This window comes from Zosterops lateralis (assembly GCF_965231275.1).
Source record: "Zosterops lateralis genome assembly, chromosome: 2".
NCBI classification, from domain to species: Eukaryota; Metazoa; Chordata; class Aves; order Passeriformes; family Zosteropidae; genus Zosterops; species Zosterops lateralis.
In genome coordinates, this window is record NC_139763.1 from 101,478,977 (window position 1) to 101,623,155 (window position 144,179).

At 41.6% G+C, this 144,179-nt stretch overlaps 2 protein-coding genes across 5 annotated transcripts; both read right to left on the reverse strand.

Annotated features, from left to right (window-relative positions):
- Window positions 1-6,338: 6,338 nt before the first annotated feature.
- On the reverse strand, window positions 6,339-102,271 carry UVRAG (UV radiation resistance associated). Of its 4 annotated transcripts, none has more exons than XM_083855898.1 (15): window positions 102,171-102,271; window positions 87,392-87,509; window positions 85,923-85,957; window positions 84,028-84,189; window positions 83,130-83,204; window positions 78,476-78,561; window positions 59,281-59,386; window positions 57,350-57,476; window positions 56,353-56,437; window positions 55,779-55,866; window positions 55,154-55,277; window positions 52,954-53,119; window positions 37,383-37,461; window positions 19,588-19,679; window positions 6,339-9,995 (listed from the first exon to the last, which is right to left on the reverse strand). In XM_083855898.1, the coding sequence occupies exons 1-15, from the start codon at window positions 102,249-102,251 to the stop codon at window positions 9,293-9,295; spliced, it is 2,127 nt and encodes a 708-aa protein (XP_083712024.1). In that variant the 5' UTR covers window positions 102,252-102,271; the 3' UTR covers window positions 6,339-9,292. The 4 variants fall into 4 exon arrangements, with proteins under 4 accessions (XP_083712024.1, XP_083712025.1, XP_083712026.1 ...); XM_083855899.1 differs by having other exon boundaries at window positions 55,154-55,214; window positions 102,171-102,270; XM_083855900.1 differs by lacking the exon at window positions 102,171-102,271 and adding an exon at window positions 88,138-88,275.
- A 12,055-nt stretch (window positions 102,272-114,326) lies between these two features.
- On the reverse strand, window positions 114,327-138,094 carry DGAT2 (diacylglycerol O-acyltransferase 2). The gene is made up of 8 exons (XM_083855058.1): window positions 137,964-138,094; window positions 130,298-130,417; window positions 129,209-129,316; window positions 128,316-128,386; window positions 120,706-120,910; window positions 117,433-117,607; window positions 116,543-116,745; window positions 114,327-115,756 (listed from the first exon to the last, which is right to left on the reverse strand). Exons 1-8 carry the CDS (start codon window positions 138,001-138,003, stop codon window positions 115,602-115,604), a joined length of 1,077 nt encoding a protein of 358 aa, XP_083711184.1. The 5' UTR covers window positions 138,004-138,094; the 3' UTR covers window positions 114,327-115,601.
- Window positions 138,095-144,179: the final 6,085 nt, after the last annotated feature.

Here is a 144,179-nt window from a genome sequence, read left to right on the forward strand (position 1 = left end):
AAAATGATGAAAAGTTTTGGGACTCATTTGTTTTAGCAAGTAGAGAAGGATCAATGGTGTATGCTTCACTTGTTTATCTTGTGCTGAAAATCACGGCTGAGGCACAGGTTTCCAGATGCTTAGCCATGAAAAATGTTCCTCTACTCCACTGCTCCCCAGCTTGACAAACTCTGTTCAAGGCAGCAACACTTTTCATTAAGGCTGGAAGCTTTGCTGCACAGAGTGAACCCACGCACTTCAGCGCCTGATATCTGGCTAACATCAGGGAGGATTAAAGCTTCCCTCTTTGGCCCTTTAAGTTCCCAGCAAAGCCAACAGCGTCTTGGAATTCTCACCCAGGACAAATCCTACCCAAATTTAGCACACCTCCTCCATGGACAATAGGGTAGCCAATCTGCTTTTTGTTGTCACACTATGCTTTGCTGACAAAGTTATCACAATATAAACACCCAGCCAAGCCAGCCAGGGCCCTCCACTTAGTCTAGCATGAGAACATTTCCTGCTAGCTCAGGGGAAAAGATTATTAAAGGCATACTTTGAGGCAAAGGTAAAGAGTACTGCCACAGGTTGTGGACCTGCACTTGCCTTGTATCAAAGTCCAAGAAAGGTGATCTGTGAAAGGAGGAGTTCATCTGGTAGATGAGGACTGTGAAATACAAAGGTGAGATGTTAAAATGAAATCAGTTAGATAGTAAAAATGTGCAGCAGGAACATGGTTGAATGTGCTTAAACTCACCAGGGAATTAAATAAGAAGATGCTGCAGTTTCAAGAGTTTTTACCTGCCCAAGTCAACAGTCTGAACAGACATAGAATCACAGAATCATTAAGGTTGGAAAAGCTCTCCATGATCATCAAATCCAACTGTTCCCCCAGTTCTGCCAAAGCCACCACTAACCCATGTCCCCGAGTGCCACATCTATACATCTGCTAACTGCTCCAGAAATGGGGACTCCACCATGGAACTGGGCAGCCTGTGACAGGGCTGGACAACAACTTTTGGGAAAAAAGTTTCCTTGATATCCAATTTAAATCTCCTGTGGCACATCTTGAGCCTATTTTGTCTTGTCCTGTCACTTGTTCCCTGAGAGAAGAGACCAACACTCATTAACGACAAAGGGAAATGTGACAGACATCAACAGGTGGAGAAGCCATACAGAATCCATAGGGCACTTGCCTTTCAAGGCCATGTGAAAAATATGTGAAGTTATCAATCTCTTTCCAAAACACGTAATTTTTTTGTGGTTACATATGTAACAAAGAAACAGAAAATAGGGAATGATTTTAGAGACTTCCAGGTAACTTTCAGCCTGCCAAAATGGATTTAAAGGTGTTCCCAGACTGCAGAAAACCACATACAATTGCTTTTGTTCTTCTCCTGCACATAAACTGAAGGTGTCCTGCCTGAGCACACAACACAACCTGCGCTGGAGGGACAACAGTCCATCAGCAAGGGAAGAGCAGTGTTCCTGCTCTTCAACCAACTATTGTCAAGCCAGCGCAGTCCTGCTCCTGGTCACCAGGAGAAGAGCATTTGTACAGTGCTCCAACTGCCTTTACAGCCAGTGTGGCTTTACCTTTATTTGTCTCCAGAAAGGTGCTTTCTAATTCCATCACAGTGGCTGGAACATCCATCTCACACTCCTCTGACACAATGCCTATCTCATGGCAATCAAGGCCAGGTCACTAGGAGGAACTCAAAGCTCCTCTGCTAAGCTCAGTTTTAACACTCACCACTAGAACCTCATCTGCAGTGAACAGTGAAAAGAAAGAAGTCTTGTCACCAGCATTTTGGTTTTGAGGTGAAGGAACAGGAATCTGATGCTGTGCAGGTGTTGCAAGACAGTAGGGAACATCTCTGACTTCTGCCAAGGACTCAGGACTTTTACCCAGAGGTGTGGTGTGGGTGCCTCACACCTGGAAGTGTTCAAGGCCAGACTGGACAGGGCTTGAAGCAACCTGGTCTAGTGGAAGGTGTCCCTACCCATGGGAACTGGATGGTCTTTGAAGTCCCTTCCAATCTAAACCATTCAGATTCCAATGTGCTTTTGGAGCAGAGCACAACCAGCAATTCCCACGGCAGAAGCTCCGACTTATCCAGGCCCAGACATGTTTTAACACCAGGCATATTTGATTTCAGATGTCTCTGGGCCAGGTGAAAAGCTGTGGCCAGAGCAATGGCTCATGAACAGGAACCCTCAGCATCTTCCAGACGAGGCATCAAGACGCATGAGAACTTCCTACAAAGCAATTTAGACAATTGTGAACTTGGCTTATTGACACTCTTTTCAGCATTACTGTCAACACCTGTGAAAGAAAGGAGAAAGTCTTGTGAGATTACCCCAAAGCTGAGATGTTATCAAAACCTCCAGCAGATGCCACATCTCACCTAAAAGGAATTGTTTTCTCTTCCTCCCGCAAAGGGCACAACTGAACTCACAGAGGGGTCCTCTTTCTGCTGTGCACTCATTTATCCAATTAAACCATTGAGGATGTATTGGGTTGCAGTGCAATTTCACCATCATTGCAAATTTGCAGGGAGAAGATTAATAAAGGAAAATTATATCCAAACTCACAACCCATATTCTGGTCTAGCAGGTCAGATGAAACTACAGAAGACAAACTCTGTCAAGAATTTCAGACCAACAATTGAAACCAGACTCCTGAAAGAAAAAACCAGAAAAGCAAGGGCTGAAAAAAAGGACGGATTTCTGCAGCAGAGCTCCACCAAGGAAGGACAAGGATGTCTGTATATGTCCTTATTTGGAGACACCTTGTAAGGAAAAGGAGATTTTCTTCCCCCCAAAAATGCCTTTCTTGTAGCATATGCCAATCTCAAGACAAAAATTGATGCACTCAGCATCTATTAGCACTTAGCAAATTGGCAGCAATCAACTGGCCAGCTAGATAGTGCCTTCCTGAGAGGAGAAGTCCAAAGAGACTCAAAAGTAGAGCAGTCACTGTGCTGGCCTACAGCTGCCCTGTAGCCCTCACAGTTATAAATAATTCTAACTTTATAACTGAAATATGGTTGATTATATAATTACCTTGACTACCTTACTTGACCAGTAAGGCTCATTGGAGAGCCAGCTCAGGTCATAGGGGGTTCAGGCTGCTATTGGCTGGTTGGCCAGGTGGCAACTGGCTCAGCTAGTGAGGATTGACCGCATGTGCCTTCTAATCTACGTAAGGAAAAGAGGTACCAATAAAGCGGGCTTTTTATTGGGGGTTAGGTTTGCTCCTTTTTTACTTTAAAGATTTTTTTTTCCATAAGTAACTAAGGAGACTAAGTGTTGGATACTTAAAGAGTACTTGACCGAAATGAAGAGATGGCTCTCAGCTGGGGAGGTTTTTTCTTATTTTCTTATCTGTTGTAACTCCAGAAGGGAGGGGGTAACTGCCTTCCCTGATAACAAGCCAGTTGTTAAAAACCGGGTGGGGTATTATCTCTTATCTCTGCTCAGTCTTCCACTACCCCCATGGGAATATCTTCTGTTAATGCACCATCAAAGCTCACCAATGGCATGACACATTTCATCATCCTATTGTGAGATGGTCTACTAGGGAGCAGAAGCCAAACCATTTCTACCGAGATAAAAAGAAGCCACAAGTGTCATCAGGCACTCCGGTGTTCCCATGGGATTCCCAAAGGAAGACCAGACCCATCTCTGGACCCCTGGCTCCACAGGACCATCATCTTTGCTTCCAACAGGACCACATCTGCCACTCCAGGAGGGCTGACTTTGGACTGTTTCCAATGCCCTGACTAACAGGGCATCAGGTTGTATTCTGACTCTTGTCAGGGTCTTTTTTTTCTGGGATTCCTTGTTTGTTTGTTTGCTTATTCTTTTGTTCTGCAACATTTGTATTTTTTTTTTAATATCCCTAATAAAAAACTATGATATCTATTCCCAAAATCTTTGCCTAACAGCCTTTTAATTGCAAATTTATAATAATTTGAAAAGGAGGGGAGGGGGGGGCTTACATTCCAGGGGAGATTCCAATTTTCCTTGGCAGATACCTATCTATCCAAACCAAGACACTGTTGCTGTGTTATTTTCATGTGTGTTTTTGTCACTTCCCTGCCTTGGACACATCATTTTGACATGTCACCAAGACACAGTGCTGGGATTCAGATTTGGGTAGGGATAGGTCACCCAACCACCCATGGTGATGTCATCATCTTGCCACCTTCTGCATGAAGCATGAAAAGGGAAACATTTCCCCAGGAGCAGGAGTTCCTCTGCCTGCCCTGTCCACAAGGTGCAATCTCACATCCTCGTGCCTGGCAGAAGCACAATGGCTGTGCTGGCAGGTTTTCTACATGTACCAACTCTGCATGTTCAAGGTTTACAGCTTCTCATACAGCTTAAGTAACTGAACTGCCTTATTACTGTATTTTAAAAATAAACACGTTTTGCATGAAGCTTTGAGGCAGGTAGGAGTGTTCTATGTTTGTACATCTGTCTTATATAAACGTAAGTATGCTATGGCAATTCAGGAGTTGCTGATCAGTTCTCATCCATGGTTGCACTTAACACCTCAGACGAGACCATACAACCTGATTTGCAAACTCCTTTTTAACAGAGACATAAGAAATGCACCTGGGCAGATGGACTCATGGAAGTCCAGGCTCAGCTCACAGTTCAAGCACCATGACCAAAAGATGCTCTGAGAACTGGAGAAACTCTGTCATGAGAAAAAAAAAAAAAATGAAGAGATATCTTATCAGCCTGGAGAAGGCTCCAGGAAGACCTTTGAGCCCCTGCCAGTGCCTAAACAGGCTCAAAAGGGCTGGAAAGGAACTTTGAACAAGGGCCTAGAATGACAGGACCAGGGCAAATGGCTTCCCACTGTCAGAGGTTGTTAGATGGAATATTGGGAAAAAAATCCTTCCCTGTGAGGGTGGTGAGGCCCTGGCAGAGGTGGCCCAGGAAAGCTGTGGCTTCCCCATCCCTGGAAGTGTTCAAGACCAGGTTGGATGGTGCCTTGAGCAACCAGGTCTAGTGGGAGGTGTCCTGCCCATGGCAGGAGGTGGAGCTGGATGATGTTGAAGGCCCCTTCAAAGCCTATTCCATAATTCTATTAAAAGTAATCTAGTAAAGCAAGATTGAAGAGTCCCACAGATTAAATGCTGAGCCAGTCAATGCAATACATTCAAATACTAAATTGAGCAGCAGCAGAGCTGACATCTCAGTTATTTAGGGCAAAAAAGCTTTCATACTATTTAATGAAAAATTGTAAACAAATGTTGTATTTTACTGTATACAAAATAAAGTGACGTTAAAATAATGAGCAATTAAAAGGTTTGATTAGATAATGATTTTTTTTTCCCCTGGAAAATAATTTTTCACCTGGGATTAAGAACAGCTTTCCTGCAGACTGGAGGTGCTCATGGCTGCCCAGTGACACCAGCTATGCCAGATCCTTTCAGAGCAGACAGTGCACATGCAAACACTTCCACTGGAAAAAGGTAAAAATCCAGACAGCAGGGGGATATACCCTCTCTAGCCATGTGAAAGGTGATAGAATGAGGAACAGAAGAGCCCAAGGTTATCTAGATTAAGTCCGGTCTTCCAGCAGCACCTCCATCTTATTTTCTCCACTCCTTATTTTTCACTTTCATGCAACTATATTTCAGTAATGCTGTAAAATAGCTTAAAGTAAAATTTCTCTCCTGTATCTTCCCACATCAGCTCCTGGACTATACAGATGATGCCTCAGGTTTTTACTGTCTGCTAGTAGACAGACTTGGTAGAAGGAAAAAAAAAACCAACCCCAAAAACTCCTAATGATGCCTGGAGGGAGAGTCCCTGTAGCTCTTCACATTTCAGTGCTTCCCACCAGAGACTCCTGATTTGTGGACAGACTTCTGCCAAGACTTGTGCAGCAGACTCCTGTTCAAGGTGCACATTACTATTTTTGGCAGATAGATGCTGGTTATTAGCTGGGATCACAGAAGGTGCTGGACAAGTAGCAATGCTTCCCTCATGAAGGAACACAGTATTTCCACTATGCATAAATATCTACAAATCCAGCTTAATCCCAGTCCCAACAAAGGCTGGAGCTATTTTTTCTAGCCACATGCCATCTTTTGGGGAGAAGCATGAAAAAGAACTACATTATCAGTTCTTCTGAAACAGAATTTTGAGCCATCAAGGCAGTCAGTTCTTCAGGCAAATCTTCTTGACCAAACATTCACATTTGAAGCAATATTGATTTGATGAACAATAAGCCAAGGAGTTTTGGAAGTGGGAAGGCCACTGGGGTTTAAACCAGGCTCATAAAGAAAACAAACACAAAGGAGCCATTGAAGAAGACACACAAGTTGAGAGATACAAATCAGTTTTATTTTATAAAGACAGATGAGCTTTCCTGCAATTGCCAACATAGCTTTAATGTGTCATTTACTATGGGATATTCTGGTCTCGCTTATTTTAAATACGTGGTCAAGCAAGGATAAACCAATGCTGTTGTGCTTGCTATAAAAATATACTGGGATCTGATCTTCCAAAACTAATATGCTCAAAAATCTTAAGAATGTCTAATGAGGGATTACATTGAGATTGCAATGAAATGCTTTCTCCATTTGAAGACACTTGCAGACTTTTAAGTGCCATAGCTCTGCAGGAACTGAAAGGCTCTTGAAAATTGAAAGCACACTATGATCCATTATCTCATCCTCAAATTTCCTGTTTGTTTCTCTTCCACTACACTATTTCCAAAGTAATTTACAGGGGGTGAAAAAGAAAAGACACACCAAAAGGAGAAAGCTACAACACGGATGCAGTCTGTACAACTCCCTTCCACACAGTCACAAGGAGCCAGTCAATGCTTCATCAGCCCTATGATGCTGTCCCACCTCAGACCACCTGCTACATGGAAAGTGGTACAAATGGAAGAGAAACACAGGGACAATTTAAGGCTAACTAAGATACATCCATAGAAAGCCCATCTGAGCAGCTTTGTGCAACAGATGCAAAAATCAACCGTAGTGTTTGTCACATTAACAATTACAGGGGTTAAACAGGAACAGCAACACAACATTGGGAGAAGAACTAGACTTCATTTGGTTTGTGCAACCTGAGAAATAAACAACTAATGAAAAAAAAAAGTCCTACTGATGCTGTACAAACCTAATTTCACATGTTGCTCAGTTGTGCTGAGACACTCTGTGTTCACCTATGAAACACAGTGACTTCACAACTACTCTTTGGGTTGCTTCAAAAAGTCACCATCACACTCAGCTAATGCTCTTCTGTTATATAGGAACACGAGTGTGTGTACAAACAGGCCTGTGCTGCCTTGAGCATGCCAGATACCATCCCACAGGGTGCAAAACTGACCTAAAGTTACTGAATTTCACCTGAAATTATACTGGTACCAGAAGATGGTAAAGGGCCCAGAACAAAATATCTTACGCTCATCACTATAAAGTGCTGTTCTTTCAGGTTATTTATTTCTCCCTCTCTAGGCCAAAGCACAGCAAGAGCTTCCTACCTATTCCTTCCTTAAGATGATGGCAGTGCTTTGAGCTGCTGCAGCACTTCCTTTGGGTAAGTCTTCATGAAGCTGGAACAGAGGAGCTAATCTGGGGGAGGAGATACTCATAGATGTCTCCAACTTTGCACCTGAAATCATGTTCAGTGTCTGAAAATCAAGGTCTCTGAGTGCTCCCATCTAGCACATCATCCTGGGACAGACCAAAGCCAACAAACTGCTGCAGAGAGGCTCGATCCAACCACTTAACTGCAGACACAACCATTAAAAGCTAACTGAAGAAATGTGAATATAGTTTTAATACAATCATTAAGGCGTTACCTGGAAAAATGCATATTCTAGAACAGTGCTATTATGTATACCGGTTCTCACAAACACATCTTGTCTTGACAACAGAAAGCTGATATTATACATATCCATATTTTTAAAAAGTTAATTTTAACTAGCCTTATGGTGAAGTTAAGAAAAGACTAGGTTGTGGGTTCAAAAGAAAAAGTAAACCAGGGAGAGAAAAAAAAAAGCCAGGCATGATGAAGTATTTTTATTCTGCTATATACTTTTATATTTCAGAGCTCACAACTGAGCCCAGATTCTTGGGTATACAATACAGAAAGCAAGAGCAATGAAATCCAAACTGAAGCACATACCAGGAATCACAAAGCAGGCTGCAAATTGCTTTCCCATCAGTGCAGCTGAACACATGTGGCAGTGGTAACCTACCCAACAGCAAACTGCACCTCCAGCAAACCACTGAAGTTTATTCCCTCAAAGTAAAGATGTTTAAAAAAAAAAATAATTCAGATGAATAATGTTAAGTGTCTCCTTTTTACGGAGGGTGAAGCACTTCCACACATTCACCTAATTCCAAGTTGCTTCATTCCCAGTCTGGGTGTTTTGGAAGGTATCTGAAGTGTCTCAGGGTATGCTGTCCCTGCTGCACACCTTGGAGGGAGCAGCTGAACCCCACGTTGGTACTGGGTTCATTAAGTCCCTGCTAATGAGATCTGTGCCCAGCCTAAGTGGAGAATGGTCAGGCTGAGATTATCACACAGAACCTTAGAGGTGATTTACTCCTCAAGGCTTCCACTGGTAGGAGAGCAAGTATGGAGGAAAAGAGGAGTAGAAAAAACCCCAAATGTCATTTCTAATTAACCAGGTACAAGGAAACTGCAAAAATCACACAGGTGCTCATTCTTTGGCAAGTTTACACCGCCAACTAAAGACTCCTCAGTGCAAACTAGAACTTCAAATGCTACAGAGCATGGCCAAAAAAAAGTTGTCCAATTGTAACAAATTCATGGTATTTCTCTAGTACTGACTACATTGCTCAAGCAAACACAGGAGTACATGGGAGAATGTAAAGACATCTTATCATAAAAGTATTTTAAATTAAAGGATTTTTTCTTCTGAAAAGATTAAAATAAATTTAACTCTAAATAATAATTAAGAACTTAACAAACATTCATAGAAGGGGCTGATCAGCACTAGAAGTTGTTTTCAGGAAAGCCTTTATAAATGGATTTCAATGCCCAAGAAAAAAAAAAACAAAAACACAAAACCTCCAACAGATTATAAATACCAGACATAAAAGGACTTAAAGCAGAATGAAAATTTACCTGGGCTGTGAACACACTGTGATCCTGTGTTATTGTGCTCAAGTCCATTTGTCTAACACCATAGGAACAGCTTTAGCTTTTTTATTTTCATAATTAATATAAAGAGTAAGTGCAATTTTATTTCTATTCCAGATCACTGATTTCACCTCAATGTCTGCTATCAAGTCCCTGTCCGAGCTCACTTGTCCGAACTTTTACGAGGTCTGCGGAAGCTGGACATGTTCTCATTCAGTGCACAGATCCTTCGGGAGAACTCCTCAAACTCCCCCAGGACTTGTTCATCACACTCAACCGCTACAGCATGTTCCACTGGGATGGAGTTAAAGTCTTCCAGCTGATCTCCTGTGCTGAACCCTGTTGCTTCCATACCCATGATCTCCTCTGCCTGCTCCACCGTGCAGCAAAGCACAGGGTTGAGTGCAGGCTGGAACTCACAGGGCTGCTCATTGCTCGTGGTGCCAGAGCACTTACTAGGCAGAAACGCCCCATTTATTGCACTAGAACATTCTGTAAAAGATTCCTGCCCATCTTGGGGTTTGTTTAGGTTTCCATTTTCTCCATTTAAGCTACCGCACAAGTCCTGGCCTTTCTTGGTATTTCTTTTGGAGGAGTCCATAGAGGTGTCCAAGGAAGAACACATGGGTCCAGGTTTTTCACCCAGCTCTCCAACACGGGCTGTGACAGCAACAGGTTGAGTTAAAGCAGAGTTGTAACTAGGAGGAGGAGTTTTGTACTGTAGTCTCTCGTTTCCTGTGTTGGCTCGTTTTCGGGATCCTTTATCTGGAGAAGGAAGCCCACTGGAAAAGCCAATATCCAATCTGCCAAAGCTAGAGCTCTGTCTCTTTGGAACAGGAATTGCACTGGATGTATGGTGTCGATCGCTGTAAAAGAAGGGAAGAATAGATCACACTCATCAGGCAACGCTCATGAGCAATACAGATGTTTAAGCAAAGGCTGAAGCACTTGTTTTATCACAACACCAGGCACTGTCTGGCCAACAACTCGTATCCTAAAGTGTTAAAACACCAAATGCAGTTAGTGCCATATGAACCACAGAAGACATTCCAGAGGACAGCTGTACTGAAAAACAGTGAGGTCCTGGGGGAACACTTACACGGGTCTATGGTTTGGCAAGCCAGTCACCCAAGAAACCATCACATTATGCTAATTCCTACTATTAAAACCATTTTATACGACCAAGCTGCACTTCATGAAATATTACTATTAATCATATATTTATGTATTTATGGTCTGTACTGAGTCCTCATGTAAACTCTTCAAAAGTGAGTAATAATGGCTGAATCCTCTATGAGCAAAGAATCCAGCACTGGACTTCCCTGACAGCTGCACAAAGGAGAGAAACCACACCAATTTCACTATTTGCAGAGGGTTATTCTTGCCAGATCTTTTGCTTTTCTGTGCCAGTCGTCCCAAAACTTGTTGGACAAATGCCAACCTCTTTTTCTTAAGGAACACAAACCAATCTAGCCTAATTTACAAGTCTGACTTTACTGTTTAACACAGTTCCACAAGCTACTTTCACTGTCTCAAGCTCTATAAATCCACTTGGAAAATCCACTTTACATCATCTCGGGAGTGTTATGAGAATTTTCCTTCATCAGCTCAACAGTTATCCAAATATAATCACCACCCTATATGCAAATAGTATGCTGTACATTAACATAAACAACTGGTTCATTTTCCGTCCAAATTTAAAAAAAAAAAAAAAATAGTAAACACCAGCTTTTATTGATCTGCTGAATATACAACTAAGATTCAATCACTGTCAGTATGAAACTCCTTCATAAACTCCATTTGAATGAAACTCCTTCTGCTCAAGGCCTAATAATACATTTTGGGTTTTGTCTGGCACAGGAAAATATTGAAACAACAGTTACGAGTAGTCCCTAGCACAGATCCTTTTCCACATTACTTTTCTTGTTTTGTTTCCCTTTATAAATGGAATAAAGTAGATTGTAACAAGTCCCTCTGTGAAAAATAACTGTCCTCCCTCATGGGAGGGCAGTGAGTAGTACTGCTCTTGAATTTCCTCTCCCATATCACCTCCTCCCAGGCTGCCCCTAAATGCATCTGTCAGGCTTCTGTCTCTTCCACAAAATCTTCAAATCACCTTAAGGAGAAGCTGTTTTTCAGAATACACAGTTGCAGCCAGTGAAGTAAAGAGGTAAGGGCCACACATGAAGGCAGCAGCAAAAACATCAACTTTCTTCTTAGATTTCAACAGCTGCTTCAGACCTTTTGAATGCAAACTCCACAAAGTCTTTACAGCTTTGTCTTTCAACCAAATCCTACACCATCAACCACTGATTTTCAGAATGATCTAATATGACAAACGCAAGAATCTGTGGCAGGAGACTTGTGAACTGTACTCAGGCAATTTGCATTGCAGATATATTAGGGATGGTCTGTTTTGCCCTCCCTTCTCTCAGTTTAGTGCTGCCTTCATTCAGAAAAATAAATGAATACTTTGTATTACTTATTTGATGAGATTCTGTTTATCTCATAGTTAAATGACAAGTTCTAGGAATTTACCCAAATTCCAAGATGTACAAATATTCACAAAGACAGATATTCAAGACGTTTCATTGGGTCAAATGGACGCATAATCCCATTTTTACGTGACCTAAATGCCCAGGACAAGTGATACCTGAACATACAGATCACTACTCAAATTATAGGACACTTTGCAAAGGAGTAGTAGGTGGTGTTTTCAGTGCAAGAGATCTAAGGTTTTGCTACCTTTCCCATTCTAGTTACACCCATGTTGCAGAGCTGAATTCTACCTCTCTTATTTGGGTAGCATAGTGTATAACAAGGTGATTTGCTTGTGTTACCAAAGAGATGTGGCAGATGTATGTCCCACCCTGAGCCACAGAAAGGACAGGCAGTGGCTCCATGCAACAGAACCGGACTTCCTTCTCCCCTCTTCTTTACAGAACTGGGCCCAAAGCACAGGCTGGGACTACTCTTTCAGCTAAGAGCAGCTTAAGTCTGATTCAGGCCTGGAGGAGTACAAAAAGGAGCCTCCAGGCAATAGAGTTTTGAGCTTTTTGTAGCTCTAGAATGAGCTGTATATAATTTGTTTTTAAGTCTGGACCTATCTGACAAATCAGTTGCCTATGCACATTTAAAACAGTAAGTGAGTGTGCAAAAAAGACAGGATGGACACCATTCCCACAGGAGCTCTTTTCCAAACTCAAGGGCCACTTACTGTAGATGTGTGGATGTGGCACTTGGGGACATGGGTCAGTGGTGACCTGTCCCGGGGAATGGTTGGTCTTGATGACCTTAAAGGTTGTGTTCAACAATAATGATTCTATGATTGCCATGCCTTTCCAAAAGAAATGGGCCATTCCCAAAAACTATTGTTAGTGCTATACCCCCTGCAACAGTAATGATAGAAATAACTTTTCTTGGTTTTTATCAAGATGTCAGGAAATGGAAATATATTCCTGCTGAATTGGAAATGAGGGGGGCTGCAATCCAGAGAAACAATTTCCACATTTGAAATAATAATTTAAAAAAAAAAAAATTAGAAGTTGAAAAACAAAAATTAAAAAAACAAAAACAAAACAAAAAAAAACCCCAACCAAACAAACAAACAACCAAAAAAAAACAACCAAAAAAAAACCAACAAAAAAAACCCCACAAAAAACCCCAACCAAACAAAAAAACCCCCACAACTCCCCCCCCCCCCAAAAAAAAACCCAACCAACCAACCAAACAAAATAATAATAAAAAAAACCCACAATACTAAAAACCCACTTACCAAACCAAACCGAAAAAACTACAAACCAACCAAAAACCCCTCAAGACTAGGTATAATACAAGATTTACTAGAAGGATAACCTTTTTCATCACGTGCAATGGATGGCAGATGAAGAGATGTATCATGTTAGCTCTTCTGCCAACAGTTTGTGTTCAGGTTCACCAAGAGACTTCCACAGCAATAGCAGGAACAGACTCTACGACAGCTACAGAAGTTATGGTACAGGACACACCCAGCCAGAAACCATCATGACCAACTGCAGGCCCTGGGTGAGATACTCTTTTACTGCACAGATGAAACATGCAAAATATCGATCCTCTTTTGAGTGAGAGAAAAGGACAGAGTGAAGACATGTAGAGAAACAACATGAAGATGCCAAGGTCAGTAAAGTAGGAGTCAAGTCCTAGATGGGAGGAGAATGAGGAGATGCCTTAGTCTTAAGCTGAAATTCTTTTGTAACACCATGGTGATAAGACTGTGATACATTAGAATATCCCTTTAATCCATGAAAAAAGTATGGGGAGATGGAGTGTACAAATTGTAGACATAGCAACGGCGTTCGTGCTGAAGCAAGTAAATGTTGAAGTAGCTGTGATCTCATGAGAAGTTTGAACAGAGAGATGAGAGTGATGAAGACCCCTCACCCCCAGGGAAAGAAGAAAAAGACCTCTGTTCCCAGAGATGAAGATCATCTCAGAGACGGATAAAGAGAACCTTTGCTTTGAACAGTTCATCTTAAAATAGTACCCCATAAATTTGACACAGCCCATGAATGCAGCTTTGGGAAGGCTGCATGAGATGGGAGGGACTTTATGAATGCAGATTTCTGGGCAGCTGCTATTTGTGGAAATTAAAGCCACAAGAGAACTGTTTCTTGTGGAGAAGTATCCATGACACAGCAAGAGAGACTCCTTTCCCTGAGTGAACTGATCAAAGACTATGTTAGAGGAGGTAAATTGACCTAAGTCACAGGTTTTGTCTCTGTACATTGTCAGTGGGAAAGGAAAGAGGAGTTTCGGGCGAGAAGTGTTCTGAAGGTTTTATTCTGATTCTTCTTATTTTTTTCCTTTCTTTCAGTTCCGTTTAAATAAAGCAGCTGACAGAGGGTGTCTGTTGTAGACAGGTAAAAGAATTATAAAAGAAAGGCCTCATAAAATCAGGTCTGTTCTATTAAATTAATAGCTAGCCTGCCATTCCTTTTAAGTGTAGTTAAGCGATTTGCAAGTTCCATGTAAAAACAATCTTGGTATGAGAACTTGTTAGCACAACAACCTATTCTTGGGTTGAAAAACAAATGCACCTGCACTAACAAGGGATTAGTCCCATGAGAATCAGTAAAGAAAATATGTAAACAATCCAAGAATAAAGCGATTTGATGGACAAGTAGAATACCTAGAATACCTTTTACTAACCAACAGAGTATTTGGCAAGAAAGCTATTAACCAATTAAAGTTGCACACGAGGTCTGTAAAAACTGTGTAAAATGAGTTGTGTGAATAAAGAATTGGCTTTTCCCACATGAAGAAAATGGAGTCTTGGCTGACTTATTTCAACAGCTGTCTATTCCATTTGTGTTTTCCATGAGGCTGTACCGTACAAGAATTCACAGCATTCATATCAAGGTAAAGTCCAGAGAAATAATCCCAGAAGGGTCTGGGTTGAAAGCAGCTTTCAAGTCCATCTAGTTCCAATTCTCCTGCCATGGGCAGGGACACCTTCTACTAGACCAGGTTGCTCTAAGCCCCATCCAACCCAGCCTTAAACACTTCCAGGGATGGGACAGCCACTGCTTCTCTGGGCAGCCTGTGCCAGACTTCCCCACCCTCACAGGGAATAATTGTTTCCTAATTTCTAAACTAAACCCTCCCATCAGTTTAAAGATGTTCCTTGTCCTTTGAGCTTCACAGCTCATGAAATTAATAAAATAATATATAAAAGTATATAAAAAAGAAAGAAAACTATCATCCAGTTACTCAGAAACTTTGGAGACTGTCAGCTATTGTCCCCAGTGAGAAAGGTTTGGCTTGCAGGAGCACAGCCCTTCAGTGTAATGCACAGCTTTGAGATGAATTACTCAGGTTGGGCTGATTCAGCTTCCAGCAACAATCCCTTGGTTGGTCTCCTGAGACAGCAGACAGGTGTGGGCATTTGTCCAAAAAAGAATGGCCTGTGACTTGTGGAGTATAAAAACTGATTTGATTAGCTGTCATCAGGCCCTAATGACTTTTTGTCATCAAGTTGGAAGACACTAGAACTGGTTACACATACCAGAACTTACAGTTCCTGTCAGAAAGCAGGATTTCTAAATTAGAAAAAAAAAACTCAAAACAATGAGAAGCCTCAGGTCAAATACAGGTGACCTTGCCCCTCATAAGTACCAGCTGTGTTAATTATCCAATTTAGCCTCACCCCTGATGAGTCACAGCTACACCCAATAAAGACAAGTGTGATAAAAGGGAATAGGTTAGCTGGTGAGGGAAAATTGTGAAGAAGGAGGATCGTGAGGAGAGAGGATCGCTGCTGTGAGGTCAGTTAGAGCCTGAAGTCATAGTCTAGCTAAGTAAAAGCCTGCATTCAGAGTCTGCAAACTAATATATGCAGTCATAGTTTAGCAGGAAATAACCAGCAGTAAGAGGCTGCAAGGGAAACCTACAGTAGGAGCTGGCTGCAGCCAGAGTCAGTCAATAGTTGGAGTCAGGATGGCTGAGCTGTAAAAAAAGAATAAACCAGGACATTTTTCATGCTGTGATAAACAAGAAGTCAGTGTCTCAGCTCATTTTTACCCTCTAACAAGAAGGCTGCTGCAATAGTCACCAATTTCAATGTTTCAATTGCATCCAAATCTCAAAAGCCAATTCTAACAGTCTGTAAGTTCAGCTGTAAGCTTTTCTGGCAGAAAAGTGGAAAAGTAGCTATTTTCTCCCAAAATATTAATTTTTGCTTGTTAACAAATAGTCAGTTTGGCATTCTTAGCACTAAGGCAGAAGACACAGACTCCCCATTGTAAACAGGTGAGATAGTGACTGAAGACACAAATATTTCTGAAATTATTTTCTTAGTGAACACATTCTGGTTGCAGTTTTGATAAAACTTTTCTTCAGTCAGATTCACCTGTGATTATTTAATCTGTCTGCAAGTGGCTCAGAGAAACTGTAAAGCAATATGAGGGACAAAATACAATTTACAGGCTCAAATATGTATCTTTTCCTCCCCACAAAATGTTTCCTGTGAGGACTATTACTGGATCACAGCTGGACAAAATACTAAATTTTGATTGCCTGGCCAAAAGCCAAAATCCACAGCTACAGCTCTTTGCTATGAGAATGCTTTGAAAAAACCCGCAAAATCCTAAACATCATTTGATCTTTCTGTGTTGCAAACTATGAGCTCATGGCAGTAAGAATACTAAATTAAGGTGTTTTAGTTGGTTTATAGCCATCTGAAATGCCTGAAGCTCCATGAGCAGTTCAGAGCCAATACCATGTCAACTGTGCTAAAAAGCAATAATAGTTTCTCACCTTCTTAGAGATTACTGGTTAAATAATACACAATAGCAATAGGAAGGCTGCCAACACGAAGTTAAGATGAAACTGCATCTTTCAGCAGCTAAGAAATTCTGCAACACATTTTTAAAAAATGAAATTTTCATAAATCAAGCCACCAGAGTTTCCATAACTAAGAAGTTTAGGGCTTCTCTTGATTCTAGCAGTATATTAATCAAGACATAACCTCAAAACACAAATTTAAGCCTTGGCACTCAAGTATTTTTGAAGAAAGCCTTTAAATGCAGCTCAAAAGGGCATCTCCCTGCCTACAGACAAGCCATTCCAAAGGAGTATCTGGTATTTGCCAGCATTAGATAAATCTCCTACGGTCTATTCATTAAGAAAAAATCTTCTTGTTGAACTGCTCAGGTTTGCAGCATGTTCTTTACTTTCTGTTAATCACAAATAGTATCCCCCATAAGTTACACAGAAAAAGAAAGCTGAAGAATAGGAGAGAAAATGAGTCAGTCTCTTGATTTAATGCAGCCATGATCTAAAGAGCCTAAACTTGTGAAAGGTAAATCTGAACATGCAAAGAAATAAAACTATGTTAAAAATGTACAGGCTACACAAAAGTGGGGATTTGAAGGGGACTCATGAAAAACAGGGAGAGCAAGTTTTTAAAGAGGGACAGGACAAGGGGGAATGGTTTTAAACTGAAAGAGGGGAGATTTAGATTAGAGGTTAGGAAGAAATTCTTGGCTGTGAGGGTGGTGAGGCCCTTGCACAGAGAAGCTGTGACTGCCCCTTTCCTGGAAGTGTTCAAAGCCAGCTTGGAGAGGGCTTGGAGCAACCTGGTCTAGTGGAAGGAGTCCCTGCCCATGTCCAGGGAGTGGAACAACCTGACCTTTAAGGTCCCTTCTAATCCAAACCTTTCTATGATTCGATCTCAAATGCTGGAATAAACTGCCTGCTCTCAAGAAAAAGAATTTAAGACAAAATCTGCCTAGGGCCTCTTACATCCAGAAAAGCTAACCTAAAAAAATGAGCTACTTTTCTGGAAGCCAGTGAAACCCCAGGACTAAAAAACTGGAAACAGAGGGAAGTATTCCCAAAAGTAAACAAAAAAGATCTGGGGGACAAAAGTAAACACAGCAGGATATTGGTACCAGGAGAGGTATGAAGATGGAAGCAGAGCTTGTAGACATGCAAGCGTGCTGCAATAAATCACACAAATCGGGATGTGAAAACATGTATTCATCATTTCAGTGTAATGCCTGAGAAACCAAAACAACACAAATCTCACCAGGCACAGGGAACCAGCCATTAAACCTTGATGCACACACACTGGACCCTGCAGACCTTCCAAAGGGCCAAAGGCTAACCCAGAGCTCCAGGCAAACAGGGGAACTCATAGAAGACTGAAGCAGAGACTTCAGAGTCCAATTTTCTCTGATAGATGCATGAAATAGATGAGCTCCTCTACAAAAGCCACGGGTTTTTGGGATTTGTTTTTAATCTAAAATGGTATGATTATGGTGGTGACAGAACTTAAATTCAGAAAAACCCAGCTACAGTGCTTAGAAAGAAAACTGAAGACCAGCAAGAGGACCAAACAGGCAGTGCAAGTGAATATGTGAATAAGAAAACCTCCTGTCTATCTGCTCTTCTCCTGCAAACAAAGAATTGCCTGGAAAAATTTTACTGACTTCAGTCTGTGTCAGGGGATATCAGATAACTCACAGTAACCTGAAAACAAAAAAATTCTTCAAATATTTGTTTTAACAGCTAGTGGCTTTTCTGCTTGTTTCAATGTTCATCATCAGGTATTACCCACAGGACAGTGGACGTAAGTATTCTGCCCAATTATGAAAGTCTGGTCAGTTTTCCCCTCAAAATAGACTCCTTGTAAAGCCTTATTTCCATTTGGACAACGAGGGACAGCACAAGAGGGAATGGCTTCCCACTGCTAGAGGGCAGGGTTAGATGGGATACTGGGCAGAAATTCTTCCCTGTGAGGGTGGTGAGGCCCTGGCACAGGTTGCCCAGAGAAGCTGTGGCTGTCCCATCCCTGTATGTGTTCAAGGGTGGGTTGGATGGAGCTTGGAACAACCTGATCTAGTGGGAGATGTTCCTGCCAGTGAGATGGCAGCAGGTGGGAACTGGACAACTTGAAGGTCTTTCCAGCCCAAACCATTCTATGATTCCCTGTGACCTGTTACAGTAGGATTCACACAAATACTTTGTAACATCAAAATCAATTTTAAAAAGAGGAAAACGTAGGGAAAAGAAATTGCTTTGTTTGTGAGAGTTAAGAAGGCAGAAAAAGAAACTATTCTATGTTTCTATGATAAGGTGAGAATGTAGGACAAAATAATTGCTTAAAGCAAGAGACTGCATGAGTGCAAACAATTCAAAGAGCATAAATTAAAACCATGTGAATACAAACGATCTATCACCTGTTGAAATACACTGGGTAGTAAACTGTGCTTCACATTTAGTAAAGTCCACCTCTGTTTAAGGAGAACTGGTTAAGCCTCCTGCTCAAACAACTGCTGCAAGATAAACCTAAACTAACTTTAGTCTTAAAACATAAAAACTTGTCTGATTTGATTTTCTGCAGACAGTGAGTCTGAATCCTCCAGAGTGAATCAGAACAGAAGTACATGGGATTTCAGTTATTTATTAATGTAGTTTCTCATTTAGCAACAACACTGAACATGCAGCAGGTATTTTCATTAGCAGCAATTATATTACACAGAGGTTGTGTTGTTTATCATTCATATTCCTATGCAGCTCACTTGAATTACAGTCAGGGACTGCCCAGGCTATGACCAAGTCTGCTTAAGCAGTTTGATACAGAAGGTGCACCTGCTACCAAACATTAACTACAGTCTTAAGACAACAATTAATTCACCTCCTTCTACTGAAGAACATTGTTTTTTCAAACAGGATTCCCTTGCTACATCAACCTCTGAGAAGGGTTGTGGGCCCACCATATGGAGGAACTTGTAAGAGCATAAGAAAACAGTAGAATGTTGTGGACAGTTACATGGTCTGCATTTTGGGAAGGTCATAATCTCACCAAGCATGCTCAGCTTGTGAAGAGGAGCTGCTCGTTTGCGACAAATCCTTACGTTCAATTTTCTTTTGTAGCACCCACCTCTTTCTTTTAATTTACAAAATATAAATACTTACCACCTAACCATTAGCCCAAGTTCCATGAAGTTTTTCAGGTTAGGAAGAGTTTGCCTTAGATCTGGAGTACTCAGCCCATGTTGGTATCTAAGCTACAAAACAGAAAAAAAAAATCCTAAAATTAGCACAGTTTTCCAAATCCCGAAGAATATAACATCATGGTCAGTTAAGTTACAAGGTTTTTAGGAAGTTTAGGATGATTATCCAACAGTTCCAAGATATTTATTCCCCTTAAGAAAATGTCCCATTTACTACTTGTATTAGGAAACCCACCCAAGAACAGGGACAAAATAATTAGTCAACCTGACTCTTAAACCTCCTTACACTTTCTGCATTTACTATCTGCAACAGGAGAACAGGCTCACATCTTAATAAAAACATGGCCATTGTGGGAAGAGACCAAATTCCATCACAATGTTCTATATTCATGACTTCCAAATATTTATTTGTGTGTACTCGTCAGTCTGAGCGTATCAGTGTATACTGGAATCAGTAATGGAATTACTGAGTAATCAATGAGTAAAAATACATATTGTTACACAACTGATCAATATCTGTGCTCCTTACACAGTTTATATTAGCATTTAAATTCCCATTATTAGTCTCATAATTAGGTCCAGCACTCAAATCAGATGCAACTTAGCAAAGGGAAAGGCCTTAAACACTGACATACTTTCACCTGAATATTGACTCCTACAAGTTGTTCTTACATTGTCCGCATGACATGACTGTCACTGCTGAGAATTATAAACTCTGTGTTTAAGAAGTTACCAAATTAAAAATACCTCTGAAGAAAACAGCACTTGGAAGGAAAAAAGTCTGTCTTTCAAGTTTGAATCTCAAAATTTTGGGAAACTTTACAGAGAAATTTATCCCTTGTGTGGTTAAAATATGAAAAAAAAACCCAACACCTAACATTCCAGTATCTCTAGACTACTGGACTGATGCACTACCAATTTAATAAGCAGTTCTCAGCATATATTAACACGCCCTAGAAGTCTCTGCTGGACTCCAATACAGGCACACACACTAACTGCACAAATTCAGTGCTGACAGAGCTACCTGCAGAAACATGGAACGGTCCCATTCAAAGTTATGTTTCTTTTGTTTAGAATCACAAACTTGTTTCCATAATTCCTGACAGTACGATGCAAGACAGTATCTTAAGTTTCAAAAATTTCTGACTTCTCCCAAACAATCAGTTTTTCAGAGAAAAAGATTCTTGAAATTGGGAATGATTTTTATGCTGTCTTTTCAGAAAGAAAAATTATTTTGGAAGAAAATCACCCTCAGTACCACATTGTACAATAGCTGGCCATTTATTACAGTTTATTATTTCCAGATGGACAAAGCCAAATCATATGGTGGGCTTGGGTTCATATTTTCTGCTATAATGACAGAACCTGCCTTAAGACAACCATACAATATAAATTACAAAACCATCACCACATTCTCCTGATGGGATTATAGTGGATTTGGTTAACTGGAGAACTAGCCTGGAGCAAAAGAAATAAAGAAAAAACCCACCAACCTCAAAAACTTTACATTTGTTCCTCCTCCAGCAATGAAAAGTTCATGGAATACCACTTTTTATGTAAGTCATTTTTACATTTTAAGGTTTCAGAGCACAAAAATAAGATGGATGAAAGGATCTCTCCCACAGCCAAGATCAGAGGAATGCATGGGAGTCCCCAGTATCCAAACACGAACAAAACCACTGCTTCTACTAAAAGACATTTTCATATTTCCAATAATAGAGATGCATATTAAGTAAAGTTAGGATGCAAATTTCATGAAGCCTCTAGAAAAAGTTATTATTTAACTTCATAAACTTCATGCTATTTTGGCTTTGTAATAGCAAAGCAATAAAAAGCAAAGTAACACTGCCTTGTGTCTGCATCAACACAAGCTGCTACTGATGTATTTACAAACCCACAAACTGCTGAAAAACTCATCTGCCTTCTAGGGACAGAAAAAAACACACAGAAAACAGCTGATGAACTGGATTTTAGTTTGGATCCAAAATTATCGCTCCATTAATGCGGCAAAGGTCAACTCCTACTTTGGGTAATTCTGTAGTAGTCTCACATATCCTGACAAAGAAATCTCTGCTTTGCTGCATGACGCAGGCCACTACAGGTACAACACCAAGAAAACGGGAACATGGAGGTGGAGGGAGCTTAAAAACAACGTTCTTTACTTAAAAGATCAGAACTCCTCTTCCTCCTCTCCTTAACCTCTGACGATGTAAAAAAAAATAAATTAGTAAGGACTGGGATTTTTCCCCAATCCATGAGAATTAAGAGGGCAGGAAAACAAGAGCAGACAGAGGTAACCATGTGCTGTCTTGATTCTCCTAAGAAACAATTCAAATTTCAATTGTTGCTATTAAAACTCACCTATCTCCACAATAAGTTTCCAGTGCAATAATTTTCAAAAGCAGCATTTTGTTTAAGATTTTAGAGATTAGATTGTTTCTTTAGGATATTACAGACCCAGCCATCCAAAGAAAACAAGCCTGTTTTAATTGGAGTGAAGAGATGTCCAAGATTTGTGTTCACATAGAAGACCATGTATTCTCCACAGGACTTTGAGTAAATCATTAATGATGTTCCAGTGATAAAATATTAATTCTGATTGCCACAACAATATTCAGCCCCTATGCACAGCTTTGTTTTCCCAAGTGCTGCTCTTATATTAGTTACTATCAACACTTACTCCACAGAAACAAGATATAGGAGACAAGATGCATCATATTTTAAGAACAGTTCAAGGCAGAAGAACTTAAAGAATTATTTGTATGGAAAAATCCGAATAAATAGGATAACACATTTACTTTAAGGCCAACTTCTCTACAGAAGAACAGTTAATCATACCAGTGGGTATTTTCTATTATATCTATATATTCCTACATCACAGAAAACCATAAATGTTAAAATAAGCTGCATTTAAAACAGTGATTCTCAGAGAAAAAGGTAGATTTATTCTTTAAAAACTTGTATTAGCTTTCTAAGAAAGTGTTTAATGACTGAATTTCCTTTAAAGACTAACAAAGCCGCAGCATTAGCTGTAGGTGAGGCTTTCAGACAAACTGAAGTTAAATTGTAACAAAATAAGCATAATTATTTTATACTCTTTAAGATGAAAAAAAATATTCAGCTGCTCCAGTTTCTACTTGTATTTCCTTCTCTGCAATGGTCTGAACTTATACTGGAAGGTGCCTGTCCTCAGCAGTGAACCATCTCCAATCTGAGCATCTCTACTGCCAACCAAACAGCTTCCAAGGATTTATTTCATCAACTGAACTGTTAGACTTAAAAATCATGACCTAAAATCATGTTAGACAACAGAAAAGCTTATTGCCTTCCTAAAGGTAATTCCACAGCAAAATGTTCATTTATCAAATCTACCAGTAGAGATACATCATTTGTTAACTAACTACAATACAAACCTGCAAAAATTCAGTTACTTTCCTATAAAGTCCATAAGAAGTACAAGCAGTACTGAAGTTGGCTTAAAAAAAAAAACCATTTTGTTATCTTTCTATTTATGGGTAATTGCAGGTTGCACCCAAGATCAAAATTATGGAGTCTGCCACTGTGGGCCTGCTCTTAAGAATAATATTGATATCCTGCATTTATGTGCAAGGAACAACCATCCACTTCCTATCCTAATCCCTGCAGCAGTATTTAATGACTAATGGCATACAAGCATATACATTTACTTCCAGCCAGAAACCACAGAGTACCTGGATTCAAATATCTTTTTTTTGGGAGGGAGTACAGAATGACTCCAATTCTAAACTCATCTGTTCATCATTTCTCATATTGTTCCCCCAGCCATATTAATCTTTTTCTAAGCCATGTGGAAACAGTCTAACAGCCAGAATATGTTATTAAAGTTCAAAATAGCAGTGACTTTAGTGCATATTGTGCATGATATTCAAGTCTATACCAAAATCTGCTCTATTTTGGACTTCCCTTAGTCCCCACTGCAGGCAACTGGCTCTTCATGTTGTAGCAGCACTTGTACCTACACAATAGGTGGACTCAACACACTGTTACACTATGCAAAGGTCTTGCAATATTAAGGCAGTCAAAAGGAATTTTGAATTATTTTCAGCTATATGAGGAGTTCCTCTTGATAGCATCAAGAATTTCAAAAGAACATCTGCTCCACAAATGTGAAAACCTACAGAGAAAAATAGAAGCAAAAGTACTGTTTCAATCAAATTTGCAGAGCTGGTCATAAGCCAAGCATTTGCATAAGGTTTGCAGAGAATGTCAAACACTGGGACAGAAATATTAATTTTTAGAAGTTTTAATAAAATGACATAGTTAATTGTTTTACAAGATCCTGGGTGACTTTTCAGAGTATGATGGAGCACTGGCAGGGATTCAGATGAGTAACCATGCAATAATGAAAATGGGAAGTGTTGTTATAATGCCTGTTGCTATATAAACAACTGTGGGGGATCAGTGAAATAATGCTTGCTCCAATATAAACAGTTGTGCGTGTTTATACCTCTTGGGGGCAATTATAAAATTTTAGATTACTGAACCCTTAACATGTTGCTGGCCTTTGTTTTATTGAATCTGGTCTAGCTCTGGACACGTATGTGGGTTTACTGAAAAACCCTTAAGCTACAACATTAGTGAAACATATATCAATAGCTCTTTAGATAATGTACCTCCAAACTAAACATCTAAAAATAATTTTCATTTTTCATACTTAAAAAGACTATCAGTAAGCATCAACTACAGTTTGGAAGTAAACATAACAAAACCCCTTTTTTTTAAATTTTAAAAAGTTTTTTAAGATTCTTGGGGAAGTAGGAGCTAAAAAAGAAAAATAATCACTGTGATAACAACAAGTCTCAAAGTCCTCAATCATACTTTCAGAAGGAGCAAATAGAGGACTGCCACAGCAGTGACAGCCCTCATCCAAGCAAGAGGAAGTGCTCAAATACAACAGCTATTTCAAAAAGATATTATGACTTATCTTCATATGCCTGCGTCCATCTCCCAGAGTTACACCTGAAAAGCAGATGTTTACTTTGCAACTCATTCAAGAGTATTAAACAAACAAGAAAGCAAGTTACATCCACATCCCTGAAGACCCATATCCTTCATTAATCCACTGAACATATGCTTTCAAATTCCTCACACCAACCCAGCATGCCAAAGCCTCCACTAAAACCATCTTAAAAGACTCTCACCACAATTTTGACTTAGCAATAGCAAATAAGGCACACAAACAGCAATCAAAGCAGAAGAGAGAACCGCATTTTATGCTGTACCTTTGAAGGATACTTATAATCAGTTATTTTTAAAGCATGCTTAGTCTGAAGTAACCTGATTTGTCCCACATTTACAAGGGAGATACTGATATTGATAAGATAATTTCCTGTTATCACAAAATCCTAGAATGGTTTGGGTTAGAAAGGACTCTTAAACTCATCCAATTCTAGCCCCCCTGCCATGGGCCTAGGCACCTTCTGCTAGACCAAACTGCTCCAAGACCTGTTCAGCCTGGCCTTGAACACTTCCAGGGGTGGGGCAGCCCCAGCTTCCCTGGGAAATCTGTGCCAGGGCCTCACCACCTTCACAGGGAAGAATTTCTGCCCAGTATCCCATCCCATCCCATCCCTCTGGCAGTGGGAAGCCATTCTTCCTCGTCCTGTCCTTCCACTCCCTCTCCTGGTCTCTTGGAGCCCCTTCAGGCACTGGAAGGGGCTTTAAGATCCCCCTGGAGCATTCTCTTCTCCAGGCTGAACCCCCATCTCTCCTAGGCTGTCTCCAGAGCAAAGGGGCCCCAGCCATTAGAGCATCTCCATGGCCTCCACTGGACTCAAATTAACAAGTCCATGTCCTTCTGATGTTGAAGGCCCTTCACTCTCTCACTTTGACCTATAACAGTGATAACTATCATTGGAGATGCTACACAGTCCCTGGACCAAGACAGACACTAGTACAGTTCAGAAACGTTGATCTCTACAGTAGAGCAAAATGTCCTCACAGAGCTCTGGCTGATTCAGTTCTCAGAAACTGCATCAAATTGAGATGCAAACTTTTTCTCACCACTGGTTCTTCCTGCCCCAAGAACAGCCTGTCTCTTTCCTCTCCTCTCAGCCTAGAAAATTTTCATTCACTTCCATATGAAAGGTAGGGGAAATTCATGCACAAAATCTACATATAGGAAAGATTCAGAAGTGATCAGGGAAACTATATTCTCATCTGATAACAGATCTAATTCCCTTTTACTGTCTTTGATTTGTCCTAGAATTACCTACATTAAGCTGCTCCTTCCTCTTGCATTCACCAAAACACAAAGTCTGATCTTTATTCAAAGACAGAAGCAGCCTCAATTCTAAATGCACAGTAACTTGTACTATTCTGCCAAACATTTATTAAGCAGTTTTCTTTTACTTTTTAAAACTGCAGCAATATTTATTACTAGACTTTGGTTTCACAGTAATAGTCTTTATTGGAGATAGACCTCAAGAAAATAAGAAAATGGGAGTATGTGTTTGAGTACACGTAGAACACACTGTAGAACTAAGCATTCAGATGAGCCAAAAAGCTCCATTTCCTCAAGAACTCTCTCACTGATATTTATGAAACTCTTTTTGAGAGTAAACACAACACCCCTCCAGAGAGGTCTCAAACATTAGCCTTCATGGTTCCAGTCTTGTATCCCAGTGAGGGAAACCATTATCAAAGACAGGCCGGGAGAAATAGCCAGTCATGTAAGTAAAGTATTCCCGTAAAACTTAGCAGTTACTGGGCTTGTTACAAAAAACAGCATATATGGGCCCCTGTTGAGGGTTAGGTTTGTTCCTTTTTTACTCCAAAGAATTTTTTCCTCATAAGTTACCAAGGAGACTAAGTGTTGAGTATGTAAGGGTGCTTCACCAAAACAAAGAGGTGGCCAAAGCTCGGAGGGGGAGATGGGGGAGATAATGCGAGTTTTGGGGCAGGTAAAGGACAGAGCTGGAGGCAGCTCCAGCCTCTAGTTTTTCTGGCATTCGGGGAGAGAGAAAGGCGGGGCTGCTGCTTGCTGTGGGAGGAGTTCACTGTCGCAGGAAGGGTCCAGTCCTGGGAGGTCTGCCGTCATCTGCTCTCCTGTCTTGGAATTCTGAGTTTCTCCGCCTGCCCTGCTGGAGCTGGGCCAGCCCCGCCATCGGAGCTTCTTCAGCGCTGCTCTTTTTGTTACAATGTGACCCTGCACCCCCTGCCCTGCCGGGACACCCTGCCCCTGCCTGCCAGGGACATCCTGCCTTTCCAGCCACCAGCCCGGGACTTTCCACTGTTCCAGCCTGGTGCTCTGAGGGTCCTGCAGGGGCACCGAGACCAAACTGCCCCGGGTTTGGTGAAGCAAAGCCCTCAAGGTTCTTGGTACTGTTTTGTTATTAATGCTGTATTTGTTTTTATTAATTATTACATTATTATATTAATTATATATATATAATATATTACATTATTATATTATATTATATTATATTATAATAACGTTATTAATGTTGTTTTTGTTTGCTTTGTTATACATACTAGTTAAGAATTGCTATCCCTATCCCCAAATCTTTGCCTAAAAGCCTCTAACTGTGAATTTATAATTGGAAAAAAGGGGTGGGTGGGGGGATTTACATCTTCCATTCCAAGGGAAACTCCAGCTTTCCCTGGCAGATACCTGTCTTCCCAAACCAAGACAGCCCTCATGCCCATAAAGGTCCACCTCATATGCCACAACTGTTTCATCAAAGAACATTTAAAAAGGCAATTTAGAAGATAAGAGTGGTTACTAGCCTCCAAAAAGCTTCCCCCACTCCCCATGAAGCACTCAAATGACTAAACCCGTGTTTACTGCAGTCTTGGTGAATTTATAGCTTGATAAGATGAAACTATAGAGCACCTAACCTTTACTGGTTCAGGTCAAAGCTTCTTAAAAGCGTTCAGTATTGCTAATTGATGTTTACTGAATTATAGGAAATGGGCACACTTATTCCCTATGACTTCATTAATCCTGAGCTTTTGTATCAAAAATCATTACATCAGGCACAGAACAAGAGGTCAGATGTGCAAAAGTCAAAAGGAGAAAGATAAGCAACATTCTGTGCCTCCATCTTAAATGTGGTATTTTCTCTGTGGTAACTCCCCAAATGTAATTCTGCATACCTGAAGTTTGCTTTTTACCTATATATCAACCTATGAATACCAGAAGGGCAATATTCTCAAGGGAATACACAGGTACGTACAGAGAACTCTCCCAGCTTGTCCTTGATGGAAATCAGAGAAAATATATGGTTAGGGTTATAGTGCTACATAGTCCTCCTCCACTTATCTGTTACTTTCACATTTTAATAAAGCCACACCAAAACCAGACAATTTTCCCATATCAGTCCAGCTCTACCCTGTACCTTAAGATGTTGCAGGAAAGGAACCTGCAGAATTATTTCAGTGGACAAACAATGAGCTCCATTAGATGTTGTAAACACAAAATCTTTCAGCAATTTGCTCTTTCATGTTGTGTCAGGAAAGCCCTTGTTTTAAAATGGGTGAAACTGAGCTTCTGGCTGTTCATTCAACCAGGTTTGTGAGCCCTGCTCTTCTAGATGAAAAGGCTTTTGCTTCAGGAAACCTTTACTCAAAGAGCAAGTGATCCAGTCCATGACACTGAGCTTAAATGGAACAAGAATTTGGGGATTCTCAGCACCCAGCCACATCTTGCACTTCAGCTGAATTGCTTTCCAGGTATCTATTAGGTTACTGTCAGTGAACAAAGGAGACTGAGTTGTAAAAAAAGATTAGATTGTGAATCAAATGGGAAGCCCTCTCACTTGAGGAGTACAGAATAAACAGTTTAACTGTGAAAGACCTGCTTCTTATCAGGGTAACGCCAGCATTCAGTGAACTCCACTAGGCACTAAGACACATCAACATGGGAAATGATTTCCCATATGATGGATGATATTTTCAAACTTTAAAACTGAGGTCAGAGAGCATTAAACCACGGACAGTTCAGTCCTGGTCATCCTGAAAACATCAACTTGTACATGCCAAATTGAAGCAGAGCTTCTCTTTTTTCATAATTATAGAATATTAACTTCACAAATATTCACATGAATTACACACAAGGCCAGCAAAGAGAGATGCAATAACCCCTTTAGTATTTCCAGTCTCTTGAAAAACAAAATACTATAAAACTCTGTTTCCAAACATCCTGGACTGACCAAAACGTGAATGAATCCATACATTATCAGACACTTTTATTCCATTTTTTTTGAGAACAAATGGAATAAAACCCTAAACTTCAATCACAGTACATAAAAAACCTGAAAGGTATTTATGGATGATAAAGTAGCTGACATACCAAAAGCTTTCAAAACAGGTTTTGTGCCCTGATGTGCCAAATCTTTCACACAGAAGTATGACACAAATCCTGACCCGAGGAGTACAAAACACACATATTAAACTATACAACAGAAGAATGTGGAGGCGAAAGTGAAAGGTAATGGAAGCTCAGGAAAAAAAAAAAATTCTAAACCCCACAAGTCACAAGTCAAACTTATCGCTTGCAAATAAAAGATAACAAGAATTTCTATGCATTAAAGCAAGCGAAATTTCAAGAAATTAGATGCATTTTACCATAATTTTTTTTTACCCATTAGGAAATGGGCCACATGGCAGAAAGACAGAAGGCTCCAAAGGAAGAAACAAGCTTACAAAGCAGGACTTGGAATTCCATAGATGTGCACACTTTATATTTGAATGTCCAGCTTTGCCTCCAGTGTACACACCCTATTTGTTAAGAAAAACTATACACTGCAGCTTTTTCCTACACTGATACATTGTGCCAGGGCTTGGTAATAGACTTCCTATCTCTTTCAATTTTATAACATAGAACTTATATACACTACAAAGCAGCTGAAGCTGGCAGACAACATGTATTTATGTCAGATTAACTATATCAGGAATCCATTTGCCTTTTGATTAGTCAATTTTGGTTCTATTTTAAAAACATACTCATTTTTCTAGGAAACTTTGCAGTCTGAAGAGCTAATGCACAGAGATGATGACAGCTACACAGTACAAATCATCCAGTTCTAACCCCCCTGCCATGGGCCTAGATACCTTCCACTAGACCAAACTGCTCCAAGACCTGTTCAGCCTGGCCTTGAACACTGCCAGGGATGGGGCAGCTCCAGCTTCCCTGGGAAACCTGTGCCAGGGCCTCACCACCCTCACAGGGAAGAATTTCTGCCCAGTATCCCATCTAACCCTGCCCTCCAGCAGTGGGAAGCAGTCTCCCTTGTCCTGTCACTCCAGGCTCTTATCCAAAGTCCTTCTTCAGCTGTCGTGGAGCCCCTTCAGGCACTGGAAGAGGCTCTGAGGTCTTCTTAAGCTGTCTCTTCTCCAGGCTGAAAAACCCAGCTCTCCCAGCCTGTCCATACATGAGAAGTGCTTCATGCCTCCAGTCACCCAACTACAGGACTGCCTGGGCTTAGGCTGCAGGTGCCAGGACCTGTATGGGTTGAACAGCAAAGATCTGCTCCTTCACAGAGCAAGTTAATATTGGCCTTTGCCTACAAAAAAGGATAAGCATGCTTTCTTTCAGCTGAACGAAAGCTGGGACTTCAGTTACAGCTACTCCAGTCTCATTTCAACCTATTTTGTCTTGGCATGGGCGATAGGAAAGGAAAAAAAGAAAGTATTTTCAAAAAGTTTGCAAAAAATGTATATAAATTCCTCAATTCTAAATGACCTGGCTAAGCATCATCTCACTGTTACCCTAGGAAAGTTTCAGAAATGAAACATCTCCTAAGACCTTTTAGGTCTACACAGCTGGAGAAGGAAGGTGCTTTGTGGTTTTTCAGGTGCAGTCCCTTCCTTTTAACATTAAAATAAAAGCTTGGCACTTCACAAGACTAGGACTAGACTCTGGCTTCAACCTGTGCTCTTTCAAGAACACTTTTCCGTATGTAGCTGAATTGGCCTTGGATTCAGACAGTGCATTCTTTCTGAACTGTATGTTTTATGATCTTAGTTTAGAGGCCTCATAAAAGATGTAGTGTGTAAGTCACAGTATCCTACACTCAAAGGGCCATAACCACTGCATATACACCACTACCCACAGAACTCTTAAAGATATTTCTGCTCCTTAGTGTTTATTGCCAAAGCAAATTTCTAGGTCTTACATTTCTGCTGTTCAACTTCCCATGGAAAAGTTTATTAGTTTCTATTATAGAGCTGATTTTCTCTCATGTTTGATAGTCTGACAGAGCCAGAAACTGAACCTCTTGCCTCATTTCATGTTCAACAGCTGAGTTTAAGTTCAGTCTCTTACGTATGGCACCAGTACATAAGCATTCAACTTTAATTCCACATGGGTATTAGGAAGATAGCACTTTAACTACACCTACAATATAATAAGTATTTTGCTTTTCTTCTATGGTTATGTGAATGCTACTTACTTAATTTGGGCATTAGACAAGCAACTCACCCACAGAACAGCATTTCCAGGAAAGCAGCACTGGCTGCTCAGCTTCTCAAGCAGATTACACAAAATATTTATGGTATACATAAATACCACCTGCCACCATGTGGCCGTGGACACACAAGAGGAGGGCTAAACATCAGTTACTTCCTTGGATCTGTACTCTATTGATGAGAAAAAGAACCTTGGGGGAGCTGACAAGAGTGATTTATGTTTTTTTCATATCAAATAGCAAAGTTCATGTGTTGCTAATGACTGTCAGACTAAAGCAGAACTATTCTTTGGCCAGGGCTGAGCAAGTCATGCCAATACAAATAGGAATATCAGTCTAACACAACTCAATAGCAGTCTGACAAAACAAATGAGGATAAGAAAAGAAGCGTTCCCTGTGAAATGATCCTGAGCACGGCATTCAGACTGAATAGAACAAAAAATAACTTTAGCTCATACAGTGTAACAAATGTCACAGGTTTCATTATCCCTGTAAGTGATGTCCGGAAGGTGATGCTCTGTATGACACCACATGCAGAGACCCACTAACAAAAACCAGTGATGAACTTTTTACACAGACAGACAGGGATAGGAAAAGGGGAAGAGATTTAAACTAAAAGAGGGCAGATTTAGATTAGATACTAGAAAGATATTCTTTACGCAGAAGGTGGTGAAGCCCTGGCACAGGTTGCCCAGAGAAGCTGGGGGTGTCCTATCCCTGGAAGTATGCAAGGCCAGTTTGGAAAGGGCTTGGAACAACCAGGTCTAGGGCTGGTGTAGGAAAGCTGTTGGTCTACGGAACAAGATAGTCTTCAAGTTACCTTCCAACCCAAACTGTTGTATGATTCTATGAACTGAGGGAAGACTAGACACATTCACTCCTTGGATTGGCTGTAGGAAAATAAGGAGTTGTAAAATGGTCCAAATTATTTGACACCTGGTTTTGCAAGTCTACTTTTCAAGAGCCAGTAATTTAGACAAGGACAGAACACCACCGTTCCTGAGGCCATGTCCAATAAAGCCAGATGGAGATAGTGACCAAGGTCACAGCAGAAGAATGAAAGGAGTCTCACAACAGTCATACAGCTGCCCTCTGGTTCTGTGGTAAAGCTGAGATAGGACTTAAAACAAGAAATACAGAAGATCAAGAGGCAAATTAATTTGATTTCCTTCAGTGGCTGACTGAAATAGCAAATCATGTGACACTTAAGAGTGTAAATAACTTGACTGCCCCATGCAAGAAAATAGCTGCAGTAAATTCCCCTCTTACTGGTACCTAAAGAAACCAGCTTTACAGCTCTATTGAAATTATGTCCTCTACAAGCAATCGTGGAACTGGTCAAGGAATAATGCCTGTCAAGCATCATGCAAGAGACAACCTCTTAAACACTTGAAGAGATTGGAAAGTCGATGATGAACAAGATGAACATGCTCAATGGCTACACATCATAAATGCATTAGACGTAATGACCAATTTAGGAGAGAAATCATTTAATATAGAATCACAGAATTGTTGGGGTTGGAAAGGACCTTCAAGCCCATTTCATTCCAACACCCTGCCATGGGCAAGGACACCTTCCACTCGACCAGCCTGCTCCAAGCCCCACCCAACCTGGATGGGGTTGGATGGGGATACCTCCAGGGATGGGGCAGCCACACCTTCTCTGGGCAACCTGTGCCAGTGCCTCACCACCCTCATCTTTCTGGGTATACAATTTTGGGTGAGTTGTTCTCCCACAGCAACACTGTGTGTGCTCACTAGGGACTCACTCACCTCAAGGAGGATGGTTACTCAATTAAGTTCAACTCATCATATGTAATGAAGAACTTATACTGAAGTCAGGCCAAAGCAATTAAGGCTCTGGGAACGAAGGAAAGAGACAGCAAAACAGGCAGTAAAGCAGCAATAAAGATGCTTTCTTTCTACAGGCCTGAGACTCAAAACTCAAAGCCACTGCACTCTCAATAACCCCTACTTCAAAGTTAAAAAAAATATTAATTAAATAACTGAGATAAAAAAACGTAGAGCAGCAAGACCACTGCTCAAGCACTTGTGAGAGCTCAGTTCCACAAGGTCCATTGTCTGTGGTGCAGCAGAACTGCGTGCCACCCACAGTGTATGTTCAGAACAAAGAGAACTCTGAGAGATACCCTTTTGACCCTGTTCTGTGTTCACTTATCACCAACAAAAAAAAAATCTCACCATGCTTCAGGGATTTCCTAATATTCATCCACCATAACAAGAGGTTTTCATGGTGTAGTCTCAATTACTCCGCTGTGAATACCAGGATGAGAGTTCCCTTCTTTCTCTCACTAAAGCCTCAGCTTACTCAGATACTCCATGCACATCCCTAACTTAGGAGCTACAGAGTTTATGGGGCTAATACTTACTGAATGCTCTCTCACTGTCAAATGCTTTGGAAAGCTGAGCAATTCACTCCCATTTTTAGCAACTCTATTATACTTCACCTTTGACAATGATAGTCAATTTTTTTGGTAGGTATTATTAGACGTAAGTGACTAATTTCTCTTTGAAAAAACCCCACATTTCTATGCTAGTGAGAGTCAAACAGCTGAAATCTTAACTGGTAATTTACGGCCTTAGATAATGTTATCCAACTCAAAAAGCTCCTCTGTGAACTTTGAGAGCGATTCAACTTTACAAGCAGAAAATATGGGTATTGAAACAATTTGTATTCACGTACAGATGGAAGTTATTATGAACTCTCAGAATTAACACACATTGTTTCAACTTTGGAATGTAACAGCAAAGCAAGTTTCTCCAAATAATACTTTACCAAGCCAGCACTAAGCTGCTTCTAATTCCAGCTGAATTCTCCTGAGTGTGAGATGTGGTTTCCAGTGTTATTATCCTGCTGTTTTACAAAACAGTACCACTTTATCTCTAGAAGAGTTTTTATGTCAGTAATTTTATTTAATATCAACCCCATCTCACTTCTTCCACACTCACGTTTCTCATTGCTGCCAGAATTCCAAGTAATTGTAAAAAGGAAATATATATATAAATCTGTGAAACCAGGGAAGCTTATACAAATAATTTCAAAATGTTTCTTTAAGTTGATAAGAGTTTTTTCGGGTTCTTTGTCACAGTGTTCAAAACTGGAATGAATGACTGAAGTGAGGTGACAGAGACACAGGCTCTTGTTTTCATGCTCCAGTGAAGTCACTGCTATTCTTCCCAGGCCTTCTCACAGCACACAGAGGGAATTAAGCAACTGATTTACATTTATTCTTGACGAAGAGGACTGGTTCTCTGAATTAAGGCAAGCACCTTTGTGTAATGGTCTGGAGATAAGAGAGAGGCAGCTGCTCATTCTCTGTCCAAACCTAATTTTTCACACATTCACAAGAACCAAGCATATCTGGATACTTCTCTGAAAGCAGCCATAAGGTCTGCTAAAAGCTACGTAAATACAACACTTTCAGCATCCCAAGGAACACACAAAGGATTCAGACAACCCTGGGTTTTTAGGTCAAGTCAGCTCCAGAGCACAGAGGTTTTGTGATGCATGTGTGCACATTATCTACCTGCTCGGCTTTCACAATGGAATTTCCCCTTGGCAGAACTACAAAAAGCAGAAATATTTGACCAAGAACATCAAAACAAAGGTGACTACAACAGTTTATGTGGACATCAGTAACACTTTCATGATTAAATAAGTAGTAGAAGCACTCCTAAAAATTCTGATTTACTTTTACTATGATTTTATGTCCAACAACATAAAATCTCAAGCATTAACATGTGAACCACTAGTGTTATACTAACCACTTTGAAGCTTGGCCATTGACCAGCTTGCACCAGCACCAATGACCCCAAGTAGAGCTGGAAACTTCTTTTATACCAATGAATACTTAAAGCCTTCATTTACTTTTGTAAGTTTAAACACATGCCACTGATTTTGGAAATCAACTGCAAGGAATTTGAAGGCAACATAGGTGAGTGATCTTGTGTTCAACCACCCAGAGTCCTTCAGAAACAGGACAAGAAAATCAGAATGACAGGTTTCAGTAGGTCCAAGAGTGGTAGCAACTCAGAGGTGACAAGTCAAAGAGATAAACAGGAAAACAAGTGAAGTGGTGACAGTTCCTGCAAAAAATACTACAAGGCACAAATGTCAAGTAACCCAAACTACATTAACAGGAAAGACAAGTACGCTGAGATCAATAAAGAATTCAGCATTTTGATGGAAAAAACGACAGAGCTCCTTGCTTGCATCACATAACTGAATGGGAAACTCCAGAATAAGGCAAAAACTAGGAAGGGCTGAAAGGCAAAGCAAGCAGCATCACAACTCACAAGCTACAGAATGAACTAGTGTAAGTAGAATGAATTAGGAAGCACAGATTAAGGAAAGCATTGATTTGATAGCAATGAAGAGAGAGATCTATCAAAGCATTTGAGGGAAAGACTAATCCCTTTTTCTCACTAATCTTCCCTCTGGAGGTCAAGTGTGAACAGCTGGCTGCCATTACTAAATACCACCAACAAGGAGGTACAGTCTAAGATACATTAACAGCCTGGCTAAGCGAATTTCCAAGATTAGTAGGACTTGATTAACTTTGTCTTAAGATATTTTAGCCTTTAAGCAATGTCAGAGGTTATTGTCCAAAATAGACTAAGTATGGGCAAATCTGAAAAACAGTAAATGCAATCCAAGCTTAAAAAACAAAAACACAGAAAGACTCAGAAGCTTTACTTCAGTTTGGGGTAAGGAATGGCAAAAAAAGTGATGGAAAAGAAAACTGGAAAAACAAACAAGACTAGTAGAAACTAAGCATAAGAAGGTCAGATTTTCAAGAATAAAACTGTAAGACTAATGTAATTTCAAACAGGTTAGAAACAGAAATGTCATATTTCTGTTGGAATTTAAATCTCTTGGCATTTTCTGGTATAATATGCTCACAAGCATGCTGGGGAAATGGGATATTGATGCAGTATGAGTGAATACAGAGAAAGTACTCTTTGGGTGAAGAATGGTTTATGGCTACAACTGAAGTGCTGGCAAAGTGGGATTCCACCTGGAATAACAGAACCCCAGTTTTATCCAGGATTTTTATTAGGTAATCTGGATAGGGCATAGGCTCAGATGTAGCCAGCATAAAGCTGAGACTAAGTTCTCAACCTCTGGTGTTACACTACCAAAGCAGAAATATGATAAGGAACAACAAAGTTCATCTTTAAGAATACATCAAGGTACAGCACGTAAAACGTGAATTAAACAAGTCACCTGCACAAATTCAGAATAGACTGTTTCATTGCTGTGCAGAAGATAACTGGGGCTGTTGGTTGCAGAGAATCATAAGATTTACTCTGCTAAGCTTTTAAGAGTACGAACTTGTTAGAACCCAATTAACTAGAAATAAATGACAAGATTCGGAAGCATTTCTCCCATCCTACTCAATGTTTTGAAAGCAACGGTAGCTCACTGTATCCAGCTCTGAGCATTGCATTTCAAGAAAAATGGATTCAGATGGAGAATTTGAGGCAAGAGAAGTGTTGGCAAGTGGTTTTTCAATGCATAGAAGTTTGCAAAGAGGAAGAGACTTAAATGGATCAGATTATTATAATATATAAACAGAAGCAAGACAGGTTTGGACTCAATGTCAGAAATTAGATGTTTTTAGTGGCCAAGACAGTCAAGTATTGGAACTAAGCAGTACTTGTATCAAATGCTTTTCTTCACAAAACATCACCAGGGACAGCATAAGAGCAGCTGATCCTGCCCTAGGACCACATACCAGTTGAAATAGCCAGGCTTCTTTCAGACGAGCTTTCTGAACATTCTCTGAATTCCTCACCAAATGTGTTAGCTGCAGGTATTACTGCCGTCTCAAATACAAGTTTGCAAAGTCTCTTGTATTTTTCAGAGTAAAGAATTTTTTAAAAAAATACATTAAAAACAAAGGTGTAAGATCAATTAGAGGATTTTTTAAATAAAAGTCACACATTTGCAATACTTCCTATTTTCTACGTATTGTATTTTCTTACAAGTTTTCAAAACAGTGTGAAGTCTATAGACCCACAGAATGTACACAGAATAATTTGAAAAGCAGAAGATTCATTATTATCTGGCAAGTCCTTCTCCAAGCACCACAGAAGAAAATCTCAAGCACAAAGCTGTAAGGTAAGTGAAAATTACGTTTTCAAGGACATTTTTACTAGTTCACAGGTTTTCACCACAGAGAGCAGTATCACAGGATAGCACACGCACACTTACATCATATTGACACTAAGCAGAGAATAGATATAAATAATAATAATAATTATAAATAATCTCAAGTGTACCAACCTGTGCTATATTTTTGTTGAGAAGATAAACTCCATATTCAAACTGAAGCTTCTCCCCTCCTTTTGCATATAAAGGAAATCTGATGGGAAAAAAAAAGGGGAGGGGGGGAGTGGAAAGTATTTAAGGTGAAATTATTCAAATGTTTATGTAAACTTCAAAAAGCCCCAGATTCCTTTTCCGAGAAGGTAACGATTTAAAAGCTTCCCTTGCTAACTTTTCCCAGGACCCCCTCCCATAGGATGTATTTATGAACCCTCTGCAAATACAGTCAATCAGCATTTAAAAACTGATGTCAAAACTCAGCTATGGAATTCCATTTTTAAAGTATCTCAGATTTTTAAAAGACACTTTATGATTCTCCCAAAGCTGCAACATCTCTCTCACCAATCAAAGTGTAATTTCAGAAGCACACAGCATAATTCCAGATCCCATGTTATCCCTCTGCAGTCAGCCAATCACGCTTGGTTAGCTCATTCCCAAAAAGAAATAATCTTTAAAAAAACGTGTTTTCTTCTGATCATTATCCTGTGATTGACAGAGTACAAACCCCTTTACACAGAGAAGAAATCTGCAGCTCACTTACCAGAACAACATTCAGAATAGAAGTGATTCCTTTCAACAAACTTCACACATGTACCAAAGGCTTGAGTCACAGCATCATAGGTCACTATGTCCCTTGCAAACATTTTATTACTGAACTTTATTTTTACTACATAATAAATATCGCTCACCATTTTAAATACTCAGATGTGGCAAATAGCTTATAAGAACATAGCATGGCACTGCTGCATGAGACAAGATAACTAAAATAATAGTCCCTTAAATATTGAAAGTCTTTGACAGTTTCTGCATTAAAGAATATAATTTCATACGTCTACTTAAAGAGTATCTGCTTAAGTGAAGCAGTTCTCAAACAGTTTTAACAGCTGTTTTGTACACTGTACTTCTAAGGATTGTCTTTTGACTCCTCCTCAGCACCAGAGGTTATGGGGTCATCATGGTCAATTCAGCAATCTTAGTACAAACTAAAACTTATTTTTATGGCAACTATGGCATGAATCAAACTTTTGCCTTTTCACAAACCACGTCCTGCAGCTCCTAATCAAGATGCTGAATGAATTATCTACATAAGCCCCACACTACAGTAAAAACCAGTCTCTCTCAAATATAAGATAACAAATACAGGAGATCAATATCTACTAGAAACAACACACATCCTGGAGAGGTGATTAGGCAAAGTCAATTTTATCATCCATCAAGGATGATAGAGTACATTTGTAATTTCAAGAATTATATAGTGCCATTAAAGCTATATATTAACAGGTCATGATCACAGCAGATCAAATATCGAGATGTCAGCTTCAGGTTTTATGCTACTTTCAAACTTGCTAGGTCTCTTAAAGTCAAGGAACATAAAAATCTCTGTGAATAGTATATATCTAGTTCACCTTGCTTAATAGATCTATAAGTCAAACTAGTTCTCCATGCAAGAAAACGAAACTTTTCCAAATGAACATACGCTACAAAAATTCTGCAACACATTATTCTAAGTGTAAAATACAAAGCAAGAGGAATTCATTTCAATATCTCCAATTACACTACCCAAACAGAGCAAAGGTTAGATTTAAAGGATAAATTTACAATTAACAGTCTAAAACTAACCCATTTTTTTTACAATAAAAGCACCATTAGGAACACCAACAATGTTTCCCTAGAAGGTAGCATTTCATGAAGTCACTGGTAATGGGAACCATGTATTCTATTATTAGACACAGAGCTCTTTGATCTATGCAGTACAGAAAGGGGGTAAAAACTGGCTTAGGGTGCTCGCTGACATCTCCCACACACAGATTCTTTTAAAAGGGAAAATTAGGCTTTTCTGCTTATCACGTTGATCCTGCTTCTTTGCCAATATCCACATTTCTATCCTGTAACTTCCACTAATTGATCTTGAAAGGCTTTAAACCACGTACATCCTCAGGTCAGCTTTCACAACATAATCACTTAAACGAGTGTCTTGAAAACTGTCTGTGGATGTCTCTGCATATACACATTTATGACTCAAGAGAAAAATATTACTAAGTTTTATGTCTCTCTGTATTTTATCTTGCTTGCCCATTAAGCCTGGTCACAAGCAATAAACTCAAGGGAGAGGAACCCCAACATTTTATATAGTGCTTCAGTGAGTACAATTGAACCCAACTTGAACTGCTGCCTCCCTGTGTGAAATTCTTCTTGCCTGCTCCACAGAAAAGCATTGTAAGCTTAATCTCTCCCTTTGGCATGCTGCAAAAAGCTGAGTCTGCTGTGTAAGGATTTAATTACACTAAATACTTTTGAAAAACATGATTTTAGTGTTTTTATAATCACAAAACACATAATAAAATTCAAAATGGCATCCGCCTACCTATTCTACTCCAAAGTGCACCTTTCTTCTTTCCATTCTTGCTGTTATATATGGGGAAAAATCACTAAGCTCCTTTAAAGCAGAACACAGATACTTATTCTGAGATTAAAAAAAAAATGAAGGAGTGTGGTATGTTTAGTAGAAAGAATCAAAAAGCACAGGCTACAGGTACCTTTTCTATAATCAACAATATTATTTCTATAATCAACAATATTATCTGAGAGAAGTTATCAGATGTTGGAAATTTGTTCTCAGTTCAGAATAGAGCTCAAAAGTTGAGCTCTGGTCCTCCTTAGAGTAGTACTTACCCACTAGGAAGCCATGCATCTGCCACGTGAACAGTCAGGAATTATGAACAAAACAGCTTCTGCCCAGTGAGAGCCAACATGTGCCTTGGTAAAAATATGTTGTCGTTTGCATACAGCTACAGAATATGACATTTCAATAGCATGTAGACTTCTTAAAATGCAGTGCTAACACACCCTGAATTTACAGTAGATGATCTATTTCTGTATATAAAGAGACAAGCAATACAGCAATAGTAGTTTTAATAGTGACTTGTAAAGAAGATTCTGCTTTAGAGAACGTTAACCTGATGCAAGAAAAAACCCACCATGTTTAGTAACTTGTAACAGGTTTACCCCATTTGGAGCTGTTTCTGTACCTGGTGCTTCCATTGCTTTCAAGACATATCAGCAATGGTAAGAGTAAGAGCCTGTACTGGGGAAAAGCACAAGAACTAGAAGTGATATGGGGAATAATCAGCCAGCAGGCATGCATAAAGGTGGCTTTAGGATCTGTGAGAATTGTGCCAAAGATGCTGAAATTAAACAAGCCCCACTCTGAATTCAGAAGGTGGAGAACTCTGGATAAGAGTGATCCAAACTGCACACCAGACTGATATGAACCAGATGGTCAATATGTGCTTTGAAGGGCTAAGATAACTTCAAAAAGATTCTTGATCTTAAAAGCTTACATTTGTTTTGTGAGTCTCATGTTTTGCTTATTTAATCCTATAGGACTGTGACAAACTTTAAGTTTTACTAATTTTTTTTTGAGTCATGTTCTGTTTCATAGGGCTCACTGGGATACCAGTGTTACCCAGCTGCATCATAATGCATATCTATAATAAACCAAAAAACACATGCGGGACATTTTTAGGCACACAGCTCATATCCCTTTCCATGGCATGTCACTTTGGACAAAACTTGTGTTTTTCTATCGAGATGCCACAATGACTGAACAGTTTCTCCCCTAGTGAACCAACACTATTATGTTCAAGACCTAAGCATTCCCAGCCCCACAAGAAGACATTTTGATTGTCATTTCTCACAAATGACATGACAACAACAACAAAAAAATAAAATAAAATAAACCCCAAAACAAAAGAAGCAGACAAAAGACACTTTTAATCATCTCTGAATAACTTCATTTAGCAGAGCTTAGAATAGAGATGACAATTCATTTGCCCTAACCTCTCATCCTCATGGACTTGACCTCTCTCTCCCATCTCTCCTGCTTGGAGGGTTCCCAAGAATAAGCCCCTCCTCCCTACCTGCAATCTTAATTTCAGCAAGTCATTATCCACCAGTTTATTTCAATCCATTCCTTATTACTTCCTGCCACACTTCCTAAGCAGACATCAGCTACTGGATATAGAACTCTTCAGCTTAAAATTTGCTTTTCTATCAAAGGCACCTAATATTCAAATATTTAAACCTATGGAGGATCTGCTGATATACAATGAGTAAGGAAACAAGTGTGAGCAGGTCGAGGCTTAACAGAGCTGTGAAAAAGAAAAAGCGAGGCAGAGGTTACATGTTGGGTTCAAAGTTACCCTGATGGGGAAAAGTAACATCAAGTCAGTATTCTAAAAAACAGCTGAAAGTCTACCTGTAATCCACGCTGAAACTACAAAACCAGCACATGACCATCAACAATGGAATTAAGTTTTGAGTTCAAGGACCTCACAACACTTCACAAATGCTAAGTTTTTAAATAGTTAGTTTGAATATTTGTATAAAAAAATGTAATTCTGGTAGGTATCAAGTTTAAAGGTACCCAACTACACCATCAACAGGACTCTCAGGGAGCAGTTACTTTGTTTAGCCTAATTAGATTTCATTCTAACATGGTATTTAATCAAGTAGAACACTCTGTAGACATAAGAAACACAGGTAACTCTAAGAAACTTAAAAGCAAAGTATAATCTCATTAGAGTAAATCCCATCAAGGTTACAAAGACTAGACAGGATACTAAATCATCCACTCTGGTTTAAAAGTCTTTCTACTAAAAAAGAGAAACCCAATATATGTATTTCCAGTCAATATGAAAAACCAACAGCGGCTGGTTATCAGCATTTCTACTCCACTTGATTCATGCAGATGTAAACAGCTGAACAGAAATCTCATTGTCAAACCAAGGCAAATTCCAATTTTCAGTTCAAGAAGGATTCCTGAATATGTATAAACATATTTGTGGTCTGGTGGCAGTACAGGAGTAGCAGACAGGATTTCATATGAACATTTTTGCTAGTTGTGCTTGTTTAAGAGCCTGAAGGCAATTCTGCTAGAAGTCAGCTCTGTAATTTTATGGGATCCCTGCAGGAATCTGATCCATGAGACCACAAGCCACTGCTTCATGTTGCCATTCATCCAGATACGAGGAGATAATCTTGTAATCATAAAGCTACAGCCACAAGGAAGTCCAATATATCACCTCTAAGGCAAGTTCATACTGCCCTATAGGCACTCAGCTATCGTAACATTTTCCTCTAAATAAACTTCATCCTTCCTAGCGGTAGGAAGGTTAAGTCACCTCCCATTGTTAATTTAGGTCTTTTCCATGATTCAAGATGTAACGAAGAAGTCTGTGCTCATGTGCTACTGAAAGTAAAACCAAGAAATTTCAGGGGCAGATGGAGAAAAAGCCTCTTGCAAGTATTTTTCATTTTCATATTTACAGTCTGAGGTGTGATGCCTGCAGTTCATATCCATAATCTATTCTGGTAGGGTTTTTTCCTTATCAGGAGTATTATTGACTTCTCAACAAAAATAAAAGGGTTGCAAACACATCTTTTACTGACTTTTAAAATCCCTGGCTTTGGTAAGAGCACAGGCAACAATTTGCTAATATAGTGTCTTCCAAAACTCCTCACTAATACTGATGTATTTAAAAATCAGAAAACTGACTACAGAAAAAGAGATCTTTTCAAGCTGCCCACAAATACTGATTCTGGAAAACCACAGGCCTGTTTCAAAGCTAAAAATATTATTACACTACTTGTGGCATTTTAAGCATTAAACAATTCTTACAACTCAAATAAATTGTGCTAAGTATTCTACTCTAACCACTAAAAACTCTTCACTGTCCTACTTTTTCCAGTTGACCTTCAATAAGCACTTGTCAGCCATCAGGATTTCATTTAATTTCGTATCTTCAGCTCATGTTTTTCTGTTTTACATAGTCACTTTGGTGCTTGATGAACACTCAAGTAAATCACTACAGGATTCCTGGCTCAGGCAGATAGTAAAAGTTGAACGAATCCTTATTCCACACATTTATTTCCGACCTCAAGTATCTCTTACAAATTCAAGTCCAAACACATTTACTGTTGTGTTCCGTGATTTATGAACTCTGCATCCAGAAATATCACACATGTACCAATATACTGATGATCCACTTTTATTGTCTATAACCACCTGCCTTTAACACAAACTATTTTTAAAGCTTATGAAATTGCTTCATTTTTAACTGCTTTCACCTGCTTCTACTTTGGTAATACACCATATGTTTTAGATCTTTTATTCTCTCTTCTGTTCAAACTTCTGGCATATCCCAAATTATATTAAAGTCTCAAAGTTCAATCTGTACTTCAGAAAGCTCTTAAGGGAAGAAGTCAGTAAAATAATGGTTTTTACACATCACATCCAACTGTATTGCACAGGCTGAAGTGTGGCACAATTTAAATATCATATTACGTCTCATTTGGCAAATCTAAGTAAAATTCCAAATCTAGTTTGGAGTCATGTTACATACCCTTAACTTTCCAAGTGATTCAGAACTTTAAGGACCAGTAATATTTGCAGCTTTATAAGCTAAATTAGGACACTTAGGCTTTAAGAACATTAAATTATCACAAAATGATTTGTCTTGGAAAGGACCTTAAAACCCATCTTGTTCCAACCTCCTACCACGGGCACGGACACCTCCCACTAGACCAGGTTGCTCCAAGCCCTGTCCTACCTGTCCCTGCACATTTCCAGGGATGAGGCAGCCACTGTTTCTCTGGCAACCTCTGCCAAGGCCTCTCCACCCTGACAGAGAAGAATTTCTTCCCAATATTCCATCTAACTCTGCCATTTGGCAGTGGGAAGACATCCTGCCTTCAAACTCCAGGCTCTTGCCTAAAATCCCTCTGTAGCTCTCTTGGAGCCCCTTTGTGCACTGGAAAGAGCTCTAAGGTCTCCTTGGAGCCTTCTGGTCCTGAGGCTGCCTCCAGAGCAGAGAGGCTCCAGCTCTTGGAACACCTCTGTGGCCTCCTCTGGATTCACTCCAGCAGCTCCACATCCTTCTGATGTTAGACTCCAGAGCTGGAGGCAACTCTGCAGCTGAGGTCTCGTCAGAGCAAGACAGAGAAGCAGAATTCTCCCCTCTACTGCTGCCCATGCTGTAGAATCAGCCCAGTATACAGGGGCTTTTGGGTTCCAGCACACATGGCCAGGGTGCGTCCAGCTTCTCATCCAGCCATTTTCCCAAGCTGTCCTTCTCCTCAGGGCTGCTCTCAATCCACTCTCTACCCAGCCTGAACTTATGTTTGGGATTGCTGTGATCCTAGTGCAGCACCTCGCACTTGGCCTGGTTGAACTTCACGAGGCTGGCACAGGGCCACCTCTTCAGCCTGTCCAGGTCCCTCTGCATGCCATCCCTTCCCTCTAGCACCACATAGCTTGGTGTCACTGGCAAACTCCATCTCACTGTCCACATCATTGACTTAAAAGTTAAACAGTGCTGGTCACAATTCCAAATCATGAGAACACCAACCATCACTGCTGTCCATTTGGACATCAAAACACTACCCAGTAGTTAAGTGCAGATTGGAATCCTAGTCCAAAGACTAAATGAAGCTGACACCACTGCACTTTCACATCACCATATTTACATTATCTTTGATACTTCCTGCCCAACCGGGTCAAGTTTGTCAGAGAACAAACTCAGCTTGGCTTTTTCTTTCAGTTCTCATTTTCAAGGACAGTAAGCAAAATGACTGCAGGGAGGTGGCTGCAGAGCAGACTTGGCAGAATGCAGCTAAAACCCAGTTATTCACTATCATACTGATAAAGAACTGATGTAATTTCTGTGACTGTAAGTCACTCATGTCATAGCAGAGTCATCTATCAGATCTGGGGGAAAAACTGTGTCTCACACAACACTACTAAAAATGGGTCAGTTACAAAAAAAATGAGTTTCAAGCTTTAGACCATGGATAGGACACTCAATACAAGGATAGGACTAAATAGCACAATCCAGATAAGATAATGGCCTGAAAAAGTCACAAGTTCTTGTTTGATATGTCTGAAGTATGAGGAGCGTACAAGAAAAGGTTTAAATATTTACTGAAGTTTGAGTTATTTCAGCCTCACCTCCTTTTGGGGTCTGCAAGGGGGGTTGGAAAGAACTAGTGTTTTCCCTCCAACCTAACCACATCCTGTTTGCTCACCGTAATGGAATGTTGTATCCAGAGGAGGAAGCTTGTGTTATTTAAAAGTCCTGGGACTTCTCTGAACCAGAAGAAATTAAACTCTGAAAGTTTAAGTGAGAAGGACCACCGCTGTCCAGACAGCTCACTTGAAATCACAATTTCCCAGGATACTTCAAATTAAATACTAGGACAAATAAGCTGCTCAAGAGCCACAAGCACCAAAATATCCAGCATTCCTAACATCTTAGCACTCCACCTGAAGATCAAGGTGCAAGAAGTTTTGGCTGCACAGCTTTAAAACCTGCTTCATTCTCAGATAAGCTGCACCAGAGTTCTATCAGTTTCAGAGCAGAGACTGCAAAATATTCTGCGGAAGACCCAAAATTAAATGAAGAGACAGAAAAAAGGATTACAAGCATGCATTTTGCTTGTAATTACAGATTATGAGTTACAAATCACAAGCAAATTGAGACTGGATTACTATATGGTTTTGAGTTCCTACTTAACAGAAAAAGCTACACTTGTAAAACAAATTTGATGACAAAAACACAGACTGCCATGAGGAAAATGTATACCCCATTCAAGCTTTATACAATACAAAAGTAATTAGTTTACTGGGAAAAGAAAGCATTAGTTTAACTTTATGGAATGTATTTTCAAAATGCTTTTTCTGAACAGTTCAGATGATGATAATCAAAAGCAGAAGGATCTTTCTGTGATAAGTGTAACTGCTGTGACCTTGCTTTTGGAGAATACACAATAGCTTCAGTATGTACAGACCACGAAGAGAAAATAAAAGCAAAGATCGAGATTATGAAAGTCAGGCAGTTCCTGACAAGACAGTCACCACGTTGTACAAGAGGGTATCATTCTATGGCTTCAGCAAATAATTTCAAACACCTCAAAATCACAGCAAAGAATCCACAGAGCCAGTGACACTGACGGCGTTTTGTAAATTGGGCATTTCTGTGACATATTTCAGCTTGGATTCAAGGTTTGCACCATATAAGCCATGATGGATGTCACAACACATGGACTACCTGTAAGGACAGAGCAGACAACCTAGCTATCAGAACTTTAAATCTCACTGCCACTGAAGGATCTTTTTTAACTAGAAGACACTTGATATAGATAAGTGTCTGCTTATTTGAGAAAATGAAGTAACGTTTTTGAAAAACAAACAAACAAACAAAAAAACCTCAATAGGAGTACAGTGTTCCAATGTGCCTTGTGGGGCACAGCAGCGGAAGAAAGTCAGCTCCTGGCTGGATTATAGCAGTGGTAGCAAAATTTCTTTCCCCAAATAGCAGCTTGACCATCCTCCTCCAAAAGCCGAGAGTGAGTGAGAACATCCAACTGCCTCAGCTCCCTCAGCATTACCTGCCTCTCTTCTCTTTCTGAAAGAAACTCCCAAAAACCAGGAGTGCCACCAGACACCCTTTATCTCTGAGGCCTGGCCATCCTCCCCCTTCCTCAAAGCACCCAGCCATCTGTGCGTCTTAGCAACCCAATGGGAAAAAAATTTCACAAGTAAAAATGAAAGAAAAATGAAAAAAAAAAAGGGCAGAAAACCTAACCCCCCAACACAATGGGAGTAAATTAAGACTAGTATGTCTTCACAGAAACATTCCTCAGCTGGTCTCAAATGTCTGGGGTCAGTGGTCTCATCTACTGCAGCATACAACATCTGCTTTCTCAGACTGGCCAGGAGCATGTAAAAACTTCTAGTTCCCAGAAATAGGATTAACAGTATCTAAATTCATTAAACAACACCTGATCTAATTCTTTATCTGGATACAGCAATGTCTGCTGACTCAGTGAAGGCAAAAGCATGGTTTTGCTGATCAAGAATCAAATAAGCCAGGATTGTAGCTAAATATCCTCAAGAATTGTAGAATGTAAAATACAGTTCAAGATAAGTTTATAGCAAAAAGCATTCTCTGAGCAATACAGCTGAACCCTTAACACACACTCAACCTATCCCAAAGAATCAACTTTCTTTGATATTCAATTTCTCAAGCAATCATCTCCCTCCATCAGAGTTTGCCAAGATTTCTTCCCAAAGCTGCCATTTCATTACCTCACTGAAGTACCAAATATGATTAACGACTTCTCAATTGTTTTGGAAAATCTTAACATTAGTGAAAAGTTATTCTTCACGTGCTTGTGTTCTGATTTTTCAGACTGCTTTGTCTGCAAGTGACTTATTTGTTACCAGGCACAGAGCAATAACAACTTAAGTGGTGTTGTACTAAGTCTACTGCAGCTGAAATCCTGATTTTCCCATTCTTCCAGACTGGAGTAGGGACACAATAAGGAGGATCACTTACAGATTATGCTCATTCAACAAGGGGATCACAAATGCCCCAAAATTATCCATAGGCCAGTTCAGCAACACTTATCTCCACTTATTTGCAAATCCAGCTTGCCACATTTAAAAGAAATTAAAGATCATACATCAAGAAACATCATTTGGAAGCATTTTTGGACCAGAACTGGCAAGGAATCCCATATGTTTGCTTTATTCAGAGGCCTGAAAAGAAATTTTTTATATCAGAACTTCCACTGTCAGTAACTCACTTTTCATGATTCAACACTGTGTGAACCACACACAACACACCAGTTTTCCTGAGCAATGCAAATGAGTAGGTCTAAAATACAACTCCAATGTACTAAAATAATTGCTTTAGTATGTGCGGATTCAAAATATGTCCTGCCTGATCTACTTAATCTTCTCCACTTCTCTGAAATTTGGTCCCCCCTAAACTAATGAAAAGCGCCCCACACTGGAGTAATCCAGTCTGCTGGGGTTTGAGTTCAAGATTCAGTCAAACTGTGGAGATACATCGACATTCCCCACAGGCAAAGGTGCTGCAGACCTTGCACATCAACTTTAGTTGTATTAAGATAAACTTACTCAATGATTTGCATCCTTAAGGAATACAGAACCACACTGCAGACTCAAGAAGGGCACCTGTGGTTCATGCTTGATACATTCTTCAGTTGCAACAAGTCTGCACCATCCTGGTGGAGGGCGACCTGTTGTTTTTTTTAGTTATGCATTTGCCCTTCCCACAAAGGCTACAGCAATTAAATCAAACTGGCCTTCAAAGTAACAGCACCTAGAAAAATCAAACATCAAGACAAACACTGACTAATCACTGCAATCTTCTGGCATGCTTGAGGTTCTCAATAATGATCAAGCTGAGCCACAGAAAAAGACAAATTTGAGGTGTAACTCCACATCAGAAAAAATAGTTTCCAGGAAATTACTTCAGGAACAAACCTATCCCATTTAGCTATATTATTATTTAGCTGTATTTTGATCCTATTTTCTATGAGAACCCAGTATTACAATTGACAGATGTTTCCTATTTTAATGTCAACAAAAGATATTTAGAAGGACAAGTAACCCATGGTAGGTAGCATCCTTAATTTCACTCCCCCTCTACACCATTTCATACCACTTTTGGTTCCTGAGGTGCATCAGTCATAAAAAGCCTGCAAAGATGTCAGATGCCTCAATGTACATGCCCAAGACTTGCATGGGAGCTTTTTGAATCCTTTGGCCTTTGCTATCTGTGATTGTCAGGCAGACTGAAAGAAAAAAAAAAGTCTTTCTATAAATTAAAAAATGCCAAGGAAACCTTTACAGTTGTTTACTGTTAGCTCGACTAATGCCAAGTACTCCTGCAAAGAAATGCACCAGACTAGATCAGGTTCCTTCCATTACTGTCTGGGTTCCTGTTTGTTTATCTTTAAATGTTTTATATATTTTTGGCCTTTATAACACCGAGTACCAACAAATTCAATATTTAAACATATGGTAAAAAAAAAAAAAAAAAAAAAAAGAGAAAAAAAAAACCCAAAACAAACAAAAAAAGCCTTTCCTGGAGATCAGATAACTCTGCAATGCAATAAAACATTTCATTTCTTGAAATGTTTTCCAGTTCCAAGTTACCTAGCAGGGACGTAAGAGTTCTTGAAAATCTTTAAGAGACATAGTAAGAGTGATAGTGCAAAAATATAAATACAAATAATTTGTTTGAATGTGCACTTCACTTGTCCAGATACACAAAGCATACCGGAAAGGTGATTAAACTTAAAACCCCCTATTTCTCTTCTTAGAGGAATATATATATATTTCCAAGCTGTTTATGCTCAAAAATACTATGACATGAGCAGCAACACCAGCACAAGGAATGTCACAATTTATGTCTCACTCCAGCCAAAATAATCCTTATTTTGCCCTACGCTGGCAGTCATTCTTGATTAAAAATGTAGGAGCAGACTAACAGAAGCATTAAATACAGGGCTTGAGAGAGACAGTATCAGAATACATCAGAAATAGTTTCTTCTCAGAATTCTCACTCTGTTGTTGAGCATGTGATGAAGTGTTAGGTTTCAGTTCCACCAGAACACTGCCAAAGAATTTAGGTGATTTATTCTGCAAGCAAGCTTCATTACTGGAGAGAAGAACATATTGCTATGTAATATGTAAAGCTAAGTAGCTTTAATTTGGGAATTATATATCCATAGACTCACAGAATCATTAAGGTTCTTAGATCTTTAAGAACATCCCAAACCCAACCACTCACCCAGCACTGCCAAGGCCACCACTAACCCACGTTTCAAGTGCCTCATCCACAAAGTTTTTAAATCCCTCCAGGGATGCTGACTCCACCACTGGACCAGGGCTGGACAACATTTTCAGGGAAGAAATGTTTCCTAATATTCAATCTAAAACTTCCCTAGCACAATTTGAGTGCACCCAGTGTGGTGAAACAAGCATAACAAAAACTCCAGTGACAGGAGCCGTGGGGGTTGGGCACCACTTGTGGAGTTGAAATGCAGTGAAAAAGCCCAAAGCACAGGTGGAAAACAACAGGGCAGGGCAGTGGCACCCAGGCTTTCAGAAGCAGCTGAGAGACACTCCCTCAGGAGAGGGGTCAGGGTCCTCTTCCCAGTGAGGTTAGATGTTGAAAAGGTCCCAGTTCAACAGCTGCTCTTGCGAGCAGAGGCTCACCCACAGAAAGGAGAAGCAGTGAAGGACAAAAAAATTCCACAGCAGCAGTGAATCCCCTGGGCAGCAGCAGTCCAGCCCAAAACCTCAACTGTCTCCACTCTGATCTTGAGAGAGTGAGAGAGCTGAGCCCAGCCCCTGATCCCCAGCCAATTCTTGCAGTATCTCTGCATTTCCCAAGAGAAAATCTCCCAGCTAAAAGACAAGCAAACTGCACTCCTTCCCCCTTCCTGGCCACATCTTTTGTCTCTCAAGTATCTGTCGTTCCCATCTCTTAGACAGCAAATGAGAGAAAAATTTCCTGAAAAAGAAAAAAAAAACAGGAAAAAAAAAAAAAATCCTAACCTCCGACACCCTGCAATGAAAAAAAACCAAAAGCCAAGTATGTAGGTATAAGCCAGTCAATAATAAAAATGCTATGTGTTATAGTGAAGATCAACTACAGGGATTACATCACTGCAATTACTCAACAATTTATGCTGGAATTTGAAAAGCTGCTAAAGGACAGGTAACTGAAATAAAGAGGTTTAATAATGCATGTTAACTGCTGTGCTCAACACAATTAGGAGCAAGGAAGAAACATGATCTGTTAGTTTAGAAAGAAAATTGCAATTTTAAACATTTGACATAAGACCTTGGAATTGGTAGGATTGTTTCTCCAATAGCTGGGAAGAGAAGCTCTCCAGCAGGAGCTAACTCTGAAAAAATCTTGCACAACACAGATAAATAGCCCAACAGGGATTCATTTACTTAGCTAAACACTCTACTTTTCAGAAATCTGTTGTAAAATCAAGTGTTATTAAGCCACAAGAGTTTGGAAGGCTGTGTAGGACTAAACCTTCCAATCTGTATGAGAGAGCAGGAAATTCAATTAATCTTTACACACTCACACACAGGGAGTTCTACTACTCAGAAATTTGTTTTCAAGATACAAATGTTCTAGTTTGCAACCCTTTTCAAAGTGATGTACAGGAACAAGTATGATCATCTGCTTCAAGAACTACACTGAAGCAAAACAGGTCAATGTTCTATTAAGGTACCCAGGAAGTGTGTTCAGACAAGTTATTAAAATGGTTATTAAAATTACTTTGCAGGACATAATTATATAGTTGTGTTTTATGGTGTCAAAACAGGAAGACCTCACAGCAAGTTTAAATCTTAAATTACCTTGCCTGACCTGCCACAAGTCACTAACCTTCAAAGAGAAATCAAACACCTTCAAGCACCCCAATCCTGTCAACTAGGCACAATAAAACCCTTCCATCTTTATTTGGATTATGAGGAATTAGTGTTAAAATGTTGTAATACTTTGCGTATTTCCAAAAAGAAGAATTTGGCTTTTCACAGCTTCCTGACAACAGAGTCAGCTACTTTCCACAAGTTCATTTCCCCCCAGGCATTTCCTTTGCTCCTTTTTCAAACTTTTGTAGAAAAATGAAGTTATTGATGCTGCAAGTCTGACTGCAGCCATCCATACACACACATAGGGTCACAGAATTCCTGAGTTGTAAGGGACTTCAAAAGCTCATCTCATTCCAACCCCCTGCCAGGGTGGGGACACCTTCAGCTAGACCAGGTTGCTCCAAGCCCCATCCAACCTGGCCTTGAACACTTCCAGGATGGGTACTCCATAAACTCTCTGGGCAAACTTTGCCAGTGCCCAGAATCTGAATGGAGCATGAACCAATGGTCAGTGCTGCATTCCTGGCAGTTCAGTGGCTTCAGGCTACAAAGGGAACCTTAACCAGTAGTTGCCACTAATTTTGTGTTAGAGCACACAGGTGCAAAGACAGTGGGAAAATAAGTAAAGTTCCAAAACACAGGAGAAGACATTCAGAGAGTGAATTTTAAGATGGTTTCCTAGAAGGAAAACAATAAGAGTGTAGCTACATTTTCAAAGACAATCATCACAGAACAAATTAAAAGCTCTACATTGAATATTCAGTTGATTTACAGTAAGTGGCAGGTTACTGTGCTTTTTCAATTGATTAGAAAACTGTTAAAAGGAAGCTATTTGTTTTCTCCCATTTATCAACCACTATTCTGGCAGCATGTGGCAGCAGCTCCCCAGTGAAACTAATTTGCTACTGGCTATGGGAATAAACTACAGATAGCAAAACATAAAAGGCAAGTTTTCCAAACAGAAACCAAAACTCATGAAACACTAAGAAACACTACCTAAGTTTTTCTAGCATTCAGGATGCCAAATCAAAGCCATATACATGCCAACAGACCCAGAATAACAAAGCTGAGTTACTCTATTGCATCCCAAAATTCCAACAAGAAACTCACCAACTATTCCATGGCTACTGAAAGCAGTAGTAAGTAACTTCAAATTCCATATCAACTCAGACTACCCAAAGCTGTTTAAGAAGGGTTTTTTTAGTGTTGATTTGTTGTTTTGCATAAAGTAGATGAGCGTATTTACAATATACTCACTCTCGCTCTTTCTCTGTCAGCTTGTCGTTTATATTGTCTTTGATTGTAGACCGGGAGCCCTTGTGAATTATGGGATACCTGAGTGGCACTTGTAAGAAGAAGGATATCATGGAAACTAGGTGAGCGGTGTAGCCCAGGGCAACAGCGATGCTTCCATCATCTTTTGCTGTCAATGACAAAAATATTCTACTGTTAAATTGTATCCACTGAATCCTAGTATCCATCTTTATTGCTCAGAGAACAACAATTAATGTAGCTCTTAGAACTAAGGACAGGAGGAGGCCTGGAGTCATTCTGCTCCATGCTTTACAAGGGTTTGCACTTCAGTGTTGTGTTTGCCTCTTGTGATGAGGCACACAAAACTGGTGGTGGCTTGTTCTCCTGCAAATTTTACTTTCAAAGCTACACTGCCAGGATGGGGGAGGGTAAAGAAGAGATGGGAAAAATGAAACAAAATTCCCAAGACAAAACTCAAGTATTAAGCTTTCTGCATTTCTCTAGATGGAGCTGACACGTGTGAGAGGGATCAGGGGAAAGCTGCATTCCCCCTCAGCTTTATTCAGGAGTGAGATCAGTTGGAGAGTCACTGACCCAAAGCTATGAACTCTGTTCTCTGCCAATAGCTGGAAAAACTTAGATTAACCCGTTGTTTTAAAGTATCATTTTCAATTTGACATTTAAGGTTTCAACCTTAAAGCTTCACCTGCCAGGAATACACATAGATCTTGCAATTGAAACTACATCTTTTAGCCATATAAAGGCTTTTCCTTTCTCTTTTCTCTATTTTTAATTCTTTTTAAGGGATACAGACAGCACAACATTCATCCTTTCTGATGCATCGATGAAACCATAAACAGAGGACCTTTAAGAAAGCTTATGATATTCAGCAACCATACTAAGCTCTATCAGAGCCTGTCATAATATATGTATTTAAGTTACACTCCTGTCAAAATGGATTTTGTAAAAAAGGTTCAAAATTTGCAGCAAAACTGGCTTTTTTAGGGATTTTTTTTTGACCCTTCAGACACCTAATCTTTTAAGAGATAGTATATACTGAGTCTGAGATAATATCCATGCCAGACAGCTGGGTTTCAAATTTAACTGCCTGTTTTCACTAAATTGAATGCTTAGTACTTCTTCCTCACAATACAATACTTCTAGAGACTTGGATAAAGAATTAGTAATTCTTTTGCAAAGAATTAATGCCAGGAAACTAAGAACAGGCCAGAAGATGGCACACTACTGATTCCTCAAGAGTTAGCAAACTGAGTTCATTACTGCATTTAGTGCAATCAGGGAAACAAAGCAACAGACTGATTTTTGTCCTACTGACAAATTAATTTGTTTTAAAGGTTATTCCTCCAATATTCTAGCATCCAATATATATATTATTAGTACAAGTTAATTACTATGAGGTGGCTTTAAAAAGTTAGACATTTGATGGAGGTTTTTGCTTAAGAAACTAGAATGAACAAGAACTGGGAGCAAAAAAATTTTAAGGGGATTTTAATGAATTTCCAGTTCACATCAAACATTTGTAGATGAATGCATGCAGTTACCTGTACAACTGTTATACAGGCAGGCATATGATCTATTTGTTTCTGCAACAGGATGAGGGTTGACAGTTAAAGTAGAAGGTCACTTGTAAAGTATTCTATACTGTCAGAGAGGTCAAAGTCTTTTTTTTTTTTTTGCGAGGTATTTATGTGGCAAGTTCACTGGCAACTACAGCAAACCAAATGGGGATTTATGCCTGTTGCCCCACCAAGATTTATAGACTAAAAGTAGCCCCAGTGGAATTTTAGGTCAGGCACAAGTATTTTCAAGAATCACTGAGTTTGGAAGACACCTCTGGGAATGGCACAGTCCTCATCCCCAGCTCAGAGCAGGTTGTCCCCAGGACTGTGTTCCAGCTGGGTTCTGAGCATCCCCAAGGATGGAGACTTGGCTGCCTCTCTAGGCAACCTGCTCCAGCGTTTCAATATGCAGTCTTAGAACACAGAGGTGTTTTACTAAGAGTCAAAATAAACCTCCTTTGCTTTAGCTAGGAAGTACTAACAAATAATTTGCAAGTTTTCTTCTAGTCTAAATCTTTCTGGTAAAAAATTTGGACCTCAAGCTATTACTACTCATTTTCTTAATTTTACGAAGTTTAGAAGCAGTGTTAACTGTAACAACTACTTTGGGAATATGCAGCTACCTTGAAAGTCTTCAGAATTAGGAAGCTTGACTCCACAAACAAAGTAATCCTTTTGGTTATTCTGTAAATTTAAAATCAACAGTGGAAAGTGAGCATGGAACAACAACATCCAGAACACCAAAACCTGCAAGAACGTGATGACAAAGCTAACAAACAATAAATTAAAATAAAACAAAATAACCTAAATATTTAACTAAATTTAGAGTGATTGACACGGTATTTTAATATACATCTCCCATAGTTCAGAAAATAAATGCAACTTTTTTAAAGAGTAAAGAAGTTTATATTAATTCATTACATAAAAGATTCTGAAGCTCAACATTTTAACACATGTTTCTGTGCTCTCAGCTGGCCTACTGTCAGGGTTGTTTTATGTAATTGTACACAGAATGGAAAACAGCCATTAAATTACAGCTATTCTATTTTCATAGAGGACACTGTGTAAGAGGTGCTGGCATAAGCTCCCTCCTGGTAAAGTCTGTAATCTAAAAGCCGAATATAAGAAAAATCAACAGAATGAGCAAAGAGTAGATATGTCACAAATAAGGCAGAATATTTATTTGCAATGTAATACATAGGAAATCCATTTCACATTGTGCAGATTGTCAGGATGTTGAAAACATACCAAATCAATAGGGTAGATGTAGGATAGCTCCGACAGCAACTGCTTGCATCGAATAGTCTGCTGGGCATTTGTCTTCAAAAACTGTTCTCTTTGGGAAAAGAGATACCAAAATTATTATTTTCTTCAAAAGCTCCAAATAAAGGTATCGAGCTGTCATATCCCTTCTGCAGCTTTCCAATTATCACCTCCTATCCTCAAAAAAGTTAGGTAAATCCACCCCCAAAAAACATAGCACACAAAGCTAATTTTTGTTTTCAGCCATGAAAACATGTTTTCATACCATACATTATAGACATATTTTGACTGCAAGAATCTGGTGTTACAAAGCTGTGGAACAACACAAACACACCTAAAAGTCCTATCAGAGTCTACATGTACAACCAACCATCTATTCTCTTCTAGACTTGCCACTGGTAATTATCACTTTAGATATCTACAAACTGTAGCAAGGATGCTTTAACAGAAGTTTTAGGGCAACACGAGGAAGATTTTGGTACCATAAGTCCCATTTTCAATGGCCTGCTCTCAAGCTTATATTTTTTTCCAGTTACAGAACAAACACAGGTCCTTTTACCTCTTAGCAGTGCATTCCTTTCTTAATTCATACAGAGATTCATTATGCTCTTCAAGTTTCTGGTATTCAGTCCCAAATGCATTTTCTAAGCAACAGAGGAATCAGGAAAAAAAATAGTATAAAGTATATTCTTAGTTATCCAAAGTTTTAAAAGTAGATACTGACAAAATGTTGGCAATAATCCTCCACTTATTCTTATCCTCCCATTTTCCATATTATGCTCCCAAAATAGAGAATGTCAGCACAGGAGGATGTCAGTACCTGTCTTCATGCACTATACATCATTCCCCAGCCAAATACAACCCATCAGATTTCATCCTCCATTAATACCTATTCCTCTCACAACCACACAGTACAGTAGTCCAGTTATGGGGTCTCACTACTTGCATAGCCAGAATAAAGTACATGGTAAAAACCATCCTTTTTGTAGTGACTAATTACTTTAGACTCAACTAAGTATTAAAAATAAAAAATTCTGCAACAAGATCAAACATGTAGCTTGGTCTTGGTGAGCTTCAAAGAGGCAGTGATACAGCATTTCACTACAGGAGACATGCCCAGTAAAGATGATGCCAAGATGACTGAGCATTTCATCTGTCACTTACATATCAAAATATTAAGAAGGATTTTTGTCTTCTAATGCTTAAAACTGAATCCAAATCACAGGTACAGCAACATCCCTCATGGCATTATGAAGTCCCTTTATCACAGCAATGTTTACTGTACTATACTGTAGTTCTTCTGATGTTCTCATAAAATGTCAACTAAACACAGATTTAAGATTACTTTGGAGAGGTGTCATAGTAAGAAGTTATTTAGAGACAAGATACCAGAAACTGCTGTCTAAAACTCAGTATAACACAGAGAGTGAAAAAATTACACCTGGCTGCAAATTTCAGATAAAGAAAAAACACAAGCACATTACAGCCAATGAAAATAGAAAAGAAACCAGCATTTTCATTCTGGTCATAAACTACACTAAGATTTCTACACTTACCTCTGTCAAGTAAATTACTTTTTTGCTTATGCAACAAGGCTACTTCTTGACCAAGGGCCTTCTTCTGTCGCTCCAGCTCATTACGTAGCACCAGGATCTTCAACTGTAAACACTCACTCTCCTTTTTCTATGGGAAGAAATACAGCTTTTAAAAAAAAAATTTCTCTGCACAGAAGCAATTTCATGAAAAGGTGATAGGAGGGAAGGAAAAAACAGTACATCTTAGATTAGCACCCACCTAAGAACTGAGTTCATAGATTACCACACGAAAGTTCTCCAAAAACTCTAATAATTTTGCTGCTTCAGAAGGAAAGCAACGCAGCTGTGTGCCACAGTGCTTGCACCTCCTGTGGGATGCATCTCCTCTCTTGAACCCAGACCAAAAACTAAGAACAGTGCTTCACCAGGACATAAAAACTGACAGCACAGCACTAGCAGCAGGATGAGCATTCATTTCCTGGCAAAGGGCTCACCAGCAAGAAGGAAAGTGAGGAGAAAGAAGTCTATACAAAGTGGAGGCAGGAGCTGGAAAAAGGCTGGAGATGTTCAAGCTGCACTATTAGATTCAATTCCCAGCTTCAGGACCATGAGAATAAGAGGATACAAAGAAAAAACTGAGAGTGTTCAGCCTGGAGAACAGAAGAAGCTCCAGGGAGACCTTAGAACCAGGTGGTCCAAGAGAGCCAGAGAAGGAGTATGGACAAGGGCCTGAAATGGCAGGACAAGGGGGAATGGCTTCCCACTGCCAGAAAGCAGGGTTAGTTGAGATATTGGTAACGAAATTCTTGGCTCTGAGGGTGAGAAGGTCCTGGCACAGGTTCCCCACAGAAACAGTGGCTGCCCCATGCCTGGAAGTGTGTTCAAGGCCAGGCTGGACAGGGCTTGGAGCAGCCTAGTCTAATGGAAGGTATGCCTGCCTATGGCAAGGTGTTGGAAATGGATGAGCTAACATCCCTTCCAACCAAAAACATACTAGGATCATATGATATAGTTTTGCTCTCCGATATTTAAAAATTAAATTCTTTGCAAGCAGGGACTGAAAACGTTATGAATAAACAGTCAAGATACCAAAAGAAGGCAAAAAAACTCTGGGCTGGAATGACTCTCAAGAGATTTTATACTGCCCCTTATGGAAGGTGACTTCTTCACCTCTTCATCTACAATGTAACCCCTGTAATCACAGCAGGTAATCAAGCTCCCATTTTTCCCATTTTGTCAAATCCTGGAACCGGGTCTGACACTTTTGGAATTTAGCTGAGTACTCTCAATTCAGAATCTGCTTTACAGCAGTAAATTAACTTCACACTGCAAATGTGCCCTTTACAAGGCACCAGACACACACCAGTGAGTACCAACATAATGAAGTTGCCACAAACCACTCCTTGGTTCAATTCATCTTTGAACCAACATCAGCTTTCCTGGGCAGAAAGCAGAAATTAATGTCAGCAGACTTCTCTGGGGAGGGGAGGAGAGCAGACAAAACCAATTGTCAAAAGCCGTAAGAACTGGTACAATTTTTGTTTAAAATGAATATGTCACTTGAGTGACAGCATTTGCATGAATTCTGTTCATCCAAAGGGAGTCAGGGTACAAGAAGATAACCTCAGTCCTGTCAAGTTTCTTATAAATCATTAGAAGTTTGTTTTTCCTGAAAGACCTCTTTCGTGTACTGTGCAATGGTTATGCTTCAATAGCATAATTGTACAAAATAAAAGTAAAAACAGGATAAGCAATTTATCAATCCATTTAAGTAACTCACACAACTCAAACTAATACTACACAGCTCTCAGATGAGCTCCCATTTAAAAGGACAGGTGTAAAGAAAAATTTCAAGATCAAGTGTTAACAAAAAAACCACAAGCTTACAGTCAAGACATCAGTCAGATGCTTCAGCAAGCCCATAAAATAAGGTTTTAATAAATCAAACATACCAGTTCATTCCTTGTAGATGTACATCTCAGCTTTTCTTCAATCTCCCTTCCTATTTTCTGAACAGTTACCTGAGTCTGTTTAATTGCACACTGAGCTCTGTGAAGCCTGCAAGGAGAAAGTTATAGCTGTGATAAAGGTTCCCCACATGTGCAAACACCAGCAGCAGGAATGCAAACTCAGACTGTCAGCTTCCATCCCAAAATACCAAATGAGGAAGCATAAGAAAGGCAGGGTCAGATGGGATATTGGGAAGAAATTCTTGTCTGTGAGAGTGGTGAGGCCCTGGCACAGGTTGCTAAGAGAAGCTGTGACTGCCCCATCCCTGGAAGTCTTCAAGGCCAGGTTGGATGAGGGTTGGAGCAAGTTGGTCTAGTGCAAGGTGCTCCTGCCCATGGCAGGGGGCTGGAACTGGATGAGCTTTAAAGTCCCACAACCACAAACCATTCTGTAATAACTTGCAGAGTTTATGAAGAAAACCACCAAGTCTTTAAATTCAAACAAGTATAAAATCTACTCTTCAGTTTTTCAGTTCAACACATGCTGACCAGGCTGCAGGTGAGAGAGCAGGTAATTTAAGTTAAATCACTATTAACATGAAGATAGATACCCACAAGCATTGTTACCACAGGCCAACTTTAGAAAAATTGCAAGTATCCTTTGGCTAACACACAGCTACCCAGCCAGGAACATGAAATATCCTTCAGTATCTGCCTCTATGCTATAGGCCCTTCTGTAGCAAAACCAGAGGTTACTTAATTGAATCACGTTTGAAAATTTTATAAATTATTTTGATGATGCATTACTGATTGTTAGCCCTGACTTCAGATTTAAGAGAGAAAATCAATTATTTGCCAAATTTATTAGAAAATAATCAGGTAGAGGAAAAAGATAGCAAAAATAGGCCTAAGAGAAACATTAACATCTTCCTTAAAATTAATACCGAGTAGAAATTATTGTATTTATTAGAAAAAGAGAGTAGTTGTAAGTGGAAACAAACTGTGCTACTAATATTAATAAACAAGGTTGTGTGATTGAGGACTTTTACTGTGACAGCTACAGCTGGTCTGTAAGCTGCACAGATAAAGAGGCCATGACACCAACTCGATCAGCCAACGAACCAGCCAGGCTCGTTATAGAATAGGAGTAAACAAGTCCCCAGGTACATTAACAATGGGTCAGATTCAAACTCAAACAGGAGATCCCAGCCAATCCCACTGAACCATGAATGCACCCATGTCATTGCCAGTGAGCTGGGCAGTGCCAAGACCCTTCACCAATCACGTTTGTAAGAGGGGGAAGTTTGAAGCCCCTACAAAAGGGGATTCCAACAATAAACTTCAGCTGCTGCTGCATAAACTCAGTGTGTTCTGATCACATTCCTGTCTCCAGCATCAACAACTGGCGATGCCAGCATGATAGAACAAGCTGTCGTGGGTAGAGCAGGGAGACAGAGGGGCAGCAGGAAACAGCTGCCTGCAGTGTGGAGAGCTGTGAAGACAAGTGGGAAGAGCACAGAATCCTGGCGGGGCAGCGTGGAGAGCCGTGAGCAGTCTGGAGAGCTGCAAAGAGCGGCGTGGAGAGCTACATGGGTCTGGACCCCTTTAAGACACCACCAGGAAAATGGGAGTGTGGGCTATGGGACTGGAAAACCCTACCCTCCAGGTATGGACTTTTGTTTTAAGGAACAGAGGAATCAAGTATGATAAACAGGCTTTACTTGATAAAGGGGTGTGAGAGGCACAGACTGGATGTGTCCAAAGGGCCGCCCTGGACGTAAAAATGTGGGAATGGGCTGGCAGATACATACTTGAAGCAGCCACTATTGCCAGTGAGACAGTCATCAACGTTATCAAGCCCTGGAGGCTCATCCTGGACTTGCTAAGACAGCTGGGGAATGAGCAGGACACAAGGACAGTGGAGGGAACGCTGCAGGCACCACCTGTGAAGGCATGTGGTGAGAACAGGGCACTGGGTGAGACGGTGGGAAACGTGGGTGCTGCGCCAGGGGTGTGTGGGAGGAGGGTGGGTGGATCAGCCACATCACACCACAAAGGCACACGGAGCCATGAAGCTTCCTAGGATGGGATGACCTGCCCTCAGAACGTCCTGTGGCTGCCCAGCACTGTGCCGCTGCCACAGGCAGAGACAACATGCCAGAATGTCCTGCTGCTGCAGTCGAACCAAGCTGCTGTGGTGCTGTCCCAAGCAGCAGAGACACTCAGCTCCCCTGTGCCCTGCCGCACTGGCCGAGACCCCTGAAGCCACGACTGCCTGTTCTGCTGCTCTGTGCCCTGCCCTGAGCTGCTATGAAGCAGAGCCTTTCACTAGCTGTGGAGCAGTGTCTGCCACTGAGCCACACACACTATGTGACAGCACCAGACTACACTGGCTTTGCCACCACTCTGCAGGGGCACACAGCTCCCACAGAGACAGAGCACTGTGCAGCTGTCCCAGCTGTGCCTGCGTGACCATTTCACCTGCACGCTCTGGAGACACACACACTCCCTGCCATCACAGACACACTTAGACCACGTCCTCCCGGAGCTGACTGACCCAGCTTCGAGACCACACCTTTGAACCAGCCTCCATGGGCTGTGCCCAGTCATTGCTCTTACTCGTGGGCTGGCCTGGGAAACGCATCATCAAGGGTACCAGGGTACCAACTACATGCAATACCCAGAAGCAGCAGTGGATTGGGAGATTCTAAAATCACTGCTGCCGCCATGAGTTCACTGCTGCTGCTGCTGGAGCTACACCTGGACTGGTAGTTCTGGTGTTCTAGACTCAGATTTTACTGGGTAAATACATACAGTAGTGTCAACCCCTACTCCACCTGTGACTGAAAAAACCCAAATAGCTCAACTCATCCCAGTTAAGTCTTCTGTCCCAAAACCAGATCCCAAGGTATGGGAAATCAAGGCTTCAGGTTGACAGAAGAACCTCAGGTATTTTGGACAAAGGTCACGTGGTGTGTATTATCACGATGCCTCAGGAAAGACGCTCACAAATAAAGATCAGTAGCATGACTGACACAGGGGCAAATGTCATCATCAACCAACATTTGGCCTTCCTCATGGCCCAGCACGCCTGTGGGATCTGATGTTGCTGGCCTTGGAGGCACCACCACAGCTGTTTGAGTAATAGATCTGTGTTGGTCAAAAATCCTGAGGGTCAAAGAGCTACAATTTGATCTTACATCACTGCAGCACCTCTTAACCTGTGGGGAAGAGATGTTGTATCTGCATGGGGAGTCCAGGTGGGGATGGATTTTTAACAGGGACCACTGCTCTAAAGCATAAAGTATCCTACACTAGCCCTAAAATGGCTTACAACTCAACCTGTGCAGGTACCACAGGTGGCCCCTAGAGAAAGAGAAGCTACACACCCTCATATCTTTAGTATAGGAACAACTGGCTCAAGGGTACATACAACCATCCACAAGCCCTTGGAACATGCCAGTCTTTGTTATAAAAAATAAGTCCAAGAAATGGAGACTGCTCCATGACTTGAGAAAAATCAATTCAGTCATGGAGAGCATGGGCACTGTACAACTGGGCACGCCAGCCATCTCCTACAGTGATTCCTGCTACCTGGGATATCCTAATTGTGGAGCTAAAATATTGTTTCTTTACTATTTCTTTACATCCAAATGATACCCCAAAGTTTGCTTTCATGGTGCCTTCTATTAAAAACGCTGCACCAGTGGAGAATTACCAATGGAAAGTTTTGCCACAAGGTATAAAAAACAGCCCCACAATTTGTCCGTAGCATGTTGCTCAGGCATTATCATCAGTCAGAGAACAATTTCCGGGGGCGTACTGTTATCACTATATGGACGATATCTTAAGAGCAATACCAACTAAAAAAGACCTTTCACAGCTTTCGCCAAGCCTGATGCAAGCACTAAAAACATCTGGGCTGCAAGTAGCACCAGAAAAGGTATAGGAGCAACCACCCTGGAAATACCTTGGACTCAAGATTATGGATCAGACTACACAGCCCCAGACAATTCAATTCTCAACAAAAGTTCAAAATTTAAAGGATGCACAAGAACTTTTCGGTATCATAAACTGGCTCAGACCCTATCTAAGGTTGACCATCCCACAATTAGCATCCTTATTTCACGTCCTTAAGGGTGACTCTGATCTAAATTCTCCCAGGAAATTAATACCAGAGGCAAAAGCCACTCTTGAAATAGTAGAGCAGGCTATCACAAGCAGATAAATTCACTGGATATGCCCAGAAGCGTGTACTAGTGTGTTTATTTTCAGTGTTGATTTTCATTCTACTGCTATTATTGGACAATGCGGTCTGACCCTTTGCATGTTTTGGAGTGGATGTTCTTATCCCACCAACCTAAAAAGACAGCACCTACCATTTCTGAGTTAATTGCCCAGTTAATCATCAAATGCCATCAAAGAAGTTTACAATTGAGTGCAAAAGATCCTTCCAAAATTATTATACCTGTGACACAAGAACAATCTGAATGGTGCTATGCCAACAGCACAGCTTTACGAAGAGCCTTGCAAAATTTCTCAGGGGAAATTGGTTACCATATACTAAGTCATACATTATTTCAAGTGACTAAAATCACTGCACTATCGCTAAAACCTCTCAATAGTCATACACCCTTAAAAGGCATTACTGTGTTTACCAATGACTCTGGGAAAACAGGAAAAACCATTGTGACATGGAAAGGAAAAGGTGAATGGTAAACATTGGAAGGTTATGAGAGCGGATCACCTCAACTGGTGGAGCTACGTGCTGTAGCTATGGCTTTTCAGCGTTTTCCCAAATTTCCTTTAAATATTGTCACTGACTCTGACTACGGTGCAGACATCACACAAAGATTAGATCGAGCCCTGTTAAAAGAAATTGACAATGCACAATTATTTGGCCTACTAAAAACTTTGTGGCATACCACCCAGGCCAGAACTTGCCCTTACTACATCCTGCACATTAGAAGTCATACAAATCTCCCAGGCTTCACTGCAGAGGGCAAGGCACAAGCAGATCACCAAGCTGGCCCTGCCTGGACAGCACCACAGCCAGAAATGCTTGCACAAGCAAAAGCATCACACGCCTTCTTCCATCGAGGTATTCAAGCCTTATAGAGGTAATTGCTGCTGTCAACCACAAAGGCTCGTAATACAGTCAATACCTGTGCTGACTGCCAAGGCCATACTGCATCACTGCAGATGGGAGTTAATCCCCGTAGCTTAAAAGCAACTCTAGCAAATACATGTCAAACATATTGCCAAATTCTGGTGTGTCAATTGATACTTTTTCCTCAGCTATATCAGCATCAGTTCATACAGGAGAAAAAGGTCGGGATGCCATCACACATTGGCCATTAGCCTTTGCTGGTTTGGGTATCTCCATAACATCAAAACAGACAGTGGCCCTGCATATACATCACAAAAAACAAGACAACTCCTACAGCTCTGGGGTGTGCCACAGCACACTGTATTCCTCACTTAGCAATAGGACAGGCCATAGTAGAACGTGCACATGGCACCTTAAAAAGCATCCCAGATAAACAGAAAGGGGGAATGTGTGGTGAAAATCCACAGAAGAGAGTGGAAAAAGCTGCTTATACCTTTAATCACGCAACAGTACCAGAACAATCCCAGAATACAATAATTTTAAATCACCTTTTATCTCTGCAGTTATCTAGTGATGTCCAATTGCCTAAACCTAAAGTAATGGTAAAAGATATTATCACTAGTAAGTGGGAAGATGCATGGAATGTATTATGTGGGGACATGGTACACTTGTATTTCCATGGACACCAGAACATGATGCCCTATGTTCTGCTCAGACCAGAGACAACACCTTTGTCATGATGCTCCAGCAGACATTGTGGAGCAGTGATTTAAACAACTTGTGCAACTGCTACATGGAGGTCTGGCACTTTTTAAGGTGACAAGTTTATTTAAGGACTTTATCTTTATGAGGACATGAAGATTTTATATATTTAAAATATGAGGACTTGAGAATTTTATCTATTTAAGGATATGAATCACAAACCCAAACTATGACAGATTGTTTTCCCTGTTGGTTGGTTTTCCCATGGATCCAAAGTTGAAATTATTTCTGTTCATAGAGTTAAGTTGTAAGTTTGTAACTCCCAAGTAATAAGCCTGCTGCATGCCAATTTGAAAACTTGTATTGCTGGTAATCCTGTTTGACGGCTCCTGGGTATGAATGTTACATCTTCAATGCAATGGGATACATCACTGCCTGGGAGAGGCTAGGCTTGTGGAATTAGGAAGAATCATCTGTGTCATCATGCTGTCTTGTCATGCTGTCTACAAAGGACCATTGCAGAGGGATGACAGAGAGCACTTCGCATTCTTTTAAAACAGAAAGGGGGAACTGTGACAGCTAGTCTGTAAGCTGCACAGATAAACTGGCCATGACACCAACTCTACCAGCCTAGCTCATTAGAGAATACAAGTGAACAAGTCCCCAAGTACATCAATGATGGGTCAGATTCAAACTCAAACAGGCCCAGACAATCCCTCTGAACCAGGAATGCACCCATGTCATTGGCCAGTGAGCTGGGCAGGGTTAAGACCCTTCACCAATCACGTTTGTAAGTGCAGGAAATTTGAAGCCCCTACAAAAGGAGACTCCCAACAATAAACTCCTGCTGTTGCTGCATGAACTCAGTGTGTTCTTGTTGCATTCCTGTCTCCAGCATCAGCAGCATTTTCCATGTTACACTTCTAAATGAATGCACTTAAGTCACCAGATGCCTTTAGTTCCTTCACACTGCTGCTTCTCCTAAACACCAGTAATAGCATAATTTAAACCAAAAATCTAAGTAACTTCTTTGGTTTCTCTTGAATTTTTCAATCTGCTCATAGCACCAGCAGCCACAGAGCTTGTGAGGGGCAGCTGTACCCCATCCTGTATAAAGACACACTGCTGTGCTGGCTGCTGAGGGGTGGGAGGGGGCTAAGATTGCTGACCCAAGGGCTTGGGCTAACACACCTAATGAAGAACCTGGAAAGACCTCCTGGAAACCTTGATCCTACTGGGAACTACTACTTACACCTCCCACCTTCATGAATGCATCCTGAGGCTGTTGGCTACGGAACATGTGGTTACACAGGTCAAAGCCAAGGTTTGCTGACCATCCTGAACATTACTCTGCTGTCATCCAGCAGCATCTAAGTTTTCCAGTTCCACACTTTCCAACTTGTGTCTTTCCAAAAATCTGGAATGTTTTCCTTCTACATATAAGAAAGCCTAACCCAAGATACGACTTTTAGGTAAAGAGTAATAACTGAGTGACATTTTCCCTTCCTCTTTATGTAGTTTAACACAGGAGGAACACTCTCGATTTAGTCCATTAGGTGATCATGAGACAGACTTACAAGTTTTCACAACACTCCATTTAGGCAGCAAAACCTCCTGCAAAGTGTTCTACTCATCGAAAGAGTATTTACATAATGGAGAAATTGTTAGGTCATCTGCCATGATGTGATTTGATCACAGTGATTTGATCAACACTCATTAACAACCTACAAATTTTATAGTAACTGAGTTCTCCTATTCATGCCTAAAGAATAAGCAATAAACACCTATAGAGACTGACTTCTCAAAATAATACATATAGTGGAATACTTGTTCAACTAGGGGAATCAGTATCTAAATATATATTTCTGACATATAAAAACTGCTATACAAAATAATTCAGCAATAAAATCTGGTTTTAATAAGAAATTGATTTCTTTTTAAACCAAGCATAATCCACTCATTCTTTGCACAGTCAAACTTTGCTGCCTTGTTGCCAAATAGAGCCATTTACACTGCAAGACAGGAAAATTACTGATAGTTGTTGACTCAATCCAAGTACATGCACTGTTGTTCTAAGAACTTTAAAATGGTAACATGACTACATCCAAAGTTAAATCTTCCAAGATTACAATTTTAGAGACTTCATTTCACAAAAGCAGCAACTATCAGCATTATTTTTTTCTCCCCCCCAAGAAAGTCTCCATGTGGAAACGTTTGGTCATCCAACAAAGGGAATACAAATTAAGCTGTAAGAAGGTCAGCACGGAAATTTTGTCTATCGCATTTGCACAAGAAGACTTTGGTGGAAGCAATTATGATTGCACCAGTGGAGATCAGCACACGGAGGCCATAAATCTGGATTAAAACGTATACAGAATAAACAGAGAGAAACTTCAGCCTTAACTGACCACATCTTGTTTCCATTTCTAGGCTAAATGCAAGTCCAATGCTACAGCTTAGTCAGCACAAGCTGTGCTTTGAGCACAATCCTGCTTGGTTTAATAACTGTCAACAATAAGCCAACTCCTGACATCACCTACATGCCATCAACCAATGTGGGATTCTTCCTACATTGCCCAAGACTTCATTTTTTAAATGCATTCTATTAAAATTAGCACTTCCATAGCACTTTAAAAGCTAATTGAGGGCTTGAAGAGGCCACTGGCCTGCTACCAAATTTCCTCCAGCAACTGGGAAAGCAGAGCCAGTTACAGCAGAAACTCCAGCCTATTTAAAGGGCTACTTTAGCCAACAGTGTTGTCATCCAGTGTCTGCAGCAGCTCAGAGCCATAGTCAGCCAGAAGCAGAGCAACTGGAAAGTGAAGTGTGACAGATTTACTGCTGTTGCTTGGGGCCCTGAGAGCTGCTGTGCAAGTGTCCAACATCAGGCCAGTTCCATGCTGCTGCCTGGGAAAAAAACAGAAAGCAAAGCAGACATTAAAATTCCTGAGCATCCTGACTGATTGGAGGTGGAGATGCACAAGGCTGCTGTTCTACTTCTGTTTCAATAGCACCTGCTTCTGAGATGGGAAAGATTAAGAAGACACAAAGCACTCTCCTTTCCTTTGACAGTTTGGAAAACAGTTGGATACATTAAAAGTACAATCCATGTTTCAATGTCTCTCTCTTACACTTTCTAGATCATAAGTTCCTGAAATACAGGCTATTTGGGTTATTTCCTCAAAGCTTTTCAAGTCTTAGATCAAATTGCTTTCCTCAACCACCGCCCCTTCTCTCCCCCCCAAAAAGCCCACAACCCACTTTCTACCTTGGCTGTAAAATGTGAAACCATTCTAGCATACAGTATTCCACCAATCAACCCAATTTGAGTACCAGCTTGGATGGGGACAAGGGGAAATATGGTTACCAAGTTCTTCCTCATTACAGGATTTCTTTGACATAATGTCCTTGTCTTGTTTGCAAGATCAATCAGTTTTCCTGCTTCCCAGGACTAAACAGTGCAGTGCTCTAAAATACAACTTTACAACTTCGGAATGTGCTGTAACAACACATTCACTCTCTTTAAGCTTACAGTAAGTATGAAGGTTCAGCTGGAGCACTTTCCATTACCACACGCTGCAGTATCCTAGTCTCTTTTGGTCATGCATTAGTCTAGTGATTTACTACTTTGTATAGCAAGTTTATTTCTGGTTGCAATCTCTAAAAAACTGAAAGCTGGGGTGTAGTGAGAGTTGTGCCTATTAAGTGTCTTGTTTTGAAAGACAGGGATTTATCAAGGAAGTTGGGACTTCCCTTGGAATGGAAAAAATGCCTCCTTCCCTCCAAATTATTACAAGCTGGAAATGAAGGGGCCTTCAAGCAAAGGTATGGGAAAAGGAATAACAGTTCTTTGCTAGTACGTATATGTACAGCAAGGCAAACAAACAACAACAACGGCAGCAATGACAAACAAAACCATAAACCCAGTAAAAGCAGGTGTCTGTCTCTCGGGTGCCAGGCGCTTTCCCTTTTGTTGCAGTTCCAGCCAGGGCCGGCAGGGGCGCTGGTGGCTCCCACCGGCGGGGCAGGTGCGGTGAGGCAATGGCAGAAAGAAGGGGGGCCTGGCTGCAGCCAGGGAGACAAACCCTCCAGGAATGGGAAAGGGGGTCAGGCTCCCAGGTTTTCCCCTGAGGCATCCAAATAGATGGTGAGGGTCCTTTCCAGTCAGACTGGGTGTTAATAAGGTCCCAGTTCAACAGCTGCTCTAACAAGCAAAGGCTCACCCATGGTAAAAGACAGAGTAGGAGGACAAAAGCTCCATAGTGGCAGCAAATCCTCCGGGCTATCCCTCCTCCGATCCCTCCCCAGCCAAAATCTGGCAATATCTCTGCCCTTCCCAAGAAAATGTCCCTAAGCTCTGATAGTGCAGCCAGCTGCACTCCTCCCCCTCGGCTACATCTTTTGTCTCTTTAAGTACTGGTCATTATTGTCTCTTAGCAACCGATGGGACAAAATACCATGAGAGAAAGAAACAAAAGGAAAAATCCTAACGTCTAACATTAAAATAACATATGCATGTATTTACATTAATGAAAAGGTCTCAGCTTTATCAGACGGTTGATAGATGATTTTACAGTTCTATCATCCACTCCCAATATCTATTTTCTATCAGACAGATCTGGATTTTTCATGTACAGAACTTTCAGCCATAAATATATCAATTAATTATAGCAGTCGCATACTACTACAGGCTCCTTCTCACAAGAGAAATAAATTACTCTGGTCATATTTGCCAGAACAACCTTCAGTTACAGCAAGACTAAATTTAAACTGAGAATTACTATATGGGATTGAGAAAACAGAATGGAACACTTCTGGCAATAAGTGACATGTAGGGTCCTGGAAGTAAAGTATCCAAAATTAGCATAAAAAAAAAATATTATTTTTCTATTAAATTCAGAAACTAGAAGGCACACTACTTTCTATCAGTCCACAAATTTAGATTCTGGAGAGTGGCAGCCAGCGTGTAACGTGGGCTTATATTTGTTAAAGTAGTTAAGACTGAGGCACACCATAAGGCGCTGTGGGGAAGGCACAGCTGGCAGGCTGCAGGGCTCGAAGTCGGCTGTGAGTGAGGAGAGTCAACTGAGTGACAGCTGGAGTGAGACTGTGACTGGCTGGAGGAACACATGGACAGCATATGAATGGGAAGCTGACTGTGTGACAGGATGGGTGAAGAGCACCACGGCTGAGCCAGCCGATGGGTGCCCTTCTTTGTTAAATTCTGTTAGGCCTCGGTTTGGTTTCCCTTATGTCCGATGGAGATTAAAGGTATGACAAAGGGAAACTTCTGCAATAAAGTCATCTTCTTTGGATGCATAACGGGTCTGTGTTGCTTTGCTCCCCATTGCTACAAACTTGCTATAAGATTTTTTTCATAATCCCTTAAACTATAATTTGCTACATCTGCTTTCCCACAAGAAAAAAAAAATCCTAATTTATAATCATATACTCCCTTTCCAATTTCTTCAGAAACCTATACCTACAATTTGTCAAAAGCAGATGTAGAGCAAGAAAAGACAGTAGGGAGTAAGAAAAGAATAAAATGCAAGTCTGACTTAGTAATTTGTGACATTAAACCTCTCCAAGAGCCAGTGCTGTAAGAAACTCACATAAGACAGTGCTGTTACCAGCACAGATAACTTTCCATCATTCTTTCAAACAGTTCTGAGTCCTACACATGTAAATTACTTATATGTAAGCCTTATGCTTATATTGGAAAGTCTACATTTAAGTCTTCCACATTTAAGACTCAAATTAAGCTTTAAAATAATCAAGTCCATGCGGATTTGTGGACTGCAACAAAGTGAATGCTTTGAGCTATTTGGAAACAGAGAGGAAAAGGAAAAAACACGTCTATTGAATGGGCAGCAGGGCGGGTTCCAGCCTCCAGTCTGAGGAATATTTAAGGGAGCTAGCTGGGATATAGATCACCTTCAATACTCATAGGGTATGAATGGAAGAGGAGAGCCTTAATGTGAAACTCAATTTTTTTGAGAAATGAAGCAAAAAAAAAAAAAAAAAAAAAAAAAAAAAAAAAAAAAAAAAAAAAGGTGAGATGTCTCTAGTTCTCTTATTCCAATCCAAAGATTTAAATCCAGTTAAATGGGATTTATTGGTTGATTTTTTTTAATTCAAAAAACAAATGTGGCAAATTACAAAGGAGGCTTCTTTTTGTTCTTTCTCAGTTTGTGATTACAGAAACCTTGCTGCCAGGGCACACAGAATCATATTCAAGACACTGTATTTAGTAAAAAAGGTAAATTAGATGCAAATCAACTTTCTGAAGTGCATAAACATGTCAAGATGACTCTTGCCAGGTGGACAGTAACACCAGTAGAATTCAACAGCCTTTTCCTAAAAAACTTCACAGAAGTTTCAATTCTCACTCTGAGACAGTGAGCAAGCCCAAAACTGGGATTCACTGAACAACTGAAAAGGAAGATGCACAAATTCAGACTGAATGTGTTCCAGGCTCCACCCAAAAAGAGACCAGTCGCTCTCCACTTGATTGTGTTCTTCCACTCAAGGCTACACAACTGATAAAGTGCTTGTGACAGCAGAGCACAAGCTTATGCAATGGAGGAAGGAGGTGGAACACTAGCCAGCCAATATTCAAAGCAACTCACGTTTCAAAGTTGCATACTGCTGCACTTTCCTCCTGGAAGCCATCCCCAAATTCAAATCTCAGCTTTCTTCCAAGAGAAGCAGAATTCTGCAGCTACAGCAGTACAAACTCCCACCTAACAGGGATGGTCGTTCTCAGGAGTGTTCAGCAGCTTCTTGAACATCCATGCCTTCCCTATCCTGCCCTGCTTTAATGAGCAAATTTATTAGAGTATTCTCCCCACAACAAGATCTTTAATCTATTTTAATTGTTTGCAATCAAAATTCTGCCTTGACTTTCCCTGGTGTAGTTGGATAGTTCTGAGGATTTTACACACATGACTGCATTCACCAAAATCTTTGCTGGGGCTGATAAAGAAAGCAACTCAGCACCATTCTCATGGCAATATCCAGGACAAAGCTGTAACAAAAATAAACAGTCCTAATGTTCACAAAATCCTCCTTCTTAAAAACTTTCAGGTATCTGTCAGTAAATTACTAATATTCTTATTTGGTGACACTTGGCTATTTAGATTAAAGATAAGGAAAACATTTTCTACAATGAGAATGGTGAAACACTGGCACAGGTTGTTCAAGGTGATAGTAGGTGCCCCATCCCTGGAAGAGTTCATGGCCAGGCTGGATGGGGCTTGGAGCAACCTGGTCTGCCATGGCAGGCGGGTGGAACTTGATGATCTTTAAAGGTCCCTCTGAACCCAGACTAATCTATGACTCTATAACACGCTGGTTTTCATCCATTTCATAGACGCAGAAAAAGGAGCAAGACTGGGGTTCTGACTTCTCAGTATTGCTTCATTGATACCATCTCTTACACACTGTCTCAAATAAAGAGGCAGAATAAAGCTACTTTTTAAGCCCTGCACAACTTTGTGTAATTCCTCTCAAAAGTGCTTTGAAACCAAATTTGACCAAGAGCTAACAGTATACCTATGCTAAAAACGTGCCACTGCAGGGGCAGCTTACTGCATATGGCATATTAGGAAAACTGAAGATCACAGCAGCAGCAGACTGCTAAGCCAGCAGTTAACAAACATTTACAAATGTACTGCTCTTATGCTTCATGGACTGTTTCCACTTGCTATGACCCATGGCACTCTCTTTTACAGATTTTGGCACAAGGCAGGCTTGTAAGTTTAGTGTTCTAATGATTGAATAGCCTCAGTTCCCATACAGCTCAATCCCATAGAGGTAAAATGCCTGGGAAGAGATATTTCCAGAAGTCTGATGCCACCAATAAAAATCCCTAAGGAACCTTTCAAACAGAAAAATAAATCAGATCCCAGTTTTCATCTCCATTGCTACTTCTCAGGAAGCCACCACAGGATAATTCAAACCCACAAAGTTTTCAGGCCAAGAAGGACAACACTTGTTCATCCATTTCAGAAGTGCTTAATTAAGCATACAAAGGCACTCTAGAGATCTGATTCCAGCTCCTATTTATTCATCCTGGCCTTAGGCTGCCTGGATTCGACTGTCCAAAGCCAAAGGGAAATGCCTGCCTGGTCTTGGCTGCCTATTGGGTACAGAGTGCCAAGTCTTCTAAGTGCAAATCTTTTCTGTTTAGAAATATCAAACCTGGCCATCACACTCTGCCCACTCCACCCCCCAAAGCAAAGGGATGTTTTAGCAGAACTTTGTGATTTAAGAGGAGGTAAGAGGAATCCTATAACCTGTTTCACACTTAAAATGGGGTATTTCCACATCTACTGGGAGAGGATGATGGCAGCAGCAGTAGCAACACTGAAGTCTGAACAATGCGATTGCCAAGATACTCTCAGATAAGCTACAGCAAGGCACTGCAAGAGTATCAGGTTATTTATTAGTGATCATCTTTCCTAACCCATTCACACTCAACATAAAGACAGTGACTGCTCCACCACATGAATATCCATAACTGCAATGTTTAGAGATGTTTTGGTCACAACAGAAGAGCTGGGACCCTTCTCTGAGTAAAGGACAGCAGAGGGAAAAGCTAGAAACAGGAGACTTAATTGTCAGTGCACATTTTAAAATTTAACTGGATCTTTTCTGCCTGTCCTTACCTCTATGCAGCTACCAGCATGCCACAAGGAATAGGGTAGCAAAAAAGCAACTGTTTCCATGCAGTCCCATCTACTGCCCAGCTCCACTGGGTTCACGTCTTTCATGGAGATGAAGACGGAAATAAAAAAAAGTCAGGGAAGTTCAAAAAGCCAGCTTTGCATGGCTCTCATCTGGATTTATCAGATGCTGTGCAACTCTCTGAAGTCAGACAGCCAGTGATGACAGCATGTCTTCTTCCTGCTTTCCCTCCTTTTCACCCCACTAAACAACAGGAAGCCTAAAGTTTGGAAGTGCTACTTCAATCAACTATACAACAGCAAAGTCTGGCTGAGCTCCTGTCAGACAGGACACTGACATTGCTCAAGATGGACCAGTTTACAGAAGACAAGTCAATGTACCTGAGATACACCTTAGCACTGAGCAGCTTAAGCCCACCAGCCCTTGTGCTGCTCTACTATTCCCTACTGAGAGCTTATGAAAAACAGCTTCACTTTCAGCATTATTTCCATGTGTTAAAAATAGCTGCATAAAGGCAGTTAGTTCATTTGGCATATGCAATCCCAGTGACTCTGGAGTCTCAGAGAAACTACACTGAGGAGCAACTAGTAAGTTTTTCTGCTCCACAGCAGCCTATTCTGTCTTCATTTCTAGTTTCAAAGTTCAAGTTCTGTTTGTTCAACAAAACTGTTAATAAAGATGGAGGATTTTTTTAAAAAGCCAAATAACTATTTAAAAACATCTTTCCTAAAATAAGCAGAGCTAAACAAAAGCTGATTTTATATCATGTCAACATGTTTTAGCCTTGGTCACTAGAAGGTGATTTTATGAATATCTCATTTTCAGATCACAGACAAACACTACCAGCATTTGTAGTCTTAAGTAATATCTCTACAGTGATGAGATATGCACTCCTCTTTAAATGAACAGTTGTATTACAGATGGCAAACCCTGAAACAAAGCCTGTCACTTGAACCATACCCTGGCCCCATGAGAGAATAATACTCAGAAGTATTCTTCAAACAAAATTCTGCCAGATTAGACATTAATAATATTAAGCAGCTTCCTGGAGCTAGACTTTTTACTCATCTCAGCACTCAAATTATGCCAATGTCAGATTCTGTTGTTGGTTTTGGTTTTGTTGTAAAAGAAGACTATTTTTACAAGTGTTACACTCATAACACTTTGTTTACAAAAACACAAGCAAAATGTTTTCAATCTGCACTAACTGGCTGGCTAAATATCAGAAATACACCATTCCATCTGCTGAAGGAACATAAGCCATAGAGACAGCAGTTTTGAATGAATAATAAAAACTACAGGAAGCAAAACTTCAAAGGGGCAGATTTTCACCAGTTCTTAGAGCACTTTTTGTGTCCAGGCAGAATACAGAAGGATTTCAGGCATTCACATACTTAGAGGCACAAGCCAATTGCTCTGTAAGTGTCACAACAACACAAAAAGCTGTTGCTGAATACACTGTGATAATTTTTGTATTTAGAAATTGAAGTAAAATTTTATTACATAGCATTTTAAGTCCTTTCTTTAGTGATCTCATCTTCCCAATATCACTTAATATTAAATGTCTATTTTTTAAAGCTTTAAGAAAAGAAAGGCTAGAGAACCAAGAGAATACTAAATATAAACTTATTCCCATTAGTGCTGCAAATGTGCTCAGAACTTCATTAATTGAGTAATGTCCAGAACATGACCTCAGATGAATTTGGCCCATCTCAAATGCTGTGTGAAAGGTATTACTCTATAACCGATTACTAACAGCAACATAATGTTTAGGAAGTCTTTAAATTATCTCTTTTCAGGAAATAAAATAAGGGACAAAATCCTCAAATTTTAAGCTTTCCAGCTGATGTGGTGAATTTTTGCTAGTTAGCCCCTTTTAAAGCAAATGGCTGGAAGAATATTTGTCACTTCCATATGGCACAAACAACTTACAAGCAGCACTGTGTCTACCTGAGGATCTTATTCCTGTCCCAGAAAAAGGGTTATGAGCTGCAGAGGTGCTGAAACATTCTTTGTGTAAAGAAGAGTTGCCTGAACATTTAACTTTTTCCTCCAGCCTAATTAACTTGTAAACCCACGTAATTCAGCATCTGAACACAAGCATTATTTTAATCCAATGCACAAAAAAATAATTTATTGTTCACACACTCTGTCACTCCCAATTAATTTTATTAATCAACATAATTTAAGCCAAGCATATACTTTTCATTAAGGTCTATTCATAAGCTTCATAAATTTTAGCTATTCACTTCTGAGGAAAAAAACTGCATCACTTCTTCCCTCAAAAGCAGTTTTGAAAAACAGATCAACCAGAGAAGTTCTCACTGTGCAGTCAAGATGTAGAGGATGAGCTAGAACCAGTTGTCTCCCTTTTGGCTATCACTGGCTCTGCCACATCTGGCAGCACAGTACAACCACAACAACTGAGACTCACATCGCACTGTCACCAGGATTTGCCTCCTTTTGTAAAAGTTTAAATAAAGCAAGTACAAGCTGTTCTTCATATTCACGTTCATCGTGAAAACACCATTAGGATACTACATGTGCAGCTTGTGAATTTTTACTACAGACAATTATCTTTATCATGAGAAACTCTTCAAAACATGGGATTTATGTGACCAGATGCAAATCTTTATGGTATGGACACCTCAGTATTCTCTTTACAGCTAATGGACAGAAGAAGGAAGACAGCAATTAATTTCCTCCCAAAATACATCCCATCTAATGAATCATAACTCAAATTATGCCCATCTCTTTCTTCTGTTCAAAGAGGAACACACTAATATGAACTACCTTTGGGAAGAGTTCATGGGCTGGTTATTCAAGCATGGACTCCTGGAGGAAGTGGCAAACCAAACTGCTTGGTAGGAGAAAAAGGACACCTGACAAAAAGTGACTAGAGATTATTTTAAAACAAACACCATCTCCAGGCTTTTCAGCTTGGTATCAAAGGTGAGCAACAGTATAGAAAATGCACCTATAAAAAAGCAGAGTTAATGTGAGAAGGAATAGAAAGGATTCTAAACTACACAGAGGACCCTGCCTTAGCTCCTGACAAACTTTCCTAACTACAATGAAATCAGACAAAAATGACACCTAGGTCACAAATTACAGCTTCTAATTTATGCTGGAGCTAAACAACACAATGTAAACCCCTTGATATGGTATGCAGAATCCACTAAAATACAATCAGCAGCAGGCCTGGCTCTGAGGTCTGAAAAACACTGTTCTTTTGGAGACAAAATAAAAAAGGAGGATGTCTCAGCTCAGAGACAGAGCTTAAAAGAAACTAAACCCAACAGCATGCCTAGGCACTATGAGAGACTGAGCCCGGACCCTCACATCCCCAAAACAGAAAGAAGCTCCAGTAGTCAGGGTTCAAAACAGCACTGGTCAGCATTCAACAAGGTGAACTTTATCACAGCTGACATCTTAATTCCTTGTCAGCTGAAGGAAAAACAGTCAGGCATGTTCAGAAGAAGGATTACAGATCCATTACACAGGGGTCCAGCTAGTCAGGTTCATAATCATAGCGAGTCTTTTTACTGGAACGTGCCTCATACTACATAGATGTGCACACAAAATGTGAAAAACCCTCATGAATGGAGTAATCAGGGTACACTGCACATGTTTCCCTTTTTCTGTTAAACAAAGACTTAATGTTAGATAGTACAAGTTCTCTTCTAAAGGACTGTGCCAGAATGTAAATCAGAACCTCCTAACACTCCCCCTGGTTGTTTCCTACTAAAAGCACAGAAAACAAACACTTAGACAGCAGCCTTCAGTTTAAATATGATTTACAGAATCAAGAAACAGAACGTTCAAATTTTAAGAGAGCTTAAATAAGGACATCTGAATAGGCAACCTAAGCTGACTTTTTCTCTCTCTTCAGACAGGCAACACTGACACCTACTGTCAACACTGTCAAATGGATTTAACTTGTACAACTGATTTAAAAAGTCAAATGTATTTCTACATAGACTTTTAAAAACATATTAAACATTTCCTATTCAAAGGTTTTCCTTCATAGCACATCTACTACTGCCTTTACTGCAGAACTGAAGTTATTAACCTGTCTTGTAAAATGCCATTTAAATAGAGATTCCTCAAAACCAACTTACTGACAGTGGTGTACCACAATTATACCTTTTCATAACTAATATTTTTGAACTATTATAATTAAAGCAAATCTTAAAAAGGACATCTTGTTTAACTTAATACTAGCACTTCATTTTTTTATTGCCACAGACATTTAAGTAGCCACTCAAAAGCAAAAACCACTGTACCTTTCTTAGAGCACATCTGTGTTGGAGTAACTGGGTCCTGACTGTGTTCTCGTGTTTTTAAAAACATTTATTGCTGTTGAGAATAGAGTAAAGGCTTTCCACAGAAACTTTTCAACAAAGAAACTCCACGATTTTGACATTCACAAGGCATGTCCATGGGCCTGCTCCACAGTCAGTCCTAGTTCAGAGCACTCAAGCATCCACATGTCAGAAGCCCAGCAACCACCACTGACCACACACACATCACAGCCCAGCTCCCCAACATATCAGTACACTGGCACAACTTGGATACCTCCTTTGCACATTCCACACCAGAATGCTGGGTGTTTTTTTAATATTTGGAAAGATTCCTCCCACACATAGACACTACAGAAGTTACAACAGCTACACAAAGTATTATCAAAAAGCTCACCTAAGCAAAGAGAAGACGTCATAAGAGTTACGGACACAGTTCTGATCCACCTGGAGAACACTGTTCTTCAGGGTACCTGAGTGATCCTTGAGGAAAAAGAAGGAATATTACTTAAAATAAAAATCTATCTTAACTAAAAGCATGCACTTTTAGTAGAATAAATGATCTTGTATTTAATGTTTTTAAATCTGTCTTTACACATGTTTTATCTATGATAGGTAGAAACAATTTATGGTGGCGATAGCACCACTTATCCTATAAAAGTATAAAAGATCTATCAGTTTATCTGTGTTCTAGACACATAGTGTGTTTTCTTGAACTTTATAATCTATAACTGTCTGATTTTTATGCACAGAAACACTGAAAAGTGCAACTGACAGCACTGCCATTCTTCAGCTTCAGACCTGAGAGCCCACTCAGTCACGTACCAGAGGATTACATGAACATGAGATAAAGCTCTATCCTTTATCCATGCTGTAACACATTAAAAGATCAAAGTAATCTTAGTTTTGAGTGATGTGAACAAGTTTCTGGAAGTTACAAAGTAAGAATGACGTAAGGTTGTTCTTTTAAGAGACCAAAGTATCCATTCTGCACAAAAGGTATCAAAACAGCAACAGACAAACAGCAATTCCTCATGCTGCAAATGTCAGATATTGAGCTTTTCCATATCAGGCACAGTCACACAAACTCCTAGAAAAGTTGCAAACTCTTTTGCGAAGTGTTGCTTTACATGATAAAGTAAATGTTACGCAGGTCAAGCCACCTGGCAGCACTGTCAGAAAGATTATGGATGTCAGGAAAAAAAGCACTTTAGTGTATAAAGCAGCCCCATCTGGTACCTGTGATCAGCCAGCTTTCCAACAGATAGAGATGGATTCTGAGTACTACAATCCCGGCCTAAAGACCCTTTCCTGCCTCAACAGGAGACTGTCTCCCTACAGAAGATGTTGAAATTCAAGAGTTAAATGTCAACATCTCCTGACACAAGCCATCTCCTAACCACAGGCCATACAGCAGACATTCTTTTCCACCAAAAATATGGTTCCACCTAAATAAACCTGAGATATACACACTAGGTAGCACATCACACTGCTACAGAGGCATCATCTCAGCAGCTCTCTAAGCTCCTCATTTCCGTACCCAAGACAGTGGATGCTAAATGCTGAAATCCAGACATTTCTCCATTAAAAAACACCACAATAAAAACATCTTAATGTCTGAAAGAACTAGGATGGTGGAAAACTGAAAATACACAAGGTACCAGCATCATCATGCCCTGTCTCTGGAAATGTTCAAGGCCATGGAAATGTTCAAGGCCATGTTGAATGAGGCTTGGAGCAACCTGGTCTAGTGGAAGGTGTCCCTGCCCATGGCAGGGGGGTAGAAGTGGATAAGCTTTAAAGTTCATTCCAACCCAAACCATTCCAGGATTTTACAGCATCAAGTTGATGGCATTTCAACAAACACTGCCTTCAGAAAGCAAAGTGCAACATTTCTCAGAGAACAAGAGGACTGACCTAGAATAACTGGTTTCAGGAGTGAAAGAATTTGCAGCAGCAACCTATTTCAGCCTTTTCTTTTTCCCCGTACTACAGTGTTGAAAAGAATTTTCCAAACAATCAGGCACCAAGTGGTGTATGCAAGCTGTTCTACCCTGAGGAAATTTGCAGAACATGTAAGGGTTTCAGACTTAGCTATTAGGAAGTTTACCCTCTGAAAGAGGAGTGTGTCTTTTTCTCTGCCATATTTACTAGATATAGCCATATGTACTTGTAAACACACAAAAAGGCTTTGCTTATGCAAAGTGGCAGGATCTAGCCACTAAAAATACTTAAAGAATATGCATATGTGGGGAAGACTGACTACATTGATGGAGATCACAGACTGAAAAAAGAGAGAGATGCACCTTTCCAAAGATGAGGGTCTTTCCTTCTTGATGGTTGAAAATGAAGCAACAATTCAGCATCCCTGAAAAATATAACTTATGTTTCTCTTCCCCATGCCTCTGCAACCTCCAAGCTACAGAGAGTTGTATTGACTAGTTCTGCTTTTACTTCAAGGAGAAATTAGAAAGCTGGTCATTAACTAGAAGCTACACTTGCTTCCCTCAATGCACTTTCTGAAAAGGTATCTCTTTAGAGTAGATCTCTTTAGGCAGAACAAGGGTGAGTTCTACCAGTTGGAAGCAGCAAGCATAAAACAGTTGAAAGGCAATCTGTAAGTCAGGAAGGCATTGAGGAAACCAGAGGATGAGAAGCCTGGCTTTAGGAAAGCTAGTATAGCATCCAGAATTGATTATGTTGAACCTGAGTAAATACTGGTTTTACACACACACATGAAGCCTCAGACAAAACCAAACAGATTCAAAAAGCTGCTCAAGGATCAAGAATACTTTAAATCCAGGTTAACAGCTTCAAAATAAAACCCTGAAGCACAAATCTACCTTATCTAAACATTGATCCAGTTCAAGCAACTCCAAATAAAAGTTCAGTATGTGATTAGTAGAGAGGATGAAACAAAGAGGAGCAAGTGTTTCAGTGGTCCAGTGCCAGAGCAGAAACAGGAAAATACACTGGACGTGCTTCTAATCAAAGTAGCAGAATCCTGCTGAAATCTTCCAGCAAAATAATAATAAACTTGTTCAAGTTCAGAAGTTGGAGATACAATTATGTGCAAGTCAAATGTGATCAAGAACAAAGCAGCTATATTGGCAGCACACTTTTTATATCTACACTGAGAAGAAAAGCTGTAAACACTAGAAGAGTTACAGTCATACATCTATACTAAAGAAAGAGCACCTTTCTGTGTCCAGAAGGCATCCACAAAGGTTTTTGAAACCTTTGAAACCCAACCTTTTTCCTTGCCATAAGCTAAGTATCCATAGCAGTAAAAAACCTGCAACTTGACTAAGAACATGACTCAAAGAAAACTTTTTTGAGCATCTTGGCAACAACCAAGTTGCTGCTGGACAGAAGAGGTGGAAGAAAGTAAAGCTCCTAATACCTATATATTGTCAAAGATACAGAATTTTAAAGTTTTATGGCATCTCTAGAAAAAAAAAAGTGAAGAAACAGTGACAGTAACAATAAAGAGGCTCTAGCTATGGTTCTTTTTATTCAAGTAAGACAATTTCTATACTACAACTGTCTGGGATACTTAGAATTTCTCCATCAGTAATGCTACAAGAGTTTCCTACTTTGCTCCTCTACACCACAGGCTGCAACTGTATTTGCAACCAAGATATAGAATGAGGAACCTGCAGGGTGAGAGACCCCACCTGCAGCTGCCTCCAGCTCTGCAATCTCCAACATCAGAAGGACGTGGAGCATCCAGAGGAGGCCACAAATGGCTCTGAGGGCTGGAGCCCCTCTACTCTGGAGACAGGCTGGGAGAGCTGGGGGTGCTCAGCCTGGAGAAGAGAAGGCTCCAGGGAGACCTCAGACCCCCTGCCAGTACCTAAAGGAGCTGCAAGAGCTGGAAATGGGCTTTGGACATGGGCCTGGAATGACAGAATGATCCTAGTGGATCCTTTCCAACTCAGAATATTCTGTGACTCTGTGACAAGGGGGAATGACTTCACACTGACAGAGGGCAGGGTTAGATCAGATATTTCAAAGAAATTCCTCCCTGTGAGGGTGCTGAGGCCCTGGCACAGGTTTCCCATAGAAGCATGGCTGCCCCATCCCTGGAAGTGTTCTAGTCTGGGTTGGATGGGGCTTGGAGCAACGAGGTCTGGTGGAAAGTGTCCCTGCCCATGGCAGGGGGCTGGAACAAGATGGTCCTGAAGACCCCTTGCAACCCGAACAATTTTATTATAAGATTCTATAACCAAAACCAAGAAGTACCTTTAAACATTAAGATCTAGGGAACAAGTCCTGACAAAAATCAGAAAAATATAATGTTCCCATCCTCTAATTCAGGCCCAGGCTGTCAGTACTGAAATCCTGAAAATCTACAATTGCATCCTGCTTCAGGAAAACTGAATGCAGAAACTGAAGCTGTGTGTCAAGGAGTCAGTTCCTCTTCAAACAGGGACTCCTTAACACAACCTATCTGTACCACACTACTGCCACCAACAATTTGAGATGAAAAAACCCTGCCTGATGCACTATTTACAACAGGTAAGTTTAAACCTTTTCATCACAGTGAGGTAATAATTAGAGACAAAACTGGCTGAACAGGCACAAATACTACAGTGTATCTTTGAGGAAAATCCCATGGGGTAAAACAGGTGCAGCATGACCAAATAAATAGCTTTCCATTAAAGACCTACAAACTTTAGATTGATAATCAAAACTTTGTGGCTTTATATTTGCCTTGAAAATTACTCTTAACAACCACATTATTTTCAGTATGTCCTATGTTTGAATGAAATGCCTGCCTCAAAGAATACAGTCAGAGCTTAGTTTCAGTAACCAGAGGGGTTTTGGACCCCTAAATGCTACACTTTAAGTTATTTCAAAACATCACATATATCTGCACAACCAAGGCAAGATATTAGTTCATATCTGTCATGTCAAAAAACTATTCCTTCTCAAAACAAAGCATTTTAATGTTCTGAGCATCCAAATGTGAAAAATCAACCTCACAGGTTGAATTTCAGTTTGTCACCAGTACCAACAAGCCAGAACAAATACAAGACACCCTTTACCTTCTGTTCAAATGGAGCTCCATAATAACCATCATTGAGACCAAAAATAATCTCATTTGGGTTTCTTGCATGAATCTGTAGGGAATGAAGAAAACAAATCAGTTTACAGCCAGCTTACTACAAATTTTCACATCAAATGAGCACAAATTGCTCCAAGAGTCTAAAGCAGCTTTTCATCACCTATAATTCTAGAAGTACATAAAACCTCATTGAAAACTGAATTTAACCATGGAAAACCTGTTTGCTTCACAGCTTTAGCAATAGTCACTACATTCAGCTATTCTACTTTGAAATCAGACACACCAGACAGAGCATCTTTCCTATTACTGCATTTCCAGGTGACAAAAATAAATAAGATAACTGGAAACTAAACAGAGGTAAGACTCAAGAGCTTGGTCTGGAGAACAGAAGGCTCCAGGGAGACCTTATAGCCCCTGCCAGTGGCCCCAGGAGCCCCAAAAGAGCTGGAGAGGGACTTTGGACAAGGGGGAATAACTTCTCATTGCCAGGGGGCAGGGTTAGATGGGATATTAGGAAGAAATTCTTGGCTGTGAGGGTGGTGAGGCCCTGGCACAGGCTGCCCACAAAAGCTGTGACTGTCCCATGCCTGGAATTGGGCCATGATTGGCAGGGCTTGGAGCAGCCTGGTCCAGTGGAAGGTGTCCCCACCCATGGAAGGGGGATGGAACTGGATGATATTTAAGGTCTCTTCCAACCCCAACCCACTATAGGATTTTATGATTTAAAGCTCTGACGTAAATTAACAAATATCTGTAATCAAACTTTAAAATACAATCTTCAAACACACTCATTTCCTTTCTCAGCATTCTATATATGAATTCATCCAGATGTTTTGTTTCCTGAAGAAAAAAATTGAGAAAAAATGTTTTCATATTACCTGCTGGCCCACGTACTTTAACCCATCTAGATTGACCTTCCATTCAATCAAAAGCTGAAAGTGCTCCTTCTTGCCACCCCAGATCCTCACAACAAAACAAGAGACAGAGGTATCAAGATGATCAGGCATTATTCCAAAGTCAAGACTCCTCCATGTTGGATTCTAAGTATGCAAAGAAGGAAAAATACAGTTTAAACAAGCTGAAATTAGTCCATAAATTGACGATTCAAAAAGTAGCAAAGCCACCTCAAAGATTTTTAAAAATCTTAAGAATGAGGAACAGCCGCCATTTCAAGCTCTGCTGCTTCCTTCCTGTTTGCTTGAGAGAATTCCTCAGTTAAAAGGTACATGCTTGTAAAGTACTTCAGAAACTGTGAATGGGTTTTGCTTCTTTCCATTACAGGACATTAAAGAATTTACTTCAGAAATTACTAATTCAGTTTACCAAATCAGGAACTTTCAAAATGGAAGTAACATTTCTTTCACAGTTATAATTCAGTTTCTGAAAACCAGAGTATAGCTTGTATTCCCACAGTTAAATGGTGATATATTCCCCAATAACTAAATTTGCAGAACTTGCTGACATGTTTGTTCACATTCTTCTCCTCCTTGACTGATGCTCAATCCTCAAATGCTGTCACTAAAAGCTCATCTTTACTCCACATGATCAGAGTTACACCTGGAGCCTTTCAGAAGCAGCACACATTAAGGTAAATGGCAAATTCCACCATTCAGATTTGCAAAGATGATGATGTGTTCCGAGAATTTCCCTTCACCTCTAACAACATCCAAAGAACTGACCCAAGCTCTAACAAAACCAAGTCAATCCAACATTACTAGTGCCAAGAGACAACAGCGTGCTCAAAAGCAGAAATGGGAAATATTTATTTATATTTATTTCTCTCCCTCTTCTGAACACAGAAAGAGTAGCTCCTCCAAAACAAAAGACAGGAACTCAGCATCCCATGAAAGAACTCTCCTTCCCTTCTAGTGCTCAAGCAGCCTGGAAAAGGCCTAGCATCCCTTAATTGGGATGAGTCAATTTGAAATAGGATGCCTCTGAAAATAAGGGAGAAGCAAAGTTACCCACTAAGTATTACAGAAGAAATGCATTAATCAAGTCCCCCTAACAAGAAGGGAAATTTCATAGCTTTTCAGGCACAAGAATATCAGGTCATTAAAATTCCCATAGGTTATACACAGGATGTCCTCAAGAGATCTTTTATTCAGATTTTTGTCATTTCTTCTCTTATATCCTGTGGTCAGTTTCCCTTTTCATTTTTCCTTTTCCTGATTTAGAATAGACAGAACTAAAAATCCTAACAACTTAAGAGAGAAACTGGAGAAGTTAGCAGCCTCGAGTACAAGACAGCTTTTCCTTCATTCAGGAAAGTTTCAAAGCATTTTCCCAGGATGCTATAAATGGAGCAATTCTACCTTGTTAATGCAGGCATTAAAAAGTCTTCAGGAGGTTTTCAAACTCCTTTAGCCATTTGCAACTATTACCCTTCCTCATTTGCAATAAACTGTTCAGTTCTGGCCCCTTTATTCACCAAAACTGAAGAATTTAGAAAATCTATCACGATTTCAAACTTCGGTTTCTAACAGCTATTAGCTCAAAGAATGTACCTATATATCTGGCAGGCACACATCCCTTGCTGTTTTCCTACACAACATGAGGACGTTAATAGAAATCAGCATTCCTGCTACTCAGTAGCTCCCTATTCTAACCCTCATGAAAGTAATCTGAAAAGGAGAAGAACACAATGCTCCTATAACAGAACTGAACAGTGGAAAGACACATTAAACAGTTATGGTATTCAGCAGAGAAATCAATATACTGCATTAAATACACAATTTTGAAAACAAAGTTTTTCCACATTAAAGGAACTTACCAGAGAATTCTTGATCACCTCACTCTTATAAAATTCTAAAGAAAAATAAGCAAAAAAAGCACCTTTAGATTAGCTCAAACACTGATACAAATCTTAATATTTGAAACAGAAAAAACTAAAATAAGTAACAATCAAGAAAGACAAATGTTAGTGGATCCAGTTTATTAGTAACCCATTCATGAGATAGACTTTGAAACGCAGTCATGCTTTTGACTAAAATTACTCCTTCACACTTACTTATTACAAGTAATTATTTAAATTTAGTATTTCATCTTTATACCCATGATAATCCTCAAGGTTTACAAGGCTTCAATTTCTGAGGAGAGAACATGGCACGATACTTAACAGTATTTGGATGACATTTGCAAAAATGACTGGGTTTTCCACACACAACATCTTCCTGGAACACAGCAGCTTGGATAAATTAATTACAGCACTTTCCTGAGGAGCAATGGTGACCCTGTTTCCAGGTGCTCAGAGAGGGAACAGCCAAGTTACCTGACAGAGGTGCCAACAACCCTGTATTTAAATGAGAATAAGCAACTGCTGGGCACATGAACCTTGTCTTTCCCAGTCAAAGCAAGAGCTTAAGAGACTTTAGACAGACAGCCCTAGAGGCAGGGATACAGATTTTGTACATTATCCCAGCCCACTGGAGACCAAGGAAAAAGCTTTGATGAAGTGCAAAACAGTCCCTAACACCAAACCCTGCAGAAACAGTCATTAGTGACAGGTTTCATCAACTGCCACAACAAAGTCCAGGCAGCAAGCTCAAGTTTTGTATTCTTATCCTTCTAAAACATCAACCCGGGTAAAAAAAGCAAGACGAGATCTGTCACTGTGCCAGATGAAAATAAAATGTAAGAGAAAATCAAAATTCATCTCCAATCACACAAAAAGGAACATGAAAACATATTTTTAACAACATCTTTCCATAATGAAAAACAGTATATCATAGTGGGAAAGAAAAGCAAGACAGAGGAAACCAAATGCTCAAACACAAAGTTATCTACACCAGAAGAGATGCCTGGAGGCCTCACATCATTGGCTGACAATTCTATTTTTTGAAAATCTTGATAACAATATGTGCTAATGTATGCTCTGTAAAACAACTGGTATGCACAGAGTGGGACACTCTTCCCCACAAAAGACAACTAAAGCTCCAAAAGCTTTAACTTATATTTGCCCTTGAAAGTTCCCAATTTCTTACACCATTGCTCAGGGAAGAGCAGTGACAAAATAGGCTGATTTAAGAGACTACAAAACCAGTCATCTGTTTTGCCTCCTTGGCTGTTAACACTGAAAGCTTTCATGAAATTGAGGTAACTAAAGAGCCCTTTTCCCGTGTTAGCAAAGGTGATGTAACTAATGGCAGCAAGTTGTTAAGACAAAAAAAAAAGAAGAAAGAATTCATATCATAAGAATTCAAAGATTAGCTAGCAAAAAGGTTGAAAGAAAGCCTGGTTTACCTTTGTAGATCTTGGTGTTATCACACAAGTGAAGAGTGAAGTAGGTATCCAAGAGGCGATAACCATTCTTGTTAATGATGTTACGTGCAGCAATGTTCCGAAGATGACGAAGTCGGCGCTAAAAAAAAGGAAAAAAAATTTCGAAGAACTTTCTTAGATCGAAAATAAATTTTTCAAAGCCTTTTAATGATTCTCAATGTAAATTGATCAATGTGATCAATGTGATGTACAAAAAAAAATCCCACCAAACACTCAGTTTTCTGTCACAATGAAAGCATTAACAGCCAGGATTCAGCAAAGCCACAGAACAAACAACGAACACCTACAAGCTTGGATTAAGCAACACTGATATTCAAGAGAAGCTATTCTCACTCATGTCCTGTACATAATTTTTATCTCACATGACTAAATCACCCCAACTCTTCAAGCACTTTCAAGCAACTCTATGACACTACCAGCTTCAAACACAGCAGCAGCATCACCCAGATGTTTTGCACCATCACACTGGAAACACTTCCCAGCCAAAGCTATTTGCAACAAGCATTAATGGACAAAGAGCTCAAACAAACCACCACCTAACCCAGAGCCATAAGGAACTGGCTGAACAAAGCTTCCTGATTTCACAATAATCCTGGAAACTGCTCCAACAACCTTAAATAAAAGTAATATAATCAAAAGTAATAAAACCAAGATTTTCAGGGAAAATTTAGAGCACAGGGAAATTTGAGATTTTCACTGTCAGATACCATCTGCTGTGATGAGAGAATCCTTTTCCCTTGGAATGAATACAGTAGGATATGTCACTAAAATATTTAGTTTAAGTAATTTCGTTGAACTCCAACATTATCTTGATTTACTACAATACTACACCTTGAATTGAAATCATCAGATCAAATCAATCTCTCTCTCTCATCTGTACCCAACAGCTTTAATACCTGTGGCTAAGGTCTTAGCTTCAAGGCACACCACACCCATAATCTTTGCCAAATATTTTACATTATTAACTTCTTACAAAATTTAACTAGTTAACAAAGCAATTTTGCAGGATGGTCACACTTAAATCATTGCTTAGCTGTTGTTTCTATTTTAACTTCAAACAGGGATGTTGACAAATGGCTCCACATACTTTGTGGATCACCACAATCCACCAGCAAGCCTCAAACAACCGGTTTAGCACATACTTTTACCTCAGAGTTCATCTTACACCATTTTTTCCCAAAAGTGTCTTGATTTGTACGGCTGATTTGCATGGCACTTTAAAAGCTGATTGACCAACAGCACATCTTAAAAGCTTTTGAAACAAAAAGACAATTTTCCTGTTTGTAGCTTGCCTTGAAAGGTTTTTAACAAGAGTTGAAAGGCCATCATCTGTTTTAGAATCATAGTATGACACTATATCACTTACCACTCCAGTGATATATTAGTTTTCCTTCATGGAAAGGTATGAGGAATATTAAATTTCTGTTCATGTGACAGCCTAAAAATCACCAATGGATTAATTCCATTCAAAGACTATTTATGACTTAGACTGAAAACAGAGCCTGAGATAGGATGCCCAGGTACCTCTAGTATATACATGAACGACAAAATTAAAACCAAAAGATCCCAACCAACAAAAAAACATTCCGTGAGACTACATGGTCTTATTCTCTTAGAAACTGGTATCAAAAATGTCACCAGAAATATTAAGTCTCACTTAAAAGAAGCCACATGGACCTTTAACATTTTTTCACATCTAACCTCAAAGCTGAGGAGCTTTGCTGGCCGTTTTTATGTGCAACTGAAACAGCCCTTAAGAAACGGCTTTGAACATGCACTTTGCTATCTATAAAAATGATTCAAGAATTTTATGTGCCATCTCTCTTTTAATTAACATTATTAGCACAGAAATAAATCAGCTACCATGCTCGTTCCCTTAATATTTTGTATCTTTTTCTTTCCTTTCATCCTGTACAAAGAACAGCCCACACTGTACCCTAACAAAGAGGGCAACTTTCTCCAAGTCTCCTCAGGATTGCAAACTAATTTGTGCGCCTGCTTTAAGTAGCATGTTTCATTGATTAGCTCTCAAGCAAAGCCAAACAAGTTTCTTACCATTCACAGCACACAATGAGGTCAACAAAGCTCGAGGAAAAAAAAAAAAGCTGTCCATTGTCCTAACCTACACCTCCACCTCTGAAGAAGATGTAAGTCCTTATCTCCATGGTTTGTGACTTCCTTGCACCCTTCAGGGTCGGGGGGTTAAAGTCTCACTCCTCCTAAATCAGTTGGAAGAGGATCATTAAATTTGGGGCTATGAGACCACAACACAGTTCAGAACTCAATGTGCAACAGGTAATGAATGTCTATTTGAATCTCCAGCTTAGCCAGCACTCTCCTCCTATACATTTAGCCTGGCTGACAGGAACAAATTTCCAAATACACAGACAATTTATCATTCACATTCTTTAGTGTGAGGTCACAATGACAGAGACTTGAATCCTGATAATCAATCTTCCCATCTGCCCACAATGTTTGCTGATATTATACTGAATTATTCAAATTTCCTCAGAACTCTACAGAGGCAACATTCAGAGTTAATTAACCTCTCCTGATCAACGATAATTAGCTTCAACAACCTACAAAGACATACCCAAAGACAGCTGAAACAGGCTCTAGAATCCCTCAAGTGCTCTATTTTGTGACAAAGTAAATATTATTTTGAGGGAAGTTTTAAATCTCTAGTGTTACCCCCTGTGTGTGGACCCGACGTTTTCTGAGCCTGAGAATTTCTAGCTCTTCCCAAGGGAAAATTTTCAGCAGTTTTCTTTTCCCCAAAACAACCTTGTGTAAACAATGTTCCTTTCCCATAACAGCAGGTGTTGTTTGCTATTTCTGTTACTCAGCCAATGGGAGAGGTGTCAGCCCTATGGACCAATAATGTGCCTTCTTAGCACAGTGTGTTATAAAAGGGCTGAATAAATTGTAAATAACCTTCTGATTTCTACTGCCTTCTGACTGGAGTCAAGCATCTTTATTTCGTGTCCTATTGCGAAACCTATGCATTTCATATAATTTTGTGCTGGAGACATGGGAATACACAAAACAAAAACCCCACTGTGCTGCAGCTCAGCCAGCACTGGCATCAGCCAAACACTGCCAGCCCCCAGCACTGCATCACTCTTTCTTATTCTTTCCACCACAACTAAGCACATGTGCAGCTGCTCACAGAATCCTATCTGGCAACCAACCTGGATGGAAACTAAACACCTCTCCCTTTTCCTGGGGTAGTTTCACCAGCTCAGTTCCTCAATATGGTTCACCACGTGGCCGGACAAGCAGCTGGGCAGACCAAGGAGGCTGAAGGCAGAGAACTGCTGGAATGAAACCACCAGCCAGAAGTGCACATGGAGCAACAGAGCCTGGCACTGCCACGGGGAGCCAAGGGGAAAGCACTTTGCAATGAGGTACCACAGCATTTCAAACTGCAAAAGCGACTCTTTTTAGAGAATAAATCAGTACACTCTATGTTGAATACAGTAGCTGCAAATAATACACAATTCTTTCATTTCCTCTTCCTTTCAGGTGAAATGCTAAAAAGGGTCCCTTTTCTTTAGTGACAAGTTTCAGCTATTTTGCTCTTTCTATGAAAGTGTCAAGAAATCTTCATCATGAGGGTGGATTCCCCCAGGATAAGATGTGCTGCAGCCAGAACAGTCATTCCAATAAGCCCCTAAAAATCAAAATACAAGGGCTAAAAAACAATGCAAGTGCCTTGGCAGCCTCTTGAGTCACTTAACTTCAAAAAGGCCAGTGTGAGTGCAAGATAGCAGAGGACCTGCTATCTTAAAAAAAAAAAAAAAAAAAAAAAAAAAAAAAAAAAAAAGAAAGGCAAAATACAGAATGAGTATAGCTAATTTTCACCACTATCTCCTCCAAGAGTTTACAGTTTACCAGCAACACAGGACTGAAGACCTCAGACATCTACAGCAAGTATCTTAATGAGATATCCTACAATAAAAAAGTCATTTTTGTAGAACTAATACAATGGAAAAGGTTATTTACCTTTCCAAGGGCTCTCAATTCAGTACACGCAGCCTTAACAGTGGCATATCCAGATCAGTGCTTAGCATGGTAGTACAGCAGGTCTAACAGCTCATTCTAGGGGGTTTGTGACACAAGTAATTTTGGTTACAATTGTCCCAGACCTTGGCAATTCCCAAGGAAGCCAATGGAGCAGTAAAATCACACTGCAGGCCTGGTTATCTTTTGCTTTAATTGCCATTCAAAGTTGCATTTGATTGAAAGCAACTGCTATATAGCAGCTACATGTTGACTCACATGAAAGAAATCAGTGCTTGCTTCTGTGTTGACGATGATAAATGACTGCAAACCAGGATAAGAGATCTACTAATTATCCATTAGGAGAAATTCTGAGTAGCTTGTATTTTAAAAACATTGCTGCATGTAAAGACAGCACAAGTTATAAGCAGACAGCTACCTCAAAGATACACAAAAAGTCTGATCAAGAAAGCTGTAGGAGAAATCAGATGAGCAGCAAAACCACCCCTGCTCGGCAATTACCAGCTTCACCCAAAACTCAGAGAAAGTGAGGCACTCCATTTTCATCATTCTGAGGAACTATTTGCAGTTGTGTAATATATCTGGTGTTCCCATTCAGTGACTTTCTGGAAAACCCCTCAAGATTTGCCACAGGCCATAAACAACTCACACTGCTCCAGAATCAAGTATTTTCATAATCAACCTTATTAAGGGGGCTCTTTCATCAGATGATTCCAGACAATCTTCCAAGTCTTTTGAGGTCTAAAGGACTGAAACTGTCTGGTCCCTTCATGCTTAGTTCCCTCAACACTAAGATACCATAATCTTTCACTATCTCTCCCTAGAATGCCACCTTCAGTATCCTGATGGACGTTCCCATCCTGCACAATGTGCTTTATGCAGTCTTATGGTGAGGGTCAGAAAATTGAACCAAGGTAAAGCTGCCAAAACCACAAGTTACTAAGGGTAACTAACTGGGTAAGTAAGGGTAACATCTGGCTAAGTTCCTCCAATTCAGCTCCCTACAGCTACACAGATGTGCCCATCACAAAAGAGGACAGAGCAGGCAGACTTCAACATTTAAGTCTCTTTACAGCTTAAGCTGATCCAGACACCACTCTGCTTTCCTCCAAGCCTGAGAAACAGAAGTGATAAAGCTATTCACTGTTTTCTGTCTAATAATCTGGTATAATTAATAAAAATCACTGCAGAGATGATGCAGCAGGGAGGTAAGAAAAGGGAGTAAGTCAAATGAGAGAGAAGTGCACTGTTGTTAACACAAGGTCTGGATTGTTCACGGCAGAAGAACAGGACCATCTACAACAGCCTCAAGTATTCACAGAATTCATCATTATTTGTTCAAGGTCATACAACGGGTAGCTAAAGCAAGCATGGAGAGTTCTGACTCCTCTTCCATCTTAACACTTCATTATTCCCTTACAAGAATCTGATGACCCCGGGAAAAAAAAAAATAATGTCAGTACATCCAAGCTGGATGAGAACACAGCCAAACTCCATTTTCTATTTCTGGTACTCAGCCATCACACTGACTCTCTGGCTCTGGCTCCACACATCAGTTGGGAAGCTCAGGCCACTAACATGGGCAACAGCAAAGCCTTCTAATCACAGGAGGCTATCGGGGTATTGGCAGCTGAGATGATCTAATGGCTCACAGCTGGGAACAGGGGGAGCTCTGTCCCACATCTGCCTTCCCCCAGTAGCTTGATCTTCCCTCTTTAGCACTGGCTCTTTTAGCAAAGCTGTTCATGAAATCTACTCTCAGCAGGCCCTTTGACACGTTAAATAAATTTGCAAAGCTGTCAAGGGAGTATCTGAACTTAAGAAAGGCAGGCAGCTTGGTTTCTTCCAACAAGAACCATCCAAGATGCCATCAAACAGCCCCTCTGAATGGAGGGTTTGGCTGAAAACCTCCAGGTGTTACTGACCGACAGTGGGCCCACTGTACCTACGGCCACAAGCAAGTTTCAGAAATTCTATCAGGTAGATTTAAGAATTTTATAAATAGGAACACATTTTCCAGAATGAAGCTTAAATCCAATTGCCCAGAAAGAAAGTTTTATACATCTGTGACTGAATTTGAAAAAGGCTGCCCCATGCACCCATTCCTGATGACTTTCCATACAACCAATGCAATCAGAAACTTACTTTTGCCTGAAATGTAAATGCAATGGTAAAACCAGCATTAAGAAAGTTGGGAAGTCATCTTGTACAAGCAAAGTAGAAGTTTACATAAATTACTTAGTCCAAATTCACCAAAATTATATCACTGCTTAGGGTTCTCTCAGAGGCCCGATGAGCTGAAAAGCAATTATGTAGTCCCAGAACAAAGAACTTTCAACACTGGCTAAAATTTCAGCACCAGATCTCCTTCCTTAGCCTTTAATGGAGTACCCTCCTTATCAAACAGTTTTTAATCAAGACACACACCAAGACAATCTTCATCTCTGGGCACCATTTCTATTTTCCAACTGGTGCCCTCTTCACAATTCTGTCAAGTAAATTCCCTAAATTCTTTTCAGACAAGGATCAGCTCTGATCTCTGTCTAAGATGGTACAAACTCTGTTTTTGCCTGGCTTTCACATGAATTCCATAGCTTGGTTCCTTGTTTTATGACCAACAGAAGCTCTGGAAGAATTTAAGCAAAATCCTTCCAACTATTTTAGCGTTAAGGCAGGAGGCAAAGATTAGTTAGGAACACAAATGTTACTACAGCAAATCTAATTTTTTGAACAGACCTGAGCTTACAATGTCAGCTATTTAGACGCCTGGATATTAGTCAGAATTAAGTCATATTAAAACAGAGGGCTCTGTGTGTTTTGTAGCTCATAGCAGACAGGTTGAGGTGGGTATTTTTCTTAAAAAGCATAAAACCTCCAGCCTTGAAACAAAAAACCCCCACCAAAATATGATCTACATTTAGCCAACATGAGTAATATTTATCACCACAGCACTGCTCTACACCTCCACATTAACACCTTCCAACTTCCTCAGATTTTCACTATTTGCTTTCACATCTCTGTGCCAGTTTGAATATTATAAAGCAATCACACGATCCAATCTCTTGGAAGTCAAATGGTAGACAAGAATTCATACCCAATATCATGTAAGTTTTCAAGCTGCCTCCTTTTTCAATTTAGTATCTTTTTTTTTTTTTTTTTTTTTTTAAGTGGAGCATATTTCACAGAAGGTTTGGGTCAACTCTGCTGCAAAAACATAAAGCTTTTAATATCCAAAAAATGTACATGGGAAGTTTAGGCACTACTCAGATGTATGTTTACTTAAAACCACTGGAAGGGCAAGAAAATGCTTGTACTCCAATTTGCACATTTGCTAGGAAGATTTATGAGGTTCACAATTTAACAGTTTTCCACAGTTCAGAGTCAAGAGAATCAAATGGACTTTCAGATCTACTTCTGATGCAAAGCAGAAGCATTTGATGTGCAATTTTGTGGGATACACCATGAGGACATTTTTATGAATTCTATTTTAATGTCTTCTAGCACACACTTGAAGACAGCAAGGCCCTCAAAGCTACATAGTCATAATTAGTTCATATACAGCCATAATTAGTTCAATGAATGACTTGTGGTTGTCCTTATAACTCTGCCTCCTTCATATCTCCATTTCCTCATGTCAAGTGATCAACAGCCATGCAGAAATTCCTGTCCCTTTTTAAGGTTTAGCTACTTTCTTGCAAGTGCCTTTACAGAACTATTTCTACTAGGAATCAGAACTGAGGACAACACTACCTCAAAAATGCTCTGCAGGAACACAACTGCACAGTTTTTTCCTTTGAAGGTGCAACATGCTCACAATACATCACATACCTCACATTCTCAAAGATCTTATGCAAGGAACCAGTCACTTGAACCTGTGCAGAGTGATTTACCCAGACTAAATAACCACAGAAAAGTCAAAGCCTAAATAGCCACAAGAAAAATCAAAGCTATTTCATCAGTATAGGCTCCAAGTTTTCCGAGATGCACATTGGTGAATTTTCGTTTACAGTTCCTTAAATCAAAGTAACTCCTTTCCTTTAGGCTTCTGGGCAGCTGAAAGGCTTTTGAAAGTTTCCCTTAAGAAGGAAAAGAGTTATGAAACTTTTCCATGAATACATCAAGGGTCAATTCAAATTTCTAATCATCCTTATCCCACACCATGGCTACTCCTACTTCTGTGTTATGCTGAGAGCTTCACCAGGGACAGTCAGGAAATGGAAGATGGAAGACATCAAGTCTGCCCTAATTCACACAAGAAAAAAGTGAAAACAGGAAGAAATGGAAACAGGAAGAACAAGGAATATCTCAATACTTGACATGGCCCGTGCAGAACTATAATTATTTTCCAGCTATCTGAATGCAAAACAGCCCTTTGGAAGATCAGTATGGAGTTAAAGAATGCAACATCTGAAGCCAATGTCTGATCTAACAAAGTATGTTAATTTATGGCATGATCTGCTTCTTTAATACTAATTAAAGAAACAGTAGCATCAGAAAATAATGAAAACAGATTACTATACTGTAACTGAAAAAAGCTTAAGACTATGTATTACTTTTGAAAGACAGCTGTGTTCTCTGGTCTGTCCTCCCCTGTACCCCTCCTACGAGTTAACCCTCTAAACTTCTTCCTCACCAAGTAACTGCATTTACACTGAAGGCCAACTCAGAACTCAACTTCTACACCCATGAAATTATGTAAACAGCTGGTAATTGTTCAGCTGCCACAAGAAATCTTCGCTTTGTACCACATAATCACATGCAGAAAATCAACACTACTTACTTTAGAGTCCAAAAGGAATGAAAGAACTAAGACTAAAACTGATGTAAGCTCATGATATTCACATGACTCTCTAATGTTCTGCACCTTTATCCTTTTTCCTACATCCAGAATTTGTGCTAATGTTTGCAGAAGATTATAAAAGCCCGTTATTTAAAACATATTGTAGGGGCAGGTACAGAAGACATTCAGTCTTGGGACACAAACAGGATAGCTGGTTAGGCGTGGCAAAACAAGACTCAATACACAGAATTAACTTAGACATAATGTTAGCAGGAAGGCTTCAAAAGCCAAATCACGAGCCTATGCAGGGTCTTGGGCAAATGAAGTTCTCTCTGTGTATTGTTTCAACAGCTGTGTTTGGTTATGGTCACTGTAACATCAAGAGTGACAGATCCAGCAAGCTGGCAAACACCACAGATCCAAAGAGTAAGTAAGAACTGTCAGTAAACCCTAAAAAATTTTTACTCTAAACTATGGTTAAGAAAATTTTACAAATATTGCCAACTGGCCAAAGCTCTTCTTGCTAGGTGTTTACATGAGATGCAAATAATAGGAAACTAGAAAACTAGACAGTCTTTCGATCTTTAACTAAAACCTTTCAGAAGAGCTAGCTAGAAGTAATACTCTTCCTTATTGATGTTTTTCTCTGAGTTTGTCTAAGTATTTAGTCTCAAGATGAAAGACAGAAACTGTAGCTGCTTCTTTGACACAGCATAGGAGCTAACCCACCAGACAGAAAAGAGAATATCAGGGGGCAAGCCCCACCTCACTAATAACACACTGCAGCAGTTGAGAGAAGTCCCTTAAGCCTCTTAACACGACCTTGGGGAAGGGAGCATTAGTCCACATCAACTGTGGGAATAACCTGGGAATATGAAGATGATACTCAGAAGGAAGGAAGCAACCAAAAAGGAAACAGGGCCTTACAGAACCAAGGGTACCAACAAAATCAAAGCAATGGCAATTCTGACCTTTAAGAAGCACTTAAGGATGCTGTAGGTTGCACAAGCAAATACCATATGATGATGAATAACCTGAGGCATATTAATGCTTATCTTGCTGCTGGATGATAAATCAAGAGCAAATAAGTCAGTTTACCTTCATAAATGAGACTTTGGTCTTTAGCTAGCAAGTTGCTCGATTAAGAGCATTCCATAAGCCACCACAAACATCCCAAATAAAGCAGGAAAACCAATCTAGTACAATTTCTGGACATAACAGTCCACAACAGATCATATGGTCTGCAAAACATACCTGCAATCCCTTATGGAATACAGGTAGGACACCACAGACAGCAAAACTCCAGCCCCAGGTTAACAGCCAGCCTTTGGGGCTAAAATAACAATTTTCCAGTAACTTCACAACTCCTCCTCCTAATTTGTCTCTAATAAACACTACACATTGATACAGCTGGGTATGGATACAACTGAATAAGACCAGCGGGTCACAGCTCACACTGTGGTGTTTCACTGGAGCAGCAGTTCCCTCCCACTCAGCATTTAAAGACAGTGTGTGTCAAAGAGAAGTGAAAGCAATATTCCAATACAACACTTTCCATTCACTATCTTGATTCCCCCCCTTTCCTCATATTTTGTAGGAAAGGAGAAGTAAAATATTTAAGAGTTAGACTTTTTTTTCCATATAACTCAAGAGAATATGCAACAAAAGTAATATAAAACTATTGTTTAAAAAGATACTATTTTCTCATTGTTTAAAGTCTTATTCATGTGCACCCCTTGGCCCATACAGTAACTTTTTTCACTTCTACACAAGACCCCTCAAACACTTTTGCCAGCACACTTTGAATCATCCCCTTCTGCCACGTTGCCCAAAATGCTGTGTATGAGTGATACACACCTTTAAAGAGATAAACTAAGTTGAATCTGGCAGGGAACACAAAAGAAGGGCTTCTCCACGTATGTTACCCAGAAAAAGAAAGTCAAAGAAGGTGTTACCCCCTGATAAATAATCCTGGAAAACTGGTAACAACTGATGAGAAGGCTGAGGTACTCAACAAGTGTTTTGCTTCAGCCTTCAATGACAACCTCTCTTCCTGCACCTCTTGAATGCAGGGGCAGTAGGATGGGGACTGGGGGAACAAAGCCCCTCACACTGTAAGATCAGGTTCATGACCACCTGAGGAACCTGAATGTGCACAAGTCTATGGGACCTGATGAGATACATCACAGAGTCTTGAGGGAACTGTCTGATTTAGTTGCCAAGTCACTCTCCATGATATTGGAAAAATCGTGTCTGTCAGATGAAGTCCCAGGTGATTGGAAAAGGGGCAGCATAGTACTCATCCTTTAAAAGGCCAGAAAGGAGGACCCTGGGAGCCACCACCCTGTCAGCCTCACCTCTGTGCCTGGGGAGATCACAGAATAGATCCTCTGAGAGGCTGTGCTAAGGCACACGGAATTCAGGGAGGTGACCTGAAAGCCGTCACAGTTTCACCAGAGCAAAGTCCTGCCTGACCAACCCAAGGGCCTTCTATGATGGGGTGACCACACCAGTGGACATGGGAAGAGTTACAGATGTCATTTCTCTGGACTTCTGTAAAGCCTTTGACATGGTCCACCACAATATCCTTCTGTCCAAACCAGAGTGATGGATTTGATGAGTGGACTGTTAGATGGATAAGGAATCGGTTGCACGATCAAATCCTGAGGGTAGAGCTGCTCCCAGAGTTAAGCTAGTATGGAAGCCACAGGAGCCATGTATGCTGAGCACTGCTCCTGGACTCTCTAAAAGTGCATAGAACTCCAACTGGACCTTTAGGAATCCCAGCCTTAATGTTAATGGAGGCTACAGAGTGTCCTTGAGAAGTTTCACTAACGGGTTGCTTTGCTTTGCTTTGCTCTACCCTAAACATCCACTCCTGACACCTGCAGCTGAGCCCTCATTGCTGCTCCTCTCCACAGAAACTTTCACTGTCTGTCAAGAGATGTCTGTGAACTGAAAGACACAGAAAATACTGGGTCACTTGGTCTGACACCATGCATGGCTGTGCACAGGGGCACAATTTACCCCTTCCCTCTTTACCACCACACCCACACTCAGCAGATACATCTCCCTCCCTCACACACACCCTCCCCAGGCACTGGTTCTGGAGTCCATGACTGTGTGCTTTCCTGTCACTGGACAGCCACACGTGAAATCTGTCTGGCCAGCAACCAGCACAGTAGCATTCAACAGATCATTTGACTGTGGCATGACTCCTCTCTACATCCAGGCTGCATTTTTCTGTCCAATCCTTTCCACTGAGGATATATAAGAATCTGAAAGGTTTGGATCATCCAACCCCTCCATTGCTTTGAACTGCTTATAATGATAGGATTGAACAGTTTGTTTTGAGCATTCAGAAATCCTTAAGTTATTGTGGCACTCCCAGTTTTCTTGCGTCAAGCAACTGGGAAGAGAGATTACACTAAAGAATCTCTGCTCCTGGAGTGTGATTATTTCACATTTTAAGTTCTGTTGTGCTCACTCTCACAGCAAAGGGAACAATATCCTAACACAATTACTAAAAGATTCAAAGGGGAAATTTATGTTTAATCACATGCATTTCTTTACAGCCATATCCTCTATTTCTCTTTCTTAAAACACAGACCACCAACAGCAAAAGGCATTCTCTGCCCCAGTCATCCCACCAGGCAAAAAAAGTTAAAGAGGTCAGACAGTTTTGACATAAGAGTGATCACAGTAGAAAAATGTTTTGGACTTAATATTTCACTCCTGCAGAAGTGTCAGAAGAAGGAATGTTGTTTTCTAATCAATGTGAATGTTACTGGAACAATTAAAGCCAGACTAAACCCAAAATTACACTGTCAGTACTTCTGCCCCTAAAAAGTCACTTCAGTCATTAAAAGCCCTCATCTTGAACTCACAGTTGAGAAATTGTCTTCAGAGAGATTTATAGCCATAACTCAGACCATCCTGCTCTCCATCCTTATAATCAAAAAAAATGTAGCACTGGGTGTTCTAGAGAAAGCTGCCTACTGAAACAAATCACCAAGTTGATTTCTGTGCTGGCACACAGCAAATAATCCCCTTGCCTTACACAGCACCACACAGCCTGGATCAGCCAGACTGTGGCATTACAGAGGTGGCACAACAGGAATGACTTTTCTTTTTCATAATTCTGCAGTAAAATAGCTCCAAGTATGCTGAGCCACTTCAAGGTATCTTGCAGTTCAGCAACAGACTTTTGAGCTGAGATAATACAGAGAAAGAGGGTGATTTGCTATCAGTGTGTTCAGCTGAGCTTCTCAATTTGATTCCAAGTACAGACACAGTACACAGACCCCTCAGCACATGGTCCCTGTGTTGGCAGAGCACACAGCACAACAATACCTCAGTCTCTGTCACAGCCTTACACTTGCTACAATTAACATACAAGCACCCTCCATAAATATTTACTCAACTGGAACAGGCCATAATTGATGAGTCAATTTCTGTTCCTAGGAACTCCTATAAAAGTTTCTGCTCCTAGGAGAAAAAGCCTGTGTTTTGGTCTCACTTTCACAAACCAAGTCCAATGACTAATATCTCAGGCTTCTCCCTGCAGCATTCATTTGGTCCTTGCACAAGCCTGAGAAAGAATAAAACCAAAAATTCAGCAAGGAGAAGGCCATGCTTGATCTCATGGACAATGCACTGTTTCCTGTTCATAGAGAGTAGCATTCATGTTTATGTCTATTAACACAGAGCACACCCACATTTCAGAACAAGCACTTGCTCACAAATTAGGGTCGGGTGGCCAACAGTCACCTCCATTCCCTCCCTTTGCCCCTCAGTGGATGTCTCCTAGAACAGGTTTAACAAAAGAGCAGTTATTGATCCACTTCAAGTTAACATCTACTGATTTTTTCTCTAGGTACTGTTTATATTCCCACCTGGTAACATGTAGCTCAAGTAACACAGACTGTTTATCTACCTCGTAATAACATAAACTGCACTGAGTCAATGAGCCAAAGCAAAAAAACTTGTATCTTACAGAATTTCTAAAGAAAAGCAAAATTTTGCTTATTACTCCCACCCTCACCACTACTGCTCCAGCTCCTGTATAATCAAAGTCATCAGTTGCAGGAGGAAAAAGGGGCACAGAGTTGGTTTGATAGAGATTGCTAAATACTTAGGCAGAACCTAGTGTTCCTTGCTTGAAATTCATGCTCTCCAAAATTAAAACGTGTGTCAAATGCCCAGTAAACCAAAAGTCAATTATCAGCAAAACAGGAAAAAGTGAGTTAGCTGAAAGAAGGGTGCAATGGGGAAGAGAATATTTCACCACTTTTCAGAATACACCTCACGTTATATCCACATTCGCTCCCCACCTCGCCAAGAGGAGGAGGAGAGGGACACCCCAGCTGCCTCACGAGGTGCCCAAGTTTAACACCGACTTCCAGGGTGTTATTCCTGCTGTAACTCCCACCTTTAGCCTGCTCCAGATCCTCTGCAGGCACAGAAGTAGTTCCTGGGAGAGGAAACACCATCTGACTCCCCCGGCAGAGAGGCACCGACCCCTGGCCCCATGTTTCCTCTTGCCTTCCTACCAACCTAAGAGAAAGGCGCTCAAACTCCCCCTTGCCTCAGGGACAGCCCTTCCACCAGCTTGGGGACTCTACCTCAGCTCCCTCAGAGCATGGAGCACCTGTGCACCACCTCACCTCAGGGCACCCCCACCTCAGGGAGCACCCCCAGTCACGGGAGGGAGCAACACCTGCACCCCCCAGCTCAGGAAACATCCCCCTTCACCCCAGAACACCCCACACCTCATCAAGCACGCCCCTGTGCACACCTCAGGGCATCCCACGCCTCAAAGAGCACATCCCCTCCATCTCAGAGCACCCTACACTTCGGGGGACGCCCCCGATTCACCCCAAGCCACCCTCCTCCGCCTCAGCCCCCTCCGAGACCCGCCCCGAGGCCGCGCCGTACCTGCTGCGAAGGCAGCTCCACATGCAGGGCGCGGGCGGCGGAGCCAGGCGGTAAGGCGGCGGGGCCGGCAGCCGAGGTCATCCTCACGCAGGGTCCCCGCTCCGCTCCCCGGAGGCCGCCGGGCGCGCAGGGGTTAATGGCGGCAGCAGCGCCTAGCCGGCCGCCCGCTACGGAGCCATATTACCGCAGTGCCGGGGGGCGGGAGAAGCACCGCCTCCCGCACGCCCATTGGTCCCCGCGCGGCGGGGGCGGGAGCCCGCCCGCCTTCTCGAATTACGACTGGGCTGATCTGACGCCAATCAACGCCCCTCTCCGCCGGCCCTGTCAAACCGCTGGAACGCGCGCCGGCGCCGATTAGAGGGCCCGCTTCCGGAAGGCGGGACGGCGCCCGATCGCGAGCGGTGATTGGAGGAGATCGAGTTTGATTGGCAGCAGGCCCTCCGTCACGTGTGCGGGAGCTGTTGTCATCACGTGGGGGGACGGAAAATAGTTCAACAGAGGAGACGGGGGGGGAGGGGGGGGGCGGTCGCCATGGCAGCCCCAGGGGCGGCGGGGCCGGGCCCAGCCTGTGCCTCAGCCCTGCCGTCATCCTCACCGCCCCTCTACATCACTCCGACACACCCCACACCACACCACATCCACCTGCCCCGTGTGATACCTGCCCCGCAACAGGGCGGCCTGTCCCGTGGCACATCCATCTGTGTCATGTCAGTATAAAAAAAGACCTTAAGCTGTTTTAGAAAGTCTAAAGGAGGGCTGTGAGAACGCCAAAAGGTCTGGAGAGGCTTATAAGGAGCAACTGAGGTCTCTCCTTTTGTTCAGCTTGGAGAAGAGACTTGAACAATGAGAGTAGACATCACTGAATTCATCAGTATCCTCAGGAGGAGCTGCAGAGGGACATGTACAAATCCCTTAACTCTCGTGACCAGTGACAGGACCTGCAGGAATGGCCTCAAGCTGAGTTTGGGAAGGTTTCAGTTGGATATTAGAAAAAGGTTCTTCATCCAGAGGGTGTCTGAGCACTAGAACAGGCTCCCCAGGAAAATGGTCACAGCACCAAGTATGACAAGGCTCAAGAAGCATTTGGACAATGCTCTCAGGCACATGGTGGAATTGCTGTGGTGTCCTGCACATGGCCAGGAATTGGACTTGATGATCCCGATGAGTCTCTTCCAACTCAGTTTATCCCATGATTCTATGAACCTTCCCCCATCACATCCACTTGCCTCCCATCACACCAACCTTCTCCACAGCACATCCACCTGCCCCATGTCACCCCAACTGCCTCATGTCACCCCAACCTGCACAAGGACAGACCAACCTGCCCCACATTGTGCCAACCAACCCCATATCAGACAAACCCATTCCACATCACATGAACACATCCCATTCCATGCCAGGTCATCCCACATTAGGCCAACCCACCTCACACCATCCCAACCGTGATGCCAACATACACCAAAGCCCAGTGCAACCATCCCCTCAGCACCCATCTCCATCCCATCCCACCCAGGCAATATCCATCCTGTGCAGAGGGGGGACCATGCCCACCTGGAGCAGCACCATCCCCATGTACCGTGCAGCTCTTGGAGCACCAGTCCTGTCCCTGTGCCCCCCACCAGGGCCATCCGTCTCAGCAGCACCTGCCTGGAGTGGGTGGTTGTGCTCAAGTCACTCATCCCCATGGCACTGCCAGGGACCATCAGGGACTGAGCCAAAACTCCTGCCCCACTCTGCTGGGAACATCAGTCCCTGCAGCAGCACTGGGAATGCTTGTCCTTAGTGCATGCCACAGCACTGGGAATATCTGCATCCACTGGGCCAGGCAGCTCTGAAAAGGTTTGAGTGTGCTGTGTAGTGCTGGAAAACCCCATCCTCTGCTTCCTCCTCTCCTCCAGTCCTCCTGTCCTCAGCACCATACATCTCCCACACCACAGAGACCATCCTGCTGGAAGCCCAGGAAGCCTGCATTCACCTGCAGTATTCCTGGGTTTGTAATATCCATGCTGTGGTGTTGTAACAGCAGTGTCTTCAGCACTTATTTTGGTCTGGGGTATTCAAAAGTGAACTTGTTAAAAAGAGGAAGTAAAATGAAAATTGGAATGGAAAGTCACGTTTTCTGGGGTTTGATGGCCATCCTTGTGGCATGAAGTCACCCTCTCCCATCCTGCTCCTTCCTTTGCAGCTGCTTACCATGGTCTGCTTTTCTCCAAAATGCCTCCTAGCATGATGCTAAATGAAGATGCTAAACTTTTCTCCTGGGTGATTCCCTGGTTTATCTCATAGTAACACATCTATATGGACTTTTTTTCCCAAATTGTTTGATTCTACATGCAGGCATCAAATAAATTCAATACCTCAAGCTTAAGTTTTGGACATCGTTGAGCCTGGCATTGCGTGTGAGTTCTGGATGTTGCTGTCTCTGATCAGGAAGATTAATTAAATACAGTGGCCTTTTTTGGAAGGTTTTTCTGGAACAAGTGGATCTCCATTTTTTCCTTCTGATGAAAAAAAAACCCCTTCTATTTCAGTATTTTCTATAGCCAGTGTTCTATTTTCAAGCACCCAGACTCTTTAGATCAGGAAGTTCAAACATAGTAATTTTGGACCTGTTGTATCAGTTTGATTCACCTCCTGGTTTGTGGTTCATTACAAGACACACTCTCCTTCCTTTTGAGCATTCCATCTTCACCTTGGACGATTGAAACTTGATTTTTAGGATGAAATCTGGGGGGTCTCTTTGCTCAAGGTGTGGAAAATGCATTCAGAATGATAGAATTAAAAAGAAATTTTGAGAATGCTTTCTGCCTATGAGACTCTTGATATGTTTCCTCCAGAAAGCAAACTAATTCTAACTTAGATAGAAAATCAGAGAAGATCACAGCTGTAAGAATAGGTTTTCCAGATATAAATAATTAAAAACAATTAATTTATGGAAGCAGTGTGAAGATGCCATTGCTTGTTTGCCAAAAATACAGAAAACCCCCCCAAAACATCCTTTAAAAACAACTAAGCCCACCCTCCAATGAAACATGATGTTTCTGTGACTGATTTTCCCCCACTTCTTCACCTTCTCCTTCTATAAAAAGTATGTTACCAACATTATTCTAATCCTAAATCCAAAACAGAACCACATACCAGCTACTAAGGAGAAAATTAACTCTATCCCATAGAACACCAGGACACTAATTTACATAGATTTTATTAATTTAAAGTCTGTATGTCATTACCATAGCAGGATTTTTCTACTTTTCTTCACTTCCACAGGAACAGACTGCGATGATAAAATAGTTACATTTAGAAAAGTCAAATGATTTACTTACCATAGCAGTTCACTTGCCATGTACATGGAGATTGCATTTGCTGCTTGATGTAGACTGAGAGCTCTAACCCACAATTCAAGAACTAAAAATCAAAATATCACCCAGAGAAAAATTCAAACATGACCCCAAAACCCATGTGGATTTATTGCTGATTTTGTAGCAGTAGAACTCACACAGCTGCAAAGAAGTCCTGGCAGATTTCCAGCTCACACTAACTCAAGATTTGGCCTAGTTCTAAATTTCAGATTTATTGTTGGGTTTTGTTATGTCAGCATGAAAAAAATCATTTCCAAGGGCATTATAAAATGAGTATTTTGTAGGGATAAGGTTTCAGATTTACTTCTGATTTTCATGAGTTTTGAGAGATTTAGTACCTGCCTTATATAGTTCACCACAATGACCATTCAACATGATGACAGCCATTTAATAACCCAGATTGTTCCTGAATTGTAGGGTTTACAATAATTAGTTCCTTAATTAGGATTGTAGGATTATTTTAGGCAGAGTATTTGCAAGCTTCAGCTGTAGAGTGGCTTCTTTTCTCCCTAATTATGAAGTTACTGGAGGCAGTAATGCTGGAGCTATACTGCCCAACTCACCCATATATATGACATTACATAGGACCCTGAGTAATTTACTGATGCTCTAGGAAACTGTCATATGAACTTTTTAACCAAATCAAAAGGGTGTCATTATCTGTATCATTTTGAAGATCACAGTATGACCTTTATTATGTCCCCATGGATGCTCCTACAGTGTGTTATCATAAAATATGAAGTTCCTGTGGCTGCTGCAGGTACAGAAGATACTACGTGTGTCCCACATCCATAACCTCCCCATCTACCCAACCTGAGTGGTGTGTCTACTGTGTAGAGGGAAAGGGATGGCATCAAGAGAGATCTGGACAGGCTGGAGAAGTCAGTCTGTTCAAACACAGTAATTCTGGACCTTGTGAAGTTTGACCAGACCAAGTCCAAGGTCCTGCACACAAGTCAGGGCAATTGCAAGCACAAACAAGCTGGGCAAAGAATGAACAGGGAGCAGCCCTGGGGAGAAGAGAGTGTTGAGGGCTCAACAGGATTTGCAATGTGCACTGAGAGCCCAGAAGCCCCCATAAGCTGGGCTGATCCCACAGCAAGGGCAGTAGGGGAGGGAAGATTCTGCCCCTCTGTCCTGCTTAGGTGAGACCCCACCTGGAGTGTTGCCTCCAGCTCTGGGGTCCAACATCAGAAGGACATGGATCTCCTGGAGTGAGTTCAGAGGAGGCCATGGAGATGCTCTAAGGGCTGGAGCCCCTCTGCTCTGGAAGAGCTCTGGATGTTCAGCCTGGAGAAGAGAAGGCTGCAGGGAGACCTCACACCCAGTGCCTAAAGGAGCTGCAAGAGAGCTGAAGAGGGACATTGGACAAGAGCCTGGAATGACAGAATGATCCTATGGGGTCCTTTCCAACTCAGAATATTCTGTGATTCTGTGAGTCTGTGACAAGGGGGAATGACCTCACACTGACAGAAAGCAGGATTAAATTAGATATTTCAAATAATTTTTCCCTGTGAGAGTGGTGAGGCCCTGGCACAGTTCCACATGACTGAGAGATGGGACTTCAAAGGAGGGGTGCAAAAAGTAGTCCAAGCAAGAAGCCCAAGCAAAAAGAAGTCGGAGTTGAAGTCATTGAAGTCCAAGCAAAAAAGGGGTTGAAGTAGTTTATTTTCCTCTCAATTCAGTCTTATAAACTGTTGCAGCTCTAAGCAGTCACATCCTTAAGCAAGAATTTCCTACTAGTTACAGAATCAGCCTGTTCTTTGTGTTACTTGGCAGCCATACAAAACTACATAGTTTCAAAAACCTTGATATCTGCCTATGCTGTACTTTCCCAGTTCTTTTCATATCTGTGGTCACTTATCCCACAGCCTGTATCCCACCAAGGCCAGGATATCATTAAGCTCCATTGTGCTCTGTTTTGTCCCCCATTTGTTTTCCCACAGCACAGGTTGCCCAGAGAAGTTGTAGCTGTCCCATCCCCAGAAGTGTTCAAGGCCAGGTTTGATGGGGCTTAGAGCAATCTGGTGTAGTATAAAGTGTCTTTGCACATGGCAGGGGGCTGAAACAAGATGAGCTTTAAGGTCCTTTTCAATCTAAGCCAGTCTGTAATTCTGTGATCTTCAGTTTTCTTCAGGTGAATTCAACAGTCAAAGACATCATCAGATTACTGACTCAGTCTTGAGTTTATGTGTTGTCTAAACTCACACTGGTAGCTCCTCACTTTGACATTATGGAATACCAGAAGTCATTTCTTCTGGACATTTTTTTTTTTTTTTTGGAAAGCAAAGCCAGAAGATAATTAAAATTACTACCAACAGAATTCCAAAAAGCAATTTTAACAAAATCTGGTAAAGACTTTTGCAGAATTAAGTGTATTTTTGAAAAGCCTCTGGAGAAAGCTGGATGAAATGCCAGTGAGGAATTGTCAGAAATTACATCTGAATATTTAATTGCCATTTCTGGAAGCACTACTTTATCAGTGGTCTTTTTGCACTGAAGTTGAGACACGTGGACTCATGTCCTTCCAAATGACATGTGGTGGAGAGATACCACCTGCAAGTTACTACAGATATTACTTAATAGGCTTTATCATAAATTTTGGCATGGTAGAACCTTTAGGAAGAGAAGAAATGACCTTGTGGCTAACAATAATTCCTACTTCTGCCACAGATCAGGTCAAATATCCTTCTTATTGGGGTATGAGATCCTTGCAAAATCATTCCAATGAGACAACATACTTCACTGATGGGTAGGATTCTAAATGCAGAGCAAAATACTTGAAGTTTGTGAGCTGTTTAAAGAGAAAAAAAGAACAAATTCTGCACAGAATGCATATTAAATAATGTAATTTACAGCCACAGAGCTGGGGTTAAATGCATTTGTTTAGCTTTGCTCTGGGAGGGATCAATCTCAAGCAACAGTGACTAAAGCAAGAGACTGGTTTTGTAGGCATTGAAATTTGCACCTGTTTGTGTCCAAGGTATTTCTTAGGGTCTGTGTTTCTAGTTGCAGCTAAATATGTTTGCTCTCTTAACAAAGGTTATTTTGAACTGCTGTGAGACACTTGCAGATACCTAAGGTGTTTTGGTCATCCCTAGGCAATGCATCAGAAGCTCACAGTGAAAAGCACAGATCTCCACATCAGATCTTTTCAATGTGGAGGCCCTAGGTTTTAAATCAATAGTAATATAAGTCTTTAATGCAATAAACTCCAAGGGGGGCTGTATTAATTTGCAACTGGCCATTGTTTGCACTTCACCATCACCATCAGCTGCATAAATATGGGGGTATTAAAACTGACTTTATTAATCCATCATAAGTTTCCTGAGTGTCCCATTATAGATAAACCCCACCTCAGACAGAGACACTTCATGTTTTTGACACACCATCAAGCTGCTTAAGTCACATTATGTGCACAGAGGAGATCCACTTTCAATGGTCTCAAAGGCTTTAAAACATAAATGATTCTGTAACTCTAGGAAACTAAATATATTTTAAATGAGAAGGCAATTAAATGAAGGAGAATAGCACATGGGGTCCATCACACCCATCCACCTCAAAGTGGTTGCTATCACTGGCGACTACATTAAAAGCCCATGTAAATCAGCCAGAAGATACTTTCTGATTTCAGTGGGTAGATTAAGGCCAAAGGCTAGTGGTTCACAACTGAATAAGCACTGGGACTGCAGGCTGCTGCAGGGACTGTCTTCTAAAGCAAAACTCCTAAGCTCCCATGTAAGTACGGTCATGAAATATCCCCTGGTACATTACCAAAAGTCTCCAAAGGAAACTTATTTCTGAATTCTGCTTGAAATAAAGTCCCTCCCATTACTGCACCTGCATTTTCATCTTGCAGAGGTGGTAATGTGATTTTATCACTTAATCTGATGTGTCGTACGTATGCTTTCCACTCTGGAAGTGGTTGCCTTTCATGTATGGGAAAAAGAAATCCTTCTTTGGAATATTTATAGAGACCTTTAAGGCCCTTTGAATGAAAATTTTCTGCAGGATGATCCACTGGTGAAAGCTAAATATACATAAGAAGACAAAAAAATCAGTGTACCCATTGAATTGGAGCCTACTGGCTGTTGAGCCTCCCCAGGACAGCATTTGCACCAAAACTTTGTACTTTGTACTTTCATTGGCTATAAGCATCTCCCAGACAATATAATGTCATCATACCAAAACATCAAGACTTTCTTCATCTTTGATACTTACAAGGTATCATCTGTAGGTAATAGTATTCTGACTAACTCTTCACTGATGAAACCTTTACATCCATTTAAAAAGAATTTGGGATATCCAAACCTTCTGATGTGACAAGGAAGAAGAATGGATTGGTACTATGGTTGCTGATGCTACACAGCCTATTTGCATAAAGAATCACAGAATCATTTAGGTTGGAAAAGACATCTCAGATCATCAAGCTCAACCGCTCCCAAGATTTCATGCAATGGCAGTATGAGATTTTTGCAGAGAGGCTAATACTGGCTCAGTGAAACATTTCACATTTGAAAGGAAAGCCAAAAACTATTGGGGGAAAAACTCTCAGTGCATGATTAGCTAGAAGTGTGGATCAGGCCTAAGATGAATCAGGGAATCAGTAAATATTCAGACCATGGATGGAGTTCCAATTCCCATCAAGCTTACATTATGGCCTTTTACAGCCAGTTAAAACATCTTCAGTCCCCAAAAACCTCATCTGAGAGAAAAAAAGATAGCCACAAGGCAAAATAGATATATTCCTACATTAGCATTTTTTCTTGCCCTTTCAGGTGCCTAACATGGTCCCTTGAATCCCTGTCAGAAGCAGGCAAGAAAATGCCTATTTTTGTGACAGTATGGATTTTTCCTTAACTGAAAAAACTTCGTTTATCTAAGCTGTTGCCAAACAGAACCATTTTCAAGGGGATCATTTTACAGCATGAAGCTTTGAGAATGTGCACTGTAGAAAAACTATTTTGTTATTACTTGTGGTACTGCTGCTTGGGGCTAAAATGACAAAAAAAACTATTCAGAGGGTGATGCACCCATTTCTGGTCTCTGCCTTCTCCTCAAAGAAAGCCGTTCCAATCTGGGTAAGTGATTTCTTGGCATTGCTATTTGGCGTTTCCCCAAAATGCTTGGGAGCTGTTACATTATCATGGAGTTACTGACAGGCACCTAATGGGGGCAGCACGTCCTCTCTGGTTTGTTTTTTTTTTTATTTTTTTAAATTTTTTTTTAAATCTCCGTCATTAGACCCAGCTCTGCTTCCACATTGAATCAAAAAAAAAAAAAAAAAAAAAAAAAAAAAAAAAAAAAAAAAAAAGCTGTGTACACACTACAAACAGCATTATTCTTCTTCTGCTATGTTAATTAACGAGGAGCTCAAAGCAAGTTGGTGACATCCCACGTTTATAGCTGGTGCTGTGGGAAGTAATGCTGCCCTCCTTCACACAGAGGGAAAAAACAGCTGAGCAAACCCCCAGAATCATGAAGGTTGGAAAAGCCCCCTAAGACCATTGAGTCCAACCATTCCATATCAAGCCCACTACTAACCTATGTCCCCGAGTGCCACATCCACACATCTGTTAAATCCCTCCAGGGATGGATACTCTGCCACTGTCCCGGGCAGCCTGTTCCAATGCCCGACTGCCCTTTCAGTAAAGAAATTTTCCCTAATATGCTATGTAAACTTTTCCTGGTGCAACTTAAGGACATTTCCTCTTGTCATGTCCCCTGTCTCCTGGGAGCAGAGCCCAACCCTCATCTGACTTTACTGTCCTGTCAGAGAGTTGTAGAGAGTGAAAAAGTCCCCCCCAGGCTTCCTTTTCTCCACACTGAGCCCCACTCAGCTCCCTCAGCCACTTCTAGCACTCCAGCCATTCCCCAGCTCCATTCCCTTCTGTGGATATACTCCTGCCCCTCAATGTCCTTCCTGTCGTGAAGGGCTCAAAACTGAACCCAGGATTCATGTGACATGCTCAGGATGCCCTATGGTTGGCAGTCAAGGAAGGGATAAATCACTGCAAGTGGCCTGCATCCAACTGCCATGTCTTTTCCATAAACTGAGTCATGTACCCTTTTGTTCTGTTTACCAGAGGGAGAGCTCTTTGAGGCAAAGAGGACAAAATAAAGCAGTAACTATGTATAAACACATGAGGAAAAAGTGGTGAAAGTGGAAAGTCCCCTCTTCCAGCCTGTAACGAGGGACAGACTTATCAGGATTTTTGCATGTATAATGAAGAATGTTAAGAGGACAGAGAGATCTTAAAGAATCAGAGGAGTGCAAATGCACTTCATACATCAAGCTAAACAAAAGCAGAAGAAGGGAAAGTTGCTGAGCTAAAGGGAAGACAGGCCCACAGGAAAGCAAAGATGCCCATTTCTTGATTGTAAGAGATTGTAAGAACAGCTTTATTAGGGCTGGTTGATTGTAGACAGGAGTCTATCTCAGCCAAGGGCAGTGACCTAGATAAGGCAGCCAGAGCACAGCAATTCCATCCTGACACTGTCCCCACAACACACAGCACAGTCACAGAACCAAAGAAACACAGAACTGTCATGGTTGAAAAAGTCCTCTCTAAGATCAAGTCCAAACATTAACCTGCCACTGCCAAGGCCACTCCTAACCCCTTGTCCACAAGTGTCACATCCACAAACTTTTAGAACTTCTAGGGGTCATGATTCTACCACTTCCCTGGGCAGACTGTTCTAATGCTTACCACCACAAAGTCAGAGGTGATAGATAATTTTAACTGCTATTAGTGCTTAAGTTCATAGAATCACAGAATGGTTTGAATTGGAAGTGACCTTGAAGATCATCCAGTTCCACTCCCCTGCCATGGGAAGAGACACTTTCCACTAGACAAGAGTGCTTGAAGACCCATCCGACCTGGCCTTGTTCACTTCCAGGCACAGGGCAGCCACAGCTTCACAGGGAAGAATTTCTTCCTAATAACCCTTCTAACCCAGCCCTTCTATCACTGTGAAGCTATTGCCCCTTGTCCTATCCCTCCATGCCTTTGTCCAAAGTCCTTCTACAGCTCTCTGGGAGCCCCTTTATGCACTGGCAGGGGCTCTCAGGTCTCCCTGAAGCCTTCTCTTTTGCAGGAAGAACATCCTCACCTTTCCCAGTCCGTCTGCAGAGAGGGCCTCCAGCCCTAGAGCCTCTATGTGGCCTCCTCTGGACTTGCCAGGTCTATGTCTTTGTGGAGACTCCAGAACTGAAGGCAGCAGTGTAGGTGGGCCCTCACAAGCAAAGGGGCCAGATCACTTTCCTTGAGCTGCTGCCACACTGTAGGATCAGCCCAGGATGCATTTGACCTTCTGCACAGAATTGTATGACACAACCTGGGCTAGTACCTTGGGCAGGAGCTGAGATTAGATAAAAATTCCCCTTTCACAGACTGGTGTTCTTCACAAAAGAACAATGTTCAGTGTCAATCTCCTGTTAGACTTTAATAGTGCTTCCAGCATAGCCAGTAATTTGGCAGAGCTGGTCCAACATTGCAGTATGCAAAAACTGACCTCCTCCTGTTCATGGAATCCTCAAAGGTGGATTGTCACAAGTAGTTATAAGTGGTTTGGGCAGAGCTTTTCTTGCTATGCATGTCCAGTGAAGTCACTGGAAACACAACCTCAATGTCAGCTAGCAGAAAACAGAGATGCACGTCAATCCTACTAGGGGTGAGGAAAAGTGGAAGCAAGAAACACATCACATTTATCTTCCTGAGCAGGAGACTTTCAAATTCCATTGGCCAAGCCTGAAAAAGGCAAAGAGTAAGTTTGGCTTTCACCTTGGAGAACAGCATTGTCAGGCTGTGAAAGTCAGCCAGCACTGACTGATTACTTCCATGGTTCACAGGCCTGATCCAGCCCACGAACAACAGGTTAAACCCTCCCTTGTTACTAGAAGAGCCCACATGAACTTTTCAGCACTGTGAGCTATTTCTGGAGCACTTTGCACCTCTAGCAGTAGAAGTCTGGGGGCTCTGACAAGAATAATCACAAAGTGGCTTGAGTTGGAAGTGGCCTTAAAGCTCATCTCACTCCTCTGCAATGGGGCAGGGCCACCTTCCACTAAACCAGGTTGTTGGCCTGGAACACTTTCAAGGATGAGGCAGCAAGAGCTTTTTGGGAAGCCTGTACGAAGGCCTTGCCACCCTCACAAGGAATAATTTCTTCCCAATATCCAATCTAAAACTCTCTTCTAGTAGGTTTATTGCCTATTTATAGAAGTTATTATTTGGCCCTTGTCCTATCACTAAGCACTCTGTACAGAAAGTCACTCTTTTTTATGAAGCTCCCTTTTAAAGTACTGAAAGGGGCTGGAAGGATTTCTTCACCTGCGTATCAGGGATGCAATCCAACATCTTCTGTTCTCAGCAGCAACAAAATCCAAAGTAACCTGCTGTAAGGAGTAATAGGGCATACACTTTCTGTGTCTGCTGTGAAGGAAGTCCACAGATGGAGGCTGCCTCAGCTCCTTGTCCACTCCCAAGCAAAACCCCAACCTTAAACCACAAAGATTTCCTTAAACTATCCTGGCTGCCCATGCAGGGAGAATGCAGATGGTAGAACAGAATCATTAAGGTTGGAAAAGACTTTTGAGGGTCCAAACCTTAACCTAACTCTTCCAGGTCTACCACTACACACTTCCAGAGACAGTGATTTTGGTGTGAGTCTGCTTTTGTAGAGACAAACCATTTTTTTCCCCCCATAGGAAAAAAGGCACAACTGCAATCATACAAACTACTGCTGTAATACCAGCCACAAACCCTGCAACACTGAAGGGACCAAAGCAGCCCACTATTTTTGCCCAAGTTTATTTCTAGAAATTTGTACAAAAATTGATACTCTGTAACACAATAATCTATCAAATATGACAGATGAACATTTCTCTTTAGAGGCAAGATTCCAGGAATGTGAAGTACCATTGTCTTGCACAGAAGAAAGGCACATTTTAGAGCTCAAGATATACTCAACTGAATGGTTGAAAAGGCAGGTCAGACATGCAAGTAGTGCAGTGTTTCACGTTCACATATAAACAAATTGTACTCTCAAGAAATCTCACTACAAGCAGTGTTGACATCCACGTAAACATTTTATAATTACTTTTAAAAGTAGAATACTTTAGATCCTATGTGTGCAAAGGCTACTCTTTTACATTCACTGGATGGAGTCATTAGGAGCTATCTTCAGGCCAGAAGTTACATGTAGATTTCCCCAAACACTTCTGGAATCCACAGCACTTGCATCAATAGTCCCACTGCATTTTCCCCCTATGGGCAACACTAGGGCTACATGACTGCACCATCCCACTGCTCCTAGAGCTTATTCTTGGAGTTTTGTGGCTATGAAAAAGTCCCATATTTGCAGCTACAAGTCTCTGTGCAAGCAGCACCTTGGACATACCTGCTTCTAAACTGACATTTTCAATACAGTGGTAAATTTACAGCCACAAAATCATCCACTACACGATGGATGAAGGTTCACCTGACTCTTCCTACTTGGTTTCATGCACCATCCACCAGAAATGCCACATCAGGGGGGCTGGCAGCCCAACTGTACTTCCAGAAATGCTTTTTCCAAAGCAGAAAGACCCTTGTGCTACAGAAGCATGTCTCAACAGGGCTCTTGTGCAACACACTTGTAAAATTGCCATGCTGCTCAAATCAACCTTCTGCTTCTTAGGTTGAAAACCAGATGGATCCTACTCTCCCAAAACTGCTTGTGCTAGTGGGTACAGTAGCTGTAAGAATTTTTCTAATCCATTGCTGGTGACCCAACAGCATTATATAGCAGATTACAAAGGCAATCATTTAACCCATCCAAATCCTCACAGCAATGGGGAATTGTGTTGTTTTTTGGGTTTGTTTTTTTTGTATAAAAAGATGTTTGTAATGGGATTTCTCTAAAGCAAAGCCTTTCTTTATTATTTTTTAAAGTGGTCTAGCAATACTTTAAACACTTGCTTTGCAGGATACATACACCCACACATGCTTTCAAGTACACAATGACATCTTGGACTCCTGGAAAAGATGTGTTGGTTCTGAGAGACGGAGGTGCTGCTGAGCCAGGATCTTCAGTTGACTTCCAAAACCTCAGTCTCCGGCAGGCCAAATCTGGTCTTGTATTTGTCAAAGAGTTTAATCAGGGAGTCCACATACATGCTATGGTAGAAGTCCACATCCTTCTGGGAGGGATTATCAATTTTGGGGATGGTGATGGGCTCTCCAACTGATAAAAAAAGGGACAAATCCACATTAGCTTGAATGCTCCTACAACCTGGATATTTGTCCTCTATGGACACAGCTATGGTAATTCAGCACATCATTCTGGCACAGCACTGTTGGCCATTATAGCAGAGGTTTGCCTCATTCCTTCCAGTTTTACCAGGCTCTGAAGCACAACTGTCCCACAACAAGCACACACATCACATCTGCAGCAATAACAGATTTGCTTTAGCTAAACAAATGCCTCTACTGTTCAAGGTGGCTAGGAAGTCCCCTTTATTTACAGCAGAATTATAAATCCCCCCTCAATTAACAGGAACTGAGAGTCAGTTCTTATGTATTCCCCTATACATGCCACAAAAGCAAAGCTGACCTTTTCTCCCCCTCCCTCAAAGCCTCCTGCTTTGTGTTACAAGACTCAAATACAAGTTTTAGGGTTGGCTTTAATATTCAGCATTCAAACATGCATACCACTGCAGCATGGGGGGCCAGGTTGCTTCTGACTTTAGCTATCCAAGGCCAAAGAAAGCAGAGCTACAGCCTTTCCCTCCCCCACCCCGCCCCAAAAGAGCTCTCTTTCAAAATTGCCTGGAAGCAGAACATTGATTGAAGGCTGATAACCTCTGGAAACTCTTCTAGCTCATTCTCAGTTTTGCTGGAAGGTTTAATATAGAAGGGAAAGCCACTTTATAGTCAAGACTCCAAGACCAAACTACAGCAGGGGTACAGCAAAGACTCAAGTATTCTGCTACCTATAGAGACACACAGCATGTTTATACCAAAACCTTACCAACAGTAGTGATGGGCTTGGAGTAAGGTAACAACCCCCAGGTGTTGGAGGAGAAGAGGCCACGGCCATGAAATATGCATGGAGCAAAGCCAATGTGCTTCTGGAACTTCTTCTGAACCCATCTTCCCCAGGAACCCTCTTCAAAGATCACTTGCTTGTACACTTCATTCTCCCCAAAGGAGTAGACAGGAACCAAGTCCGCTCTAGAAAGACAGAAAAATTCAGACCCCACCCCCTGGACTGCAGTTCACATGACAGCCCCACACTTGCTGCTCTGTGTTCTGCCAGGCTGCACAGTTGCTGGTACTGTTGCCCAGAGCTTTTTTTGCAGCACAGGGTACTGACATAAGCCAGCCAGACTTGGCATGACATAACAGATATACTTTGAAGACATACAAGAGAAGTGTACTGACAATGGGCCTGTGGAACATTGTGCAGTCAGGCATTGGACACGCCTCCATATACACTCAACTCCTATTTTTGATGGCCATCTCCTTTCAGACACACGATCGGGGGACTGCACAGGCCATCACCCCATAGTGACATTCCTCTCCTTGCCCTGGAAGCCTCCTGCTGTCCCAGGGATCCCCCCTACTCCTGTACCTTGCTCAGGGGCAGAAGCCAAAGGACACTCATGTCTGATGCTCTGGGCAAACATCCACACAACACAGCAAAACTCCAAAAGGGAGAATCCCTCCAAGGTATCAGCTGCTTCAGGGAACAGAATCACAGAACGGTTTGGCCTGGAGGGGACCTTAAAAGGCCATCTAGTCCTATCTCCTTGCATTGAGCAAGGACATCTTCACCTAGACCAAGTTGTTCAAATAAAAGCACCTTCCATTGTGTTTCCATGGGAGCAGTACTGCTCCAGCACTGAGGTTGCCCCTTACCCATGACGTAGAGCCAATTTCACAAATCCTTTCCGGTTCTTCAGTGTCACAGAGTTCTTCCCTGGGGTGCAGTTCAGGGACTCTGCTGCCCCTCCCACCACGATGACGATGGCATTGCCACTGCCATTCTTGGACAAGATGTAGTCTATGCTGTCACGGTTCACAGGACATATTCCTGGATTAAGGAGACAGACACAAGGGTCATGCTATGAGATTGACTGGTGACTTCAGGATCTTCTACTTACAGCACAAAGTTTATGCCTCAGTTGCAGGTTGAGTTGTCCAATTTCCCTGTGGTCAGAGAGGGAGGTATTAGCAGGCAACCTATTTTTCAATTAAACAAGCAGTTCATAGACCTGGCAGCACGAGACTTGGTCATAAATTCCACAAACATCAGCTCTCAAAAATTCTCCTTAATCAAAAGACTTCAGCAAGGATTTTCTATGCCTAGTGATATCAAAGACATTAATGTCAGACATCCTCCCTCCATGTGAACTTTACCTTTAGTGAGGAAGAAAGCAGTTGTGTTATTTTGATGGATGACAGTCTGATTTTGACCAATTCCTCAGCAAAATTAGGTAGTGGAATAGATGTGGGAGAATACTTTCGTGATATAAAAAAGAATAAATGGACAAACCTTTAAGACAGATCTGAAAGAATACGAAACTCTTGCAATTTACAGGACAGTGTTTATGTAAGTCCATACCCTGAGGAAAGTGTCTGTGAAGGTCTTTCCCTCTATTCCACACTGGAAAGAGCAGGACCTCTCATCACCTTTAATAAGCAATCTCTGCCCTAAAGCACCTGTCCCCACTCCAGGGAAATGAAAACCCAAAGACAACACCTGTAATTTCCTCTGTATTGCTTTAAAAATGTGAAAAAATCTGATTATCAGTCTGCTCTTAAACTCTTGCTTTTATCCTACAATTGGTGTTAAAGCTTGCTCCTGCTGCCTCACTTTTTTGGCCAGACTTAGCCAAGGAGAAGTGGGATGCCATCACTTACATTCCCATCACACAACACATCTGATCTGAGTACTTTAGGTCATTGCCCTATTACTCTCATGGTATTAATTGCTTCAGCCAAGAACTAAATGATGAACAGGGCCTGGGGACTTCAACAGGATGAGTCCACCAGCCATGATGTCTATCTGGGCATCAGGGTCAGAACCTATCCCAGCTTCAGGTAAGAGCAGAGCAGACCACACTTGAGACAGATCAGCTGGAATTGTAGATGAAGATTTAGTTTCCTTCAGTACAGCTGTATCTCTCTGACTGCTTTTCCTCTGAAAGGCTCAGGCTATACTCACTGCTCCAAATTTCAACTTGGTCCCATTGTCCACACCCAAGGCTCATGCTGGCTGCACAGGCCTGGCAACAGGTTTATGTTCAGCTCTTTCACACTGAGCAGGAGGACACTGCTGCTGCTCACAGCACCAAATAGTTCCTTCAGAAATTGCAATGAGATATGGAGTCAAATGGCAATAAATTCTGCTTTTTAGCACATCCACACAGTATATAGGGTTTTCTGGTCGTCCCCTCATGCCTTATAGGATCCCTGTTGTACTTAGCCTCTAGTAGGCTGGAAAATTAAGAATTTGTACTAGCTGTAAACCAACTATATGTATTGGTACAGTGTTAGGATTTGTTATAATTCCACCTGGAAGTGTCTCGTCCACAGAAAAAAAGAGATTGAGGGAATTATCAGCACTTTTCAAGTGATGTTAAAGTGTTTGTATCAGCACCCTTTAGTTTTAGTATAGGAATGTGAAGACAAATTATGGCTTTCAGAAGGTTAACTTCATCATACCTGTAGTCTTGCTTAGATCCTAGGAACAGAGGAAGCATAATTTTCCTCTGATTTAAGTACAATGTTCAGGGACAGCCAAGCCAGCAATGATGTTGCTAAAGCCTACTTCCATATTCCTTCCAAAAAGGAGAAAGCAGCTCTGGCTGGCTGAAAGACTTGTCTGCCAGTCATACTGAACAGATTGAAGATGGTTTTTTAAAATAAGAAGGTTGCATGGAAACTTAAGCAACACAACTAAATTTATAGATGTGACAGACTGGAAAGCAGATCCCAGCTTCTCATGTACTGCAGTCCTGTGAATTCCCAAATTATGGGCTTTACACAGCAACTAAGATCAGTAAAAAAACCAGCTTGTGATACTTCTCTTTCTAGACAGGAACAAACACCTTTCCTGGACCAGATCATTAGTTTTTCTCTCCCTCAATTAAGACAGTAATCTCAAACAGTCAATTCTAACAAGTCAGAGTCAGGTATAACTACTCTTAACTTCCCAGCCATTGTACTCATTAAGGTATCTGTTTTAAAGTCATTTATTGATTAATCAGTTCCAGAAACAGCAAACGGATTGTTTGTTACTGGATTGTTCAATTCACAGTCTTTAGGTGTTACTCCCTCACTTCTATCTAATTGACAGGTGTCCTCACTCCAAAAGGAAGCTTAGGCCATACACAAACACTTTATTGACATTTTAAACACTGCTTCCTCTGCCCAGTCATAACTTACAAGCCCTGCAGCATTAAAATCCTGGACTCCATTAAAACAGACCTATTAATGTAATTCAGCACACTTACATCACTGCACAGTCTGTGTGATGCATCTACAGGAATACATTCAGGGAAGGGGCTCTCTGAACAGCTGGTATCATGCAATACTTCAGACTCTTTACCCACAGCAGGCACCCAGCAGTGGGTTTGGGTGGAGGCAGCATCTACCACCACCACAAAACACAGATGTGTGACAAGTCATGCGGTAGTGAGCCCAGGAGCTGAGCTGGCCTCCGTTACTCAGTATTTTCAGTCAGTGCAACTTCTTCCTGTACCTTCCTTGCAATAACTAGGACAACCTGGTTCCATGTCTCCACCTTCCACAACTACAGTTGTCAGATACCTTTACTATGCTTTTGGACAAGAGTAGCCTGGAGTTCAGGATGAACACAGAGGAGCAGCAGTCCTGCAGCCCAAACTAGTCACATTCACAGAATCACAGAACAGTTTGGGCTGGAAGGGACTTTTAAGATCATCCAGTTTCAACCCTCTGCCAGGGACAGGGACACCTTCCACTAGACAGGATTTCTCACATTTATTCACAGCTTCCTCTTGACAACTATATGAAAGTGACATTTGGCTGATGCTACCAGCAGGAAGTGGTTACGCGAGCTTCCAACACAGCTTGTCACTTGAAAGGGGTAGAGACAGCTCAGAGTCAAGAACGTGAGCAGAAATGGCACAGGATGACTGCACTTACCACCAGACATTAAGTAGTCCCTCAATATGGGCATCCTGAAGTTCCCAGCCAGGGTAGCAAGGTACGGTCGGATCCCAGGGAATTTCTGGCCGACACCCGTGGCCTCTGTGCTGAAGTTGCAAAAGGCACCCAAGCCCATGATGCCATGTGGATGGTACCCAAAAATGTAATTCCTGGTGGTCAGCAGATTGTGGGTTTTAACCAGCTAGGAAAGAAAAAAAGAGCTCAGTTGAAGATGGATATTTTCACGTAGTAAATAAAAATGGGAGAAGCAAAAAAAAGTCACATCCCCCAGGTTTTGTCTCTCTTCCCAGCACAGAGAACAGCCTAAGAGCTCATGTATGGGCTCTCCTCGATTTCAGAGGCTCTGGTAGGAATAGCCATTTAGACTTCAGTTTCCAGAGCAGAGGGAGCAGAATAAACAGACTGATCTCAGACACAAGAAGCCTGTAAGCCAAGTGGGAATAGGGCATGGCTTGCTGCAGCCTGGGCCTTTTGCTTCTCTGTTCCTTCCAAAGGAATTCTTACACACCCCTTGCCCAAACCAACCAATTTCTTCAGTCCTGTAGCCACAGCTACACCTCCTTCAGGCCCTCTCTCAGCACATTAGTGGCTCACATCCCAGTATGAGAGGGAAAGAACATAAATGTCACTGTCTCAGAGCAGAAGCAAGTTCATTTAATGCCTTAAAAAAAAGAGCCAACCAGTTAATGGGCCAGTTGGCCACCTTCCAAGTGGGAAAATGTGCAGAAGAGTGGTGACCACTGGAAACTAACTCTCCTTTTAAGAGGTTCTGCCCAGGCCTGCACACCAGAGGGACAATAAGACACCTCAAGCCATCTCTGATTCTTGCTGGGCATGCTCTAGGAGTTGTGATCATATTGTTCTCAGGCTGTGCAATATTCCTAACCATTTGCTCCTCTGTTTGCACAGCATGGACTTTCCACAGCTGTCTTAGCTAGCACAGAACAACCCATTCCCTGGTACCACTACTGCCAGAGGGGGATTTTTTGATGCTATAGGTAGCAGCACCATCCCACGTGTCAGAGCATCTTCCTCAGGCAGCACATATGCAGCCTGAAGAAGTACACAGCACAAAACACAGCAGGGCTCCTGCATCATCCTAGAAAAATAGAGACAAAATTTAATTTTTTTCCAGATGTCAGAATAGCTGGTGTTGGAAGAGACCTTAACAATCTTCTAGTTCCAAACCTCTGCTGTGGGCAGAGACACCTTCCTCTAGACCAGGCTGCTCCAAGCCCTGTTCAACCCAACCGTGAACACTTCCAGGGATAGGGCAGTCACAGCTTCTGTGGGCAACCTGTGCCAGGAGCTCACTACCCTAAGAGTCAATAATCTCTTCCCTAATATCTAAGCTAAACATCTCTTTTCAGACTGTAAACAGCGCCACTTTTTGCCAACTGCAACACCCCAGCAGCTCTCAGAGCTACGAACTAAAGCTTTGGCACCTCATCCCTCAAACTGTATATGCAAAGGCCACTCTGCATGAGTTTCCATAGGAAAAAAACCCCACAGATTTCCAAGGTGTCACACCAGCATTACCCACCCCACTGCCTTGGACAAGACGTGTTCTGGCACTACACAAGTTGATTCTGTCCGATCACGCCACAGGGAGCTGAAGTTCCATTGCGACACACGCTAAAGCAGCGTGCTTAGAAACTTGATTCCCTCCACCCTGTTCTCAGCCTTGCCCCCAGATGAAGCTACAGCTCCTGTGCTATTTAAAACAGCAGCTGTGATATAGGCATGATGCAGCAGCAGCTTCCACAGGTTGACTGGCCCTCTTTCACAATTTCCTCTGGCTTTGACATCATGTAGAGCTCCAGGAAGAGGGCACAGACACTTGTGGTCACAACAGCTCTGCAGAGCCCCATTGCCTATATCACACCCAGTCATCTTTTCATTCTCTTTCCCTTCTTTCCCAATTAGTAGATGACTTTGCTTTCACTTCCCAGTGTAGAAGGGCTGTCCCCTTGATCAGTTATAAGAAACAGGTATCACAGACTAAAGACCAAAAACCAGTGTCAAGGAAAAAAGTAGTGATATGGTAAGCAATCCCTCCATCTATGTTCTTGCTCAGATGTAGAGAGACTTCTGCAACAGGCTATCCAGGGCAGTGGTGGACTCCCCATCCCTGGAGGGAGCTAAAATCTTTGTGGATTTGGTACCTGGGCACATGGGTTAGTGATGGTTTTGGCACTCCTGGCAGAATGGTTGGACTTGATGATCTTAGGGGACTTTTCCAACCTAGACAATATTCTGACTTTTTGACCAGAGTCCTGGTAGATACAGACGTGCGGTTTGGCTGGATAAGCAGCAGACACTCCTTTCTTAAAGCTCCTATAAGAGCAAGGTGATGATTTCCAATCCTCGTCCCTCACCTGCGCCAAGCACAGCTCTTTTTATAGGAAAGACAGCTGACAGAGGGTTTGTCCTTGTCATTCTGGAGCACGAGGCACCTGCATGTTGAGCTTGGCAGAGCCACACATATGGAAGAGACGCTGTTCTCCTGCTTCAGCCTCTCTACCACATGCAAGGACATCCAGATCCCAGTGGAGCCCATTGCTTGGATACCTCATAGGAGCCCCAGCCAAGCTGCAGCCTTATCGCTGTGGCTGTTTTCCAAGAGCTCTTGTTATGGAGCCACAGGATTGGCAATACCCATGACAATCAAATCACCCACACCACTGCAGGAGCTGGGCAAGAGGTATGCAGGGATCCAACTAACCAATGACAGCAAGGGAAAAGAGCAGAGATTTAGCCTAGTATTCACACATATATGCTTTTCCCATTTGTCCCATGCAGGCTGCCACTGCCCTCTACACCTGTCCCACAAGACAGGGGCTCACAGAAGGTAAACATGGAGGGTGCAGGTGAGGGTCAGTCTGTTTGCCCAGGTAAGAAGTGACAGAACAAGAGGACACAGCCTCAGGTAGTTGTGTCAACTACACGAGGTTTAGATTAGGTATTAGGGAAAAATTACCCAAAAGGCACTGGAATAGTACAACTCAATCTTCAAGGTCTTTTCCAACCTTAGTGATTCTATGTGTTCTTCCACCCAAGTCAAGCCAGGGAACCTAAGACCAACAGACATCAGACAGGGTTGGGGACTTCTCTGCAAGTGGAGGTCTTGAATCTGCTAATCCACAAGCTCAGCCCAGGAAGGGTCTGACCTGCCAATACTTTTATCTCTCCCTAAATTTAATCTAGAAGCAGGAATTTTTGAAGTAGTGTAAATCACGTATTTCTAGACTCAAGCACGAGTGCAGACAATTAAGCGCACAAGACAGGGCTTTGGAACTAGATGCACTTAAAGGTCTCTTTCAGCCCAAACCATTCCATGATTCCAGGCTTCTCTTCAGAAGGCTGATCACTCACTGCTGGTTCTTTGAATCCCTCCCCTTGAGAAGCAGTGTTATCAGGCTGCCCCAAGGAATTGCTGTACCTGTCACTGAACAACACCATTGCAACTCTGTTCTGAACCTCCAACTAGTTTGCCTTCAAGGTCTTCTCCAGTCCCACACAGCTCTTTGGATGAGGCAGAGTCAGCACCTCCCTGCTGCATCTCAGCCAATCAGTACTGGGAGTGAAGCTGAACCTTCACCCCCTTGCACTAACACACCTGTCCCCAGCTGCTGTTAGAGACCAAACCTGTTTCTCTGGGAGCAAAGTCCATGCACCTGTCTAATAAAAACAGATTTCTTTACACAGAACTAAGCCAGCCTATAGAAGCAGTAGGCCAGTGCAATAGTGCACAGAAAATGAGTGTTAATATTTGAGTGCCAGATACAGCTAAAGAACTATTGCCAATTTTATTTTTAGGAACAGTGACACATTCAGTAGTGGAGAAAGGGGACTGCAGAATCACTGCTGCTCAGCACAAGGTGCCAAAGAGCAGGAAAAAAATAAATCAATTGTTTGGGTGGGAGCTGAGCAGCACTGACTGTGGAAGCATGCAGAGTGCAGAAAACCAGAGCTCATCCTGCAGGATCCAAGCAGCAGGTCTCATGAGCATGTAAGCTTGCAAAACAACTCAAGAACTGCACTTAGTCACAACACACGCAACAACGTATGGAAGAAATTATCTCACTTTCCCAGCAGTGCAAGCCAGAACCTGAAGACCCCCTGCCAGGCTCCCAGTGTTATATATGGCACAAATTCACAGAATGGCTTGGGTTGGAAGGGACATTTAAGCTCAGCTTGTTCTAACCCCCTGTCCTGGACTGGAATGCTTTCCACTACACTAGGTTAGGACACAACAACTAAACCCTTCTATTTCCATTCTGTAACTCAAGTACAACAATTAAGGAGGAGCTTTGCCAGAAAGCTACCCAAGACACAGAATACCAGACATACTGAAGAGAAAAGAAAGAAAGACTTTCGGCAGCAATTCCTGCTCTGGCCAGATGCCCACTCTCCCACTGCAGTGAGCAGGTCTCTCTGCACATACCTGAAGTGCTCACAGCATGACAAAGGTGAGCCAAAGGTCTGAAGCCCTGGCTACCTGGAGTCCTATTGCACATGTGAACATGCTCAGGTAACAGCTTCTTTGCCTACACAAAACCTTTAGATCATGCTGACACTCCCAGCATGACATCCTCAGATCAGCAGTATGTGCTTAGGAGGCTGCTGGGATCAACAGCAGGAGACAGAGATGGTGTTTGCAGATGATCTGCTCCAGTCCAGCCCCATGCATACACCTGCAAGGGCTTGGGCTTCACCTGTCACTTCAAGTTCAGGACTCAGTTCACTGGAACATTCCTCAGCCACTTCATGCACTGCTTAGCTTAAAACACTATTTACAAGGCCAGACATTAAACAGCAGACAAACTTAAGTTTCTGGTGTCATAAAATAGTTTATTACTATCAGAAGTCCCAGAGAATGTGGCCAACCACTGCTCATGCTGAGTAACTGAGCCAGATTCAGGCTGCTTTCCAAATCCACCTGGTATTACAAAACATGACCTCATATCTCCAGGTAAGGGTACAATAGTCCTGGTGTTTCAGGCTGGGAGGCAGTGCTGACTCCAGTGAGATCAGCCTAATCAGCACAAACACCAGAGCAGAGCTTGATTCTCATGCAGCTGCTCTAATATAGCAAACCAAAAAGGGAGAAATTCTTTTGAGGGTGGTGAGGCCCTGGAACAGGTTGCCCAAAGAAGCTGTAGCTGCCCCACCCCTGGAAGTGTTCAAGGCCAGGCTATACAGGGCTTGAAGCAACCTGGTCTAACGGCTGCCAGACCATGGCAGAGGGGTGGAATGAAATGAACTTTAAGACCCCCTCTAACTGTCCTGTGATTCGATGAATTAAATCTGAGCTGATAGCCCAACACACCTTGTACCTGTGCAGGTATGGATGCAGCTACCACAGCTCTATATGCAGACTTGGCTGGAGACAACTTCAGCATTACAAGTGCCACTAGTGTGACTGTCACAGGTGATCTGTCCCTGCAGTGCCCAGCAGACCCATGGCACAGGATGAGATGCAGCAGAGGACTGTCCTGACAAACCATAAGCCTGGGACACAAACCAAGCCCTACTGAGCCATTACACAGATCAGGATCTAGTAAAAGGGATTTTTGCAGAGAGAACATTTAAACAAGTGATCGTCTGTAGACCTGTTTCCCTCTTGGCTAAGAACAGGTAACTAGTTTAACCCAGGAGTTCCCATGCTCTTAGCAAGCCCAAGGCATTGTGGTTCTTGGCAGCATTCCAAATATCCAGAGATATTATTCAAGCCAATGCATTGTCCATGCATCAGTCCCAGAACTGCAGAAAACCACCTCTAGCACCTCTCTATCCCTGTAGCAGCTTTTACCAACCCTGCAGCCAGCTGGCTGTTCCCCCAAAACATGCAGGAGTCATCTCCCAGCTGTCAGCCCTCCTGTTCTGCCCTTTGCATGTGAATTACCAGTGGACTCTATAAACCTTGCACAACTCCTCCCCTCTTAGTGGCAAAGGAATTACACCCATAAGGAGTTCTCACAAATGGGGTACGTGAACTAGCAAGTATTTATTTAAAAACTGCTGCAAAGTTTAGTTTATCTACCCCATCTCATCTCTAAACCTACTTAAACAACCTAACTCTTTGACAAACTTTTAATATCCACAGTGAATGTGACCCATAGGGCTTCTGCAGAGCATATTTCCATGAAGACAAGGATAAATGTACCATCAAAGGAACAACAGAACAGCAGAACCAGCACTACAGGAGACCCTTTGGAATCAAGTCCTCAGCATAACAATCAAGTCCTCACCATTTCAGCAATATCCAAGGCAACAGTGTTAAGTGCAGCACTGAGGACTTGGTACTAGAATACAACACATCTGAGACCCATCTTCTACAGTAGAGCCTGCTCAGTTCTCTGTCAGCCATGAGATCCAGGCTGACTTCCAGCCTGTGCAGGCGTAGTGAATTTTTCCATGTCCACTTAGACTTGCCAAGAATTACCTGTTAACAACAGCAAGTCTCATGGTGAACTTGGCAGTGCTCAGCTAATGGTCAGACTTGCTCTTAAAGGTCTTTTCCAACCTAAATGGTTCTATGTTTCTAAGAGTACAACAAAAAGTTTGTTCACCAGCAGCTTGTTCTCAGGCACCCTGAGAGTTCAAGTGACTTTGCAAAGGAAGAATCCAGTCTAAGCTGCTTTGGCATCCTGCTGGAATTGGATTCCTTGTTCGCTTCTGAGGCTGGACTATCTTGGGGATAGGTAGCTCAAAAGCCGTATCAAGGTCCCTCCCTCATATTCAAGTGGAATAAAACTTGCCAACAACCTTACATAACAGTCCTTTCAGCTGTGTGCCCTTCCAAAGAGGATCGAGTTCCCTCCTAACCGAATTTGACCCCTGCTCCCTTTCCAAGTCATCCAGCTAATTCTGCGGTCCCAGAGCAGTCTGGCAGCCCCGTCTCTTTCTGCAACATGCCTGAACCAGCAGGAAAAATACAAGTATATGGTGAGCAAGTCACAAGCTGGAGAACTGAACCTATTCGACTTCTGGTGCACAGAGGTCCCAGATATTCTGGTCCAATACATCCCAGAGCACAAGGGTTACTGGAAAACCAGCAAAAACTGAGCTAGATTTTATTATTTATGAGAGGGGAACAGTGTTAGGTTCAGGTATGACTCAGGACTGCTGCAGCACAGAAGAGAATGACAGAGTGATCTGCATTGGAAGGAACTTTAAAGATCATCCAGTTCCAATTCTCTCCCATGGGCAGGGACACTTTCCACTAGACCAGGCTGCTCCAAGCCCTATCTAGCCTGGCTTTGAACACTTTGAGGGATGAGGCAGCCACCACTTGTTGGGACAACCTGTGCCAGTGTCTCCAGAAGCTGGAGAGATGAAAAAGGATTGCAGATTGCCTCCAGGAATCCAGTAAGATCACTAGAAACAGCAACTTCTGACAATCACATTGCCACCATTAGTGAGACATTTCAGGTTTTCTAACCACAGCTGCCACAAGCAGTAGCATGGCAGTGGTGACTGAGCCATGTCCTGCTTACAGTCCAGTGTCACACATAGACCAGTGCCAGTACAAGACACTAAAGCAGCTAAACCCCAGGGTATAAACTTAAACTTTTACTTACTCTTATTGGAAAATAATCCCTGAAGTACCTCCATATAGCCCAGTTTCTCACCCACTGGGATCTTCTTCCCCCTGTTGAGAAAAATTAATCATGTTTTTAAAGCTCTTTCCACATAGCTGTCCATCAAAAAGCCTAAAGGACTCCAGCGTTTGCTGTCTCACTAGAGGAAGCAAAACTTTTGTTCCTCCAAGTGGGACACCTGCATCATTCACTGAAATCAGTACACACTCTGGAATACAAGGTACTTCAAGCAAATTAAGGCCTGACTGCAAATTCACAGTAGACAACTCTACAATTCAAGCTACAAACACTCAGATTCAACATCTGAGAAAGGCCAAAAGCATGGATGATTTCAGTTATCTTGAAGCAATAGAGATCTGTGCTCATCTGTCTGGCTATAAAAGTAGTTGCCAAAACCTGTTACCACTGCTGGTTCCCAGAACTAGCTTCTACAGGTTTCTGTTTGGTTTTTTCTGAAATAAAGTCCTCTGCTTAATTTGAAGTAACATTGATGCCATATAGGACCCACATCTTAATAATCACATCACAGTTCAAACCTCACAAGAGCTGGAGAGGACAGAAAAGTCTTGAATCTTTAGATCTTTCTGAACTACAGAAAGAACCTCTGCGTTATAAATATGTTAGTAAAAGTCAGCAATAGCATAATAGTAGTGAATATTAATTCTGTATTGCCCTCAGCATCAATGAAACCTGCAGTCACTGCTCATGTTGAGGGCTGATACTAAAAAGCTTCACTGAATAATGCTTTTGGTTAGTGTTTCAAGCCAAGTCCCACATAAGAAGGGAAGTCATCCATTACAAGGAAGTGCTTCTTTGTCCAAATATGGAGACAGGGACACTTGAACAACAAGGATCTGTTCTGCAATATTTACCTTTCTTTGGTGTATTCCAGTCAAATACCAGCCAGGCTAAATATAGAGCAGCAATCGCCCAGCAATCTGTGCACAGTATGTACATGAGGATTAAAGTGCAAGCAATACCTGGAGAGGTGCAAGACAGAAGAAAACAAGGTTGCATCAGGTTTTGGTCTCCCTTTACACCCCTTGCCTTTTGACTCTTCTATGCTGAAATCAGTCTCAGTCTGATGTCATTAATCCTCAATCAAATTTGATTTGGCTAAAAACCCCTTATGTAGGGCTGATGCAGCTTCCTCTAGAGCTCTGGAAAACCTCAGCCTCTCCTTAATGGTGCCTCCAGGCATCTCTTATCTCCAGGTAGGGCAGCTGCTTTACCATACTTGATGATGACCAAGATTTCTTTGTTGCCTACACAAAGGGTTTTTTTTCCCCCCACAGCTACAACATCTTCCACAGGTTACACCAGCTCTACATCAGCCATCCCACCAGGGTGCCAAGGATCCCACACACAAATGACCTTGTCATTTTAGCACAAAGTGAATTGGGAAGGTAGAGTGAGACAGATGCTGAGAGCAGTCATTCCTCAGTTTAATTATTAACAATCCAATGGAGCAGAGCAGCCTGAGGTTTCACATAATCCAAGTACCCAGGGATAAACAGGCTTTACTCTTACTGGTCTAACACAAACACTTCTTGCCCACCTCTGGTACCTCCTGGAAGAAGACCAAGCCAAGAGGAAGGCATTCCTGTTGCAATCACTTGCATCAGTTACCAGCTGCTTCTAAGAAATCTCTGTGGATATTCCCATGAGGGAACCAAGTATGACATTTCCAATTGTGTCAGCCTCATTTGCATGAAAGACACAGACACAGAGCTAAACATCAGTCAGTCTTTCCATAGCTCATATGATTTTTCTAGAGCCAGAGAGTCATTAATAATTGAAAATATCAGTGCAACTGGTTTACAATATCCATGCATTCCAGGAACTACACTGCTGCAGAACACATCTAGTAATTAACGCTTACATAAAAATTAACATTTTTGCATTAAAATTCTTCCAGAATTACAGTCAAAACCCCTTTGCTCTAGGCCAAAAGGCATTACCCATGACAAGGAAAGTGAGAACCCATTGCAGCACAGAGATGATTTGGAGTTGTTTCTCTACTTTGGATTTCAATAGCCAGAACAAATCCTGCAGAGCAGAAAGAACATTCGATCCCGTGCCTAAAGAAAGAAAAATAAAAGAAATAAAGTTACATTTGCACACTGAGCAAAGGGAACAATATTTTTCCTTTGAAATAGAATCACAGAAGGAAGGGTCATCAAATCCAACTTATTTAGTAAGAGGTTTCAGATAAATGTGCAGTTTGCTTTTAGAGCAAGGCTTGCTAAAAGCTAATATTTTCCATGGAGTTTGGGCATCCTGGAAGAGGAAGGATTGCTATCTGCCAACATCCAGCTTTCCCCAATACCCACCTAAGCAAGCCTCTGTTCACTTGACCATAAAAATGCAGAGGATGTTAACATATGTTCCTAACACATACCCTCACCTCAAACTGCCAGTTCCCTGAAGTGGCATTTGGTAAGAGGGAACTCCATGAGCTCACAGTAAGATAAAGATCAGCTGCCTCAAACCACAGGCAAGCAGACACCAGGCTGTGGTCTGAGCTATTCTCATCCAGCCTTCCCAAGGCCTGTTGCACAATTCCCAGTGCTGTTCAAGGAAAGCTCTGTGCTCCAGCCCTCAGCACAGCCCAAGGGGCTGGTTGAGCAACACCTTGGCACACAACCCTGAGGATCCACAGCTCTAAGTACTCTTAAGAGTAAGGAAAACTATCAGCATTCCTAAAGCAGTAAATAAGGAAAGAGCTGAAAGCCACTCTTGTAGAAGATTAAGATATTCAAGCAGAAAAAAAACCAAAAGTGGGTAAAACACTTGCTTTCTATAAGAACCACCCACTGCAGCTTTCAGCAATACACTCAACCTCCAGAAAGAAGCACTTGGAAGTGGGTTTTCCTTCACTTTTCTTCATTACTTTATTTATAAGCACCATAATAACTGGCCAAAACACAAATCAATCATGCGTATTTACATATTTCCTTTTGTATTTAAGGATCAACCTGTAATTAGGACTATGAAAGAAGCTATTATATTGAATAGGTTCAGTGTTTGCTGACAAGATATGATCCTGTTAGTGGTAATAGAATAGCAAGTGTTCGCACTCAGTCAAATGAAAGTGATTGAAAATAGCTTCTCTAGGTATAAGCAGGCACTAGGATTTCTGGTAGTTTCTACAAAAATACTCTCACTGGCACATCCTTTAAATATGTAAAGCAACTGTTTCATAGCAATGAAGGTCAATTTAGATTAGATAAAGAAGCAGTTTTTTATTATGAGGGTGGTGAAACAGTGGAACAGGTTACCAGGAGATGCCTCATCCCTGGCAACATTCAGGGGGAAGCCACACCAAATGCAGTCTAAATTCAGAGCTAGACCACCCAGTTCAGACCCTTGGTTCTGCTTAGTCCATGTTACATGGACAATCCCAGCAGTGGGTTGGGCATTAATTACTCTAAGCAGACCAAGTTATAGGCTGGGATAGATCATACCACTATGATCTATCCAGTAAACTGAAACCTACAGCATTAATCCAGGTTGAAGCAGCAGCTAGAGCTGGAGGCAGTTCTTTATAAGACAATATACTGTGGTATTAAGGATGAATCCAGCAAGTAGTTCTCCTGTTTCTGAGGCAAGACAGGAGAATATATGTCATTGTGCATTGATTTGCCACACTAGAGTATCTAAGCAGTGAGATTCAGAAATCCTATGCTGTAAACTCTAGCAGCAAATCCCCAAATTTGGAGTGAGGGATAAACTTCACCCCATTTTTTAAAAAGCCAGTTGCCTGTTCAAGGCTAAAATAATTCTTTGGGTTTGGAATGGTTTGTATTCAAAGACATCTTTATAGCTCATCTCAATCCAATGCCCTGCCATGGGCAGGGATACATTCCACTAGACCAGGTCACTCAACTCTTGCCAAGGGTCCACAGCTCCAGGAACTTGCTATCCCAAAAATCTTATAAAATTGCATGTGGACAGACTTGATGTAGACTGAGGATTACCAGATACAAGTTTAAAGAAAGCATTTAGCAATAGTGGTGTCACTGGACATATATCTGTCTTCAAAAGAAGCTACAAGTCTCACAGATTATTTGTGACTCATAATAAAAGCCCAAGCCTCATGTTATTTTTTTCTTCCAGCATCTGCATTTACACTACCAAACCTCTTTGGCTTCATAAATCCAACACTCCAGCCTTGGACCAGCTAAATGCCTATCCTCTTCCCAAAGAGAACAACTGCTTATTCCTCTAGATGAGAATTTGTACCTTAACATCTTCTAGATGTTTGAACAAGTTACAGGCATTGCCAGCCCTGTAAATAGACCAGTACTGGGTAGCACAAGTCAACCTGTCAGCTTGTTTTTTGAACCACATAAATCTCACATTCAACTCCTGCAGACAGAGGGAAAGCAGTGGTTTGGCAGACAGCTCTAACCACCTGCCCTTGTACAAGTGTCCTGGGTTATTTAATTGCTGAAAGCAAATATATCCTTCCAAGAGAACAAGATTCTCCACATCAGAAAAGTCAGTAGTTACTATGGTCTGAATATTAACACTTAATTCCCAGTTAAGAAGTGAAAGATGCCCAGTAGCAATGGTGGGAATGGTCTGTCAACCTGGCAAGTTCACCAGGTCTACCTTTGCACCAAACCTGCAGACTCCAGATTAACCCATCTCATCAACCAGGCATTTATAGATTTTTAGTGCCAAGACAATCCTTTCCAGACAGTCCTGAGGTTCCTGTTTATCATGTCAGATCTGACACTGTGTATTCAACCCCCCATGCAAGCCTTGCCTCCTTTCAGCTTCAGCAGCCAGGAGGCATTTTTGGAAAGACTCTCCATGCTCTGGAGAACCCAGCCAGTTACTAGTGGCACAGAGCAGAAGAGCTTTGACAAATCAACAGAAATGGGGGTGAAGGGAGAGTTGGCACTCAGCCACAGAAGAATAACCCAACACTGACACTTGAGTTCAGTCCATTAGAGAAAATACTTCATCTTAAGGACTCACCTGTGGGCCCACACCAAGTACCCTCCACATATTAAAAACCCAAAACATTTTTTCTAACTTTCAGAAAACAGATTATCCTAATAACCTAGTTTAAAAGGGCTCGGTAGACATAACTGTAATTTGTATTCATTCCCATCAATCTTTTCCCAAGGAAGTATTCTGGATCCTGAAAAAACCCAAACCTCCATATTCTACTGAAGACAGTAGCTTGTCCTGTGCTGGCCACACAGCACAGCCCCTGGAGCATTTTCCAGGGTACCTGTCCCAGAACTGGAAAGCTTGCCTGGAGAGCCTTAACTAGATGACACTAAGATCCTTTCTAACTCAAGCCATTCCATGACAGTTGGGGTCAGCCTTGGCAAACCATATCTACACAAGACATACTTTACCAACAGCTTTCCTGGTCTCAGACAGATCCCGAGCACCTCAGCTCACACTGCAGCCCATTCCCTGGAGGACTGATGGCATACCCCCTGCACTGAGCCATTCATGGCTCTCAAGGATGTTCCTTGTCACAATGGACAGAGTAGTAACTTCTCCAGGAGACCACCCTGCTGCTCAGAGATGGCCATCATCTGCAGCCTTCCAAGGAAGCTCAGGGACATTAGCCAGCTATCCTGCAACTGGTGATGGGCTCACCACACTTTCATCATTTAATTCCATTTAACATCAAATGCAGGAGTTGCTACCAAGGAAATCCTGGAGTCAGTAAATGGTCTGACCAAGCATTTGAATCCTACAATGCGGACTCAGCATCTGGTGCTCTTCTAGCACAGTTTGCTTCAGATAAATTACACAAACAACATTTGTCTAGGCAGGGAAGTAGAATCAAAGAATGCCAAGAGCAGAAGTAAACAGGACTTCACACCTGGGCAACCAGAAAAACCCAACTGAAGGACCTAATTAAAAGTCAGACAAAGAAATTAATGGAGAAGTACAAGTATTACATATAGTTAAAAATGCACTGAAACTTTGTTAAAGGCAAGCTTCATCTGCTACCTTTTCCAGACAATTATCATGTTAACTCTTGGCCACAAACTAAACTGCTTCTCACAGCTTACTTAGAAAGTGTGTTACTTAGAGGAAAACCATATTAGACACATCAAAGCATAAGCTGCAAATGAACATTTTGAGCTACATATTTGGCAGAGAAGGTGAAATTGAAAGCATAGCAAAGATCGGTAAGATAAACAGACCGGTACTAGAATATTCAGGAGGACTCAGTCTCCCATGCAAGAGCAGGAGCCCACACAGCATGCTGGTGCACCTGTAAAACCCCTTGAGCAACACAAGCTCTTCTGTGTCTTGGGTTTTCTTGGGTGCCCCAAGCACAAGCATATTCACTCTAGAGTAAACAATTAATTAAGGAAATAATGAGTAGCCACCACAGAGTATAGTCATCCTGTCCCATATAGAGCTTTAGAACAGTCTGCTCCTGTCCCAGGAAGCTACTCAATCCCATATTATCTGCAGTACTGTGTGTCTACAACTGGAGATCAACAGTATCGTTAACAGGGACAAGCAAATAAAAATTTGTATCAGTTTTTTTTAGAAAGGAGCTGGGATTCTCCAGACCCAGTAAACAAATCTGTCATGACATTTCTCATGTTTGTTCTGCCTTTACTCACAGCACTAAACTCAGCCCTCAGTCTCCACACTCACAGCTGTATGTAGGTTAAAGTGATGTAACCCACAAGACCCCACTGTCCCAGATCAGCCAACAAGCTTAGATTTAAGTTAGCAAGACTCAACAGGTCTGGACAACAGATAATGACCCATCTTACTACAGCTCATCAGCGTGTCCAGAGCACATGAGAGCTCTGAAAGAAGTTTCAAGCAAGCCTAGACCTCCACCTCCCAAGCAACTCTGTCAAGAGAAAACATCTCATTGCAGCCAGCCATGATCCTGCTCTACCAAAACAGAAGCTCCCAGGCTGTCCACTCCAGAGCAGAACTGAGGTCTGGTAAACTTCAAATGCAGTGTAAGACTAACTCCAAGGTAAAGCTAAGCAAAACCATCTTCCTCATCCCAAACTTCTGACTGATGAAGCAACATTAGAAAAGAACTTCAGTACATGGCCACCTTTCAATGTTCCAGCCACAGCGGCGTCTTCCCTCAGAAGAGGGGGATGAGGCAGACTTCCTTGCTGCTCTGCCAAACATAAGGAGACCTTGTGGGCATCCTACAGCCAAAGGGGGGCAGGTCAAGATGAGGAGACCACAATCCCTCCTACCCAACCAGGTGTCTCAGAGCATCATCCTACCCAAGGCATTGGTCCAAGATCTGCTCTGGTTTTTGCAATACTGGGTTGATATCCAAGGACATTCCTCTGCATATACACAGGGAGGGATACAGAGGCAAATGACTGCACCTTTTTTTTTTTTTTTTTTTTTTTGCTTGTTTTCAAATAGGGTAAGACTTAATTCAGCCAAATTTACAAGCACCAGGACAAAATCAGGTGCCAGGAAAACAGTAAGACTAAAGGACAGTATGAGCCATTCAGATGCTCACCCCAAAGTCAGCTCTTTGCACAAGCATGATACTCGGAAAAAAATATTCAGGGAGGTAGGAAAAAAAAAAAGAAATCAAGTGGGTTTGTTCTACACATCCTCTGTAGTGGAAGAAGCTGTTCAACATGATGAAGCAGTACATAAGGTCTCATGAATGAGCCTCTACACCACACGACCTCTGCCAGTTCTCATCTGCAGGGTCCCACATCACTATCCCCAAAACCCAGCCAAAGTCAGAGCTCCTCTGGGAGGTATCTGGACTTGGCTTTGAAGCCAGTCCTGTGCTCTCCTGCCAGGAAGGGTACAGCACTGGCAAGGGGTTGGTGGATATTGCAGTCATCAAGGCAACATCCCCTGTCTACTCTGGCAGAAATATTTTAAGTTAAAAAGCACAAATATCACTGCAGGATCCCCACGAGGTGCCTCAGAGGAAAACTGACCTGAGGAGAGTTAAGACAGCTTTCCATCCCTAATCAGGATTATCTAGAGATGAGGCCAATCACTGTCCCTAAACCACACTCCATTTTGAATTATGCATGTGTCCTAGATCCATCATTAACATGCCAGTGCCAACAAGGTGGCTGCTGAGGTCTCAGGTCAACTCTACGTATTTTATAGGTTTCTTGAATTATTTATTCTCAGCACTTAGTTTGCAGTTAACTCTCAATTTAACAGTTCAGATGCTGCTAATTAAAATGACCTCCCTCAACTGAAAATATAACTTGTCCTCTGTTATGTCATGCAAGCAACCAGAGTTATTTTAGGAAACAGATCTGAATACAGGAAACACATGCAGGTCTTCTCTCCAGTCGGTTCACAACTGATCCTCCAGATCAATCTCTAATATCCTTCTGGCTGAGGACCAGCAGCTCTACACCCAGGACTGGGCAGGACAGTGCAAAAGCAAGACCTCGGGGATTAATTCACCAGGTTCATGTCCTTTCAGCTCTGCTAACGATTTGTTTAATCAATAAGCCATTTCACAGGTCTCTTCAGCCCAGGAGGTATTAGCAGTTTGCTTTTTGCCTTTCACAACACAGAACAGTCACTCAAGGACCCTCCACAAATCACAGGATAAATCGTCCAATTGCATTTTCATGCAAAGCCCTCACTGTTTGCAAATCCTGAGTTTTCTCTAGATGAGCACCCTTGCAGAAGGGATACAAAATATGTAGACTTGCTGAATTTATTCCCGCAAGATCCTCTGAGATGCCTTTACACGCAGACAAGGTAGCTTGTGGTTTGGATTTATTGTACTGTCTCTCCAAAGCCTTTAACCAACATGTTCCAGCGTGCAGGGAAGTGTTGGGTGTCTGCAGCAGCTCAGCCCACCATGGGTGTCAGCCACTGACACCCATTCCACTTCTCTCAACAAGTCACTTACCACCAAGGAAAGGCTGCTAAAGCAAACTTGGCAGAACAGGTTACCACGAAACTGCTGCTGAGCTCTCAATCTTCAGCTCCTCATTATAAAACAGCCACAAATAGCAACATGTTGCCATTTTTTGCCCTCTCCCCTTGATGTAGGTGTGGGGAACACAGAATTATGAAACCGTAGGACTTGCTAAAAAGGCATTTTCTACGCTAAATGGCTGTATAAAAATAAAACTGAGACTGATCGTTATCAGCCATGCAGAGCCGATAAAAGTACTTTTCCTCCTACCATGACAAAAAGGGGGGGAGGCGGAAGACTCCTTCCTACACAGGTCCCCCACGCCCACACTTTGCCAAGGTGCAGACTCGCTGTAGTTTCCAACTTGGGAAAACGTGCAAGACCATCCAGAGCCGACCCCACCAGCCCCAGGAGCGCACCCCGAGCCTCCAAAACACAAAACCTGCGCGGAGACCTGTAATCCTCAAACCCAAGAAAAGCCTCCTCCCCGCCATTGCACACCGCTCTTCCCCTTCCTTATTCCCCTTGAACAACGTCCCTGCGGCCCCAAAAAAAAAAAAAAAAAAAAAAAAAAAAAAAAAAAAAAAAGGGAATGCCCTAAAGCCGAGCGTTTCGGTGCTGCTCCCACCGCAGCCCTGGGAAGACGGGAATGCTGCTCCGCACCGCAGCATCCATCTCCGGGCACCAGGAGCCATCGCCACCCCTCCCCACCACCCACCCCCCGGCCCCGGTACCTCGGAGCACCCCGGAGTAGGCAGCGATGATGGTCTTCATGGTGCAGGACGCGGTCAGGGCTGGGGCAGGGCCATGGGATGGAGAAGGACACCGCGCCCCCGCCCCGGCGCAGGCGGCGAATAGAGAAACTCCGGCGGCGTATCCATATATAGCCCGGGGAGGAGGAGGAGACCGAGGGACGGGGAGGGGCGGGCCCGGCGGGGGTGGGGGGAAAGCTCTTGACCCCGGCGGTGCCGCTGTCTGCATAGGATAGGGATTTGGGAGCGGGGAGGCGAGGCAAGGCAGAGACCACCCCCCGCCCCCCATAAAGACTGTTTCCTGCCCTGCTTTATAGAATCACAGAACGGCTTGGATTGGCACAAACCTTCAGACTCATCCATTTCCAACGCCCTGCCCTGGGCAGGGTCACCTCCCACTAGACCACCACCTTCAACCTGCTCTTAAACACTTCCAGGGATGAGACAGTCACAGCTTCTCTGGGCAACCTGTGCCAGGGCCTCGCCACCCTCACAGCCAAGAATTTCTGCCCAATATCCCATCTAACCCTGCCTTCTGACAGGGGAAAGCCATTCCCCTTTGTCCTGTCCCTCCAGACCCCTGTCCAAAGCCACTCTCCAGCTCTGAGTCCCTTTAGGCACTCAGAGCCTCTCTGAGCTCTCCCCAGAGCCTTCTTTTCTCCAGGCTGAACATCCCCAGCTCTCCCAGCCTGTCTCCAGAGCAGAGAGAGCCTATCTCCAGCCCTCAGAGCATCTCCATGGCCTCCTCTGGATGCACTCCAGGAGCTCCATGTTGCTCTGATGTTTGACACCAGGGCTGGAGGCAGCTCTTGCAGGTGGGGTCTCACCTGAGTGGGACAGAGGGGCAGAATCCTGCCATTCCTGCTGCCCACACTGTGGGATCAGCCCAGCACACAGGGGCTTCTGGACTGGCAAGAGCAAATTGCTGGGGTATGTGCAGTTTCTTGTCCATCAGTACCCCAAAGTCCTCATTTTCAGGGCTGCTCTCAATCAATTCTCCCCCTCACTGGTGGGTAGGAGATACCCCATTGCTCTACTAGTGCTGGGGCTGTTTAAGACACCATGGCCCTCTTCTTGCTCAAATGCCCTCCCACCCCACTCCTGGCTGATTTCATCTTCCCCACTTGGCTTTGGGACTTCTGGGTTCCTAAAAAGCCGTAATAAGTCAGCTGAGACTCTATTTTCCTTATGCAGAAAAGCCAAATCTTTATTGTCCAGGTCATTTTTTATAGGATTATCAGAAGGCACCATGTTGAATTTAATTGGTTGGCAATACACTCACACTTAGTTCATTGATCGGTACATGGCATTTTGCATAATTATCAAACTTCTGTATTTTTAGTTAGTTTACATACTTTTTCTACTGATTCTCATGGGACAAATGTTATTGTTTATACAGGTGCAGTCTGTTTTTCACCTAGGAATAGATTGTTTTTAACTAACATTTATTTCCAACATTGTTTCAACTGGGAACTTGCAAGGTGTTGGTAGCTGCTTAGCTGAAGTAGCAGGGCCTAATCCATATTTTATAAGAACTTTCTTTTATAAAATGTTTTATCTGTCTGCAACACTGAAAGAATCATTAAATTAAGAGAAAAGGTAGAAAGGAGAACAAATTAGTCATGTTGATGATTTTTAAAGGAATTTTAATGAAAATGGAATTATTAAAAACTTTAAAACTTAATGGTTTCATTAAGTATCATTTTCATTAAGATAACCTCCAAGTAATGTCCAAACCACTGACCAAGCCTCATTTTCTTCTAACAACATGTTTAAGGGTCTATTCAACTGATCCATAAGAAACAAGGTGTTATTTAGGTTTGCCTGAAGGTTTTAATGTAGCTCTACTTGCCATTTGAGATTTCTGGGGGTATATGGGTCTGTCCCAGCTCCCATGACATTAAACCAGATTCTTTCTAATTGTATCATATCTCGGTAACTTGGTAAAGAAGGGACTTTGCCATAGCTCTGGACAAAGGATCCAGAGGACAGAGGACAAAGGTCTCTGTCTCTTCCCTAATCTCAGTTTCATCTTCTGTAATTTTGAGAAAACAGATAATCTGTATTTAAGAAGCACTTCAACATTCCTTGAAGAAAAGCCCATGGAAAGCAATGAACATGTCTAGCTTCTTATGTGCAGAGGACAGCGAGCAAGCACAACTGAAACAGCCCTGAACATGCTTCAATATTTTTTGGGTGGGAGCAGGATCATGCCTAGCTGTGTCAGCAGCTTTTTCCAGTTGCTTTTGGAGATGCTGCTGCAATACCCACTTTTTGGCCCAGAGAGACATGTCAAGCAGTGTGTTTCATAGCAAAAAAAAAAAAAAAAAAAAAAAAAAAGTCATATTTTCTTCTGTGGAGAGCTTAAATCTGCAATTCAGAGGTCAAAGAATAGTTTATTTTTCTTCTCAGTCCCCTAGGGCATTCCCACACCCGTCCTTATGAGTCAAAATAGCACCAGGACTTGTTTGCTCCCCATTAGGCCATAAGGCTGTGTTCCAGCACGTGTAGTGGCCTGTGGAAATTTGCATAATAATGTTTAACTGCAAGAATCTGTCTGAAGAAAGGGTCTTGACCGACAGGTCTTAGCTAAGACCTCCAAAAGGGAGCCCAGAACCAAAATCAATCACTCAAGCATACTGCTGAGTGAAAAGAGAATGTTCTCCTGTCTGCCTGTGTTCCCTGTTGAATTAAAGTTATCTGCAAACAAAGAAGGGTTGAGGTATCTCTTCTTATTGTAACTGAAAGAAAAGCCTGAAAAAAAAATCACTCTTCTAGGTCATGACAAGCATGAGACAGGCATATGGAAAATAGGTAAATTGCTGGGATCACAATCTGTCCAGATCCATCATCTTACTATTTATATATTCACCTTTTATATATTTTGGTGCAAATTCTCTGAATCCTGATTATAGAATCACAAAACAGTCTGGGTTGTAAGGAAACTAAATCTCATCCATTTTCAACCCCCTGCCATGGGCAGGGACACATTCCATTAGACCAGGTTGCTCTGAGCTGCATCCTGCCTGCCCTTGAACACTTTCAGGGGTGGGGCAGCTACTGCTATGCTGGGAAACATGCACCAGGGCCTCAACACCACCACAGCCAAGAATTTCCTCCCAATATCCCATCTAACCCTGCCTACTGGCAGTGGAACTCATTGTCCCTTATCCTGTCTTCCATGCCCTTGTCCAAAGTCTCTCTCCAGCTCTCTTGGAGCCCCTTCAGGCACTGGCAGGGGCTCTAAGGTCTCCAGTAGCTCCACATCTTTCTGATGTTGGAGGCAGCACTGCAGGTGAGGTCTCACCTGAGTAGGGCAGAGGAGCAGAATCACCCCCTCCCCTGCTGCCCAGGTTGTGGGATCAGCCCAGGCCCAGGACATGAGGGATTTCTGGACTGTTTTTTCTTGCTCTATATACTGCAATGGTATCCCAGTCCAGATGGATGCATTAAAATTTCCTGCTTCATGGATTATTTCAGCTGTCAGGAGTAAAGACGAAACCACCCTATCACCCTATAGCCTCACCCCAGCAGCTGCTTTGTGACTTGAAGTTGCAAATTGTGTCACCAAGTTTCTTGTAAGGAAGGAAAACTTAAGCCTCAACCTGATGATACAACTGAGCCCCAGAACAGCCTCTACCTTCACAAGGGCATTTAGTGACACAATGAGAGGAATCCCTTCGAAGTGACAGAAGGCAGGGTTAGGTGGGCTATTGGGAAGTAATTCTTGTCTGTGAGGCCCAGGCAGAGGTTGCTCAGAGAAGCTGCAGCTGCCCCATCCCTGGAAGTATATAAGGGCAGATATAGGATGGGGCTCAGAGCAACCTGGTCTAGTGGAAGGTGACCCTGCACTTGGCAGGGCATTGGGAGAAGATGGGCTTTAAGGACCTTTGCAACCCAAACCATTCGTGGATTCTTTGACTCCCACTGCTTGAGCAGTGCAGTATCTCACTTCTTTCACCAGTACTTGTCCTGATTATTTTTTTTCCTCTCCCATCCCAATCACTGAAAATCAGCAAACTGTCCCAAATAATAGATTAGAAATACCTTGGCTGTGTCCCCACAAGGATGTTTTTACCAACAACAAGCCACACACCTGCTGCTGGTTTGATAGATGATTTTGGAAATACCCAGGACTTGTCTTCTTGATGTTTTGATAGATGTAGGAGATAGACAACTTTGTCTGTTATTAACCTTTGTGTCTGGCATGATTGTTCTTGAACAATAACATTTTTTTAAATACCTTACTATTCCTTTACATGAGTCTGAAAAACATGGGCTGTGGACAGAGAAACAAAGATAGGAGCCAGTTGTCCGGCTCTCTGCAGCCAAGAACAATTCACTGTAGTTTTAAACTCCTTTATTTCTGGGTTTAGTGGCAACGTCTAAGAATCTCACAGCGAAGTACCAAAGAATCCTTATGCAGTCACTTTTTTTTTTTAATAAATGTACTGAATTTTTAGGGCAATGCCTAGTGAATAAAGCTTCTGAGAACACATTTATTTTTCCCTTCCCACTTCTATTCAGAGACTACAGGAATAGTTTGCAAGGTGTAGGGTGGATTTGCAATACTTGTCAGAACTTGGTGTACAGTTTTGTTTCTGTACGGCTACTAAGTGGCAGAAGATGCCCTCTTTCCAAAGAATCAGCATTTAATGTCTTCACCCAGAGGCTTGGATGTATATAAGAAACTTCCTGTATTTGGCTTGTCAGAACACGTTACACTTGAGTGTAGGGCTTATGTATCTTTGTAATTCCCTTTGAGAGGAATGACGGACTTGTCTTTATAAACAAGCAATAGATCTGCTGCTAGATAAAACTAGCACTGGGAGATAAAAGAAACAATGGGAAAGATTCCACTGACTGATGAATGGAAAGGAAGATATTAGCCTTTACAAACTGTAGGTTTGCTGATAAATGAAATTGGATATTGAAAGATGAAAGAAATAATGGGAAAACCCATAAATTTCATAAGAATGAAAAATTAAAAGGGGAGTTATACATTAAAGGGGAAATTTAGGTATTAGGCACTCTGGGAAGTCTGTAACTCTCAAGTACCTCAGCCAATAAGGAAAGAGAGAGGGAAAATATGGCCAGGAAATTAGGATAAAACAGGAAGCTGCGTCCTCCAAATTTTGAGACACCAGGGGAAATGCCCCATGGCCTCTCCCTTTATTGTAATAAAGTAAAAGGACTCCTCTGTCTCCTTTTTGAAATAAACCTCTGGCATTTGTGGATTAATTTTCCTAACACCTTCTCTGATTTATAACCATAGAATCATTCACCTGCGCGAGTTAAACCTGTGCTTATGGATTTTCAAGTTCCCTCTTTCAGGACAGTAGTATTTTTAGAAGAATTTTGTTTCAAGAGTTGGTATGTGTCTTAAAAACAGAGCATTTACAGCTACCAGAGTTATCCATTAGTCTCTGCTCAGGCTGCAACCACAGCATCTGAAAAGGCCTTTTCTCCACTATTCTGACTCCTGAGCCTATTAAGATATCCCATTCCGCTATAACAGTGGGAGAGGGGAAGGATTATTTGATCGATTTCTCAGACGAAAACAGCACGCAAACGTGGAAATATATCTGAGAACCGTTTATTGATAAAAAAGGGAAATGTTCCTGCTAGGGGGGAGGAGGAAAGATAGGAAAAAGAGCAAAAAGGAACAAAGAAACAGAAGAGGGGGACAGCGTTACCACAAGAACCCCAGCCCTTTGACAGCGACGGTGTGGCCAGTGCGTGCTGCGCGCCGCGGTGTGTCTGCCTATCTCCCACTACGGGCGGGCTGGGCGCGATTCCCAAGGAGAAATCCAGCCAGCCACGGCTGCGGACGGGGGCTTGGGCAGCAGCCCCGGTAAACACAACAGCAGCCATGATCACGGCTGGATGGTGGATGCGGGCGGAGGCGGCGGCTGCAGTGCACAGCGTGTTCGTAGTGACGAGCTGGTTCGTGGAAACGGTGCGGGAGGGCGAAGCAGTGTCCTGGGTTGCAGTGTAGGATGTACAAAAGTATTTATTCTATCACCATCTTCATGAGCTGTTGGAACCAAGTGGGGCAGTGTTTTCCCAGGCCTCTTCCTTTGGGCTCTTCTGCTAATGGCCCATTAACGTCTTGCCCATGACTCACAGGTAACTCCCTCCAGGAGTTATCTCTGTTTAATGGACCATCAAGGACCCACTTCACAACTCATCATCCCA

Excerpts from the sequence above, each read along its gene's own strand:
- UVRAG (XM_083855898.1), bottom strand. The coding sequence starts at position 102,251 with ATGACCTCGGCTGCCGGCCCCGCCGCCTTACCGCCTGGCTCCGCCGCC. Across the intron at positions 87,510-102,170 it reads TGGAGCTGCCTTCGCAGCAG|CGCCGACTTCGTCATCTTCG; the intron begins GTACGGCGCGGC and ends CCTTTTTTTTAG. Across the intron at positions 85,958-87,391 it reads TAACACCAAGATCTACAAAG|AATTTTATAAGAGTGAGGTG; the intron begins GTAAACCAGGCT and ends ATTTTTCTTTAG.
- DGAT2 (XM_083855058.1), bottom strand. The coding sequence starts at position 138,003 with ATGAAGACCATCATCGCTGCCTACTCCGGGGTGCTCCGAG. Across the intron at positions 130,418-137,963 it reads CTACTCCGGGGTGCTCCGAG|GCACGGGATCGAATGTTCTT; the intron begins GTACCGGGGCCG and ends TTCTTTCTTTAG. Across the intron at positions 115,757-116,542 it reads CAAGCCCATCACTACTGTTG|TTGGAGAGCCCATCACCATC; the intron begins GTAAGGTTTTGG and ends TTTTTTTATCAG.